The 137,843-nt window shown below is 46.5% G+C and overlaps 21 protein-coding genes across 21 annotated transcripts; 12 read left to right on the plus strand and 9 right to left on the minus strand.

The window, feature by feature from the left end:
- Positions 1–1,544: 1,544 nt before the first annotated feature.
- On the plus strand, positions 1,545–2,321 carry THITE_39363 (uncharacterized protein; the record flags this gene model as incomplete). The annotated part of the gene is made up of 1 exon (XM_003648496.1): positions 1,545–2,321. One exon carries the CDS (start codon positions 1,545–1,547, stop codon positions 2,319–2,321), a length of 777 nt encoding a protein of 258 aa, XP_003648544.1.
- A 409-nt stretch (positions 2,322–2,730) lies between these two features.
- Positions 2,731–4,308, plus strand: THITE_2041135 (uncharacterized protein; the record flags this gene model as incomplete). Its single annotated transcript, XM_003648497.1, has 1 exon — positions 2,731–4,308. The coding sequence occupies one exon, from the start codon at positions 2,731–2,733 to the stop codon at positions 4,306–4,308; it is 1,578 nt and encodes a 525-aa protein (XP_003648545.1).
- A 543-nt stretch (positions 4,309–4,851) lies between these two features.
- On the plus strand, positions 4,852–7,250 carry THITE_126432 (glycoside hydrolase family 6 protein). The gene is made up of 4 exons (XM_003648498.1): positions 4,852–5,492; positions 5,568–6,658; positions 6,726–6,767; positions 6,849–7,250. The coding sequence occupies exons 1-4, from the start codon at positions 5,401–5,403 to the stop codon at positions 7,067–7,069; spliced, it is 1,446 nt and encodes a 481-aa protein (XP_003648546.1). The 5' UTR covers positions 4,852–5,400; the 3' UTR covers positions 7,070–7,250.
- Positions 7,251–7,519: 269 nt separating this feature from the next.
- On the plus strand, positions 7,520–9,851 carry THITE_2106126 (glycoside hydrolase family 47 protein). Its single transcript, XM_003648499.1, has 2 exons — positions 7,520–9,524; positions 9,601–9,851. Exons 1-2 carry the CDS (start codon positions 7,830–7,832, stop codon positions 9,721–9,723), a joined length of 1,818 nt encoding a protein of 605 aa, XP_003648547.1. The 5' UTR covers positions 7,520–7,829; the 3' UTR covers positions 9,724–9,851.
- A 17,423-nt stretch (positions 9,852–27,274) lies between these two features.
- On the plus strand, positions 27,275–30,117 carry THITE_2106129 (uncharacterized protein). Its single transcript, XM_003648500.1, has 3 exons — positions 27,275–27,675; positions 27,758–29,537; positions 29,592–30,117. The coding sequence occupies exons 1-3, from the start codon at positions 27,527–27,529 to the stop codon at positions 30,015–30,017; spliced, it is 2,355 nt and encodes a 784-aa protein (XP_003648548.1). The 5' UTR covers positions 27,275–27,526; the 3' UTR covers positions 30,018–30,117.
- A 1,032-nt stretch (positions 30,118–31,149) lies between these two features.
- On the plus strand, positions 31,150–32,800 carry THITE_2106130 (uncharacterized protein). Its single transcript, XM_003648501.1, has 2 exons — positions 31,150–31,662; positions 31,728–32,800. The coding sequence occupies exons 1-2, from the start codon at positions 31,463–31,465 to the stop codon at positions 32,584–32,586; spliced, it is 1,059 nt and encodes a 352-aa protein (XP_003648549.1). The 5' UTR covers positions 31,150–31,462; the 3' UTR covers positions 32,587–32,800.
- A 1,825-nt stretch (positions 32,801–34,625) lies between these two features.
- On the minus strand, positions 34,626–36,745 carry THITE_2106132 (uncharacterized protein). The gene is made up of 2 exons (XM_003648502.1): positions 36,415–36,745; positions 34,626–36,190 (listed from the first exon to the last, which is right to left on the minus strand). The coding sequence occupies exons 1-2, from the start codon at positions 36,497–36,499 to the stop codon at positions 34,923–34,925; spliced, it is 1,353 nt and encodes a 450-aa protein (XP_003648550.1). The 5' UTR covers positions 36,500–36,745; the 3' UTR covers positions 34,626–34,922.
- Positions 36,746–38,125: 1,380 nt separating this feature from the next.
- Positions 38,126–39,923, plus strand: THITE_2106135 (uncharacterized protein). The gene is made up of 4 exons (XM_003648503.1): positions 38,126–38,254; positions 38,327–38,907; positions 39,056–39,164; positions 39,243–39,923. Exons 2-4 carry the CDS (start codon positions 38,637–38,639, stop codon positions 39,772–39,774), a joined length of 912 nt encoding a protein of 303 aa, XP_003648551.1. The 5' UTR covers positions 38,126–38,254; positions 38,327–38,636; the 3' UTR covers positions 39,775–39,923.
- Positions 39,924–40,345: 422 nt separating this feature from the next.
- On the minus strand, positions 40,346–41,611 carry THITE_2106137 (uncharacterized protein). The gene has a single exon (XM_003648504.1). The coding sequence runs from the start codon at positions 41,367–41,369 to the stop codon at positions 40,377–40,379; it is 993 nt and encodes a 330-aa protein (XP_003648552.1). The 5' UTR covers positions 41,370–41,611; the 3' UTR covers positions 40,346–40,376.
- A 292-nt stretch (positions 41,612–41,903) lies between these two features.
- Positions 41,904–43,451, plus strand: THITE_2106139 (uncharacterized protein). Its single transcript, XM_003648505.1, has 2 exons — positions 41,904–42,794; positions 42,890–43,451. The coding sequence occupies exons 1-2, from the start codon at positions 42,153–42,155 to the stop codon at positions 43,286–43,288; spliced, it is 1,041 nt and encodes a 346-aa protein (XP_003648553.1). The 5' UTR covers positions 41,904–42,152; the 3' UTR covers positions 43,289–43,451.
- Positions 43,452–43,493: 42 nt separating this feature from the next.
- Positions 43,494–44,216, minus strand: THITE_2169110 (uncharacterized protein). Its single transcript, XM_003648506.1, has 2 exons — positions 43,973–44,216; positions 43,494–43,915 (listed from the first exon to the last, which is right to left on the minus strand). Exons 1-2 carry the CDS (start codon positions 44,034–44,036, stop codon positions 43,614–43,616), a joined length of 366 nt encoding a protein of 121 aa, XP_003648554.1. The 5' UTR covers positions 44,037–44,216; the 3' UTR covers positions 43,494–43,613.
- Positions 44,217–47,408: 3,192 nt separating this feature from the next.
- On the minus strand, positions 47,409–51,408 carry THITE_2072080 (uncharacterized protein). The gene is made up of 4 exons (XM_003648507.1): positions 51,260–51,408; positions 50,315–51,176; positions 48,646–48,932; positions 47,409–48,534 (listed from the first exon to the last, which is right to left on the minus strand). Exons 1-4 carry the CDS (start codon positions 51,324–51,326, stop codon positions 47,639–47,641), a joined length of 2,112 nt encoding a protein of 703 aa, XP_003648555.1. The 5' UTR covers positions 51,327–51,408; the 3' UTR covers positions 47,409–47,638.
- Positions 51,409–52,136: 728 nt separating this feature from the next.
- THITE_2060441 (uncharacterized protein) lies at positions 52,137–55,088 on the minus strand. The gene is made up of 7 exons (XM_003648508.1): positions 54,691–55,088; positions 54,518–54,609; positions 54,251–54,424; positions 53,717–54,157; positions 53,225–53,646; positions 53,061–53,151; positions 52,137–52,980 (listed from the first exon to the last, which is right to left on the minus strand). Exons 1-7 carry the CDS (start codon positions 54,968–54,970, stop codon positions 52,765–52,767), a joined length of 1,716 nt encoding a protein of 571 aa, XP_003648556.1. The 5' UTR covers positions 54,971–55,088; the 3' UTR covers positions 52,137–52,764.
- A 1,579-nt stretch (positions 55,089–56,667) lies between these two features.
- Positions 56,668–58,804, plus strand: THITE_2106159 (uncharacterized protein). Its single transcript, XM_003648509.1, has 7 exons — positions 56,668–57,034; positions 57,111–57,132; positions 57,197–57,457; positions 57,617–58,060; positions 58,125–58,225; positions 58,289–58,388; positions 58,528–58,804. The coding sequence occupies exons 1-7, from the start codon at positions 56,873–56,875 to the stop codon at positions 58,761–58,763; spliced, it is 1,326 nt and encodes a 441-aa protein (XP_003648557.1). The 5' UTR covers positions 56,668–56,872; the 3' UTR covers positions 58,764–58,804.
- Positions 58,805–59,963: 1,159 nt separating this feature from the next.
- Positions 59,964–65,722, minus strand: THITE_2072089 (uncharacterized protein; the record flags this gene model as incomplete). The annotated part of the gene is made up of 5 exons (XM_003648510.1): positions 64,787–65,722; positions 63,454–64,731; positions 63,305–63,391; positions 60,586–62,301; positions 59,964–60,464 (listed from the first exon to the last, which is right to left on the minus strand). The coding sequence occupies exons 1-5, from the start codon at positions 65,567–65,569 to the stop codon at positions 59,964–59,966; spliced, it is 4,365 nt and encodes a 1,454-aa protein (XP_003648558.1). The 5' UTR covers positions 65,570–65,722.
- Positions 65,723–69,223: 3,501 nt separating this feature from the next.
- THITE_2106168 (uncharacterized protein) lies at positions 69,224–70,944 on the plus strand. Its single transcript, XM_003648511.1, has 4 exons — positions 69,224–69,964; positions 70,025–70,092; positions 70,167–70,491; positions 70,564–70,944. Exons 1-4 carry the CDS (start codon positions 69,340–69,342, stop codon positions 70,698–70,700), a joined length of 1,155 nt encoding a protein of 384 aa, XP_003648559.1. The 5' UTR covers positions 69,224–69,339; the 3' UTR covers positions 70,701–70,944.
- A 187-nt stretch (positions 70,945–71,131) lies between these two features.
- On the plus strand, positions 71,132–71,994 carry THITE_2083750 (uncharacterized protein; the record flags this gene model as incomplete). The annotated part of the gene is made up of 2 exons (XM_003648512.1): positions 71,132–71,731; positions 71,800–71,994. 2 exons carry the CDS (start codon positions 71,132–71,134, stop codon positions 71,992–71,994), a joined length of 795 nt encoding a protein of 264 aa, XP_003648560.1.
- Positions 71,995–72,436: 442 nt separating this feature from the next.
- Positions 72,437–74,146, minus strand: THITE_2106174 (uncharacterized protein). The gene is made up of 3 exons (XM_003648513.1): positions 73,733–74,146; positions 72,672–73,641; positions 72,437–72,592 (listed from the first exon to the last, which is right to left on the minus strand). Exons 1-3 carry the CDS (start codon positions 74,067–74,069, stop codon positions 72,586–72,588), a joined length of 1,314 nt encoding a protein of 437 aa, XP_003648561.1. The 5' UTR covers positions 74,070–74,146; the 3' UTR covers positions 72,437–72,585.
- A 470-nt stretch (positions 74,147–74,616) lies between these two features.
- On the minus strand, positions 74,617–76,310 carry THITE_2039728 (uncharacterized protein; the record flags this gene model as incomplete). Its single annotated transcript, XM_003648514.1, has 3 exons — positions 74,617–75,761; positions 75,842–75,989; positions 76,059–76,310. The coding sequence occupies 3 exons, from the start codon at positions 76,308–76,310 to the stop codon at positions 74,617–74,619; spliced, it is 1,545 nt and encodes a 514-aa protein (XP_003648562.1).
- Positions 76,311–79,505: 3,195 nt separating this feature from the next.
- THITE_153729 (uncharacterized protein) lies at positions 79,506–86,330 on the plus strand (the record flags this gene model as incomplete). The annotated part of the gene is made up of 3 exons (XM_003648515.1): positions 79,506–79,771; positions 79,839–80,028; positions 86,304–86,330. The coding sequence occupies 3 exons, from the start codon at positions 79,506–79,508 to the stop codon at positions 86,328–86,330; spliced, it is 483 nt and encodes a 160-aa protein (XP_003648563.1).
- A 34,289-nt stretch (positions 86,331–120,619) lies between these two features.
- Positions 120,620–125,489, minus strand: THITE_2043103 (uncharacterized protein; the record flags this gene model as incomplete). Its single annotated transcript, XM_003648516.1, has 3 exons — positions 120,620–120,721; positions 123,942–124,067; positions 125,412–125,489. Coding segments are annotated over 3 exons (306 nt in total), but the record flags the coding sequence as incomplete, so codon positions are not given.
- Between the last annotated feature and the right edge of the window lie 12,354 nt (positions 125,490–137,843).

The raw sequence follows: 137,843 nt of genomic DNA on the forward strand, positions 1-137,843 counted from the left end.
CCTATACCTACTCCTATACTTATATCTATTACTAAGGCTACTACTCCTCTAGCTCTACTATCTCTATATTCTACTATTCTCCCTCTTCCTCGACCTTCTAGAGATCGTTTAGGAGTATACGAAGTATAAGGCAAATCTTCTTTATAGCCTACTCGACTATTAAATAAAGGGTATAGAGCAGTAGATAATTAGGACTTACCTTCTAGTTAAGGTCGTTAATAGCTATAGTCAAAGCTTATACCTTTTCTATAGTAGTAGGTAGGATTAGCTTATAGCTATAGTTAAAGTGTTTATAGTGCTAGTAGTATATACTATAGCTATTATAGTTGTAGTAGGTTCTATTGTAGAAGCCTATAAAAGCGGTATATATACAACCTAGGTATAGGATCTTATACTCTATAGTCATTTATAGGGTATAACTAGGGGGTATATTAGAGCGATATAGTAGTGAGCTAGAAAGAAGAGTATATAATTTATTCGACTAGGGGACTATAGCGCTAATTAGAAGAAGGCGTAGCAGGCTCTTTAGAAGTAGTATATAAGGTAGTAGGCTCTACTACAAGCTCTTTAACGCTATTACCCTGCTCTAAAGGAGTAGACAAAGGTATAGGCGATTCGTCTAAGAAGATATTAAAGTACAAAGGTATAGTAGTCTTATACGCTCTAGGGAGCTAGGAATAGTGATAGTGGTAGTAGCTACTATATATACGAATAAGAGGATATATATAGGAAGAAGGAAGCTTAAGCTTCTATAAGCAAGAATTTATACTTCCCCTTAGATCTAAGCGCTCTAATTGGCTAGAACTACGCTTTAGAATTTCTTATAGCCTTATACAACCTACTCCTATACAACCTACTGTTTATAAGGATTTCCTATATTCTAGTTTTTCGCAATGCAGTTGTTCAACTATATACACTCAGGCGCTCTATTGAACAACTAGGGGGTGTGTTACGTCAAGGGTAAGGGGTTTAGAGCTTGGTATAGCGCATTAGCTATAATTTCCCTACTCCTAGATGTATATATACCACGCTCTGTTCAGTCCTTAGCTTTCCTTTGTACTGGAACAATGCACTCTCTTTGCATTCCGATGCTCTGCTACGATCCTACCGTTGTATCTACACATTGCAGCTCGCTGTAGCGTGTCACCATGTCCCTGGGGCCGATCCCATGGCTGTGTTGTGAGAATCGCAGCTCTGGTCCCGGCCTCCTCCCGTATCAAATATGCTATTCTAGGATGCCAGCTCGTAGCTTGTGTGTAGGCCAACCAGATCAGTTTAGGTTGTGCTCCCGCCGAACCCGCGTTGGCGGGAGTGTGGACTACGGGACTGATCTAGGAGGCTCAGAGACTAGGAGTCCACCAAAGTGGAACTGGATACTCCCGGTTGGCCTGGAATGGATGCTTGCTTACTTGCTCGACAGTGAGGCCAGGCCAGTGATAGTACCCCGCACCCCAAGAGATCGAGTCCCGAAGGTTTGCTAATATTTACTCCGCAATTTCGCGGACTAAGCGAACTGACTCTTCGAATCCCATCAAAGGTCAACAATGTCCGCTTCTACTCCCTTCAAAATACTCATCTTCAGCCGGACGACGGCGTATCGGCACGACTCGATCCCGGCCGGCATACGAGCCCTGCACCGGCTCGCCGCAGCTTCCTGCTCGGCAGCCGCTGCCGGAGCCGAGTCCTTCACTGCGGACGACAGCGAGGACCCGTCCGTCTTCACGGCGGCATCCCTGGCGGCATACCGCGTCATTGTCCTCCTGCAGTGCTCCGGGGAATTCCTGGATGGCCAGCAGCTCGACGCGCTCAAGGGCTTCGTCCGATCCGGGGGCGGCGTCGTCGCTGTCCACTGCGCCAGCTTCGCCATGCAGTCTTCCGAGTGGTATGGCCGGCTGGTGGGCGCCGTGTTCGACAACCATCCCGAGCCGCAGCTCGGCCGTCTGGAGATTACAGACCCGGGGCACCCCATCATGACCTGTCGGTGCGCAGGCTCGCAGCAGGAGGAGCGCCCCATCGGGGAACGGACGTGGCTGGATGAGTGGTACAACTTCAAGACGCACCCGCGCGCCGCCAATGACGACCTCCACGTTCTGCTTACGGTGGACGAGAAATCGTACCATGGCGGAGCGCACGGAGACGACCACCCGGTCGCTTGGTGCCACGACTTTGACGGCGGCCGGTGCTTCTACACCTCGCTGGGCCACTTCGACGAGGCGTACGAGGACGACTGGTATATGGGGCAGCTGCTGGGCGGGATCCTCTGGGCCGCCGGTCGGTTGGCCTCAGAATCAGGGGCAAGGCAGAGTCGAGTGAATGGATGAAGGGGGGAAGGGGGAGGGAGGGGGAATAGGTGTAGGAGTAAATGGAACTTGAGGCGGAGTAGTCGTGAGTCGGAGCAATGCCAGCCCTGCTGCCACTGTGCCGTGACGGAGAGGTATTTCCGGACTTGAACGCAGACTTCAAGTTTTGTCGGCCACGATGGTCGGCCTACAAGGCAAGTTCACTGCGAGAGACCCGTGATTAAACGCCGCATTGAAATTTTTACCACTGTGTATTCTGCACTCCATAATGGAACCTATTACCTTGCCAAGCTGACTGGCGCAGTCCGGATTTGGAACTTTTAATTTAAACAAGCCACACCACGTTTCTACACGGTACGTTAATTGCTTGTCCCTTTTCAAAATCATCTGCGCCCCTGTGTAATATCTGCCTATTCGTGAGCAGAGCGAAATGTCAGACGGCACGAGCTATTGGCCGCGCTTCGTCGATGACTTCCTCGGTCGGCTAGAATCCGACCCCGGCGCCCTCTCCGAGGGCTCCCGCGGCCTCCCGGCCTACCGCTTCGATGACGCGTCGGAGCGAGCGTTGCTCGCGACACGCTGTCGCCCCGTGAGCTTCCGGCTGGGCACCGGCGCTTCTCTCTTTACCGACTGCCTGATCCCCGCCATGGTCTCGGCCCGATCCGAGATCATCCTGGTCACCTGCTTCTGGGCGCCATCCGAGTCCCTGACGGCCCTCCATGACGCGCTCACAGCACTTGCCGCTCACCGGCGCTCTCTCATCCGCGGCGCGCTCTCGAGAGGCGACGCCGCCATCCGGCCCCTAACGGTCCGCATATGTCTGTCCTCCCGCTCGCTGCTCCAGAAACTGCTGCACCCCCAGTCCCGCGGCGGCTACATGTACCCTCCGTCTGCTTGGGAGAAGCAGCTTGGGCTTCCCGACCCGGCCTCGCTCGAGGCTGGCGGCATCCAGCTCCAAGTCAAGAGTCTCTTCTTCCTTCCCTTTAGCGTAATGCATCCCAAGTTCGTCATCATCGACAGGCAGCGGGCGTTCGTGCCCAGCTGCAACGTGAGCTGGGAGCCGTGGCTCGAAGCCTGCGTCGAGATCACCGGGGAGGCAGTTCGGTCCCTACTAGTCTTTTACTCACGGACTTGGGGGGATCCGCCTGGCTCGTGGCAGCAGGTCGAGCCTGCGCCCGAGGGTGCAGCTACAGCTACCGAGGGCGTGTCGCTGGACGCCCGTCACGCGGGACTCGTCGTGATTCAGAGCCCTGCTCACCACCGCACAGCTCTTCGTTGTCGCGAGCCGGTCCCGACACTTGTTCTTCCTTCCTCTCACCATGCAAACCCCCGCTTCCGCCCGTTCCCTTGGCAAAAACCTGCGGCGCCGCCCAGCACGCCCCAAAACATCGCCCTGCTTCAGCTCTTCAGCCGAGCACAGCAGTCCATCTACATTCAGACGCCCAACATGACCTGCAGGGCCGTCATTGCCGCCGTACTGGACGCCCTTGCGAGAGGCGTCCATGTCAGCATCGTCACGAACCGCAGCATGATGCTGGCCGAGCAGCTGCTCACCGCCGGCACCACCACTTCCTGGTGCATGTGGTCGCTGGTCCGCCGCTTCCGACGTCTCAGGGCGACAGCGGACGCCCGGTCCGCGGGAGATGGCGGCGGCGGCGGCGATCTGGAAGCCGGCCGTCCAAGCATTGGACGCCTGCAGATCTCATACTTCCGCGCCAAGTCTCGGGGCGGCCGTGAGCTCCGCGAGACGCCCCAGTCTCTGATTCGCACTCCGTCTCGCGGCGAAGAGCCGGTGCACTCGCACCTGAAGCTGACCCTCGTCGACGACACATACGCAGTGCTTGGTTCGGCGAACATGGACCGCGCAAGCTGGTTCACCAGCCAAGAGCTCTCTCTCCTGTTCCACGACCGCGACCTCTGCACCGAGATCAGATCCGGGATCGACAGCGTGCTGGATGGGAGAGTCGACCTCGTTTTCGACTCGGACGATGACGTGCGTGCAATGTAAGGAAGACGGCCCGCCGACCGAACCACGAACGGACCACCGGTGGACGCTGTGCGTCGGCCGTTCTTCTTTGGACCCGGGGTGCTGGCCTGGCCGCGAGTGCACATCTCTGCGCCCGGCCCTTCCAGCCAGCATCCGGTGGCGGCCACAGCGTCCACTACACTACACTACTGTGTAACTGTGTAAAGCCCTCAACGAATGCAACGACGTTCCGGAACGTCGTTCGTCTCTTCCGGCCAAGCTCGGCAGGCCCAAGCCGGGATCCCACCCCTGTCCTCGTCATCAGCCCCGCATGAAGAGCCGCGTCCTTCCGTTCAGGGACATTCAGGAACGAGGCCTCCGAGATTTGCTCAGTCCCACGCCAGTTAAGGGATGCCAACCGACACCCCGGCTCCACCGGCCTTGGCCCTTCGCGGGAACCCGGTTAGCGGAGATTGCGCCGGTTTCTCATACATAACGCCAGCATACCACATGCTCCATCGTTCCCAGTTTCCCGTTCACGGAGTGTGCACTGCAATCCTTGGCTTCCCCTCTCAACCCCCGGTGTGCTCCACTCCCAGCCCTTCAACAGCCGTTCTCCACCCCTCATGTAGTGTACTGCGGTAGTGTATCCGGCTTAGCGTCCGGATGATGCGTGCTCGCCTCTGGCCGTTCTGGGGATGCACTGGCAGCGGGGCCTATCGTCCGACGCGTCACCGGGACGTCCTCCCATCGTGGGCTGCGCACGCTAACGCTAACCGCGCTCCCTTCACGCTTTGACTCTGCCCTGGCTCCGGGGGCGAGCGACGTTATGCCAAGAATGGAAGTCTCGGGAGCTTGTCTTCGCCCAAGGGCCGATACTGTTCCGCCCAGGGTTGAATCACACGGCACCACGCTCCCGTTGATCCGACTGCTTCCTGTCCCAAGCCGGACCTGACTGTCGCTGTCGTGCAGTTAATCCCTACATGCTCCGGCGATCGCGTTGGGAGGGGAGGGGGCATATCCATGGATAAAGACGGAGCACCCTGCCCCTCGCCCTGGCTACCTCCCCTTAGGCTCTCCCCAGCGTCTTTGCCTCGAGCCGCTCAAGTCAGCTAAGCTTCCTTGCTCCGCACCATGGCTCAGAAGCTCCTTCTCGCCGCCGCCCTTGCGGCCAGCGCCCTCGCTGCTCCCGTCGTCGAGGAGCGCCAGAACTGCGGTTCCGTCTGGTAAGCGCATTGAATCCATCCGGGCTGCTTCAACAACCTCGTCTCGCGGCCGGCTCGACTCACATCATGTCCCAGGAGCCAATGCGGCGGCATTGGCTGGTCCGGCGCGACCTGCTGCGCTTCGGGCAATACCTGCGTTGAGCTGAACCCGTACTACTCGCAGTGCCTGCCCAACAGCCAGGTGACTACCTCGACCAGCAAGACCACCTCCACCACCACCAGGAGCAGCACCACCAGCCACAGCAGCGGTCCCACCAGCACGAGCACCACCACCACCAGCAGTCCCGTGGTCACTACCCCGCCGAGTACCTCCATCCCCGGCGGTGCCTCGTCAACGGCCAGCTGGTCCGGCAACCCGTTCTCGGGCGTGCAGATGTGGGCCAACGACTACTACGCCTCCGAGGTCTCGTCGCTGGCCATCCCCAGCATGACGGGCGCCATGGCCACCAAGGCGGCCGAGGTGGCCAAGGTGCCCAGCTTCCAGTGGCTTGACCGCAACGTCACCATCGACACGCTGTTCGCCCACACGCTGTCGCAGATCCGCGCGGCCAACCAGAAAGGCGCCAACCCGCCCTACGCGGGCATCTTCGTGGTCTACGACCTTCCGGACCGCGACTGCGCCGCCGCCGCGTCCAACGGCGAGTTCTCCATCGCGAACAACGGGGCGGCCAACTACAAGACGTACATCGACGCGATCCGGAGCCTCGTCATCCAGTACTCAGACATCCGCATCATCTTCGTCATCGAGCCCGACTCGCTGGCCAACATGGTGACCAACCTGAACGTGGCCAAGTGCGCCAACGCCGAGTCGACCTACAAGGAGTTGACCGTCTACGCGCTGCAGCAGCTGAACCTGCCCAACGTGGCCATGTACCTGGACGCCGGCCACGCCGGCTGGCTCGGCTGGCCCGCCAACATCCAGCCGGCCGCCAACCTCTTCGCCGAGATCTACACGAGCGCCGGCAAGCCGGCCGCCGTGCGCGGCCTCGCCACCAACGTGGCCAACTACAACGGCTGGAGCCTGGCCACGCCGCCCTCGTACACCCAGGGCGACCCCAACTACGACGAGAGCCACTACGTCCAGGCCCTCGCCCCGCTGCTCACCGCCAACGGCTTCCCCGCCCACTTCATCACCGACACCGGCCGCAACGGCAAGCAGCCGACCGGTATGTCCTCCGTCCCCTTTTCACACTCCCAAACCTCCTGAATACTTAGGTTCTAACTCCCGTGCAGGACAACGGCAATGGGGAGACTGGTGCAACGTTATCGGAACTGGTGGGTTCTTTTTTTTTTTTTTTTTGTCCCTTTTTTCTTTGGCTGAATATGTTCTTGTTGGCTAACTTTTCTCGCTGGCAGGCTTCGGCGTGCGCCCGACGACAAACACCGGCCTCGACATCGAGGACGCCTTCGTCTGGGTCAAGCCCGGCGGCGAGTGCGACGGCACGAGCAACACGACCTCTCCCCGCTACGACTACCACTGCGGCCTGTCGGACGCGCTGCAGCCTGCTCCGGAGGCCGGCACTTGGTTCCAGGCCTACTTCGAGCAGCTCCTGACCAACGCCAACCCGCCCTTCTAAGCATGAGTACCTAAGATGCACACGAGAAGCATGGCGTGGAGATCAGTTTTTTTTACTGCCAGCGTGGGCCCGGTCACTCAGTCTACTCTAGCTGGGACGACTGTTTGATTTCTGGCATGTACATAGCATCCTATTCTATTATTGCCCTTTGGAAGCAAAATAGACTTGTTCATATCTCTTGCTGGCGTCGTGTTATAATAGCTCGCCTTATGAATATCCTCGCAAGAGGACTCATTCAACGACAGTGATTGATTAAGGATTCGTCATGGGCCTCATTGTCCCTCGTGCCCTCCCAGCTTCCCTCCATATATGCGAGACGCGTAGGTTGTCTACAAGTTAATATATATTCCGTATTCCCCCAACTTATGGACTTGCTTTCCTTACGTAATCTGTGCTCCCAGAGAACTGGCGCCGATCGTGTTTCAATTTCAGCCGAGAATGTAAGCAGGGGAACGGGAGCGCCGCCGTCTTGGCACAGGCCAACATCGCTGGAGCCTGAGTTTTGTTTTTCATGACACACTCACACTGCCGATTTGAATCTCTCCTCTCTCCTCATTGACTCCCCGCGGCCTACATTCAAGCTGGGCGCGCAGAAGTTTGGACCCCACAACCAAGCCAATATATTACTCGCGAACTACTCCGTAGTCCGTTGTACAGTACCTCCAGGTTATTTTCTGTCCCTCGTCAAGGGTGTCAGCCTAATGCGCATCCCGGACTCTCCCCCCTCCCGGCCGCCCTCGCTCCCCTCTCCCGCATCCCGATGCCGCGCGTGAGTAGGCTGCGGCGCCAGCTGCGGCCCGGCGGTCGCCTCGCGGCATCCTGGGTCAAGACTGCGGTCCTGGTCACGGCCTTCTGCCTGACGGCGCTCTACCTCTTCGCCAGGCATTTTGGCGCCAGCGAGTCGGTCCGGCTCGAGCGCCACATGAATTCGGGCCCGCTGCTGCACCCGCTGAAGCCGGTCAAGAGCAGCGTCGACTGGGGTGCCGTCCAGTGCCACTATCCGCCCCGGCAGGAGCCCAAAGGAGTGCCCCGGCCGCCCAGAGGCGCCGCGCTGCCCCGGATCCAGGCCCGGTTTGGGAAGGAACCGGCCAAGGTGCGCAAGAAGCGCGAGGACCGGAGGAAGTCGGTGCTGCGGCTCGCCAGGAGGTCCTGGGACAGCTACCGCATCTACGCCTGGAAGAAGGACGCCCTGCAGCCGCTGTCCCGCGCCGGCAAGGACCAGTTCTCCGGTTGGGCCGCCACCCTGGTCGACTCGCTGGATACGCTCTGGATCATGGGTCTCCGGGACGAGTTCGACGAGGCCGTGGCCGCCGTGGCCGAGATCGACTTTGGCTCCTGTACTTCCCACCGAGTCAACATCTTCGAGACCAACATCCGCTATCTCGGCGGCCTGCTGAGCGCCTACGACCTGAGCGGGCGCAAGGTCCTGCTGCAGAAGGCCGTCGAGCTGGGCGACCTCATCTACAGTGGCTTCGACACGGCGAACCGAATGCCCGTCGACAACATCGATTTCGCTGCCGCAAAGGCCGGATCCGGCCTCGTCGTCGAGGACACGGTCGTCTCGGCGTCACCGGGGACCTTGACGCTGGAGATGACGCGCCTCTCGCAGCTGACCGGCGACCCCAAGTACTACGACGCCATCGCGCCCATCGTCGAGCTCTTCTACCGCGGCCAGAACCAGACCGCCCTTCCGGGGCTGTTTCCCATGTTCGTCTCGATGCTCCGGGAGGACGTCACAACGGGCGGCACCTTCACCCTCGGCGGCGGCGCTGATTCGCTCTACGAATACTTCCCCAAGATGCACGCTCTCCTCTCGGGGGCGGACCCCAAACTCGAAACCCTGACGCGCGGCTTCATGGACGCCGCCAAGCAACACCTCTTCTTCCGCCCCATGGTCCCCGACAACGACGACATCCTCATCAGCGGCAACGTCAACGTCGACGCGGACGGCGCCCCGCGCTTGGACCCGGAGACGGAGCACCTGACCTGCTTCATCGGCGGCACGTTCGCCCTGGCAGGCCGCCTGCTCCGGAGCGAGGAGGACGTGGAGGTCGGCGCCCGGCTCACCCGCGGCTGCGTCTACGCCTACCAGGCCTTCGCCACGGGCATCATGCCCGAGCGGCTGAACATGGTGGCCTGCGAGCGCGGTGCCGGTGCCGAGCCGTGCCGGTGGGACGAGGACAAGTGGGTGGCCGAGCGGGAGAAGCGGCCCGAGTACAAGCCGCACCTGCCCAAGGGGTTCACCACCGCCAAGGACCCCCGGTACATCCTCCGCCCCGAGGCCATCGAGAGCGTCTTCTACATGTACCGCATCACCGGCGACAGCCGGTGGCAGGACGTGGCCTGGAACATGTTCCGCGCCGTAGCCAAGGGCACCGCCACGGAGCTCGGCAGCGCCGCCCTTCTCGACGTCACCGTGTCCAAGTGGCCGCCGCCGCTGGACGATTACATGGAGGTGAGCTCAACCATCCCGTGCTCCTCTGGGAGTACAACCCTGTTCTTGACCATGCTCAACTTACCTGGTTCGTCAGAGCTTCTGGATCGCCGAGACGCTCAAGTACTTCTACCTCGTCTTCTCGCCGCCGGACTTGATCAGCCTCGACGAATATGTGCTCAACACCGAGGCCCATCCCTTCCGACGGCCGGCCGCGTAGTAGCCAGTCCGGGGGCCATGTTTCTCGGTGTGGTTGATCCCAAGTCGTCGAGCCGTGTGTAGGAGTAGATTCAAAACTGTTGCATAGCAAGGCTATAGCAGACTCGGGGGGGTTAGGTTAAGAGGGGGGGGGGGGGGGGTGCGGGCCGAGGACAGCTCGCGCCCCGGGCTCTCTGTGTTGGCCAATTTAACGACGCTACCTACTTTTGTTTCTATGTTCGGAATGCAATGAAGGACGCGAAAGTCAAGAGGAGCTTTCGTCGGCTCGCGCCCGCCGATGCGGACGATATCTGCCACGGATTTTGGACAGAGACAGGATTGACATGGATTACATTTGACCTTGTCGTGTCCCTACTTGGGAGCATTACGAATCGGGTACGTTAACCGGTGTTACTTTCTATTATGTCGGCTGCCGGTGAGCTTGGTTAGCGTCTTAGAAATTCGGAGGAGATGAGTTCCTACGAGGGCTGCGAGACATTCGAGATGTAGCGAGTTGTAGCTCACGGTCCATTCACTCCCTAGGCATGCATTTGTATCGTCTAAGCAAGCAGCTTCTCAACCGCGTGGGCTGTTGAGCCTCTTGCTCCTCCTTCTCCTCGCCGCAATCATCAACAACCGTCATCCGGTCACTCACTTTCCTTTTCGTCATCCAACTCTCCAGAGTCAACCGAAGCGCACAGGGTTGCCAGCCCGGCCAAACGGTTCCCGCTTTTCCAATATCCTGCCAACGATCTACTTCCACCTCCTCGGCGGTGTGGCCAACAGAGGTGGTTCCTACGCCTTCGGGAGCGTCAGCTCCTACCCTACCGATGACATCATCTTTTGCTTCTACTGGCCTGATAGTCCTGCATAATCGTCTGGTGGGTCGGCCGGTCAGCCACCTAACGGTCCCCGGCCGCAGTTGTAGTTTGTACGTCTGGCATCCGCCTCACCGGAGCCCTGGTGATGCGGTGGCACGCAATATTAGTATACAGGAAGATTGATAGTAAGTGTGATAATGGATTCAAAGTGGGGAGGCTCCCGCCACTGCCAAGATATCTTAGCAATGTATATAGGGCGTATAGGCTATACAGGGTAAACCCTATATAGTGCAACCCTAACTTAGAGCCTAACCTAGATAGGGTCATTATCTATTTATATATATAGTAGTATCTAGTATTAAGTGCTAGGCTATAAGAAAAAAGGCAATGCCCTTACTACGCTAATCCTCGAATTGATCCTCCTTCCTAATCTAGTAATTCATTCCTTCTGAACATCCTCCTCCTCGTAGTATCGCGCTAGTTTAACACCTTTGCTAGTGTACGTACTACGCTATATATTCGGGGCTAGGCTAGCTACTATAATAGTCGAAGCTACTAGCGAAGGCGGCTCTACAATATGCTTAACTAGTATAGATGCCTTCTTAGGCATTATAGGCTATAGCGTTGTAGACTACGATGCCGACGTATACTCTACTGGGGCCATTGGCGTAGACACCTCCTATAAGGAGTTCCTCGTCGATAGAGTAGCTAGTATAGGCGCTTTTCGTAAGGAGGTCTTTATCGATAGGTCGATCGGTATAGGCGCCTCCTATAAGGAGGTCCTCGTCGATGGACTTGCTGTAGGTGCTTCTAGCTACGGAGCTTTACCCGTAGTCGCTAGAAGCTACGGTGTAGCCAACGCTAAGTTCTAGGGGTGGTTACGTAAGCGCTTAGCGGGTGTTGTAGCGCCTATAGCCTTCTCCGTAGCCTTGCCCACGGCTTTGCCTATAGCCGTTTTTACGGCTTTGCCTACGGTCTCGATATTCTTCTAGGGCCGACTATATAGGCGCTTGACTAGGACTTTGGCTTCCTCCTTCTTCTATACTATGTCTATAGGTGGGTCGATGCCTAGGCGCTTCTAATATTCTTCTATAACCTTAGGCGTATATCGTATTTTATATAGCGATTTCCAAGCGTTGTAGTATACACTAAGGTTCTTCTACTAGATTAAATACTTGATCCGTATACTAGTTGTAGTATATTAGAGGATATGTTCCACTTCGTAGTTATTGTTAAATTTGTAATCTTCTAACTAATTGGAGGCCTAGGAATCTTCTACTAGGCTAGCCTCCAGTTCGACGTAGCTATATAGATCTTCTCCTAGCGGTATAGGCGAGAGGTGCTCTACAGAGATGACTAGGTAGATTCCTATATAGCTTAGGAGATCGAGTTTATAAGCTAGGTAGCTGATATAGCGCTTAATAGGAAATGGCCTAGCGCACTGTTATAATAACTTCCGAGGCAAGTTGCTAGGTGTCACGGCAAGGCAAAACAAGTGCTAGATGACTCGTAGCTGAATTGATCCTCGATTGACGAAGACTTCAAGTCTAAGGAGAGAGAGGAAAACTATCAATATATAGGTAGAAAACTGTGCTCAAATACCTTAGGTGGTATATATAGACAATTTGCAGTGGAGCTACAATTTGCAGTAGGGCTACAAAGTCTATATATTGTAGGGTAAGATATAGTTCGCCTTATTAGCGTGTTTTTCCTTATCGGTAAGTCAACCCCTCCTTCCTAATCTGGAAGTCGACTCGAATCCTATAAATCTATTAACTCGGGAGGTCACGTAAGTATATAGTCATGTGATAGGTCTATATATAAGTTATATGACGGTGGTTAATGTACTATACTGTTATATCACCCCCCCCTCGAAAAAGCGTCGTGCCTATACGACGAATACGTTGTAGTCCTCCGCTAGCTATTAGTAATTAGAAGAATTGGTTTATAAGCTTATTTTTTACGAAGTTTATACAATTGAGTTCTATAGGACTTAGAAATCTACCCTATAGCTTATTAGGCTATATAAGATACTATATCTAGGCTAGTAGATATATAAGGGAGCTAGGATAAAATGTCATCCTACGACCTTATAGTAGGTTTATATATATATACGACGTCTCTTAGATCGAGTTGGATCGCGTTGTCCTTTAGGTACTAGTAGGTTATTATTTAGGTATTTATTATCGAAGTAATCCTCTTTATAAGCTTTTAGCTATTATAGCAATTGCTAAGGTAGTCTAGCTATATAGAGGAATTCCTTATAGAACTCCTAAAGGCGGTGTAGTATATTCTTGAAATTAGTAGTGTTATACTATTTAAGGTCCTCGCCTTAATCGATCTATTGAACGTAATACTAGAGTTTCCCTTTAAATATCTAGGAGGCAAAAATCTTTTCGACTTGCTATTCCAATTCGCTATCTACCTCAATTAGCGGCTTAGGCTAGGGTTCCTAACCTAGTAATAGGTTATTTAATACCCTTTGGAGTCGATCTAGGGTAAATATTAGGTATATCTTCTAGGTCTTAGGTAGCTTTAGCTTATAGGAATAACCCTTTTTAGCAATAATCGGAAAAGGTCTAGCGACTAGGTAGTCGAGCTTATCGTTTAGTTGGTTTATCTACTAGTGGCCCTTTGTAATATAGACCTTCTAACTAACTTTAAATTCTTCTAGTTGCCGATACTTATCCGCTTACCGCTTTTAGGCTTCCTAGGCTTTCTATATACTTTCCTTAGCGAATTAGATAATAAAATTGATTTTAGAGAGTATCTTCTATACTTTAGTGTAATTAAGCTTGTCTTTAGTACTACTAAATTCTTAAATATACTTTTACTAATTATAGGTCATCTAGGGGAGTATACTAGTCTCGACTTTGAATAAGGCGAGGCTAGTAGATAAGTAGAGTAAAATAGTTTAAGTAAAATCTATTGTAGATAGTAATTCTAACCAATTGTCTTAGAAATAGTTAATAAAGGGGTATAGACGCTAGTCGAGGTATTGATTTATAATTTTAATCTACCTATCTGTCTAAGGGTACTCTAAAGAAGAGAGGTATAGGTTAATTCTAAGGATTTTATAGAACTCGTCTTAGAATACCGAGATAAACTAAGGGCCTTAGTCCAAAGTGATTGATTCTAGGGCTCTATAGGTACATTAAATGTATTAGTAGTAGAGTTATATTATCTCTTTAGTAGTAGTAGTCTTATAGTAGAGAAGTGAATAGCTATACTTCCCTAGGCGATCTATTATAACGAAGACTTAGTTATAGCCTAACTTGTCTTAGGGTATTATATAGAAGTCTATAGTAATATACTACTAAGGTTTTATAGGGACTTCTAAGGGCTTAAGGAGGCCTAGTAGTTTGTTATAGGGTATATAGGAACTTCGGTAGGTCTAGCAATTCCTAACAAACTTATCGATATCTCCTATTTGCCTTAGCTAGAAGTATTGTCTCTAGACCAACTCTTATATCTTATTCTTACCTAAGTAGGCTATAGAGATCTAGTTGTAGATCTTAGCTAATAAATAGGTTTATAGGTAACTATCTAATAGAATTATTAGCCTCTCTCCCTTTAATAGAAGGCTACTATCGCTTAGGGTCTAATTGATATCATTTTAGTAGACGAGCTCTTAGAAACTCTCTAGGGCTTTACTCTCTTAGTTTGCTTTGAGGATAGTATCTACTAGTTTATATCCTTCAAGTCGTTGTAGACGAGATAGCTCAAATTCGTTGGCTTCGATTTAATAGATTATATACTATAAGTCGTACTTAGTAGGCTCCTTAGATAGCAACTCTAGCTCCTTTAGGATCTATAAGTCTAGCTTGCTCTTAGGGAGGACTATCTAGGTATAGTAAGCTTCTTAGACTTCCTTCTAGGTAGTAAGCTCCTTAGCCTTATAGGATAGGGCATTAGCAACAATATTCTATTTGCTAGGTCAATAGACGATTTAAAAATCTAGGGCAAAGAGGAGCTTAGCTTATCTAGTTTATTGTATATTGAGTAGCCTCTTTTATATAAAGTATTACAACGTATAGTAGTCGAATAAGATATTGAACTACTATTAGAGGCTAAGTAGTATTGGGTATTATTCTTCAATGGTATATATAATAGCAAAGAGCTCCTTGTTATAAATAAGGTAATTGCTTTCTAGTTTAGATATCGTTCTTGAGAAGAACGCGACAAGATGCTAACTATTGTTGTATTTCTATTAGAAGACTCTAGCTATAACTCTATTGGATACGTCGACTTCGATTTAGCTCTTTCTAGTAGGATCGTAGTATTTAAGGAGTAGGATATTGGTTATTCGCCTCTTAAGTTCTTAGAAGGCTTCTTTATACTCTTTAGTCTACTTGAATAGTTTTCCTTTAACGATTAGGCGCTATAGGGGATATACAATCCTTCTATACTTATAGACAAATTGACGATAAAAGTTGTAGAATCTAAAGAAGGTTTATACTCTTTATATAGTAGTAGGTTAGTCCTAAGAAACTACTATCTCGATCTTTTTTAGGTCTACTTAGATACCTTTAGTATTGATGATGAACCTAAGGAACTTAGTTTCAATAATATAGAATTCGTATTTCTTAATATCTGCCTAGAGACCTACTTCGTATAGCTTTTAGAGGATAAGCTATATATATTTATAGTGCTCTTCCTCGTTCTAAGAGTAGATGATTAGGTTATCGATATAGGCGATTATAAATATATTGAGGTACTTAAAGAACTAGGAATTAACGAATCGCTAAAAGGTAGTAAATCTATTATATAAGCTAAACGATAGGACCTTATAGTAGAATTGACTATATTAGGTTTAGAAGGTTGTTAGGTCTTCGCTTCTAGGGGTAAGTCGGATTTAGTAGAAGGCTTGTCGAATATCGATCTTAATAAAGATTTTAGTATTTCCTAGTTATTATAAAGTTTTATTAATATAGGGTAGTAGATAGCGATCCTTGACAATAATCTTATTTAGAGCTTGGTAGTCGATATAAAATCTCTAAGTCCTATCTCCTTTAATAGCGAAGAGTATAAGGGAGCTATATAAGGTAATACTTAGCTCGATAAAACCCTTCTATAGGTTCTTAACTAAGTACTTTTTTATAGTCTCTAGCTAGTTAAGGGTATAGGAGTATAGAGGGCTTACTCGCTAAGGTGGCGGTCCAGTGAGTTTAATTTTATAGTCGTATTTACACTTTGGTAGTATCTTATTAGATTCCTTTTTTAAGAATATATTAGCAAATTCAGTAAAGTAAAGGTACTTCGTAATCACTTCCTTGACTTAGGCTTAGACCTCTTCGTCTTCGTCGTCGAGAAGTTTATTAGTCTTTTTAGCCTTAATAGCTTAGTCGATCTAGGCAATTGTAATAAACCTTAGTATAGAATTCCCTTATCGGTTTCCTTTAAGGAACATTTTGTCAAAGGCTATAGTAGAGATGACTATAGCTTTGATTAGGTCTTTTAGAATCTATAGTCGTTCACCCTCTTTTGCCTAGGAGGTGGCCTATTCCTCCTCTTCTTTAGGTGTTATAGGTCGAGTATAAGTTCTTAGAGGGATGAATTCCTTGCCCTTTAATACCTAGTCTATCTTCTAGAGGCTATCGTCCTATATACCTCTAAACAATATCTTCTAAGGGGGTTTCTTAAGGGGTTTAATAAGATTATTCCTAGTAGTATACGTTTTAGAGACTTTAAGTTATATTGATTAGTATAATCCTAGGCTTGTCTTAGGTTGTACTAATCGATATATTCTTAGATCTTTAATAGGTTATACTAATTAGTAGAATTTATTAGGTAAAGGTTTAAAGAGTGTTTCTCTACGCTTTAGTATTTATAGCTACTATTAAGCCTTTTAACATTGATTTTAATACTCTATTGCTTAGTCTCTCTATTTAGTATCCTTTTAGTATTTAGGGTTTAGTACTTTAGGAACAAAGGAGTTATAAGAAATCTTAAGGATATAATTCTATTCTAGATTATATAGTTTATTTTTAAGCTAGATCAATCGATATTAGCGAATATCTAGTAGAATATTATAGTAAACGAGCTACTATTAGCCTAGTAATAGCTAATGCTCCTTCTCTATATCGAGGGCTAAGAATAGAGTGTCCTTCTATATTCTTCTATTAATTTAGAGGTCGAGTCTTAGGATCGAGTCAATAAGGTCTATAGATCGGCCTTAAAAGTCTTTTATAGAGATCGGAGTCTTAAGTAGTGTCCCTTTAACACTGAGTTTCTTAGCGATTCGCTTTATATAGGTTCGATCAAAGAAGGTATATCCATTTGCTCTAAAGTCAATGAGTATAATAATAGTAATGCTAGTTTTATTAATAGCTAATATATAGGAGAAAGAGAGACTTTAACTACCTATAAGCTATTGAAGGTCTACCTAAATAATTACTAACTTAATATCTAGCTCTAAGCTAGAGTCTACTTTCCTTAGGGCTCTTAGTTTTCTAATTCGGTAGTCTTAGTCTTATTTTCTTTAACTAAGTTCATTATTTTCTCTAGGTCTACCTTTATCTTCTTAATTATAGCTATAATACGTTTTAGGCATTACGCCTTTATATAACTAGTCTCCTAGCAATAGAAGTATTTACTCTTCTTTTTTAAAGTATTATACTCCTTCTAAAAGAGCTTAGAAGATCCTAATTTAGCTTTACCTCTATTAGAACTATCTAGCTAAAGGGTCTTTTCTTTCTTCTTTATAGGAGCTAATCCTCTATTTAGTTGTCTAGATCTTAGTAAATTAGATTTTCTATCTTTTCGATCCTTCTTAGCTATCTCTTAGAGCAAGGAGAACTAGTGTCCAAGGCGAGTAAAGTCGTTAAAGTTGACATTTAGATCGATTAGGTCTTTTACTATCTAGAAATATAGGCTTTAAAAGAGTCGAGTATAGAATTCTTCTTTCTACTTATCTTTAGGCTTTTTAGACTTAGTAGTAAGGTAGATAAACTTAGTAAAGAACTTACAATAGAGCGTAGATCCTATCTTTAGGATTATAAAATCGTTCTTTATATAACGAAGTTCAATAGGATCAGTGTAAAATCTATCTAGGAAGTCGAATAACTTATTAAGATTAGTGATTAGCTCTACTATATCCTCCTCGAAGTAAAGTATAAAAGCTTCTATTACTTTACTATCGATAAAGGACATTATATATCTAAATTTCAAGTCCTTTATTAGAAACAATTTATAGTTCCCTTTAATCTTCTAAAGTATAGCTACCTTCTAGACTAAATATTTTAGGTCTTTGTTATTAATGAACTTCTTAGGGTTAATAATCTTCGTAGTTTTTATATAGGTTGTAGGTTTAAGAGTCTTTTCAATCGTCGAAATTAGACGATCGAGGTTATATAACTCTATATATATCTCGGTTTACGTCGGTTCGATTTAGGTCGAGGATATAGCTTAGCTTTATAGATCGACTATATTAGTAATCTTCTTAAGAAGTTCCGTCTTCTCGTCTTTTAATACTATCTTATTGTATAAGAGTACCTCGACTTAGGCGTATAAAGTAGAAAGTTCTTTAGAATTAGGGATATTGCCTTGTTTTTACTTAAACTATTAAACCTTTATAAATAGCATTGCTATCGAATTGGCTAGCGTATTATAGGTAACTTATAGGGCTATAGCCTATCCAATTACTATATTACACTATATAATAATTAATCGAATTATCTTAATAAGATTATCGCTTTATAATTGATCGACCTATTCGGTGTTTAATAGCTATATCTCCTTAGGAGCAATTGGTTTATTATCCTAAGGGAAATAGGCAATAGCAATATACTTATTCTTAAACTTTAAATAGTATTTAATTAAATTTATCTCTTATTCCTTAGCTAAATATTTAATCTAACTAATTTAGTCGAAAAACTTAGAAACAAGATTTATAAGTTTATATTCCTCAATTAAGTCGGTAGTTATTTAGGTTTAAAAGCTAAACGGAGTTAAATCGCCAATCTTTAATCGAATTTAGGTACTTCGGTTACCTTCTACATTGAACTTATAGAGATCTACCGGATTAATCTTCTAGGTGTTCTAGCCCTATTCGGTAGGCCTAGGAGTATAACCTACGTTCTCTGTCTTATAAGCTATTGTTAGTATTATACCTCTTTTAGGACTTTTTCTATCGATCGATATAGTTGAATCGCTTTAACAGAGTAATCGTACTACTTGCCGCTAGTCGATCGGAGGTTACTTCGCTATTAGCAATCTATTGTATACTTGACGGTTTGTCCTCGGTGCTAATTGGTTCCTAGCCAACTTGTTGCACTACACTGTTGGCAAGTCGAAGGTTCTATTGGAGATTCGGGTTCCCTAGCCAACTAAACTAGTCCTATCGAGAAAGACTATATTAGATATTATATCGCCTTCGTAGGCCTATAGTAGAGAGATTTAAAGTAATATTATAGCAAGGTAAAACAAATGTTGGATAACTTATAGCTAAATTGATCTTCGATTGACAAAGACTTTAAGTCTAAGGAGAGAGAGGAAAACTATTAATATATAGGTAGAAAACTATATTTAAATACCTTAGGTAATGTATATAGACAATTTGTAGTAGAGCTGTAATTTGCAGTAGAGCTACAAAGTCTATATATTGCGGGGTAAGACGCGGTTCGCCTTATTAGCGCGTTTTTCCTTATTGGTAAGTCAACCCCTCCTTCCTAATCCGGAAGTCGACTCGAATCCTATAAATCCACCAACTCGGGAGGTCACGTAAGTGTATAGTCATGTGACAGGTCCGTGCGCGAGTTATATAACGGTGGTTAGCGTGCTGTGCTGTCACACTAGGCAAGTAGTAACTATAGTAGAGCCGAAGGTAAACCTTATTGTCGACGTTGAATTCTATTTGACGGTGGTGGCTATCGTAGTAGCGTTTAGCTTATATAGTAGCGAAATCTATTGCTAGTTGTACTTCGTAGCGTAGATCCTCTTATAGAGTAGGTAGATTTACTAAAGTAGCTACGCTTAGATTAGCTACGATTATATTGAGTAGTCTTTACAGTTTGAATCTATACAACTACTTATATAGCGACGAACGGATAGGAGCCGAATAGACGTTGTTGAGGTTCTATTGTAATAGAGGGATAATATCGATCTAGTTGCTAGTTAGGAACTCAAAGGTGTAGAAACGTAGGGCGATTTCTATAGTCTGATTCTTATACTTTGCTAGACTATCTACCTATAGATAGTACGTAGTTGTTATTAGTAGCTTAGTGCCCTGATACTCCTATATACTGGTCTAGAGGTCTAACGTAAACTTATAGTTGTGATTTAAAATAATAGCTAATAGTATACCCTAGTCTAATAGAAGCAGTTAGCGTATAAGGATATAGCCCTAATCCTTTGTAGAGTACTTGCCATTGCCTAGCAATAGGAGGGTTCGTTTACTGCTCTTATAGGATATAGTTATTATTACATCGAAAGTGTTGTATTTATCTAGTTGCTAGGGTAAGCCTTTTGATAGTACATTGAAAAGGCTTACAATGAAGTCGATAGCAATAACTTGTATTAGTAGTGTATTACTTAGTTAAATTAGCTAGTATTTGCTAATTAGCTTCTATCGATCTATAGTATTGAGATAGTATAATGGGCAATGTACAATGTACTTTTTGACTTTATAGGTCTTGTTGACTATAGAAATGCTATATAAGTTATAGAGTATATGTTCTACGTTGAAGTGGTACTTAGTATTGTGTACTAGGCTAAGTATCTCCTTGATTATGTCAAATAGTATATAAAGAAGGTGTACGCTATACAGCTAGATATTGTAAATTAGGCTATCGACTATTGTAAATGGTAGCTTAGGACGCGAAAAAACTCTGGTGCCTTTACCGGTTTAGCCACCAGTGAGATCTTCTATAATAGCCTTGTACTTCGAATCCTCTTTGTATATAGCAATGAACTTCTACTAGAGCGATTCCTCTATATAGGCTTTAGCGAAAGCGAATATTACGTTGTTGAGTACAATGAGGCCCTTAGGGTATTCGATAGGGTCCTCTATCGCTTTTAGCCGGCTTAAGGTGTCTAGTACAAAATTGAGACGGCTAGGCAGATGGTATAGCCAAAGGTTGTACTCTAAGAGGTAAACCAAGGCTATAATAAGCCGTTGATTAGCCCGATTAGTCGACGAAGTATTGAGCTAGGTTTGTACTACGATGCTATAAATGGCTATATAATTCGTAAGGACGTTAACTAGTAACCTAGCTAAGTAGATTATAGTCTAGAGCTTCTTGACTACCTAGACTAGGTATACGACCTCCTGTTTAGAAGGTCTATAGCGTATCTTAGCCTTTGTAAGGCATTAGCTAAGGAACATCATTAGGAGCATTTGGTTCAAAGGAATTGGAGTGCTAGGCTCCTATACGTAGCCGTTGTATAGGTAGAATACTATTACACCGAATCTGCATTCTAGGTAGCTGTTAATCTATATAAAGAGCTGCTTATTAGGATCGAAGTAGTGTAAAATAGTTGGATTTTCCTTATATATCACTGCCTAGATCGCTTCGAATAACAGCTTCTCTATTGGCGTAGGCTTAAAGGTCGTTTTTATATAATAAGCGGTTCTCTTAGAGACGTTGCTAGTCTTAATATAGCCTTCCTTACGGCCTTTCCTTAGTAATATAGTTTTATAAGCCTATAGAGGCTCTACCAACTATATATAATATAGGATTAGGTACTATAGAAAACCTATAGCGCCAATATATTGCTTAAGAGCCTTAAGAGTATATAGAAAGGCGAGCTGCTTAAAGGCTTTAATACGTTGTATAGTCGTTGTAAGGCCTAGACTGTCGACGTAGAAGCCGAGTAACTCTACGCTCGAATATCCAATGTATAACTTGGTGGGCGATAGGGCGATGTTCTTAATAGCGAAGAGGCTAAATATTGTGTCTAGATAGCGTATATAATCCTCGGTATTGTCCAAATAGATAACAATGTTGTCAATAAAGGCTTATATATACAACGAGTATAGCCTTAGGAGCTAGTCTATAATACGTTGAACGTATATTAGCGAGTTGTAGTAGCCTATTAGGTACACTGTAGGCTGCTCAAGGCTATATAGGCTGATTAGAATAAATTAATTGCAATATAGAGGATAAATGCTAAACTAGTAGAAAAACGATATAGTATCGATCGCTATAATGAAGTGCTTACTACGCAACTTGGCGATGATTTCCAACTATAGAGGTAGAGGGTAGTTATTAGGCACCGTTATATAGTTCAAACTCTGTAGATCGATTACAACTTTGCCTTTAAGCTCTCCGTTGTAGCTAGGTCGCTATACTACGAATATAGGGTATACGAAAGAAGTAGCTTAGGTGGCCTAGGTTATATAGCCTTGCTTATATAGGTTGTCGAATATCTTGTCGAGTACTTTACAATCTTTCTTGCTTAGTAGATATAATTAGGTATTGACTTTCTAGTGCTACTAGCCCTCTACTAGAGGTATATATATCAGTTTGTTAGGGCTCTACTAGACAAGGCCTTTATCCTTCCAAAGGCTAGGGTATCGTTCAATGACTTCGATAAACCGGTTAGCGATGTCGAGATCCTTAGCGTATATATACACGCCGTCTTTAGTGATAATTTCGGATAGGCTTAGATCTATACAAAGGCCTAAGGTAGACTGCTTTTCTAGAATAAACGGCTTGCCCGCTAGCTCGTTAGGGTCGTTGACCTATACTAGTTGGAAGATATAATCGCTCATTAGCGTAGTAGAATCATTGTCGTTGAACTAGCTAACTAAAGTAGCCTTCGTAAGGTTGATGGTTGAAATAGCTAGCTTATAAACGTTGTAGCTATATTGCGCTATAGCTGTAATACGATTATTAAATATAAACTCGCTATTGACTAGTATAACCGTGGTAGACTACGTTGCTAAAGAAGGGGGCTTGATATCTATAGCTACTACTAGGGTGGCTATTATAGCTATTGCGGTACTAGCTACTAGAGTGGTCAAAGCTAAAGTCTAGGAGTATACTAGGAAACCGCTATCTTTACATTCGTAGATCTTGCTTACTAGGTATCGCTTTGGAATCTTAATAATACTATACAAAGTATTCTTAATAGTAGCTACCTTGGCGGTTTTAGCTATAACTACAGTATAGTAAATGGCTAGGTGTTCTAAGTAGAATATAAAGGACTAGCCTTTTAGAAGTAGCTTATATTCGACTAGGATTTCTACTTCTTGATTTAGTAGTAGTATAATTATACGAGTAGTCTTGACCTTATATATATAGGGAGCTAAATATACGTTTATAGCAAATAGAATAGTGAACTTAAGGGCCTAGAAGTCGACTTTCTTCGTATTATAGTTGATTAGGGTATAGTAGCTATCTAGGAAGTCATTGCCGAGTAGTAGATTAGGTCCTAGTGAATCTACAACCTAGGTAGAGTAGGTAAACTTATATAAGGTGGGCTTGCTATCCTCTATCTTGGCTAGGAAGATAGTAAAGGTGGCCTACTATAAGAGAGCGAGCTTCTTATTATCTATACCTATTACCTTACCTTTATAGCGTTCAACAGTGTAATTAAGGTGGTTTAATAAGTTTCGACCGATAATAGAACGGCTAGCTCCTAGATTAAGGTACACTTCTAGTTCCTCACTATCTTCCTTTGTATAGGTGGCAATACAAAGGTGGGTATAGTTGCCTAAAAGGCTGTCAATGCTGTTATTCGCCTTTAGGGCAAGGGCTTCCTTAACTTAATAGGCGACGTTGGCGGCCTTAGGCTCGTGGTCAGAGGCTAACTCGGCTATAGATTCTGTTGCCTTAGCAATAGACTCCTCTCTAAGGTCTTCGAGGTCTGCTAGATAGCGGAAAATACCATTCTTTACATCTTTATAAAACTTCAAATGCCGAAATAGGGCGTTATAAGAGCTTAGAGTAGTATTATAGAAGCTATAAGTATAGCGCTTAGGTATAGCTTAATTCGCCTTATAGTTCTTCTAGGTGCGTTGCAGTCCTATACCCTTGTAGGTTTTAATGTATTATCGCACTTCCTATTTAGCTTAGAAGGTCTTATAGCACTTATAGTATATAAGCTCTGAATTAATGACTATATATACGATCTCTAATTCTTAGGATAATACTATAGTAGATATATTAGAGTGTTCCGATATAGTATCTAAGGTGTTAGTATCATTCTTAGACTTGGGATTAGCTATAAAATACGTATAGTCGTAGTGCCAATTGCGTTTATAGTCGTTACAACGGTCCTTCTAGTCGTTGCACCGATTCTTCCGATTATCGTGTTGGTCGTTATAGTGGCGGTCGTCCTTTTTATAGTTATAGCGATCGTACTCTTAGGGCTAACGGTCGTCCTAATCTCGGTTATAGTTGGCTAGTCGGTAGTAGTCTCTACTACGGTAGTACCGATCCTTATAATTGCTTTAAGACTTATTAGCCTAATATTAGAGCGTCTATTTAACCTTTTCTTCCTCTTTGCTCTTGTCCTTGCTATTTAGCTTTTTCTATATATTAGGGAACTTCGTTGTAGCTATAGATTTGAGTATAGCCTACAATTGCTCCTATTTATATAAGTATTAATTGAGAGAGGTAAAAAACTAGGGGTATTAGATATATCATTGGATATTTAGATTTATATACTCCTAGATCTAATATATAGTGCCTTGCTAATTAGAGTTATTAGCATTGTCATTTATTGTATAAGCCTAGTATAACTTACGCTCTATAAATTCTATAAAGGCTTCTTCGTCGATAGCAATGTCTTTAAGATATAGGAACGTAGTATTAAATTTCTTTATAGCTACTATTGAATCTAGCTTAAAACGTTTCCTTAGGGCCTCTAGTATTGCTTTAAGGCCTTGCTCTTTAAGAAAGCGACAATGACTCTTAGAGATACCTTTAGACTACTAGGACTAAGCCTTGCCTTCGAGGAGTGTAGAAAACATTTTGACGATCTATTGTTTAACAGATCTATCGTTATTATCCTCGATAAAGGTCTTAATATAGGCTTAAAAACGATAAATATCGGTATAAGTGATCGCCTTGCCTTTATAGATTACTCCTAGGCCATTAGGGTCTAGGTAGAAAGGGTCAAATACTCTAATGTCTTTGTGTTTGACCTTAAATTTAGTTTAGCCTACTATATAGCTAGAGTCGAATATGCCGTCTTGGTATTAGCGGCTATTAGGCGTTAGGCTATTACTCTAAGGGTTTAGCCAATAACGTAGTAGCTCTATACAACGTAGGCTGTTATAAGCGAGGTTATATTATAAGCCAATAGCTATACCTTCTTTAGGGATTGGGTATATAGTCTAAATAGTAGCTAGCTATGTAGGTTGGTAAAGCTGTGCTAGCTGGTGAGGCTGGTTGACTAGATACGTAGGTGCCTATTGACGTAGGTCTAGGCCGATATACGATGCAACCGGTATAGCTATAGCTAACTGTGCTAGAGGTGTTTATGTGAGTCGGTCGACTAGCGAGGCCTAGGTCTGAGTTGGCTAGGCCTATCGATAATAGTCCTCCGTTACTATACGTTGCCTTAGTATACGCTGTAGGCTGTTCAACGTTAGATTGTCGAGGCCTAGAATGGCGGGCTGAGGTTGACTAGGTGCTATTCCGGCGTGTAGGCGATCTATAGCTTCCTAATAGGCTTGTTGAGATGCCTAGGAATTAGTCCTTATAGAGCGAGCTACGGATTATCCTTCTAGATATATAATACGAGCTTCTATCTAGCGTATATTCTAGTTTAGATCCTTTATATTCGACTAAATTACTTTAGCTACTCAAGCTATTAATATGTCCGTTAGTTAGATCTAACTATATTCTAGGCGGTTAATACATTGATCTATATATTCTATTGTCTACTTGTTTTAGCCGAGTCTTATAGGCTTCGAGGTCGATACTTCGTTATTAGGATAGCTATCTTTGTCTTTATCGAATTCCTTAGATAAATCTTGCTCGGTGACAAAGGATGCTTTAGCTTCCTATAGATCGTAGTCGAGGGTAGTAGAGTCTTAGATATCGCGAAGGCTACAATTTAAATTAGCTGGAAGGACTAGGTATTCGGTCTAGGTATATTGGGTGTTGTAGGCCTCGGCTACCCGGTATTCCTTGCTAAGATTACACTCTTTGACTTACTCTATTAGGGGTATAGTTGGGGCTATAGAGGATCGAGCTATTGTTAGCAAGGTCGGTTTAGGAAAGTCGTTTAGTATATTTAGCGTATCTTTTAGAGGATTCTATAGCCTAGAAGGCTTCTTTAGACCCTTTACTGCTTTAAGAGGTATATTTTCTACGTTAGCCAATGTAACTAATAGACCAACTAAGTATTAGTGTAGTAAGGTGGATATAGATTGGAACGAGGTAGCTACTAGCTATATAGAATACAGTGATAGCTTAGGATACTAGCTATATACTAGCTAGGGGACTCTATAGTATCAAGGGTATTGCTAGGCGCGAGTAGGATATAAGCCTTAACGAGCCTTGGATTAGGAGGGTACGAATTGCTAAGATATAGCCTTCTTAACCGTATAGAACATAGGGGCTATAGCGCTTAGCGAGAGAGGGGAGGGTATAGTAGCTGTCGAAGTCCTTGTTAGACCCAACTGCTTAGTGGAGATAGTTGCAGTTGACTTCCATGTGGTATATAGAGGCCTTTTGTAGGTGAGCCGTCGTAAGAGCTCGTGGAATGCTCGAATAGTTCGAATTGAATCGAATATATTGAACAAGATAGCGGTTAGCGCGATCGTATAGTCGTAGCTACTATTTGATACGGTGGTACGCAATATTAGTATATAGGAAGATTGATGGTAAGTGTGATGATGGATTCAAAGTGGGGAGGCTCCCGCCACTGCTAAGATATCTTGGCAATGTGTGTAGGGCGCATGGGCTATGCAGGGCAAACCCTGTATGGTGCAACCCTAACCTAGAGCCTAACCCAGATGGGGTCATCATCTATTTATATATACAGTGGCATCCGGTATCACCTGGGCTGCGCGCTTGCCATCCTGGCACTGCTCGGGTATGATCATGGGGCAATGCTGTTCCAATTTGAGGCTTGAAAGATATGCGTGTTCGACGGGATTTTCTAAAAGCGAGTGCACATCCGGATGTGTTGTGGACAACACTTCCAGCCTGAGAGGTCACTGCAGTGCGGTTCTGCCCGACTGCCCAACGGTAAGCCATGCACCATGCATTGCCCAGATGTGCATTCTCCTCCCATTGGCGGGTTGTGCAGAAGCAGACTGACGCGGTCTGGCACCAACCAGCCCAAGATACCTGACCCGAGCGGAGCAAGGTACCGAAGAAAGGTGGCCCTACGTGGTCGGCACGCCCGGCAATCAAGCAAGAAGCACGGAGAGGGCCGAAATGCTCCGCCCAGAATCGTTCGTCAGGTTTCGCTTCATGGCGGCCTTGGATTGGAAAAGAATTACGATGCCACGTGGATCCTGCGCTCCTGAAGACGAAACTGCTCGGACGCTGGTTGGGAAATGGCAGGGCGAGCCCCTGGCGGATCCGCATCCGATTGGGGGCGGCCGAGGCCACATCGTTTGTTGACTCAGAGATGGGGAGCGCCGCTGACGCTTTCCCTGGCGTCCGACTCCTGTGCTGGAGAGCTTGACAGCTCACCAGACACATGGCCCGGAGCAGCGAAAGAGCGCTCAGCGCTTGCGCATCCTGAGAGCCGGCTTTCCCAATGCTGAAACCAGGGGGGCCCGTTGAGGCCCAACTCTGACAAATGGCAAGCTTCGAGCAGTCCTGTGCGTTCGCCGCAGCAGCGACGCCAGCGCAGCGCGGTGGCGAGGTCTGTCGAGCCTGTCAAGCCTGTCGAGCAATGATTTAGAGATATAATGGCACCGGCGAATCCCTCTCCAAAAGCCCCCCAGGTCTCGTCAAGAGGTCAGGCTACAGCACCAGCGCCATGAGATACCTCTGTCTCTTGCGTGCCGTCCCTATTCCTGTTGAAGCCGCAACCGTCATCGGACTCGCTCTAGGCGCTGCCACTGCCACTTTCTATATTTTCCGCTCCGTCATGGCCAAGAAAAAGAAGAGCGGCGCCCCCAAGCCGGCGGGATCCCAGGCGCAGCCAGCAGGCGGCTCGACATCGAAGGTCGACGCCCAAGCCCCTGCCCCCGCAAAACCTGCCCCGGCCAAAGACGTCGACCATAGGCCGGAGACTTCGTGCGTGATCGTCCCCTTCTCTGCCCCCATGATGAAATCCTGAACCTGACCGAGCCGAGCTGACCGGTCCGACCAACGGTAGCCCGTACGGCAGTGCCCCCTGCACTATCCCCTTCGCCAAACCCCTCTCGGTGCCATTGGATCTCCTCAAGAAGTACCCCAAGCTCCACGCCGCCTACGAAAACCGGCTTCCGGAGCTGTCCACCATCCCCGAGGCCGTCGGCCATGTCCTCATCCATTACATCCACACCGGCAAATACGAGGCTCTCAAGCCGAAAGCGACAGACGCCATGACCAAGCAGATCTGCGAGCTCAAGACGAGCATACAGGCGTACGCCGCCGCCAGATCCTACGACATGCCGGGTCTGATGCGCCTGGCCGAGAACCAGATCAACAAGCACGGCGAAGGCCTGCCCCTGCCGGCCCTGCTCGAGGTGGCCCGGGACGCGTACCCGACCTTGACCGAGGCCGACGGCTGGTTTCTCGACTATCTCCGGTCGCGCATCCGCCCCCTCCTCCGTCCGGAATCGCTGCTCAGCTCGGAGTTGCTAGACCAAATCAGCAGCATCCTCTCGCCCCATAAACTTCTTCTCAAAACCGTCCTGGAGCTGTTCTGCGAGCGGATCGCTGCTCCGCCGGAGCCCGCCGCATCTCTGCGCACGAGCACCGTCGCGAGCCCCGTCACGAGCCCCGAGAGTGCGCAGGCCACGTCGTTTTCTCCGGCATCGCCCCTGTCGCTGCTCGAGATGAGGTCGAGGTCCATCCTTCGAGATGGGAATCATGCGCCGCGGAAGAATCTGAAGACGACCCCGTGGCCGTCGCCCGACACCATGTCGGAGGCCTCAAGGACCAGAGAGACGTCGGTCGAGCCGGTCCTCCGCGCACAGGAGCCGCCCGCTCGGGCGGCCACGCCAATGATCGAGCGCGCACCCGCCACCGCCGCCCTTCCGGAGGCAGGTACGGTCATCATCGACGTGGCGCCGCCGCCGGAACCATCGGTCGAGGCCAACGCCGACGTTAGGACTGGCAACGCTGATGCAGCGCCCGAGCCTGGTGTTGTCGCCAATGGTACCTCCGAGCGCGACGTTGACGTCAAGGCCGAGCCCGAGGTTAGCGCTCCTGTCGAGCCCGGACCTGTGGCTGACGCGGATGTCGCGCTCCAGAGTGCCGGCGAGCCTGAAACCGACCGAAAGCCCGAGCACGAAGAGCTCCCTGAACAGTCAGCTCCGGTAGCTCCGCGGGAAAGGAAGGACTCTGGCAAGGAAATCGACCTGGAGCCCGTCCAGCGGGAGCTCGGGCTGGCGCGTGGAGCTGTGCCTGAGACTGAGCTGAAGCCTGGTTCTTCGCTCCAGGTTCAGCGCGGGACGATGCGGGAGGCTGACTCGGGATTCTGGGAAGGCCCGGATGTCGAACCTGAGAAGGAATCCCCTCCTGCCCTTGTTGAGCTCGGGCCCGAGGCCGCGTCCACGCCTAAGCCCGAGACTGCGGGCGAGCCGGAATCCGTCGCCCCGTCTGACGGAATCCCTGAGGTTGCCGCGTGCGACTTTGCTGCTTCTGACGGGGCCATCCAGACCCAAACGGAGAGCAAACCCGATGCGGAGCCGGAAGCTCCGGAAGACCCGGGTTCTGTGATACTGCCGAAGGCACAAGCCCCTGCCGGTGAGACGGTCCCGGAGAATTCTACCCGTGACGAAGTCGACCATGGTTCCGATCCCAAGCCGGAACCCCTTCCCATCAGGTCAGTGGCGGACGATGGAGAGCAGCCTGCCAACTTAGCGGCAGCGATGTCCGAGTCTGTTCTTGTCCCTGGACCAGAGGATTCCCAGATTGAGGAAGTCGAGGCGAAGCCGGTGTCAGAGAAGGTAGAGCCGTTCTTTGGAGGTCCCGAACAGGAGTCATTGCTAACCACTCGGTAGGTCCAGGCGGAGAAGCCTCTCCAGGCCGAGGCGGCGACGGAGCCTCTCCAGGCCGACGCGGCGGCGAAGCCCGAGCCCGAGCCCAAGACGGACTCGACCACCGTCGTACCTGTTCCCGACAATGCTCAGCCCGCTGGGGCCTCTGAGCCCGAGGCGGCTCAGCCCGGCCGCGAGCCGGAGCCGGAGCCCGCTGGGAAAGCCGAGGAGCAACGGGTCAATACCGACTCCGCCGTCCACGCCGCTCCTGCCTCCGCCGGAGAGCGGCCGGCGGTTCTCAGTGCAAAGCCTGCGCCGGAGCAAGAGGGTGCCAAGACAGAGGCCAACGGGGCTGGCGACCAGGCTTGTAGCAGTCCGGTGAGACACCGAAGCTGGAAGAGACGGTTCCTGAGCCTCAGATACCCGACCCTCTTCGGCCGAGATATGTGACTCGCCCAGTCCAGGGCCGCGGCGTCCGGTTCTGGTCGTCTGCCGACAACAACGACGAGGACCGGCGCCGGCAGCCGCAACAGCAACGACGCCGTTTCCGGGGCGGCAACAACCACCACAACAACAACAGCGACAATACCACAAGCACACCGAACCCAAATGCAAGAACCCTGTACAGTTTCCTTTGTTGCCACGAGTCATGACGTTTCTTGTTCGCCTTTCTCTTTCTCTCACCTTCGGACTACTTTGTGTTCATCTTCGCTCGTTTCCGGCGTCTTACTGGCGATTGTCCTGGCATTCTCCATCATTTGCTATTCCTCACCGGCGTTGGACCGCAGCGGCAGCGACATCGACTGGCTACTACTGAGTTCGCTGATGTTCCAAGCCTTCTTCTTCTCCTCTGTTGTCTGGCCGGAGCTCCGCGGCTTCGCGGCCCGGAGGCTCAACGCGGCCGTCTTGGGGGACTCGGCTCGTCGGAGCCGGGCATGGGCTCGGGATTGGTTTGCGAGCTGGACTCGGGATTGGAGCTGGGATTCTGGTGCATTGTCGATCGCATGTGGGACGTGGAGGTTTCAGGGCACGGCGCCGTCGTTGCGGAGACTGCTTAAATTGTCTCGTGCTTAGATTGACATGGTAGATCGGTGAATAAGGAAAGGCGCCTGGGATGGGTGGCTTTTTGATTTTCAAACGCGGCCGTTTCCCGATGTGTGGTGTCTGAGCAGATGGAAGTATTTTATTCTACTTAATCACACGCGTCGCCAACATGTCCGCATCCTGTATAGGCCCCGACAGGCGGTGACCTTCTGCATCCCCGAGTGCCGTCACGGTCTTCATGGAAGCCCTCGAGCAACCAGGACAGGACTCCGTCAGCCACGTACGGAAGCGCCATGGGGGTGTTCCACGATGTGGCTCTGCACTGTACATACACAGTGGTGTTACGAACGTGGCTCTATGCCGTTCGTCATCGGGTTGGAAACTATGTTTCGAGTTGAAGATGGTTGGCTTCTCATTGGATGTCCCTAACGGGTCGTGTGGGCTTGCAAGCCTGGGAACTTACACCGCTGGCCAATGATGCAGCCAAGACCAAGCGCTGCGAGAATCCGATATTCCCCCGTTGGACCCTCCGCTTCCAGTGTGCTGGTTACAGCAAGCCAAAGTGATGCAAAACTAAGAATTCTCGGGCTCGAACCTCGTGGCTCTTTCAATGGTCGTCCCTGGGGTTGAACTGAGACCCGCCCCCCTTGATCAGGGGCCACCCACCTATACGGAGTACACACTCCAGGAACGAGACGAGGAAGGCCAAATGCTGCGCAGTGTCTCTTCCCTTCGCATATTTCATTCCCGAGGCGCCAACCTCCGCACCTCAACCGGACTGGAGAAATCAGTAGAAACGGGTCCGTCGATGTACTGTACCTACCACAAGGTCCAAGCCCGACGCGCAACAGATGGAGGCTGTTCGCGACTCGGCCGAACAATCCGAGGCAGCTGTATTCTCAGTCGTCCGACCCGAACATATGAAACCGACCAGCGTCCCATCCACGGCTTCTCACAGCAGGAGTGGGACTTCCTCATCACTGAAAATCCCCGCCGCGAGAAAAGCCAGCTTCCGCGTCCGCGAATGGGTCAAACGGTCCAAGTCTAGCCGGTAAGACCATGCATATCCCAGAATCCACAGTCGCGAAGCACAAAACCTGAGCTCGTTTCTTGCAGGACAATCCATGGAACAAGCCCAGCAGCGCCATCCACACTGGCGCCGCTGAATACGCAGTTGAGCGGTGCGCGTGTGGATAAGCCGGGAGTTGACAGCTCAGCTAGCAACAAGCAGTTTCTCGGGTTGCCTGCGGCGAAGCAGGGATCAGACAGGCGGACGAATTCCATGGACAGCAGGATCACCCAGTGGCCGGACTTCTACCACAGCAGCCATGAAGCCGGCAGACCCCAAACCCGGCCAACCCTGGGATCTCCCGCCGGCCGAGATAGACAGGCAAGCCGCTACCATCGGCCCGAATCCAATACAGATCTCCGGCCCGCGCCGCTCAGAGTGCCGTCCTCCGAGAGACCAGGCGGCGACAGGACACCGCCTCCAACACTAGAACGGAAGGACTCCAGATGGAAGCCGCTGCCCAATCTTCCGGCGCAGCCTGTCCCACCCAAAGCGGACAGCACAGTTATGGCGCCGCGCCTGGGGGAAGTCGTGCCTCCTCCGGCGATGGGCGTCGATACGCCCCCTCCAAGCCCAGACCGTAGCGCCAACGGGGTGGGTGCAGCGGAACCCGCACCCCCGAGCACAGACCGTGGAAAAGGGAAGGCAAGAGGCGAAGGCTCCAGCAGGGAGGGACGTTGCGATGACCAGCCAGGGGCAGGACCACACAAGGCGGTACGGCACACACGCGAGGAGCGCCTTTGGCTCCACAAACATTATCACGGGGAGGCCCCTTTTCTGAAGGCATGGGGCTTGGATATCTCGAAGCTAGCCGATCGGCTCGAAGGCTTGGATATTCTCAGGGACCTGATTCAGGCCGAGGCCGAGAAAGGCCGGGCGCAATGCCCACAGGCTGTAGTTGGGTAGGGGGGCCGTTGGGGATGAACTGTAATAAGTCTGACGGGAATGCTGGGACGACTGTCGATCCGACTACCTAATGAATTCATCTGTTCTGTTCTGGGCGACGTATAGTTAGTTCACGGTGGTGAGAAATGACGTCTTGTATCCACGCTGCCGGTACGGAAAGGGCAGAAACCCGAGAGACGTGTGATCCAGGCTTCACCCCTCCTGCTCCCGACATTCAGGGGGTCGGTCGGAGTGAGGCGAGCTCCTCGGTCTGCGTCCTGCTAGCGATCAAGTCGACCACAATGTTCAGCTGTCTAATCAACCACTATTGCAACCTTGTTCTTTCGTTTTCATTTCGGCCCTCAGATTCAATGTGGCGGCTCTGGATGACGGAAAAACTTGGCACACCCGCTTCTACCCGGTGGGCCGGCAGTGGGGTGAACCGCCGGCCCCAGGCCTAACTTTTCAAGGGGCCGAAGATAGGCGAGACCGATGCAGCGATGCCGGAAAAAACTCAAACGACATGTTCGAGGCCCTTCGATGACCACCGTCCGCAGCATTAGTTAGCTCGTAGCTTCGGTGGCGCCGGGTCCAACCATCAACTGATCTTTGTGAATAAATCAGGTAGGTACCCAAGGTTGAACAGGTTCCAATGGCATCCCAAGTCCACACACAATGCTTCTCGAGAAAGACCGATCCATCGATCGGACAGCAGCGTTTCTTAATCACGGCCGGTTGAAAATGCAGACACCGCAAACCAGGCCGGACACGGCACTGCTCGAGCGGCCGTCCAGACCACGCCATCTCCGCTCTCTCTCCGGGGGGTTCGACGGCGTCCTGAGCGATGCTGACGGCGCCAGCAATGGCCCCGGAAGACCCACGATGTGTCCTGAGGACGTCGATGGCGGCCTGCCCCGCCAACCTTCTCCTCTGCAGATCGCCAGCTATGCGTCCCACCTGCGCGCTGAGTCGCGGACTTCTTGGGACGGCACACTCCCCAACCGCGCGAGACGAAGCCCCTCTCCGTCGCCGCCCCAGTCGCCGGCCCGGCGCAGCTACCAGTCGCGGCCCGTCTCAGCGATCGGCCTGGCAGGGAACCACTCCTTCGGCAGACCAACGGTGCTGGCCGACCGGTGGAGCTACGACCGGGAGCGGATGCCGTCCTCCCCTCCTGCTGCGCGATCACGACCGGGCACGCCCGGGAGCGAACGCGCTGCGTCCGACCGTGCCTTCTCTCGACCGGCCAGCTCGCACATCGAGTCCCGGCCGGCGAGCCCCACGCCCACGCTGAGGGTCATCCCTCCCGGGAGCTCGACTGACGGTAACACTACCTGGGTGGACTCGGACCTGGAGACGCCACAACATTCGTGGCATGACCGGCGGTCCTACCACCTCCTGACCAGCGCCGAGATGGAGATGCTATCTCATCCGCCTCCTCCCGCACGCCCTTCTCCGGTGTCAGCACCCAGATCAGCATCGGCACCAGGATCGCGGTCGGCTTCACCTGCCCTATCGCCACCAGGGCCAAGCAAAGGAGAACCACAGGTTGATGGCCGCGCGAAGCAAGAGCGCCCCAGGCGTTTCCGCAGAAAACACGCCAGAGACCGCGGTGAGGAGAGTGCACCGGGGTGTCTGGGGCTGTGTGACGTTTCAACAGCCTGGCGCATAGGCGGGATGTTTGGCGCGTGGCTCGTCGGCACTGTGATACCCATCATGCTTAGGCTGGTGACTGGGTGTGTTGCCGCTATCTTTAGCTGTCATTGATGCCCATTCAGGACGGGCAAAATTGGATGCTAGATGCACGAGGTGGGGTGAGATGTCAGTTCTTGAGGTCGGGGTTTGTCTGGCAACCATGGTTGCTGCCACCCGAGTGCCTTCCAGGCCATCTTCAAGGACAAACGGGAACATGCTAGATCATCACGGGAACTAACTGTCCATGGAATGGGCGGGCATCTCTGGCTGAAAGAAATGAGGCAACATGCGAGGTCTCATGTGCGGTGGGACCAGGCGGCGGTCCCAGGCCAGGACGGTGTCCAGAACTTGAAGCATTGCAGGTGTTAGAACTCAGTAGTAGACATCAGCACATAATACAAACCAACAGGATACGCCATATACCACGCCCCGTAGTCCGACCCAACCAGGCACAGCTCAACCCACCGGTATCCCATCCATTAAGCAGCTGACGCCTCCGAATAGCCCCTCATTGGTACCCTCCTAGCCGCCCGTCACATCCAACGAAAGGAGACCAAAATGACCTCGGACAGAACGTGCTCAAAGAAAACGGCTAAGATCCGACCGAACCAAACGCCTGCTCATCCAAGACATAGCACATCATGGAACCAACCCATCAAGAAAGATCAGAACAGTGCGACAGCCATAGGCTGAGGATTCTCCTCGTCCGCCACGGGCGCTGGAGACGCTGGCACGTCGCCCTCGTCCTTGGCACTGTTGCTCTCCCATAGCTCAAAGCTCTCGGTGGCGCCTTCGATGGGAGCCAGCACCGCAGCGTCAACGGCCCGGTCGTTGCCTTCCATGAGGTCGTCAATGTCGGCAGCCTCGACATCGGCGATGCTGACGTCATGCTGTTGCTGCCGTCCGCTGCCTGGCCCGTCGGTCTCGCAAGGCATCTGCTGGTCTTGCGCGTCCGGGAGGCGAGGCAACTCGTCGGCGGAGGGTGTCTCCAAGACCCCCTCGTCGACGACGGCCTCGGGATCCTCCTCATCGCCGGGCACGATGAACACGCTGGTGCTATCGCAGCCCTCGCCGTAGAAATCGGCAGCGTTCATCTCGGCCAGCGGCCCGCGCCCCTTCAGCAAGAGGACGTCTTCGTCAATGTCGGCGGCGTCCGCAGCGGCCACGGGAGACCCGCGCGCAGACGACGTCTGGCTGACGTCCTCGGGAGGCGGGATATTCTCCTTGTCGCGGCCGTCGGCCCGATCGCGGCCGGCGCGGGTCTCCGACTCCTCGTCGCTGCTGATGTCGAGCGTGCAGGTGCCGTGCTGCAGCAGGTTGGTCATCTCCTGCTCCGGCGTGTCCTCGTGAATGTTGAAGCACCACGAGGATCTCAGGTCGGGCGTGGGGAGGGAGAAATCCAGGGCAGCGCTGCTGGTCTTGCCGCTGCTGTTGTTGCTGCTGCTTCTACGACCGCCCCGAAAGCTGCCTGAATAGCTGGGGATAGTGCCCTTTAGTGCGGTATCCAGCGAAAACGGAACGCCGGCGCCTAGGTTGAACGGCGGGGGGTCAGGGCGCTGGGTGCGGCGCCGCGAGAGGATGCCCACGCGCTTGGAAGCGCGCGTGGGTGAACGGCCAGCAGGTGCTGTCAGCGGGGACGGTGCTGCGCTCTTGACCCTCAACCGCGCTGCCGGAGACTTGGGCTGGAGGATGTTGCGCGGCCGAGCAGATGAGGGCCTGGAGGGCGGAGAGCTGAGGACATCCTTGAAGGCAGGGGACGACGCGGCCTTCGTCAGGGTGAAGGCGGCGGCGGGCTTGGCGAAGCCATCGCTCAAGTCGCTCCAGGTTTCAGCGCCCTTCGAACGCTTTGAGAAGAGCACAGGGGCGATGTTCTCCGAGTTGTCGTCGTCTGATACCTCGGACGCTTTCCGCTTAACCGGCGAGTTCGAGAGCGCTTCGCCAGGTTAGCAGCCCTCCCACAAGTCAAGACACGGCAAACGGATTGAAAACTGATGGCAAAGGAAGCAAACAGGACGATGGGGGCACGGCAAGCGCGTGTCACGCTTTTTTTTCCAAGCGCAGAACGAGTTGCGGCTTCACAGGGGCTTCACAAGACTCGAATCGCATCAAGCGCCAGCTGAGGGACGTGGAGAGCAAAAAAGGACAACAGCGACATACCATTCTGGCGATTCTTGATGCTCGCCAGGCTCTTCAGCCGCGCCCCATCAAGAGGAGCAAAGGGTTGACGGCTGAGCGTCGCCATGGTGGAGCACGGCTGAGTGAGGAAGGTCGCAAGGTCGCTGTGGAACAGAGCGGTGTCGACACAGTGCCCGGCGTTCAAGCCTTCGTGTAAGCGTCGCGCGCAGCCCACCTGCCAAGCGACCCAAAAATGCCCTCAGCTGGCCTCCGCGAGGGACAGACAACTGCGCGTAAAAGGAATGTTTTGTTGACGGCCGACTGTGCGCCCGAACAACCACCTGTGGTGCGAAAGAGAACGATAGCGGGTGACCGTCCGCAGAGGGAGCGCAGGCAGGGAAAAGGGAGAGACGGGAGAAGAGAGAGAGAGAGAGAGTGGGGTGGGGGAGGAGAGGAGAGGAGAGAGTGACAGAGAGTCAGAGAGGACGTGCGCCAGCAGCGGGGCGCTTTCAGGAAGCGAGGGAGCAGGCAATTCTTATTGCTCAGGTGGTCTGCTGGAACGGCCGGTCGGCCAAGGCGGCCTCTGTCTTTTCTGCGACTGACCTGGCGCCGGCCACGGCTATCTTGTTCTTGTATGAACGGGCGCTGCAGAGGACCGGGAAAACGCAGAGAGCGATGAGCTTGCACACAGGGCTAGGCCGAGCTTAAGCTCTGCGGTGTCTCTCGTCCCCGTAAGTCGCCTGCGGAGCCGGATTTGGCGCAGACGCGGTCCGAGAAGTTGTGTCTGATGGCAGCGAGTGACAGAGACGGACGAGGGCGGGCGAGATGGGGCCGGCCACCTTGCGAGAGGCAGAACCAGAGCGGTGAAAGGGACAGGGACCTGGCAACGAAGGGGGGAGGTGGGGGGAGGGCGCATCCGGGGTTAAGAGGGAAGGTTGAAACGAAGTCCTGCGCCGGATCGAAATGAATGGCACCGCAGTGTTCGGCTCTCAGACAGGAGTGGCCTTCGGGGTGTGCGGGTGTGCGGCGGAGGGCGGACTGGTTGGAACGTTAATGCCAACGTTAACTCGATGACGGGAGTTGCTTGGGCCTGCCTTTGCGTGGTAAAACAGTTCGGAATACGGATACACAGTACCATGAACGTTATGCGTGCGGGCGGGGTTCTGCTTGCGCTTGAGAGCTCCTGCGCAGGGCCGACTTGGCAAACCGGCAACAAGCATCACGATTGGTAGCATGCCGATGCAACCTGCCAAAAAAGCTGCCAATCAGCGTTCGAGTCCAAGTCCCACGCCAGACGCGGTGCGCCCTGGTTTGGCGGCAGGCGCGAATCACCGCGTCCATGGCCTCCAATGGCTTCCAGGGTTCTCCGCCCACGCGGCATGGGGACTGGGCATGGGACTGGGCATGGGGCCGTGTTGAGCGCCCTACACTACACTACCTCTCGGTAACTCTAGGGCTAACTGCCTTAACATATCCGCACACTACGGTAGTGTAAGGTAGTTAGCGCCCGATCAGCTGAGACAGCGCCAGATTCCGCCGTGTGTATCCGCAACCCATGAGTCCTTTGGGCAGTTTTTGGCATCCCTTGCATGGCGTCGGCTCTTAGGATTGCAATCCAGCTCTTTTTGACCTCGGCGAGAGCGTCAAGTTGTCGACAATGTGCCAGGTTGGAGTTCCCGCTTGGAACTGCCCTGCGGTGCAGATGGAAGAGCCCTCGACTGAGAAAGAGTGGGGTGGGTGCCTCATATCTGTGCGTACGGTACTAAGGTAGGTTATCACAGGGTCCCGTCCATGTAGCCCAGCATCAATGCGCCAGCACCCTACACAACCTACACTGCCAGTTACCTTTTCCAGCTCCCTCTCTCCTGCGCGCAAGCATCATGTTAGTTGCACAGAGATTTCCGCGCACTGTTTCCGTTTTCCGAACGCTGACAGGTACTTCATGCTCTTCAAGACGGAGGAACGAGCGTTCGGTTGGGTCCCTGTGGCGCTCCATCAAGCTTTCCATTCCCTTGTTGAACGAACGGTTGCTCTTCCAGAACTTCCCCACAACCGAGTGGTTGGCTGGCTGCCAAAGCCTGCCGGCGACAGCTGCCCCTCGCCAGGAGTGAATGGTGGCACTCCTCGTCACCTAACTTGCAATCAATCTAGTGCTCCCGCCAACCATCAATTGGTCCGCCCATCGCATTTCCTTGCCGTACCGTGTGTCGTCAATTCCTTGCGCCTTCTTTCCCGAGAGATCGGAACTGATTCGTCGGCGGGCCATGGCCTCAATTAATGATCTGGCGACTGCCGCCGTCTCAGCCCTCGTCACTCCCGCGCCAACAACTGCAGCAGCCCCGCCCTCGCCATTGCCATTGCCCGATTCGGCGCGGGCCGGAACCGAAGACGGCGCTCATGGTGAGCCTGCCGTGGCCCGGGGCGCCCTCGTGGTCCTCGAAGGGCTCGACCGGAGTGGCAAGACGACCCAAGTCAAGCTGCTCGAGCAGCGCTTTGTCGAGCTCGGCCGCAAGGTGAAGGTGATGCGCTTCCCGGGTATGTTAGCGACATACCTATCCTACATTGCATGACTTACCGCCCTTGCATCGTAATACCCCAGGGTTGAGGCAGCTCTCTGAAACAGGAGAGCGACACACTGGCTGACATGCATCTGGTGCTACTCCCTGCGGGCCCCAACTCGAAGACCGCACGACGCCGATTGGCCAGATGATCGATTCGTACCTCAGGAGCCAGGTCGACATGGACGATCATGTCATCCACTTGCTCTTCAGCGCGAACCGGTGGGAAGCAGCGTACGGCCTTATCCTTTTCCTTCCCCCTCGACCCTGAAGTGTTTGTTGGACGTGCTAGTTAAGAGGTGACCTCCAAAGTAAAACCATCGCGTCGCTGCTCACCGCGGGTGTCACGGTCATCTGCGACCGCTACTATCACAGCGGCATCGTCTACTCGGCCGCGAAGCAGAATCCTTCTCTTACCCTTTCATGGGCCCGCGCCCCCGAAGTTGGCCTTCCTCGGCCGGATTTAGTGCTCTTCCTGGACCTGGATGAGAACCAGGCGAGGGCACGCGGCGGCTGGGGCGGGGAGGCCTACGAGAAGGCCGAGATGCAGCGGCGCGTGCGGGAACTTTTCTGGGGGCTGAGCCTAGGCAAGATCGAGACGGCGTCTGTCGTCGCAGAGCAGGGCGCCGTCGGCCCCAAGGAGGAGGTGGCGGTCGGGCCGCCCACTGCCCAGAGATTGACGGGAACGGAGTATCGGTTCCGCCAGGAAGAGGAAGACCTTCACGTCATCGACGCAAGTCCGTCCGTCGAGGAGGTTGCTGAAGAAGTCTGGAGGGTAGTGAAATCGAGAGTCGAGGCTGTCGAAAAGGGGGAAATGGGAAGAGGGATACGAAGGGTCTCGTAGAGGCGAGGGGAGAAGAAAGATGTCCTTGGATCGGTGGGCGTACGATCAAGAGCGGGTTCAGACCTGCATGGCGAAGTTCGAAGTTGCGCGCAGATGCGAGTATGGCAAAAGAAGCATGGGAGGCATGTCTAGGCGTCGTTGTGACACCCGACTGGTCTGTGGGAGAAGAGAGAAAGCGTTCAAAACGGTTGCGGCGGTTGAACTCAACCGCAACCGATGGCTGAACCAGACATCTATATACCGCAATATACTGGGAATCTGTGTAATGAGCTCGTAGGCCCAAGCCGGAAACCAGGCTCAGAGCACGCGAGTGCCGTGTTGAATGACCAAAAAAAGCCCGCCCCCATGCAAAAATAAAAGCAGAGAGCCAGCCCGATGTTGAGATCCGCGCCAATTCATGCCGACGTGTGTATGCCCCTTTGCAGAACCCCCCTGCCCTCTCATGAGCGCCGAAACGCCAGCTTTATGCAAACCCCGAAGAAACCGAAGACGACAACGCTTGCCTGGCATCGCTGCCATATACACATATATGACGGCTCTTTGTTGAAAATAATGCCCCCCCCCCCCCCCCCCCCAGGTCCAAATCCGCCGGGTTTCATCAATCAGCGGTTTACCCCAATCAGACTCAGGAACTCGTTCCTCGTCTTCTCCTTGCGCTCGAAACAGCCCAGCACGCAGCTGGTGATGGTGGTGCTGCTCGTCTTCTGGACGCCGCGCATCACCATGCACAGGTGGCTCGACTCCATGACGACGGCAACGCCCTGCGGCTTGAGGACCTCCATGATGGCGTTGGCCACCTCCTTAGTAAGGCGCTCTTGTATCTGAAGCCTCCGCGCAAACATCTCGGCGATGCGCGGTAGCTTGGAGATGCCAATGACGGCATTGGCCGGTATGTAGCCGATGTGCATCTTGCCGTTGAACGGCACGAGGTGGTGCTCGCACATGCTGAAGACCTCGATATCCTTAACAATGACCATTTCGTTATGGCGCTCTTGGAAGATGGCGCCGTTGACAATGTCGCGCACGTTTTCTTGGTAGCCCTTGGTGAAGAAGAGCATGGCCTTGGCGTACCGCTCCGGCGTCGCCAGCAGGCCCTCGCGATCGGGGTCCTCGCCTATGCACTCGAGCAGCGTCCTGACGGCACCTTTCATCCGGGCCAGCCGGTTTTCCTTCTGCGCATCGTCCTCCTCCAATCGCTCCCGCGTCCCCACGCTGGGTCGGCTCAGACCGTCGAAATCGATGACGGGGCTCGGCGACCTGGTGGAAGAATCGCCCGCGTCGCCCGGCGTGGCTGCCTCCTCCCTCACGGCGCCGGGCGCCACCGCGGTTCTTCTCTTCTTCCTCTTGGGCTCCGGCTCCGGTTTGTCGCGGAAGTCTCGGGCCGGCTTGCTGACACTCGACCGACGCTCTCCGATTGCGCGCGTGCCATTGGGGCCGCCGGTGTTGAGATCCTTTATGTCACCGTCGCGCAGCCTCGTCCTGCCGTTGCCATTGCCGTTGCCCTTGGCCTTGGCCTTGTTTCTTTTGTTGTTCTCGTCCCCGTTGGCCAACGCGGCGGGGCTCTCGGAGCCGGAGGGGGAATCGAATTGAGCCATTGCGTCGCCGGGCTGAGCAGCTCTTGGTGAGGGCGCGAGAAAAAAAGGGGACAGCCACAGAAAATTCGGTGGAACCCGACGAGCAGATGACTACGGAGGTACAACTCCCAGGATCGAAAAAGGGAGGTAGGGGTAAAAGGACCGGGGAAGAACGGAGTCAGAGGAACCTGCGGCCCGCCTCCGAAATTTTCGGCCCCGGATTCGCAGCATCAAGCGGAGGGCTGTATTCCGTACAATACCTGTACTCCGTAATGGCCTTGCTTATCTTATCGCGCTGACGTCAGGTTACCTTGGATACCCTCCCAGCGAGCAAAATGGCATTTACAGCAGTTATGGACGTTTTGAAATAACTCGCGGCATTGTTTCACGTCCATCATGATTGGTATTTTCGCTAGCCGTTTGCTGAGATGCATCAACAATTGGTAGGGTAAGGTAGCTTCCTTTGAGATAATCTGATCGTTATCTAAAGTCCTCTAATTCAAAGTGCCAACCCCTGGCTTTGGCACACTTTCTGAGGAAAATCGGGGCAGGCCCCACTGCGCCGCTTCGAGCGTGCTGCGTGCGCAGTGGAACTCTCCAATCGCGCAGAGGGTGGGCTTGAACCTCCAAACAGCTGCAAACTCGGGGCAGACACGAGATCTGCAACAACCGGCCCCGTCTCTTGCCCATTCCGAGAAGTCCATCGCTTTTGAACGACGGTATTCTTGGACTTCCACCTCCACTCGAGGATTAGTTTCACCCACTGTCGCATCCGAACACCCGAAAACCGACGCATGAATCAACATGTCGTCTCCATCGGCGCGCTCTCCGCCGTACCCTCCTCACACACAATTACCGGGCATCAATACCGCGTCGACAAATAAAAAGCGTGCCGCGGACGGCCCGGCGCCGCCGCCGCCGCCGCTCAAACGACGAAAGGCATCTGCGATCTCGACGGCTTCGGGACCCGGATCGGCGCACCCGCTGCGGCAGACGTCATTCCCGCCAGACGATACTGCGGTCCCTCACGAGGCGCGATCTCCGTCCGCCGATGTCGACACCATGAGCCTTGTCAGCGGCAGCCAGGTGAGCGCCGCAGCGCCGCTGAAAAAAAAGCGCGGGCGCAAATCCAAGGCCGAGAAGGCACGCGAACAGACGCCATCGGCAGTCGGCGGGCGGGCAGCCACGGCCGTTAGTGGTGCTAGTGACGGCGGTGGCCGGGGCGCGGCGAAGAGCGTGGCTGGCGGGACCGCCGGCGGCGACGAGGGCGAGGCCGAGGATGACGGCCCTACCGAGGTCGCTGCGACGGCAGACATCCGGACGAAGGAGCAAAAGGAGGAGGAACACCGCATGAGGGGAATGCTCATCAGCGCGCTTTCGGAGGACCAGTTCCTCCGTTATGAGAATTGGCGCGCCGCGAATCTGAGCAAGGCCTCGGTCCGAAGGGTGAGTGAGGAACCCAATGCCTGCTTCGATGCGGAAACGCTTTCATCTCCCAGCTCGGTTCCGCTAATCTAATACCCCTTTCGCTTTTTGCCTAGCTTGTCAATGCGACCACATCGCAATCCGTCACAGAGAACGTTGTGATAGCCATGCGCGCGGTCGCGAAGGTCTTCGTTGGCGATATCATCGAGAGCGCACGCCGGGTGCAGGGCGAGTGGATCCTCAAGATGGGCGAGAAGCAGACAGATCTGCCCAGCCCCCCGCCCTCGGCCACCAAGGCAGATACAGGCGTTGAAGCGAGTCCGCCCAACAAGGAGCCAGAAGTCGAAGACCGCCGGGGACCTCTACGCCCGGACCACCTGCGCGAAGCAGTGCGCCGTTACCGGACGGGCTTCGAGGGCGGCGGCGTTGGCATGCAGTGGGTCTTTCACCAACAGCAGCAAGGAGGCGTGGAACGGTTTCCTACACGGACAGGTGGACGCATAATATTCCGTTGACCGGAAGGGTGACGAGTTGCGGTTGGCTGGCTGGGAGTCACGACGTACATGTCTTTGGGTTTGGCGCATATCCGGCAAGGGAATAGACGCGGACATACGGGGACCAGAAATTCGATACCCCATGGCATTAGGAGTACCTGCATGTGCTTGTCTTGGAATTCAATGGCGGCAGTGGGCGTCGACATCATTACAACACGATTTGGTTGGGGATTGAATCGATTACACTACGGAGCATCCCGTCGCCCTATGTCCACGCAGGGACCGAGCAAGGTGGTCGAGATGCTGAAGAGAATGAGGGTAGCGGTACGGCTGGCTCCTGGCGGCATCAAGACCATTCTTCCCCGATAGTGGTGACATGGACAACAGCACCCAAATAGAATGGGTTCACCACGGTGCAGGACACACCCTGCTTGACCTTCCACATGCCGTTCGGGCCGATGGGGAACTCGGTGTCCGGCAGACTGACGCGGATGATGCCTCGAGCGACAGAGCAGAGCCGGCTTTTGGACTCCTCAGCCGCCCACCGCACACTTGCTCCCGGCTCGATCTCCAGCACCTGGAACGTTGCGCCGTCTACAACGGGGACCGTCCGGCCCTGCGCAAGGAAGGATGAGGAGAAGGCGACATCTAGAGCGCGCTTGTCAGCCGATGGAAGAAGACGGGGCGATTCAAGAAAGCACTCACTCTCCGCGTTGGCCCCCGAGCCTACCTGTATCCTGCCAGGGGCAATCTCCCAGTCAGCCATCATCACCGACGAAGGCGCAGCTCCCGCCAAAGCCTCTGTGTCCAGGGACGTGCTGGAGGCGGCCTGGTCAGTCTTGCTGCTCGAGGGGCTGGCGCCAAGGCCTTTGGCCGCCTTTTTCCGGAGCTTGGAAGGCTTGGAAGGAGAGCTGCGAATTCCGCGCTGCTTCGAGCTCCTGATACTAGCAACCTGCTTGCTCTCTTGGCTGAGCCGTTCCTGTCGCTGCGCCAGAAGACGGCGGGACCTTCTTTCCGCGCCACCGCTGCGTTCGTTTCCTGTGCTTTGCTTCTCGGCTGCTTGGTCCTTCTCAAGCGTGCCCTCCCTCGGCTTGTACACGGCCACCTCGCGCCGCGCCGCTTTGGCCCCCAGCTTAGCGGCCAGTTGTCTGATGGAGCTCTGCCGCTTTGTTCTTGCGGCGGGTGCCGGCCTGTTGTTAGGTTTCCCGACAGTCACCATCTTCGCCCTGCCAGCGATGCGGGCCGAGAGCGCTGTCTTGTATCCGACGGGACTGTCACGGAGGGTTGCTGCTGGCGAGAAGGTAAGGCTCGCGTTGCTCTGGGTAGTGTCGCTACTGTCGCTGTCGCATCCGGAGTCGCCGTTCTCACTGGGGTCCGCTTGCCCTGTCAGGGAGGATGGCATCTCGACGGCTCCCTGTTGGTCTGAGCATGTGAGGGAACACTGAGCCCTGCCGTTTGTCCGCGCCGCGCTGTCCTCGGACTGAGAAAAACGATTGCAACAGGCCTCGGCTCCGAAATATTCCTTGAGCTCTGTGGAAACGGCTGTGGGAAGAGTGACACATCCCGGGAAGGGAAGGACAACCGCGGACGCATCTATGCTGGTTGCTTCGAGACCGCACGAAACGACGCAGACACTGCATGGCGACCGGCTCTCTCTTCCGCTCAGGTACACGAGAATTGCGCAAAACGCCTTCGCCGTCGGATGCCCACCTGCAAGCTGGAATTTCCATCGGTGCGGAAGGTCGCGGTGGCGTGGGAGAGGAAGCAGCTCGAGGACGAAAGGATCGTCGGGCAGCTGTGTGTCACGCGGCAGGTACATCGTCAGATACCGCCAGAGCGCGGTTCCGCTGGGGTCGTCATTATTGGCGGACACGCTCAGCACCTCTTCGGGATTGTCTGGCATAAGCATTTGCGAGGCTCTGCCACCGATCTGCTCGCTTTGGTTGACCGGAACCTGGGCCAGAGGCAGGCTTAAAGCGGGCGGGCGGACGGCTGAGGCGACCAAGGCATCCGCCGCCACCTGTACCGACGACCTCTTGTTGGTTCTCTTTCGCTCCGCAGTGCCGCAGCCCAACTTCTTCCTACGGCCGGGTTTCCGAGGGCTGGCCTTCGGCGGAGCTGCTGCTTCATCGATGGGGTTCCTCGACACCACGATAGGGGGCATCCGACCGGAAGCTGCATCGGCTCTCTTCCGCTTGCCAACCACCGACATGGTCCCATCCAGGTTGTCGTTGAGCAAGCACGCACGGTGGCTTGCCTGCATGGATCCGCGTTAGTTTAGAGGGATGGTTGTGAAGGGCCGCCAAAAGACCCTCCTTGGAAGAAGGAATTAACGTACGCTGAAATGCCCCCCGAGAGCCCACGCATCAGCAAACACGGTCTGGCAGTCCCGCACCGGGCATATCCACGGCTCTGGATCGCCAAGACGCGGGACATAACCCTCGGGAAACAGCGCACCGGCTCCAGGGATCTTACATGGCACACCGTCTGTAGGGGCGATGGTGAGATGCGTGCCGCGGGAGAAAGGGGCTTCGAGGATGCTCAACTTACCCCAGTGTCCTGTCCAGTCTGAATACAGTCTTTGGCCACACATGGTAATTGGTTTCTCCTCGTTTGGGGAGCTTGCGTCGCCAGTGTCGCAGTTCCGGTCCCCTTCTCCTCCTCCACCGCGGGTGCCTTCAAGCGTGAGGCGGGCCTCTGCTTGCCCTCCCCCATTTCCGTCTGAGTTTTCGGCGCTGAGAACCCCTCGTAGCTCAGTCCGAGGACTGGATTCCGTAAGAGAAGCCGGTTGAACCTCGCTCATCCGGCCTGCGCGGTCGCCGCTCTCTGGCCCCGGGAAGGGCATAATTCCCTTGGCGCGCTCCTCGTCTGAACTGGACTCTCGAGTTGCAGATCTTCCCGCAGGTAGTGATTTGAATGGCCGAAAAGAGTACCCTTTACTTTTGCGCGCCTCTTGCTGCTCCCCTGGTGCGCGTACGACGTCCAACCCTTGATGTGAATAAGCACTCGGATAGGGACAAAAGGGATCTTCTGCTCGTTCCTCGCTCTCAAATCCAAGATACAAGACAGACGAGGGTGATTCGCCGTTATTGCCAGGTTCGCCTCCCGAGAGAATGGTCTGGATAGGAGTCTCGCTTCTCCTGAGGAACCCGCCTCCTCGCCGTTCACTCCCGTCCGTAGCGAGACTAGGCTGGGCAGAGGGAGCGGAATGCCGGGACGAGGCGTCAGCTGTGTTCATTTCGGCCAGCAAGCGCCGCTTGGCCGTAGGTGAGCTTTCAAAAGGGACATCCAGCTTGTGCTTCCTGCCTGACGTGCTTGACGAGCTCAGCCATGAGGTCCCAGAGCTCTCGGACTGCAAAGACGAGCCAGAATGCGACGGCGGAATGAGACCCTGGCCCGGGCTAGCGATGTCCAAGGTCATGTGGTCAGAGACGTGTGCTGTAGAATGCTGTTAGCCCAGGTCCTCGGGGTAGCTGGCAGGACGAGGAGATGGCATGGGGTTCCCACAGGCGTGATATCTGTCTGGGCTAGGGCTGCGGCTGCAACACCATGCCTGTCGCGACTCGCATGCGGCTCTCATGCTGAGTATGGACCGAACGTTCGCATCATCCAACACTATGCCGTTTCTGCGAGGTGAGCCAAGGAGCCCTTTCTGGACCGCATGTGCCCCGGAGCCAGAAGCGGCCTTCGCGACTGATAAGGGGCTGGTAGAACTCTCACCAACCCCGTCCTTGTCAAGGAGCCTGCTCTCATGCTCGGCCCATCGAAGATAACCGGCGGGGCTCCCAGCAATATTCATCGTCTTTGCGGACGAAACCGAGGCAAACAAAAGTCGAGATCCGAGCAGCTCTAAAGGAGGCAAGTCCAAGCCCCCCTGGATATGGCAGGCGAGGCGACGTGGGTTCAACCGCACAGGAGAATAGGCACCCTGCTTGCAACATACACAGTAACCAATCCGCGGCAAACGAGGAAGAACAATGAAAAAGACGCGACACACATGGCGCTATTTGCCGCTGCCCAATGTGTTCTTTGTTTCCCAGCATCCCAAAGCGTTCTTGTCGGCCTCCACCGACGCAAGGGAGAGCAAACAAGCCGAGGAGTGGCGCACACTGAAGCCACGGCGAGACTGGCCTCAAGCAATACAATGGACTGAATACCATTGTTCGGTGCCTCCGTAACCCAGTAGGGAAGCGACTCACGATCGCCAATTCGTTGTGAAGCCGCCTGCCTGCCCCGAAATCTCGAAAACAAGGCGCGTTACAACGGGATCTATTTTTGCAACAAGTTATTGTACAAGGCCACTCTGGGCGCACTGATGCATTGCCCGAAGCAGCAGCCCACACCCCCGGACCATACCATGGTCTGAAATCACTAAGCATCCACCTTCCCATCATCTCCCTGGGCAACCTTGGCCGGACCGGCCGCAGCGGCACCAGCGGCCTTGGCAGCATCGGCGGCGGCGGCGGCGGCGGCGGCGGCGGCGGCCTGCTGCCTAGCCCGTTCCCGGTTTGCACGCACCCGTCTAGCGTGCTCCTCACGTCGGCGGGCCTTGGCCAGCCTGCGGCTCTTGAGGCCACGGTAATAGAAAACGCGTCTCCTCTTGCGCAGCCGGAACTTGGCTTTTCTTGACTCGGTCTTCTCGGTGCCAGGGATGACGCCGGCATCGCCCACGAGCCGGCCGATCTCCCAGTTGGTCTCGCGGTAGCTGTAGTCGCTCTGCAGGCGGAACACGCGTGTCGCCTTGCGCGCCTCGAGCTCCTTCTGTTGTTCGCGCATCCGCGCCTCCGCCCTGGCTTGGCCCATCTGCCTGCTCCTGAGCTTCTCCCGGACGAGACTGGCAACGACGGCGTTCCCGTCCACCAGGGGAATGGGTCGTTCTAACTTTGCGGTACTCTGCTCGGCTGCCGCTGCTGTGGAGGCGGCTGTCGTTGTTGTCTCAGCAACCGGCTCGTGCCGCGTGACCGAGAGCGGGATGCCGCTGGGTGCTGTGGTTTCCTCGACCGGCTCTTCGACCTTCCGCGGCACGGCCACCATATTAAGCTTGCGGCGGCGGGGCGCCGCCGGCGGATAGGGAAGCTTGTCCTCGCGGTTGAAGGCGACGCCAATGTACTGGCGTTTTGGATGACGCTGGGGGTCCCGGTAGTACTTGACGTAGCCGGCGACGGCAGCGTGGATCGTGTGGTCACGGCCCATGATGGTGTTCTCGCCCGGGTGCCAGATGGTGCCGCGCTGCTTGTAGATGATGTTTCCGGGGATGACATACTGGTCTATTGCGGTGAACGGGAACGCATTAGCAAGCCGGCCACTTGTCCAAGACCAGGGCCTTTCGGTCATTTGCCCAGCTTCTCACTCGCGCCGCGGCGTGGATCGAGACATACCGCCAGTCTTCTTGGCGCCCATCTTCTTGGGGATCGTCTTCTTCGATTTGAGCTTGTAGGCGCCCTGCGACTTGACTGTAGCATAGCGCCTGCCGGCCACGGCGGCGTTGGCGGCGACCGGCGAGCGAATGCGGAGGAGCGCAAACCGATCTTCAAGGCTTGTCGTCGCTGTCGTCGTCGTCGTTGTCGGCCGCAGAACCGCGGCGGCAGCAGCCCTCTGGAAGGGCCGCTGCAGCCGTACGAGATGCATTGGATTTGACGCGCAGACGTCCTCCGCGCCAATCGAGCTGGCAAACGGGCAATTGAGGGAAGAGGCGCCGCCGGAGGACGGGAGGACGGAAAGACGGCGGGCAGTCGGAGCACACAATCCACGATCCCGAAAACTGACCTGACCACAGCGCGCTCCCTTGCTGCTGGGCCCGAAGTTTTCTGCTGAGTCAGCAGCTGTTGGAGTGGGTTCAGTGGCCGATAAGATAACCTAACTGCGGAGGGACGGGTTGCACTGCAGCGGAATGGCTCCAATTCGGCCACGGTACAATACAACCTCGCCATCTGGCCAGCTAGTCAAGAACTCGGGATCTCGAACCCGTGTGTGTGTGCGGCAAAGGCCCCAAGTGAGAGACAACATCCACGCCCAAATAGTCTCCCTACCTACCCGAGCTCAATCTTCAGAACCTGTCTCCTCGCTGCACCGCGCCACAGAGACCCAAACGACGCACAATGCGCCTCTTCGCGCTGCTGCTCCTGGCGCTGACGAGTGCCGTCTCCGCGCAGTTTGGCTTCTTCGACCAGATGTTTGGCGGCGGCGGCGGCAGCCAGCAGCACCATCGTCAGCAGCCCCAGAATGTCCCCAGCGATTCGTCCGTCTACCGGGCAAACTATGCGCGCTCGCATTGCGACAAGTACCTCTGCCCGGACACTCTAGGTGCGCATCTCGGTTCTGGTCCCTGCCCTGCCCCGCCGGCCTCCAGCCCTCTCCCGCTGACACCGTTCCCGCGGCAGCATGCGTGCACTTCCCACATCACTGTCCCTGCCCCTGGCCGTCGCACGAGGATAAGTTCGAGCTCGCCGAGGGGCAGCGGATATGCGTCTCGAAGGGCGGCTTCAAGGCTGGCGAGGCCGCGAGAAAGGTCGAGCTGGCTCGGAAGGGATTGCTGTGAACTTGGCATTGGAGATCGATGTTCATGGTGTGTGTCCCTGCGAGCTCGCCTGGCGGCGACGGTTATTACTATCGAATGTTGGACGAAGAAGTTCAGCCTGGGAGAGCAATCCATGATCATCGGCTTGAACAGCGCAACGGCGAACACCAGGGAGCACTTGACTCAGTCTCACTCCGGAACCAAAGGAGTTGGTGACACGCCCGTGTTGAGACTTACAACCTCCTCCAAACAGTCAACCATCGTGCAAAGGTGCACTAGGATATCTCTGCTGTACTTCGAACCTCCGCGTCAAAACAAATCGACAGGAATGTGGAAACCAAGAACACCACGCCGCTCTCCCTCATTCTTCCCCGCCCCTTTCCTCCCGACTCCAACCCCATGCGGGCCTGGCTGGTTCGCGTGTCCACTCCCTTGATACCGAATCTTCCGTAGCGAAGTATTATCGCTTTGGCCCTCCTACCAGAAAGAGAAACAACCATCATAAAAGGCCCAGATGATATTAGTATTACGATGAACCGTTAACCCGGCCCGGCAGCGGTGGCACAGGCGGGATGCCGCGCCGCTCTCCATCGTTGTCGTCATTGTCGTTGTCGTCATCATCGTCATCATCCTCGTCTTCGAGTTGCTCCGGGTGCCCGAGCAGCGCGGCGACGTCCTTCATCTCGTAGTGCTTCTTGCGCATCTCCTCGAAACGTCGGTGCTTCTCGCGCTCCTCGGCGCTCAGTCCCACCATATACTCCTCGCCGTCCGTGTCGTGGCCGCTGCCGTTGCTGTCCACGTGGACCGCGCGGTGTCGAGACGACGACGAAGACGCCGGGAACTCGGGCTCGGGAACCTCCTCCTCTGGCTCGCCTAGCGAGAGGCGCGGAATCTCGTCGTCGGCGGCCCCCGCTCGACGCCGCTGCTGCGCTTGCCCCCGCCGGCGGGGCACACCATCGACGCGGTCCAGGTCGGCCCTGCCCGGGTCCAGCGGCTCGGCCACGCCTTCTTCTTCGTCGTCGACGTCGGACGGGTCCTCGGAAGGGTCGTAGTGCCTGGCATAGGGCGTCTTGGGCTCGTTGATCTTCATCGTGCTGGTGCGCTCCTGCTCCGTCAGGTACAGATTCGCCTCGTCCCACTTCAGGCGCTGGCCCTGCTCCTCCTCGCCATTTCCCGGCTTGTGCGGCGGCAGCGAACTCTGCCGGCGTGAGCCCCCCGGCCGCGAGCCAGCGGCAGACGACGGGCGGCGATGGCCGGCGTTGTACTGCGTGTTGGCGATTGTGAGCTCCTTGGCCGCCTTGGGCGACATGGAATGGGCCGCCGGATGCGATCCGCCATGTCCGTCGGTCGGGGAGAGTGGCGGCGAGCCGCGGTACGAATTCTTCAGAATGCCTGGCAAGGCGCAAAAAATATGATGAGCCGAAGGCGCTTCCCGACGATCAGTCAACAAAATAGCAGCTCAACCCGCCGCTCACCTTTGGGGCGCGGGGCATTTGGGCCCGGTGGGCTATGCGTTGGCGTCGGGTTTGCGCCGCTGGCCATCTCGTACTGGAGTACTTGCGCTCTCTCGTCGAAGGCGCACGATTCAATTGTGGAAATTTGGTCGCGAGCAAAGCTTTCGCTCTGCTCCTCGGTGTCCGAATCGAGCGTCGGCAAAGGTGTTCAGATGAGCAAGATGAGCACGCACCCTGGCTGGCCACAGGAGGCGGGGTCGTGATCTGCCAAGCAAGCGTGGGGCGCTGACCCGATAGTTAACCGCAGTTACCGTCCTGCACCAAAGTAAGGTGCCACGCGAAACAGGGAACCGTCTCCTATATAATCGAGTTGTGCATACCGCCGAAGCCCAGGCAGGCAAATCAGGCGATCTGAAGGTAATTCTAAGGAAAATTAGAGGTAGGTACCTTAGATAGGTAGTAGCGGCAGTCATAAAATGCGCTCTGATGACGCCACTGCGCTTCGCACCAGCGGTTATAACTCAGTTACCTGCCAGGTACAGTACAGTACCTCAGTCTCAGCGCATAAGCTTACATGATTGCACAGAAAACGGAAAGCTACCCTTGCGGTCGCGTGTCAAAGTTGATTCCCGCCCATGCAGCGAGGATTCAAAAGTTCGGAAAAGGGAGAGGGGAGAAGAAAGGAACAAGAAGAGAACTACGCCTAAAGTGCATAACTCACCTCATCACTCACCATGAGTTAGTACACTAACTACCTGGTATCGTATCTTCTTTACCCAAAAGTGCAAACATAAGTACCGTTACTGTATCTTACGCCCAGCTGAGCATGCGGGAGTCCGAGTTTCTTCACGCCGTACACAGTAACTAGCGTTTTTGGGTTTCTGAGTCTGTTTTCCTTGTCAAGGAAAACTGGGTAACATTTACTAACTAACTGGTGATCTTCGTGGCTGACCGGTCTGCCTGCAGCTGATGTGGTGGGTGGCCGAGCGAGTCCGGCCAGGTGATCCCACACGAGGTCAGGGGCTGATTCCCAGGCAGGCTCGTACCATCTTCTCGAAGTACAACACGGAGTACAGAGCGGTTTGTTTGATACCATGGTTTTGCTCCCTTCCCCCCACTTCCCACCCCGCTCGTTCCTGCGGGAACAAAAAAAAAAAGAAAAAAAAAAAAAAGAAAAAAGAAGAGGAAGAAAGAAAGAAAGAAAGAAAGAAAGAAAAAGGATCTGCACCAATCATAAATCAGCGATTTTACCCTTCTCAGTCCTCCATGTACACTGCCACGCCAGCAAACAAAACAGGGGGGGATTGTACATGTACCTCTCAATGTGAACCTGCGTCACGGAAACGTGGGTGCCTCTTTTGCGTTTCGCTTCTAATGGCTGCATACAGGTTTGTCGTTGCGGATGACTTCCGTTGAACGAGCATCCGCGGTGCCTGGTCCTGCTGGCCCCGCCTGTTGTCTACCTACCAGGTAGTCGTCGTGTACATACCGGCGCGGCGATGAAAGTGCTCCTACCTCCGCGCTGACTACGGATCCTCTACACGATGAACCTTGGTGTGCTGCTGGTAGTTGTCCAGAACGTCGGCGTCAACATCCTCCTCGAACACGTCCACCTGCGTCGTAGCGAACTTGCGTGCGCTGACCCCCTTCTGGAAAAGCATATCCATCTCGGCGAACGAGCGGCCCGACGGCTCAGGCACGCGGAAGTAGGTGTAGACGACGCAGAGGAAGCAGATGCCGCCCTGGTACATGCATCCGGGATTAGCCTTCTTCGTGAAACGCCGCAATAAAAGAAGAGAGAGAGAGAGACGGCGGTACGGACCCAGAAAAAGCCTGCATAGTTTCTCCAATTCCAGTCACCTGGGTTCAGCATGTAGGGGGTGAGAACGCCGCAAATGATGCCGACAATGATGCTGCAGGCAGTCAGCAGTTTCCGACCCGTCGCGGGGATGACAAAGATGGGGGATAGGGCTGAAGAAGACGCACTATAAGACGCGCCCGAGCGCCACCGTCTTAAGCTGAAGCCTCCGTGTTGAGATCTCGCCGACCAGCGAGTAACAGACGGTGCCCACTGTTAGCTGGTACGCCAAAGCCCAGCCGAGCATTATGCTGCCAGTCGCGATAGACGCCTCCCTCCGGTGAGCCTCGGGGACAAGGCCCAGAAAGCCGAGAACCAGAAGCATGGCACACAGCACGCACAGACCGTAGAGGTAAAGAGAGCGGCGGCCGATTCCGCGGCTCATCAGGAACCAGGCTCCAAAGACGCCGACGATGTTAATCCCGTACTGGCCCAGGGCGAAGCCGTAGGCACTCCTGGATGGGAGTCCGGCCTGCTTCAGAAAGTACGTCGAGTAGTTGGAGAAGGAGTTGCCGCTCAGGTTCTGGATGGCCCAGACCATGCAGACAATCTTCATCTTTCCAGTCAGCAAACCCCGTGCCTTAACAAGGCGTGCCTCCGGCGCGGTCGGTCGGGCTCACCTCTGTTCTCCTCAAGTCGTGACCCTTGAAGCAGTCCCAGTAGCTGGCACCGCTGGTTGTCTTCTTCTCCAGCGCCGTGGTGTGCACCATCATGTCCACCGTCTCGTCGAGGTTGAAGTCAGGATCCCGACTCAGGCTGGTCAGACGCAAGAGGGCGGCCTTGGCCTTGTCCAGCTTGCCCTTGCGAACCAGCCACCACGGAGACTCGGGAGCAAAGAAGATGCCGATGGCGAGCGGAAGGGGCCACATCCACTGCAGCGCGTAAGGGATCCGATAAGCCCACTCGTCCTGGCGATCCAGCATGGACATGATGACGCCGATTCCGATGACCTGCCCGAGACCCCAGCAAAAGTTCACATAGGTGGTCAAGTAACCGCGCATGGCCACAGGGCAGACTTCAGAGGCATACGTGATGGTGAGGGTTTGGAATACGCCCCATGGCTAAAGGGGCAAGTCGTGACCTTTTAGTTAGCCGCCCTTCGGAAAGTCTGTTTTCCTCCAGAAGACACGCGGAGGGGGGATGGGCGCACATACAATACCGCACAAAATCTCGCCTGCCAACAGTGTCTGGACGTTCTGGGCAGTGAAAAACAGGGCGGTCCAGGCGCTGATAAGCATCAAGCACACCATGACAGTCCACCGGTATCCGAAGCGCTCTGACACCCACCCGTTAATCAGGAGGCCGATGAGCTCGCCGACGTTGGCACCCTGATGTTGTCGGCCCACAGGTCAGTTCGTCTGGTTTCTCGTTGCCTGCCATCCCATCTCCAGCCCAAAATGAATGAGATGGCATGGCCTTACATTGCTGAGCCCGGCTTGCCACGGCGCCGGCACCTCCCAATCGTCACCTGAGAGTCGCTGGCCGTACTTCCTGTTGAACTGAGGAAAGGCGTCTTGAGGCCATTGAGTTAGCTCAGCTCTCGATCCCTGGCAGATGGTAAAATAAGTACGAACGGGGTGGTAGGGGGGAATACAAAAGTTGTTGATCAGGCAGACATCATATCCTTCCATCACAATGCACGTGGAGATGAGGGCGCTCCAGGCTAAGGACTTCGGATAGAGGCGTATGCCCTCGAGCAGGCTCATACTCTGTTCCTTTTCCGTGGCGGCCTTTGCACCCTGGATAACACGGTTCTTGACCTCGAGGCGCGCCGTCTGGGCCTGGTCCTTCTCCTGGGCGTGCTGCCTCTCCTTGCCGTCCACGGTTGCGTGGGCCAAGGGCGGAGCCCCGTCGGCGGACTCTTTCGAGGCCATGTTGGTGTCGATTCCCGCGCGTCGAGTCGACTCCCCTGGTGCGCAACAGAGCGAGAACGGGTTTCGGGCAGAGCAATTGGCAGAGCAATGGGCAGAGCAACCAACAGCAGCACTGTGCTACTATGCGACCAGTCACACCCCGAAAACACGGGGAAGGCGATCAAATTCGACACTTTTAAAAAAAAACGAATTCGGTCGAATGTCCATCCTGCCAAGCGCCGAAGAGAGAGCCTTCTCGAAAGGCCGAGACTCGCATTGGTCCAATGGCCGGGTGGGCAGTTCAGTGACCGGGAGAACTGCGGAGTGGTGGGGTAGCACGAGGGACAAGCATCCTGCAATCCCTGCATCGCTGGGTTGAGTTAACTAACGTTACCTCACTAAGTTCGGTGGACGCATTCTACCGAGGATGCGGAGACAACGGTGTGTGGTGTTGGTTGGATGTTTGGGTTGCCCATCCACCGTCGCACGCTCAGCGCTCAGCGAGAGATCACGACGGAAAGGGAAGGTTGCATTCGGCTTTGCACTCTGAGAAAAAAAAAAAAAAAAAAATGCGCCGCTGTGGCCACACGCTGCGGACTTGCCGTTTTCTGCTGCCTTCCCCGCACCTGCCTGTGGTGCTCCCTCTCGGCGGCTGTGGGGCCAGAAAGCGACAAGTCTCCAGTGGCATATGGCTCCGGCCAACGGCTCGTCGGATGCACAAGGCGAAAATTAGCAACTCCGCATCCCACAAACTAATCTGACATAGCCTCTGCAGTTAATTTGACATGGAAACTCGATCAAGCAGACCAAGTAGTAGTATACGGAGGTACACAGTGCACTAATCCGTACACTACCCTACCACAGTACGCAGCGGAGGGCCAGAAAAGCGGGGCCGGCTGCCGGGTTCCATTCGCTGCGCCGAAGAGAAGATCCCCACAGTCAGCCCCGGCACGGGCCTGCTGCTTGCCGCCCGTTTCCTCCCCGAGTTCGGCCTCTCTCTCGCTGGAACTGTCCCGACAACACCGGCCAGCTGCGGCTCTCACTCCTGCTCTCGACCATGCTGTGTGACAGTTTTCGGCCGTGAATGCGTGGGCGTGCCGTGAATGCGTGGGCGTCGACGTCGACACAACAACTGGAGCGGCTTGGCAATGCCGCCGTCCGGTACGTCTCCGGCCTCGTCCGCCGCGTCCGGTTCGGGGCCGCCTCCCGGGAGCCTAGCAAAGTTTGGATGGTGAGTGCGGAGATCCCCCACGCGTTCGTTGTCGGTTTGTCCGGTTTGACTGACGGCTCGCTTGGGCGGGCAGTGTCAGGTGCCGAGAGCATCATCTGAAGTGTAGGTCCCCACTTTACCGTTTGGTGCCTGGTGCCTAAACCACCGCAGCACTTGCGGGTGAAACACGCCGGTGCCTATTTTGACGTGGAACACGCTGCAGGCGATCGAGTGACACCAACGTGCGGACGATGCATGGCCTCCGGAGAGGTCTGCTCTCCGCCTGGGCTGAAAATTCGCGAGAGTCAGTGCTGAAGCGACTGGTCCCATACGATTCCACGCCGTGCACGCACCCTCGCCCCCGCGCAGCTCCCTCCCCCATTCTCTTCTCCCCCCCCTACGCTCCCCAATTTTAGCCGAACGTTCAACTGACTTGCCCTCCTTGCCGTTGCAGAGAAATACCGATTTACAAAAAATCAGAAGTGGACCAAGACGCCGAGAAGATGTTGGTGTTCCCCGTTCTCTGCGCTGGGGTTCCCCCTCTGTGCTGGGGTTCCCGCCCAAGTGTCCAAGTACATCAGGATCCTGACTGAGCCTCGCCCAAAGTGGTGTTTATCGACGAGTCCCAGACGGCCGCCCAGGATGCCTCGAGTCCAGACAGCGGGCCGGACGAGGCCGCGTCCCCCCAGCCGACCTCCCCGCCGTCCGCAAGCATGCCCCCTTTCCAACCCGCGTCCCCGCCGACTCGCTTGCGTCTGATGATGATCTCGTCTGTGCTTGACCCGCCTCCTCCGCTTGGGCCGCCGAAATGGCCCCTCGAAGACGAAGACGAGGCGTGTCTCTTCCGCCACTTCGTCCAGAAGCTGGCCGTATGGGTAAGGTCCCAAAAACTCCTGTCGAGCCGACGCCACCCTGGGGCGCAGTATATCTTGCTAACATGTCTCGCTCAAGCTTGATCTGTGCGATCCAAATCGTGCGTGTGAATCCGCAGAGCTTCGGCGGCTGGTTAGACAACGTTGGCTGACAACGGCGCACAGATACCTTTGAGACTGTCGTGCCGCAGCGGGCACGGGACAGCCCGATTCTGCTGAACGCCATGTTTGCGTTGTCAGCGCGGCATCTGAGCCAGACCTGCAACGACGACCGGAAATGGCATTACCACGAGCTCGCGGGCAGATACAATTATGCCTGCATCAAGATGATCAACAGCCTCTTGGGAGACGCCAGGTATCAGTCTAGCTGGACCGAGCACCTCTTCGCTGCTGCGATTATCCTTCAGGTTATGGAGGAAATGAACGGTAGGTCCCCCCCTCCCCTCGCCAAACGAAGAAAAAAAGAAAAGAAAAAGAAAAGAAGGAAAAAAAGAAATAAAGAAAGGAAGAAAGGAAGAAAAGAGGGCTGGGTGACAGTCCCATCTTCAAGGCCAGGCCCCGTAGGCTAACCATGGCGCACGGAAGCTGCGCTGCCTGTTGATACTGCCAACCAGGCGGCTGACCAGGGCCACCTCCCGGGTATGTACCGCTTTGTGGAGACCGAGTTTCTCGAGCCCGGGACCCTTGGGGCTGCGTCATTCTGGGTTGCCCTGCGGCAGGAGATCTACAGTGCCGTCACCAAGAGACAGCCTGTGCGCTTGAACCTCGACCACCCCGATCTGGTCGATAGGTCACTTGAGCAGACGGACGAGTACACCTGGGCGAACCGGGCGATAGTCCACTGCGCAGATGTGCTGAACTTCTGCTTCAACCCCGAACGCCGCCCCTCCCTCCGCCGGTGGGAGGAGCTATTCCGGTGGAACCAAGGTTGGTCCGAGAGGCAACCGCGGTCTTACCGCGAACCACTCTTCCGACAACACCGAGATTCAGCTGTGTTTCCGGAGATCTGGTATCATCGAAGTTGTCAAGGCAAGTCCCCCTCCTCGTCTGTCGGACGGACAAGCTGACAAGCTGAGCCCCGTGAACGAAATAGTGATCGGTGTCCAGCATCATCTCCTCGCCAAACTCTTCTTGTTGGACCATCGCATCCGGTCGGGCAGCCCTGTGACCGCCGGCGAGAGTGATGAGGTCCAGGTTTGCACGAACCCGTGCCTCGCATAGCCAGGGACCAGTCACTTACACGGCGTCGATTGTCAGGAAGTTATCCGGAAGACCGTCCGGGAGATATGCGGTATCGGCTATGGGAATCAGTGGACGCCCCCGGGGATCTTTACGGCCTGCATGGCCATATCAGCGTGTCAGTCATTCCCCCTTGTTCCCCTTTCCCCCCTCCTTCTCTTTTCCATCAACGCTGTTACCCGATCCGGTCTCCCTCCTCCTTGTTTCACTCATTCTCATTTACAGGAGATGGGATCAGGCGGTTGACACAGCCACAGTCGGCGCCTATTTTCGCAGTGTCGAGGACCAAGACGCAATGCTCGCAATCTTAGAACAAACCGAAAAGAATCACGCCCGACCAACTGAGGGCGTAATACTAGATCTGCTTCAGATCTGGGGACGCCATGACTTGTTGGTGAGGAGGACGCGAGCCGCTCACTGGACTCAGAGGTGTGCTTGTTCATTCAGACTGACTGGTGAAGACGGAGAGACAAGCCAGGAAGACAAGCGATAAACAACAAATGGGGAGCCAGGGTCCCGGGTAATGGACGACTCGCTGGTCGCCCACTGGGCAGTGTGCTTACACAAAGGCGGAATCAGAACGCCAGGCCGGCAGCCTGCAGCAGGCCGCATTCCCAGACGAGTTGACAACGTCTCCCGTTGCCCAACGTCAGAAACTGTGACGCATCGTCGCGCGAAGATGGCTGGGATCCGGCGGGACTGCTTTCGCGTGCCACAGACCGACCGTGTTTCGGGCCCAGCTTCGTAGCGTGCTGTCTCGAGGAAAGTGCCCCGGTCCGCATGGCCGGGCGCCGTCCGTCGTACCGGGGCGTTTGCCGGGGGCACCAGACAGTCCTGCCCCTTGTCCATGGAGGAGGACACAGAAGTATGCCACAGTCTGGATTACCTGCCCCTGGGTCCCGGTTCGTCTGGTCATCGTGCCCGTCGACTGGGCCGTGGTCGCAAGCCTCGTCCTCTCCTTGCTCGGCGATGCCAACACGTACATGGCTTACCGGCATGGCCTCCTCGCAGTGTCACGCGCGACATCGTCGCTGTTTTCGCCGGCGTGAGCGGTGACCTTGCTCGTGGTGGGAGCATCGCGCCTTGCCATGTCGGGGCGCCGGGGCGCTGGCACGCTAAACTAGCAGTTACGAAGTTGGAAGCAGATGGCTGATCTGGGCGAGAGGGTCACGGTCGTGGCTTTGGAGCCCGTCAGGCCAGCTGGACCCCGCTCTTGCGGTGAGAGTCTCCAGAAGCTGCAAAGGTTGTCTTACAACTGTGTTCCGTCGTGCGTCTGCAGTGCTCTGCCGAAGCATCGTCTGTGGACCAGCGAGGCCACAAAGTGGAGGATTTTGTTGTACCCCGTAGACTGAGCTAGGTAGATTGATGTGTGCAGGATGTTTACAAGCCCAAGGACATGTAACTGGGTAGGCAGTTCTATGTATGGGATTCAAGTTCATCTATACGCAACATTTGCCGTCTTCGTGCTCGTTTCACCCGTGTCAACTGTCGAAAAAAGCCACCCCCAAACTGCGAGGCGCCACATTGGACGCCCACAATGCAACCCCCACAGGCACGTGGAATGGCGGCATTTGCGCCCCAAATGGCGCCATCGACCCCCGGAGCCATTTAAACATAACGTTCATCCTCCCGTCGGAGTGGAGGCCACCAGCCCACACAGCACAAACGCACCAACATTTGCATCGCAGGGGTATCATGAGATACTGCTACTGCCTCCCATCTCGGTCATCCAGCCGTGCGAAAATGCCGACCACGACTCCATCCCAAACAGCTCAGGGCCAAAGTTGAATTCGTCAGCCACCTCCTCAAACGCGTTGCTCGCACTGGTCGTTGCGCTGGCCTGGGAAGGTGCCACTCCGGCGGTAGCGGCAGCAGTCGCAGCAGCAGCAGGCATGGCCGTCTCCGCCATGGACAAGCCTAGCCCCGCCATGGGGGAGAGCGTCGTTGCCGGCAGCGTCATCGGAACCCCTCCTCCGCTGCGCGCCGTCTGGGGCCCCGGAGACGGCGCCGGAGACGGAGCCGGAGCCATCACCCCAAGCGGCATGTTGTCCGTGCTGGCGGAGATGGGCGCATGCGGTGCCAGGTACGGCGCCTCCAATCCGCCTCCCAGACCGCGAGGGCGGCCCGGTAAACTAGGTGGAGGGATCTCGGGCAGCACCAGGCCGTTTTCAATGAGCCTTTCGATGTCTGCTTGCTGCAAGAGACAAAAAGAGCACGTAAGTTGGTTTTGCTCAATGCAAGTAAGAAAAAAAGGGTGGAGGTGGAAGGGAGAGGGGGAGAGGGGGAGAAGGAGGTTCTCAAAATGAGGAACCTACCACACTGGCAGATGCCGGGCCCCGGGTCGATTGCCGAGCAGCGCGGAGGCAGACTGCGGCAAGTTCCCGCACACTCTCCGGCGTGAGACCCGATTCAGCCGCGTCGGTTTGCAAGCCGTGGTACAACACTCTGACACACTGGAAGGCGCAGGCCGGCAGGTCCAGGTCGGCGACGGGAGTGCTGCTGCTCCCGTGGCTGAGGCTCAGCAGTTGCGAGAACATGTCGGCCATGGCCCTGGCGTGTTCGTAGCAGCTCCGGCGCTTGTGCGCGACAAAGCGGGGATCCAGCCGCCGCAGGGCATCCGGGGCGAGTGCCTCCCTCAGGCCCGGGAGAAACAGACGGTAAAGATCGAGATGGCATTGCCTCCACCAGACGTGCGTCATGATGAAGATTCCGAGCCTAGACGAGTAGCTGCGGAGGCGAAAGTTGGCCTCGGTCCCGCGGAACGACACGGGCAGCCTCGCCTCGAACACGTCCAGTTCGGCAGCGAGCTCGGCCAGCTGGCTCGGCAGCATGGCCAGCATGTCCGCCGAAGGCGAGGCGGCCGCCCTCGAGGTGCAGTGCAGGATGCGCGTGCGCATCCAGTGGAGGCGTATGTGCAGCGCCACGAGCCCAAGGACATCCGGCAACGGCGGGACGACGCCGCCCGCGTCCGGGCCCGGCGGCCGCAGCGGCTCCGTCGGCTCGGGTAGGTCAAAGTCAAAGTTGCGCTCGTTGCAGGGGAGCTGCAGGTGGATCTGGTGCTCGGCATCGGGCCAGAGGGCGAACTCGGGCTGGCCAACCGAGATGGACGCGTCGATCATGTAGATGGACCACATGACGCGGCGGCGGGCCTCCCGCGCGAGGAAGCAGAGCTCTGTGTTCTCGTGGTTCAGCCGCAGCGCGGTGGCGAAGCGGCTGGCGATGGCGTGCAGCATGAAGGCGCCCGAGAAGCGCTTCGACAGGATCCGGTGCTTGATGGCCAGAACCAGCGCCTGCAACCGAGGGACGGTGGGCTTCTCGAGCGCCGAAAGGCACAGGGACACGGCCTCGTCGATGCAGCGGTCGCCGTACTCCACCATACCGGGGCCGAGGTCGGTCAACAGCGACGTGATGCCGACCAGGGCGAGGACAAGCGCGCGGTCCAGCAACCCGGCATGGTAGCGTTCCATGAGCGAGGGGCGGTGCAGGAAGGAGAACATGGCGACGTGGTGGATGTGACGGAAGAAGCTGTCGAAGGCGCGCAGGGCAAGCGCGTCGTCGGGGTCCAGCTGTTCGGCGCCGGTCGCGACCGGGCTGGCCGTGCTGCTGGAGGTGCCGTAGCCCATGGGCACGTCATCGTGCATGGCCCCGCCGGGAGACGGAGCAGCAGCCGCGGGCGCGGGCGCAGCGATGGGATCCGCAAGCGGGGCCGCCGGGCGCGGCACCGTCAGCGGCAGCGACCGCTTCCCCGGCCGGTAGACACACTCCAGGCCCTGGGCGCGGCATCGGTCGCAAACCACGGCGCCGTTGCACCGGGCCTTCCTGGCGTGGCAGTTCTCGCAGGCCTGGCGCACACGGCGGCGCGGCACCGAGATGGCGGCCCCGCGGCTCTCGCCCGGCACGACCTCGACGCCGACATTCCCGTCGTACGAGCAGGCGAATCCGAGCCGCTGGCAGTTCGTGCAGATGCCCCGTTTCCCGTCGCAGCGGACCTTGCGCACCCGACAAGTCACGCACGTGTTTGCCGTCCGTTTCTGCGCGCGCGGTGAGGCACTCATAGGGCCGAAGGAGGCCGCCTGTGATTCGGGGTTGGGATTGGGATTGGGATTGGGATCGGGACTGGGGCTGAGGACTGAGGATTGACTCTAATTTTGGCGGAGCGTATGCTGTATGCGTGTGTCATCGGCTGCCGGCCGCCGTGACGCCGCCGTGAGGCCGCACTCGGTGTCGCCGTCTGTGACTTGCTGAATCGTGCGAAAGCGGGTCGGCGCCTTCGGTTGCTGCCCGCATTTCGTGTGTTCCCGTCTTCGGTCCAGTCGTCGCCGAGCTACGCAACCGTGACTCCGTGAGACGTCGGTCGTAACGGTAGGAGCTACCTAGGTAAGATATGTACGGAACACCTCACCGCACCGATGTTCGGTCCCCGTTCATTTTCCCGCCGGTGGGGTTGTGAAGCAGCCATTCAGATGAATCAGATCGGGGCCTCTGCGAACTTGCTTGGCAAGAAAAGTGTCGAGCCGAGAGGGCCCACATTGGCCCACATTGACTGCTCCCGTCTGGGTGGCGCGACCCGCTGAGGTGCAGGCTTGGCAAAGCCGATGGCCTCCTTCAATATCACAGTACACCCGGCTCAGGAAGGTACCGCTTCAGGCACCTTTAGCTGCCTCGCCCTGCAGGTCAGCTCACCGAGAGAGAATACTTACCGGTTTCGGGACACCAACTGTTGGGCAAGGAACGCAATCAGGAATGTGGCAGGCGCCTGCCAATATCTGGTGCAGATCCCAGCATCGCTCTGAAGTTCGTGTATACCAGCAAGATGCACGGAGAAGTCACCGAGAGCAACACAAGATCCGAAGCCCGCGAACGCCCCAAGCCCAAGCCCAAGCCGAAGCCGAAGCTACCTCGTCAACCAGCCCACGCCAGTAATCGCAAAGCGACAAACAAAAACACCATGTCTCCGTCTGAGTCCCCGACCAGACGATTCCTGCCTCGGGTCCCTCCTCACATCTTGAGCCTGAAAAGGTACCGCAGGCGGACCTGCGCAACGTCGTAGCAAATGTACTCGTTGTACCACAGCCCGGCGCCTGGGACATTGGTATCTCCGGGCGGGACGGACGTGTCGGGCTGAGAAGAGTCTCGAGTTAGCCAATCCGGATCTTCCGTCTCGCGAGGCAGAACGGGCTCACCATCTTCACGCCAGCCAAAGATGGGTGCACGCAGCTGGCATCCTTCCACTTTTTTGGGCCCATGCGGCCCTGACCCCAGGTCGCGACCATGCCCTTCTTTTTGGCATCCTCGCCAGCGTTGTACGAGGCGTCGATCAGCTCCTGCATGGGGTCGCCCAGCTCCGCCTCGCAGAGCAGGAGCAGGGCCGTGCCGCCGGACAAGTACGAGCAGCAGTAGTTGGCCGATTTGGACGACATGTCGGCGAGGTAGATGCCCTTGCCGAACATGTAGCCCGACACGGGCGCTTCGGGCGGAGCGATCTTCAAGCCGGCGCTGAGGATGCCGCCAAAGTTGGTGCAGCGCGAGCCGTGCCACAGCAGGCGGCGGTTCTGCGCCATCTTGCCGAACACGCTGTTGTCGAATCTCTCGTGCTCGCCCTGGCGCTCGATGCGGAAGATGGTCTCGATCATGTACGAATGGCCGTGCGTCGCCCCGCGGCTCTCGTGCAAGTACGCTTCTAGCTGCTTGAACTCTTCGCTTGTCGGATCCAGCGGCGTCATCTCCTGCATCTTGAGGCCCTGGTACTGCTTGTCGAGCGGGTGGATGTCGTCCTCCGCAGACTTGTCCGTCTTCATGATGAGCGCCGCATCCTTCATGTCGCTCAGGTTCTCGAGAAGTTCTATTTCCCGCTTAACCATCTGCTGGTTGTTGATGACCGGCGGCCGTCTCCGGCCGAACGCATGGGGGATGAGCGAGTAGAACGTGTTGGAGAGATGCTCGACGGCCGCCCCGTGCGCCATGCCGTAGCTCGCAGCCAGGGAAGGGTCGTCAATGAGGGCCGAGAGGTCCTTCAGCGCCTGGAAACCACGCATGATGGTCGCTTTGCTCAGCTTGCCGAGCGGCAGCTTGTTCGCGTCGTAGTTGAGGGACGACATGGTGGCATCGAAGTACTGCTGGTTGAAGATGAGCTCCATGAGCCGTTGCACGGCAGGCTCCAGCGTGCACTTGGCCGGCTCCCGGCTGGATGCCTTCTTTTCCTCCGCTTCGGCTCCGTCCGCCTCTCCTTCCTCGTCCGAATCTTCCTCGTCGTAGTTCTTCTCCACGAAGGCGTACTTGCCTGGCTTGGGGGGCTCACCGCGCTGACTCCAAAGCAGGCCGGACTTCTCCTTGAACTTCTTCTCGAACATCCGCTTGGCGTCGTCAACGCTGCTAACGCTCGCGCAGGCGACCTGCCCCCGCTCACCGACTCGACCCCAGCGCGTCCACGTCCTGTAGGTCCCGCTCGGGTCCACCAGAAGCTACCAGCACGTCAGGAGGGAGATCACAAGCCGGAGCTTTGCCGCGAAAGCTCACCTGGATGCGATAGAACTTGTTGCTGTTGTGCGACGCATTAGTCTGGTTCAGCGAAGCGTCCCAGATCACCCCCGAGTCATCAATGTAGACCTTAGATGTCACAAAGACACATCCTTCGTCAAGCGGGATCTGGAGGTCCTTGCGCTTGGCAACTTGGCCATCGCCCACCGTACGCTCGGCCTTGGGCTTGGCCTTCTTCTCGTCCTCTGGCTCGGCGTCATTGGCACTGGCTTCGTCGGCGCCGGCATCGTTGGCGCCGACAACGTCGTCCGCCTTGGCCGCGGTTGTCTTGCGCCCTCTCGTCCTCTTGGCCTTTGGCTCGGCCTCGTTGTCGGAGGCATTGTCCGCAACTTGGCGAGAGGTTCGCTTCCGCGTCCGGCTGCTCGTGGATGCCGTGTCACCATTCTGGGATGACGTCGGCTTGCCAGCATCCGTCGGGCCCGCGTCCTTCTTGGCCGACGCCCCGGGCACATGGTCTTTCTCTGGTTCTCGGGCACCGTTCTGCTCGCTACGGAGCAGCCACTCCAAGCTGACAATGTGAATACCCAGCTTCTGGGCTTGTGCAACCTTGGGTGACGGCTTCTTGTAGTCGCTTTCGGTGACGACGAGGTGGGTCGTGTCGTCGGTCACGGTGCTGCGCACGGCGGCCCCGAGCTTTTCTGCCTTGGCCTTGATCATGACATGCGATAACCCCATAAATGTTCCGCTGAGCGCCAGTTTGCAGCCATCGAGGGCTGGCGTCGCCGCAGCGGCCTTCTTACCCTTGGCCTTCTTCGGTGGCATCTTCGCCTGCCCAGTGGAGAGGCTTCACAATCGTGGGCTTCTGGGCCTTCCGCCCGCAATTGGTGCCGCACTCGGAGTGGCGGGGTTCGTGACAGCGACCGGCGACGAGACAGGCAGAGTTTGGAAGACAGGAGATGAAGTTGGGGTCGAGAGGGATGGGGAGGACAGGAAAGATTGGAGTGGTGGTTGGCGATTGTCCGAAGTAAATAAGCACTTCGGCCAGTGGTCTTAGCGCGTCCTGTCGAGCAGGCAACAGCTGCGGGTTGGCGCGAAATCACGGGGCTCCCGTCTGAGCTGAGCTCAGCCAGCCAGGCATCAAAAGCCACTACGACCAGCGAGTTCCACCCTCAGTTAGGCAGCAACCCGCCCTCACCAATTTAGGCCCAGTCTGAAGCGAGATTTGACAGCATGAACCATGGAAGTCCCATTTTCGCCATTCAACCCACCAGCTTGTCACAGTCAATCGCATCTTCCCCCCTTCCACCTTTTTTTTTTTTTTTTTTTTCCTTTTTGAGCGACCGCTTGGCGCCTTGATTGCTGGGCTTGCTCACTGTACACAAGTGACCCGGCTCATCTCACGCTAACTAAACTTGAGCCAGACTCGTCGAGAACCTTGATCCCAGACTATGGTTGAGCTGTCTTCGGACACCTAGGCTTTGATGGACACGTTAGTTAACCAAAATGTCACCTTAACCAGGAACAATGATGCGGTTTCAAGAGAGCACTCTCTATGTGCAGTATCTATGTGGTTGTTGTAAGCGGTGAACGATTTCAGTGAGTGAAGGGGGTCTAAATCAAATAGCGTCAGTGAGGTGCAGCTTTATTCTATTTTCGTTCCCCTCTCCCGTTCCTTCTTTCTCTACCTTCTCGTCCTCTGCCCCTTTCCCTTCCCCTGGGTTGGGTCCCCGAGGGGTCTAGTCGGAGCCTTTCTCGGTTCCCCTCTTTCAGGTTCTCAAAGGCACATCCATGCCATCATCGTTGAATAACTGCTGTAGGGCGCCGGGAGAGTGAGCCCCGCGAACAACAGCACCTGACAAGGACCCGGATCGGACAACCAATTCATTCGCGGTGCCAGCCTCTCCAAGCAGGCACCTTTGGCAGCCCAGTCATCTTCTTGCTTCAAAGTACATTTCATCGTATGGTCTTTGCTCTAGACCGTAAGTGGGTCTTCACCTGGGAACGGTGTTCCATTTCTTCCCTCACTCGATTAGTTCCCAGTATCAATCAGGCAAGCATTGGGCTGACCCTCTCAGCATTGGCTACTATCCCTGGGTCAACATAATTAGCGAGAGGATGAACGAAAAGGAGCCGTTGATAGGTCCTCGAGGTCAGGTCATGGCCTTCCGGCAGCATCATTTTCCTAACCCTCGGCCCGGCCCAGGCACCAGCAGCCTGAATATCCTTCATGGGTGCCAGGGAGGATCGGTCACAAACCCGGTGGCAGTTGTCCATCTTGCTCCCCGCAAGATTCACAAGACATTTGCGCCGTGCACCCAGACACTCCCAATGGGTTGCCTGGCCATATTTCATATTGTCTTATCCCTGTGCTCTTCGCTTCTTTGAGCCGTGCTCTGCAAGTTGCCTGCTCTGTGTCCTACCTGACTGGTCGTCACCCAGCCCCCTCCACCAATACTGTTGTGGTGCCAGTCATCCCCATTTACGGTAAGTTGTCCTTGTCTCGTTCCAGTCTGTGTTCACTTTGCCGGCCATTCTTGTTCTGTCCCTACGCGCCTGTTGTGCTCATTAATACAGACGGCAAGGAGAGTTCAGACACGGCCAGGACATTGGGTTACATTTTTGTGGTATGTCGCATTGGATTCCCAGCCAGCGATCTCCCCCCATCCGCCCCCCCAGACCGTCCTGATCCCCGACGGCGGGTTAGTTCTGGGCACCACGTTAGAACCTAGGACATGAGACTTGAAGCAACTCCGTGTGCAAGTGAAAGCTGCTGAGCAAGGTGAGAACGGTCACACGGAAGACAAGAAGGGAGAGCGGCACTCATTGTGTACGAGCTCCATGACTGACAATTCAGTTCACCGTCGGGACTTTTATTTTGATTTTTGTTGTCTGTTTATTGTCACGATTGCTATTGCTTCCTAGGGAAAAAGGAGACCATACACAGCTCTCGCACAGAAACGCCGCAACATCAGCCACAGGGTTATTTCCCGGTGTCGATGCCTTTGAGTAAACAGAGCTGACCTGCTATTTGCTCCACCGAGGGAGCGGGGCAACGGCGAAAAAAACATGAGAAGACTGTGGAAATCCACAGATGCCCTGCAGCGATACTGAAGACTTGAAGGAACGGGAGCCCAGACCACGAAACGTTGTGGGTCTCAATCTACGCCTAGTTCCCTTGGCTTAGTCGCACCATCCTGCTAGGTGCTGCGGGGATGGATAACATGGGATAGGTGCACCGTCTGTTTCTCACGATGATGCCAGGGGGATTGACCCTGTTCAGAAGACGGACGCAATGGGCTACGCCGGCTCAAAAAATAACCCGAAGCTCACCAGAGGACAGAATCCGCAGGACTCGCCCAGAAGGTTTCAGCTGGTGATATCGCACAAGACGCCCCAAGCTGTTTGCCTACCTGCAGGTGTAGAGCCCGATTTTGCAGGGTACGGGCAGGAAGGTAAGGACGAGACTTTGTTTCCAACAAAGCCACCACTGAGGTGATTAAGAGGTGGCAACGCCTACGGCTCGGCTCAACGAATGCGAGCTGGTGGTGAAGCACAGTATGCCATTGAAATGCGGATTGAGACAGGTATCTACCTTTGCCGTCGCTCTCACTGCTGCCGCTACCTCACCCATTGCCGCGACTGACGGTTACATAGGGGTCTGTTGAGACTGCTTCAGAAAGTCATGGAGTGGCAAAATAAATCACTTGCTTGGCTTTGACATGACAACGTTGGACCGGCAGGGCACTCAGGGGACGCCAAGGCTCACAGAAAGGACAAGGTCAAAAGAGGCTGATGCATACACACGGAGTAGTCTGCCGTTGGTTCTGGGAGGTGGCAACCAACCAACTCGTTTGAAAGGTACATTACTTACTGCACGAGAGCTCGTTAACGGAGCGCAGTCAGCCCGGCGAGCCAATCGCAACACACCTACTTCGCCTTCATCAAACCCGCTGGCCACTGGGAAGGGTGTCACGATGACTGCAGTTGGTGGGCGCAGACATGTTGGTTTGGTTGTCACCGGAGTGGTCGAGATACGTGGGTGGGCAGCCGTCCCTTGCATCACGCGGTGGGAGCCTGTCAGGGATGGGCTACCTACCTACCTAGGCAGTTTACGGAATACGGATTCGTTACAGGGACGGATTGTGCAACTGCAAGTGCGACCCCAGGCCCAAGGCCTTGAGCTTGGCGAACACCCGGTACCGGCTTGGCGCCTCAACCACTGGTCAGCGGTCCCCGGCACGCGGTGAGGCTGGAGCGCTCATGATCAGCGGCCGCCACCTAAGCTGACGGGAACCGCTGTGCCTCTCTCCAGGGACACATAAAAAGATCATTCCCGGCAAATCCTGTCGGGGAGTGTGCGTCCCTTGTCAGCTGTGGTAAACCTGCTGTGTCTAGTCTCCCAGAACGATCGCGGAGGCGCAATCGCAAGGACCCGGCAATATCTATTCGTACCTGTAGTTGTCTTCGAGGTACCTTACCTAAGGTACCTCTATCTCACCAGCTGCGCGTACTCGAGAGGATCAGCCCGACCTTACCTTCCCCGTCCCCGCTTCATCCACCTCGAGACCTCGATGCCTCGAGCCTCCGTCGCCATGTCACCCCAGCCCCGGCGCACCACGACCGACGGGCTGGAAAGCCGAACCAGAACAACTGGCCATTTCAGTGACACCGAGTCCTCTCTCGCCAGCGTTTCGACAAACCAGTCCCAAGCCGCGCGCAAAGAGCACAAGATTACGCGGCTGCTCTCGTATCTCGGCTCCAATAACCCACTCCCGGCGGAAATCGCCGCGGATGACGTGGTCTGGCTAATGGACAATACCGCATTCCGCGACGCCAAAGGGGCATGGCAGGCCGAGTTTGTCGCCGCGGCTTTTGATAAGCAGCCGTCGGCAAGAGTACTCGACATTGTGGGCGAGATCGCCCACAAAGTGGGGCTGTCGAAGGGGGCCAAGGAGGAGGAGACCATTGAGCGGCGCATTGGTCCCTTCGTCATGGAGGTCCTGCCCGGTAGGCGGATCAGAGTCAACTTTGGCAGGCGCACGCAACTGAAGCTCGGGCCCGGGGGGAGAAACGGCATAAGCAGCGACCTCGTGAAACTACCAGATCTGCGCGGGGGCTCTGTGGTGAGATCAACGGCAGACGTGCCAATCGAGGTCACGGGACTGTTGGGGATGAAGACGCTGTTTGCTGAGCCAGAGGGATGGGCGGTCATCTCAGGTAATGTCTAAGAGCCATGATTGCCTCCCGCCAGTTCGGCTAACGCCGAGCCTTTCGCAGACATTGACGACACCATAAAAGTGACTCAGACATCAGATCCGGTGGGAATCCTGCGGTCAACCTTCGTGGTGAGTTCCGTGCCTTCTTCCGAGCAGACTGAAGGAGGGGAGGGGATATTGATGGGTTGTGCCTCCGTGCGCAGTCAGAGCCGACCCCAATCGATGGCATGCCCGAGCTGTACGGCCAGATCCGGGAATTGGTGACGCCGTCGGCGCCCTTCTTCTATCTCTCGGCCTCTCCATACAACCTGTATCCCTTTCTGCGCAGCTTCAGGGACGCGTACTACCCGCATGGCCAGCTTATTCTGCGCGACGCCAGCTGGATGACAGTATCCGGACTGCTCTCGAGCCTGACACTGGGGACAGAGAAGTACAAGGTCGACAGAATCAGGAAGATTCACGGCTGGCTGCCCCGCCGCAAGCTCATATGCATTGGAGACTCCACGCAAAGTGACCCGGAGGCATATGGTTCGTTTCAGCGGGTCCTTTGCCGCCGCGCTGCTCGCCGGCTGTGTTGGTTTTGTAGCTGATGGTCAGCAGGCGACGCTTATAGGGCGTTTCCGGGGTGGATCAAGTTAATCCTCATCCGAAAGGTGACCGACATCGCTGCCATCGGAATCCGGGAGAAGAACGAGCCGGAAAGGTTTGAGAAGGCCTTCGCCGGTGTGCCTCGGTGAGAACTTCTTCCTTTCACCGGGGGTTGTCGCGAAGCTGCTTCACGGGTGACTGATTCAGGAACAGCGAGACCTGGCATGTGTTTGAGGACCCTGCGGAATGCCGGCAGCTGGTTCAGATGGCCGTGGGGAAGCACTGAACCCGTCCAATGGGTATCCAGGGCAGGAGCGTTTTGCAGGAACAGATGGCCACGGCCGTATGCGGGCCGACAGCGGAAACGTTTCCGGAACCTGTCAGGTGCGGGGTTCCCGCGCTGACGTCATCCACATCTGCTGCGTGTGCCCTTCCAGGGGGGGCGCTGCCTGTAATCGTCTTCCGCATTCTTAACTCCCCCGCTTCCGTCGCGTGTTGGTTGTTGCCCTGGAGCACGAGCACCTCCTTTTCCGTGCCCGACTCTCACGCACTCAACCTCCCATCACGCCAATTTCCAACCATGGCCTCCGAAGTCCCCCCCAAGCGGCAGAAGTCCGCCAAGGACGTGCCCTATCACCTAATCTACTGGCCTGGCATTCCCGGCCGCGGCGAGCATGTGCGCCTCGCGCTGGAGGAGGCGGGGGCCGAATACACCGACACCGCATTCACCGACGGCGGGGTAGACGAGGTGCTCGCCTACGTGCAAGGCAAGATCCCCGACGACGGCCTCAACCCTCCACCGTGTGCGCCGCCGATCCTGAAACACGGGGATCTTGTCATCAGCCAGACGCCAAACATCTTGCTTTACTTGGGGAATCGCCTCGGTCTCGTGCCGGACGCCGACCAAGATCCCGACGCCATGTACAAGATCAATGCGCTGGCGCTGACGGCGCTGGATGGGCTGAGCAACGAACCGCACGATTGCCATCACCCGATCGCCTCTGGGCTCTACTACGAGGACCAGAAGGAGGAGGCCAAGAGGAGGTCCGAGGACTACGTCAAAAACCGGTTGCCCAAATTTCTGTCGTACTTTGAGCGAGTGCTCGAGTCCAAGGCTAGCGGCGACGGCCCGTGGCTCTACGGCGGGGCGCTGACTTACGCAGACCTGGTACTCTTCCAGGTAGGTCGCACGCAATCCTCATCTCCACACACCGTCCGTCGTTTCTGACAATACGTGCTTTGTTTAAGTGTGTGGACGGCGTCAAATTCATGTTCCCAAAGGCCATGGCGAAGTTGGAGCGAGGGGGCAAGCATGCGAAAGTCTTCCAGCTCTACCAGGCCGTCGCCGAGCGTCCCAAGATCAAGGCCTACCTTCAAAGCGACCGCAGGCAGAAGTATTCCAACGGTATTTACAGGTATTATGAGGAGCTGGATTTTGCATAGGTCGTGACCGCAAGGCTGCTGCGTCACGTCTGAGTATGCAGATCAAGGCCAATGCGAATCAGCGAGAGTCGGTGCGGCGCAGCATTGGGGGCTCTTGCGTGTCGCGAAACGCTGCCATGATGCATGCATGCGTGTCTGTGTGTATGTATATCGTGAAACAGGAGCCCTCTCAATCTGGGTTGGAGCGATACATTTCGGGCAGCTGCCATGTCAGACACTCTGCACGCTTTTGTCCAACTCCAAACACATCGAGGGTCGGAGATATTCCGCCCGACCTGCAAATTGTGACGTAGACCGAAGGATCAGGCTTCAACTCGAGGCTTTCATTGAGGTCAATCAGCCCCCTCTTACCCGTCCCCCAACGTCCTGATAACTTGGCCAAACACGACGGCGGAGTGCCATAAGGATTGAAGCCAAACTATCCTACACACAGGAATTCTGGACCGTCCGCGGGCGCAGGCGCCTCAGGGAGGTGGGGTTCCCTTGTACTTCCAACAAGAGCCAAAACGCCCCAACGCCGATGCTATGCACTGCTCTAAGACGTAGGTAGATTTCCGAAAGAAAGGGGGAAAATTGCAAGGAGATCTCAGATCAGAATCTTTGGTAAACACGTTAGCGAGCCGGGTCAATGACGGAAGGACGATGGCCATGAGAGGGTGAAGATGAAAATGACGAACCTGATCTCGTAACTTCCGGCTCTAGTCATGTACCGCACCCACTTTACACTCGAGTAATTGCTCTTTTCGAACACTTTCAGGTATCTAACCAGGAGGCCGGAGCTTGTGAACATCAAGAGGCTGAAGTTCATGCTCAGCGGCGGGCGGCTCCAGGCCTTCTGGTTGGTCATGCTCGTCAACTCGGCCTCGGCAGTCAGGACGAACTCGCTCTGGCCGGTGAAGCGGCCAATCTTCCAGACGATGTTGTTCTCGGACGGCTCGTACTTGGCCTTCCCCTGGGTGCACCGCTCCGTGATCCTAGCAGTGTTGAGCGGCGTGGGGATGCGGACGACGACGTTGGTGGCGAAGAGCTTGGATCCGAAGTTCGCCCGCACGCCGATGCTGTACTCGACCTTCGTCTTGCCGACCTCGTTGACGATGGCGTGGACCTTGAAGGGCAGGTTGACGTTCTCGGTGGCGCGGTAGCGCATCAGCTCGAACTCCCCGTCCGGCGGGATGAAGCTGATGATGCGGTCGCTGTCGAACTTGCCCAGCTTCACGCACTGGTGGAACTGGCAGTCCTCGAGGGTCACGCTTCCGGCGGCGGCCTTGGTCGCCTTGCTCCCCATCCTGTTGCCGCTCGGGAGGCTCAGCAGGCCGTCGTTGTCGAGCAGCAGGCGGTCGTTCAGGCCGAACTTGCACTCGGGCGTGCCGCTGAGGTAGGCGCGCATGATGATCTGGCCCGTGACGTCGGCGCGCAGCACGGCGCCGGTCGCGCTCATGAGCAGGTTCACATCCTCGATGACGTCGACGAAGGCCTCGTTCTTGCGGTACTTGACGTCGGCCTTGCGCCAGGACAGCGCCCCCGTTGCCTGCATCGTGATCTTGGCCGAGTCCTCGACGGCACGCTCCGACTTGACGCCCTCGGTCGTGATGTACATCTTCAGCGTATCCGTCTCGGTGTTTTGGGGGTAGCCGAAATCAATGATCTCTGGGACGCGCAGGGCCGTTAGTGGCGGATGTTTCCAGAAGGAAGGGAGGGAGGGAGGGAGGGAGGAGGGGGGTGTTGCAGCCAAACGGACCGTCCAGGAGCTCATATACAAGGACGAAGTTGTTCTTAACGGCTTCCTCGTCGAACTTGCCAAAGTAGCTGCGGCCGAGCTGGATCAGTCGGTACAGAAACTCGAAGACGAGGGCGGCATTGGCGTTGCTCTTGGTGATGGCGACCAGGTAGATGTTCTCGTGCTTGACATGGCTGAAGGTGGTGCTGCCGAGGGTGAGGATGGGCGACCGGACCTGGGCGTTGCTGATGACCTGGATGCGGAAGACATCGGCGAGTCGCGGGCGGCAGTCGTTGCGGAACGCCCTGAAGATCAGGTTCTCGCCCTTCTGGTTGAAGATGAGTATGCCGGACAGCATCTTGGCGGGTCGCGCGCGTCGCGGCGGGAAAGGTCAAGGGCTGCGGCGGACAGCGGCGCCACAGGAAGGGCGCAGGCAGTCTACCGAGTTTACCGAATTGGGGAGGGTTGCGAAGTTGGGGACTGATGTGGGCTCCAGCAACCATGCCAGCTGGTCACAGCTGGTTGATCGGACAGACCCTTCCCAATAACGGAACGGTCCTGTGGCCAACTGACAACCCCTCGTCCGCTCCTGTTCCTGTGAACGACCTTTACGGTATGTATATTTTCTCATTCTCCCTTGTTCGCTACTTAGGATCTATTCCATGCATTCCCCTTCCTTGTCCTTTCCGGTAATTTTTTTCTCCCCTGACTAAGGAAACCTCTATTTTTTTTCCCCCTTTGTATGGGCGCGGACGTGGAAACCCCAGAATGGTGCTGGATGGCAACAGCACAGAAGAAGACAGGACCGCAGTCCCGATTAACAACAGCGCTCGGTGGATTTTGCCTCCTTTTTTTCTCCTCTCCTCGCTCGGCTGTAGCAGTCGAGCCCTGTAGCAGTCGAGCCCTCAAACAACACCGTCAATAGTAGCTTCCTTTAGATGCCGTCCGGCCTCGGAAACAGGCCGCCCCTCGGCGGCAGCCTCCTTTTTCTTCTGGCTCGCAAACGTTGCTTCGACCTTGTGCCTGACGGCCTCCTGGATCTTTTCTTCGGGTCGGGTCATCCACATGGGCCAGCCTGAGCTTGAAAGAGGCCACAGGACACGGTTGTCGACCGACTCTATCCAGTCGCGGCTTTGGGGCTTGGGGCGACTCGCAATGACGTCCATCTCGGCGGCAATCTGGGCGCAGTATGCCTCCAGCGGGAGGTCATTGACGTCGTTGCCAAACGGGTTCTCGATCTCGCGGCCGATGAACAGGATGCCCAGGATGATGTAGGCGGCAACCACGGTGGCGGGGATCGTCATCCAGTCCAGTTTCTGCAACATCTGGAAGGGCAGGACAAGAACATAGACCCACGTGATCTGCGCGATGGCAATCGAGTAGGCAATCGGGAGCGGCGTGTTGAGCACGCGCTCCGTGCCGGCCAGGACGTCGTTGAGCGCCGCGATGTTGTTGTATGCCAGCGTCTGCTGCATGGGGACCGGCAGCCGGCCGGAAAGAGCAAGCTCGTCGGTGTAGCTGGCCAGATACGAGAGGATCTCGAGCGGCAGGTTCCCGAGGGGCCGGCCCGCCTTTTTCACGGCCTTGCGCGGGTTGCTCTCGGCGAACGAGATGCCCAGGTACTCGGCCACGCTCTTTACTCGCCCGCTCTTTCGGAGAGTGCGCTGCGCGTTCTCTTGATCGTCCCGCGTGGCCGACTGGGCGTACGTGTCGAGGTGGCTGACAAGGCTCGAGATGTCCTCATAGCACGTGTAGGGCTCGAACCGCAGCCTGTGCTTCAGGGCGACGGCAAAGGCGACGATGAGGTTCAAGGCCGTCAGCTTCTCAAGCAGCTCTCGCTTCCTTGCCTCGGCCCTTTTCTCCTCGGGCACGTCCTTCCGCTCGCCGGCGTGCAACCAGAAGACGCGGCCCAGATTTTGGCTCGCGAGGATCAGCTGCGCCCAGTACCGGCGGCCCTCGGCGTAGCGCTCGTACGCCGTAGAGCTGCGGAAGGACAGGCCCAGACCAACAACGAAACCGAGCACGGTGAGCAGGACGCTATCAACGATGACTACGGCAGAGTCACGCGTTAGACGGGAAGCGCGGTAACCTAGGGCAGGCGAACGCGGGATGCTGCAGGGGATGACGTACGCGGCGTCACGAGCTTGCTGATACAGGTGAATAACGTGGTCCACGCGGCAACCGCAGCCAGTGGCAAGATCAGCTTGGGCAGGATGCTGCCGTGCATGCGGAGGAATATTGGCCATTTCGAGTGTTTCTGGGTATCCCGAGGGCCGGTCTGCGGTTTACAAAGCTCCGAGTCAGCAAAAGCTCGACAGTCGAGAGTGCGGAGAAGGCGGCTGCGTACAAAGTAGTCGTCGATGTCCAGGCTCGTGTTCTTGCGGCTGAAAGGGTTCGCTGCGAAGAGGCGGGGCGATGTCGGGGACGCAATCTCATCCATCACATGACTCGCGGTGACATTGTGGCCGTTGGGTTTGTTCAAGGCAACGTTAATCGGCAGCGTCTCGCGCAGGCTCTCGCGCAGGTTGTGGCCGTGGCCGCCAGCTGGGTGTACAGAGGCAGCGGGGGGTTCGGCATTGGCGTGACCGTCATCGGCCATGATTCGAGTTCAATTGATCTGGTTTGCGTCACTGACCTTCGGAAACGGTGGCGAAGGGAGCCGGGACACTGCTAAGGAGTGGTGCGGCCAGCCAAAGGTGCGCCAACGAGCCTGGAAACCTTGAGTAAGTGCGGGACCGGAAGCAGAACACACAAGCTAGCGAGCCGCATGGGAGAGCGGAGGATATCGAGGTCCAGCTTCAGCCCAACGTCGTCGGCGCTCGAGGGAAGGGAAACGAGGAAATAATTTTGGAAGTGCTCATGTCCCGGCTTTGTTTCCCTGTCTGCAAGCAGGCAGCAGGGCAGCAGGGGCCCTTTCGGCCTGTGGGATTCAACTGCAGGGGGAAGTATACTGTGTGTAAGGGGCCGCTGCGAGGTGTTCTGGGCGTTGTGTTCTGGGCCTTCTTGAAACAAACGCCGCCCAACCGGGAAATCGCATCAGACGGATCCAGGGCGTGCCACACGGATACACAAAGGTGCCACGGGGTGTCTCGCCAAATCTGGAACTCAGCCCCCACACCGCCCTGGGGGCGGCTGGGCTGAAGGAGATTGAGACAGACATGGTTGAAGTAAAGTACACAGCAAGCAGTTCACCAGCCGAGCCAGCCTGGGGTTGCAAGCGTCTGGACTCTGGACGAGGATCGCCGGAGCGAACTAACTAGTGCGTCGTTGGGCCAATGCCCTATGCGCACATGTCCACTAACGCAGTACACTAGTGTACATAAGCTGGATGGTTGGTGCCACGAGCAAGAAACGGTGGGATTTTCGGCAGCGTCGTTAGTTAATCGACAAAATCGGCAGATCACCAAATTCGAAGCGGCACCAGCCGTTGCCGAGGATGCCACGACGCTAGCGTGCCACTGAAACGTCTGGGCGCAGTGGGTTTGGTCATTGGGCCCCACCCGCCAACTCATCTCATCTCAGCTCGTTCGTGTTCCTCCTTGTCCACAGTTGAACCCTGGTGGCGCAGTGGGGCCGAGGCTCCAGGCGCGTTGGGCGTCTGGTGGAATTGTGAAAGGTTATTCTTAAAGAGGTCCCGCCAAGACTAATTTCGGAACCTGCCGCTTACAAGTATTTACAAATTGCCGCGAGGGAGCGGGGTCGCCACGACTTCGAGCAACATCAACAACGAAGAATTGCAAAGACTCGTAGCAGCAACTTCGTGAAACCTCAACCAAATTGAAAAAAAAAGAAAACGAAGTTAACCCGCACCCTAACCTTGACCCTCACCCTAACCATAACCCTCACCCTAACCAGCGGGGGGCTGGCGCCGCCCCCCGCACCCCCGGCGAACTAACCCGTGGCTAACCCGTGGCGATAGTGCAAACCCCTTGGCGGTCTTGGCGGGGTACTGACGCTGTAAAAACATTGCCGACAATTGGCCGAAATTAGTCTTGGCGGGACCTCTTTAAGATCCAGCATTGTGAAAAGGGGTGGAAATTTGGTTTCCACAAGAGTGTCCAGACTGTGGAGGAGCGGAGTGTACGGATACCTGCACAGTCTTGTCGAGGACAGGCTCGACAAGTGGTTCGTGGCAGCATGGTTAACTCTCTTTGTCTTTCCAGTCATGTGCCCACAAGATTCATTGATGGTTCAAGACATGACACCGCACGGAGTGGAGAGACAGGTCGGGCGAAGCCCAACCCGGCTCAACGGGCTGTAAACTCAACAATCACTGGCTGAACAACTCTCACGCCTTGATTCAAAACCCCCAACGAGAACCGGAGACCGCAGCCAGTCGTGTAGTTACCGCCTGCCTAGTACTGTACTCTGCCAGAGTTCCGAGAATACTCGCTGCTGCTCAGGTCTTCAGGTTGTATAATGTCACGCGGCTTGCGAGGTCACTGTCCACCCCTGTCAAGATCTTGGGGATGTGGTGCTTGCACGCGCGCAGGGCACCCGAGAACATCTGATCCGGATGATCCTCCAATATATGCAGGTCACGGCATATCGTGCTGGTTGGTGGGTGCGTGTGTTCTCCGCGGCCTAGACACAACCAACACGCTCCAGGTTCCGGTTCAGACCTTCAAGACGTCAAACAACAGTCCGTTGTTTCAAGCTGGTATCAACACCGCGGGATGTCCATGGCACTCCCAGGCTGCCAGCAGAGAGTTGGTTCGGTTCCGATACGTCAGAAACGCTAGTTGTTGTTTACTTACACGCAGCATCCTGGAAGCCGACCATGACGAGAGTGGGCAGGACCGTTTGGCATTAGGTAGACTCCGATCTGGAGACGCGGAGGGGTCAAGCTGAAGGTTCGACTAATGGGTGGGCACAACCAGACGTTAAGCCAAGAAGCTGTGCAAGGAGAAACACTTGCCCATCAACGACTTTGGGCGCAAAATTAGAGGGACAACTGCTACGCCTTAAGCAATGTGGGGGGAAAGGGTGCGCGATTGACAGAAAAAAAAAAAAAAAAAAGGAGGAAAGGAAGAAGCGTTACGCACACCACCGAGGTTGCATATTAGAGGCAGGCGAGAGGTATAGATCTATGAGCTCTCTCGACGTGATAGCCTTTTTTCCCTCCAGAGCGGCGTTCCTTTTGGATCTCGCTGTATATGAAGTTTGTGACCTAGGTGGTCTGGTGCTTGACGAAGGCATGGTCCCCCTGCAACGGGGCACGCCTCCCCAAAACCCACCCATCCAAGGGCAAGTATGACCACAATGCTACGGAGTTAGCTAGGCAGGATCATCGGCTTCCTATCTTGCTTGCGACCGCGGCGATGCCGGGCGTATCCTATAGCTATCGGAGCACTCCCCCGCCACGCACCTGGAGGTGCTGCTAGCGAGTGAGTAACAGCAACTCCGTTCCTAGGCTACCGCTGGCTAGACCACGCCGGGACAGGACTGGGTGCCGCTAAGCAGCCTTGGTATCAAACGGTGACTGACCCAGAGAGCTTACGCAACCTAGACTCTGCCAATCCGAACGCTGGGGCTGCTACAGAAGCCGTCTCAACTCGGTGCCCGGAAGGGGATACTTGCTTTCATTGTCTTCGCCCCCCAACACTACGGTCGTGGCCAATATAATTGCCAAGGTGTAGCTACCCCTTTCGCGAGGGTGCCCGTACCGTCTCCATGGTCGACGACCACAACTCGCTGAAGGGCATCCCAAGAGTTTGCCCGTGCCAAGGCCCTCCTCCTCCCCAAATTGCCCACATACTCCTCCGTCGGCAAGTGTTGAGTCGACAATGCAGGCATGGTGTCTGCTCTCTCTTCCAGTGCGGGATACATCCGCCACCTGGCACCGCGCTGCCAGGGCACGGCCAAGTCATCCGCGTCCGAATTAGAACTGTCAGGGAACTTCCACTTCGCCTACCTAGCACTGAGCAACTTCGGCAAGTGCGGCACCCGATGCCATGGACCAGGCTCGTCCACACACGCGGCTGTAACGTCCCTCCTGGCGCAGCCGCCCACGTCCCCAACTCAATACAGGACGTGTCCGTTAAGGCCCGATCTTGCCCCGTGAGCTAGTACAGCGTTTGGCTTCCAAACTGGGCCTGGGTCTCTGAACGAATCGAAGACGCACTAGAACGCCTCTGGCTGCGGCGATCCTGATTCTCGGGCGGGGACCATTGAAAGCCGCAACCATATCCATGTCACGTGTGGCAAAGCAAAGCTCCGGTACCAAGGCGTTTGAAGACGGCACCTTCAACTTCCTGTCTACTCCGGACGGGCATTTCGGCTTGAACTGGCGGACTCGAATTGAAGTGTCCATGGTCGTGAGTCGCGTGCAGCATGTGTTGGGCTGGTTACACCCCACGGCACGGTCCATTGGTCAGCAGGAATGGAGATGCGCGAGGGTCGTAGGGTACAGTTTGATTAACGTGGAGGGAAGGGCTGTCAATGAACCTGAGACTTGAGCGGTGGAATCGGCCGTAGCAGGAATATAGCTACCCGACTAGTGGGAGCACGCGCTTGGGCTGAAATCTGATCTCGCCTGCAACATGGAATGATACTCCTTTTTTTCTTAATGTCGTTATCCAGATGCTGGGTTGCCCTTCTGCTAGAACCATTGAGACTCTTGCAACCTTGCCTTGGATGGCTGCAAACTTCAGCATGCAACGCGTTTTCTTCCAGCTACCCCGTGTCACGGCGAGGCAGAACGAACACTGAAAACAAACTGCAGCAGTGTTCATCCTCGAATAATGTAGACAATAAGCATAAGGAGAGAGAGAAAACTACCAACACGTAAGTGAAAAGGTTCTATCTAGTTGAATCGAAGCTTCGATGACGAGCTTTCAAATGTATACTATATATATAGAGAAAGTGAGAAAGGAGAGCTTCGGTTCATTTAGCAGGCAAATTCTTGAGAGTTTTCTTTATAGCATCTAGATAGATGCTATAGCTGTGTGTCGCGTGCTAGAGCACACTTGACTCTATCTGCTAGGCTCCCTACACTTAGGGAGCATATACTAGCTCTGCTAATATATATATATATATAGAACTCAGTGCTTGTCCCACCCTATGTAGAAGGAGCACCTCTCTTAAGATATATATCTCTGCATCTTATATAGTCCAACTTTGCTACTCTCCTTAGTTATAAGCTCAGTTTGTATACAATACTCATAATAGCAGTAAGGCCTAATTAGGGCTATCCTTTCTCCTTTCTCTTCAACTACTTTTAGTCTTCTCGATCTTTAACAACTCTTATAAGAGGAGGAGAGGGAAGAGGCGTAGGAAGGTTAGCCTTTAGCCGCCCTAGGCATATACGTATAGAGCCTTTAGTAGTAAGGATCATCACGCTAAGGGTATACTATATAAGCAAGTAGTACGCAATAGGCTATATAGGCCGCCTATATCTCCGTTGCTACTAGGCTAGAGAGGTAAGTTCTAGCGAGTTGGATAGTTGGAACCCTAGGAAGCTCGCCCTATATAACAGGGCGTAACGCGGGCGCTATATATAAATGGTACAGAAAGAGGTAGAGGGACTGCTTGCCTTTAGTAGTAGGCCGACTAGGGCCCCTTCGGTATAAGATTAATAATAGTAATAATAATATTACCTAATATAGCATAAATATAATTGAACCTCTTAATTAGTAGACGCGCTATTTTAAATTATAATAGAGTAGGAGCTTGAACTTTATATACCTTATAAGATATCTATCTAGGTATAGTAAGATAATAAAGATAGTATAATCGACTATATCTAAGTAACGTAAGGTAGTAGTGCTTAATAGCTAAGACTACTTAACTTAATAGGCTTAGACTATATACCTTAAGTAGCTAAGGTACTACTAAAAGGAAATAATAGTAAAATAGTAGCGCTACCTAGTTATAGCTAGGCGATACTAAACTATAAAAGATATAAAGCTAAAGTATAGTTCTTTACTCTATTAAAGGAGATTAGTATAGTTAATAAACTTAAAAGTATAGTAGATACTCTAATATAAAAGCTTACTAATATTATAGATGTCGTAGCGCTATATAAAAAGCTTAATCAAGGATCCTATATACTATAGTAGAACCTTAAGATGGACGAAGCAATATAGAAGATATAGTAGGTTAAACGTACCTAAAGGGCACGCTATATAGCGAGTACCTCAGAATACTACTATAAGGCAGTTAAACGGTTTAAGCGCTATACTAGAAAGTCGTAGACATTATATTAGTATTGCTCACTCGCCTAGGCATTAAGGGAGTAGAAGCTAATATAAGATATCGAAAGATAGACAAAGCTCTATAGCTATTAACGCCCTAAGCCTCTAGTATTACTAGCGCTTAGGTTTAGGCTTAGCAAGCTCTAGAGCGCTATAATATATACTTAAAAGGCGGAGGCGCTAGTAAAGTGCTTCTTCTCTATACTATAGGTATAGGTCGGCTATATCCCTAACTAGGACTAGCTAAAAGAATCCTTCTATAATATAGCGCCTATTGGCTAAGAGGTCTACAACAATAATATTATAAAGATTATAAACTATATAAATCAAATAAAGCGTTTAGCAATAACCTCCTTATTTATAAGTTTCTTAAAGCTTATAATAAAGAGAAAAAGCTATCGGAGGTACTTATAGTAATAATAAACGTATACTTTAAGCTTAAGTATTTCCTATATAGATTCTATACTATATAGATAGTTATTCTAAGGAAGCTAGAGAAGTTTTAGAAATAGCTAATAGAGGTAGAGGTATATCGCCCTATATCGCTATTTAGTATAATAGGCAAAATTATCGAAGTAGCTATTGTAGACTAGGTAATATATATAGCTAAAGTATATAGGCTACTCCTAGAAATATAGATAGGGTTCTAAGTAATATAGATCTAAAGGTAGCGGTTAAAGTAGTAACTACTATAGTAAGGATACTATAGGGGCGTAGCGCCTATATATTACTACTATAGCTAGATCTAAAAGGCACTTTCAATTGTATCAACTAGACCTAGCTATTATATATATTTAGAGAGCTTAGGTTTAAGAGAAAGTTAATTATATTTCTTAAAAGCTACTTTAAAGATTATATAATATACCTATAGTTCAATAAGATTATAGCTAAGCCAACGACCTTATAGTAAGATATACTATAGAGCTTACTACTATCCTTAGCGCTATTTATTCTCTTTATTACCCCCTTATTCTACGTTTTTAAAGTATATATAGGGCTTCTAAATATTAGGTATATAGATGATACCAACCTACTAGCATTTAGATAGGATACCCTAATATACTATTAAGTGCTAGAGAAGGGGTTTGCTAAATATACGAAGTAGGCTATAGAACAAGGTATATAGTTTAAACTAATAAAAAGTAAACTTATCTGCTTTGTAAGGGTATAGTAGCTATATACTAAGGTCATCAATATTCTAGGTAAGAGCTAACTAGGGCTTACCCTAATAGAATTAGCGAAGTTCCTTAGTATATAGCTAGACTATAAACTCTCCTTTAAAGCGTATAGGAAGATAGTCGAAGTAAAGATAGCGATATAAAAGTTCGCTTTAACGAGGCTTATAGTAAAAATATATAGAGTATATATTGCTAGAGCTTAGAAGATCTATATAAGGATTATTAGAAGTGTCCCCTTATATAGAGCTATAGCATAGTACACCTCAACGCTAGTAAAGAGAACCTTATATAGGATCGTATATAGCTTAGGAGCTATATAATTGAGCTCTCTAAGTAGTAGCTAGTATATATAAGGCTATATTAGTATATAGCCTTAAGAGCAAGATCTAGGTACCCTTTATCGACCTCTACCTTAACCGCTAGGCGGTATATACTAAGTAAACGCTCTAGAAGACTAGGCTTATATAACTCCTATATAATATATATATGATAGTAGCATTAACGCTAAAGAGGAGGCGCTATATACGCTACTACCTAGGGTTAAGACTAGCTATAGAGGAATTGTCTATAGACTAGAAGTAGATATAGGCTAAGGAGTAGCTCCTTTTATACTGCTCTACTATAGTAGAGGGGATATAGAGCGAGAGCGACGAGGATAATAAATAAAGGCCCTAAAACCCTTAGCTCTAGGCCAATATAGATATAGTCACTATAAAGGAGTAGAAAGTATATAGAGGGCAATATATTATATAAATATAAAGAAGCTAGAGAGAATATACTATAAAGAAGTAGCTAATCTATATAGCCTAGAGCTCTTAGCTAAGATCCTATAGGTATATAAGGACCTTAGTAAAGTATCGAGCTCCTTATTTATAAAGGTATATATAAGAGCTATTAGCTTACAATAGTTCTTATTCTAGAAGAATATTCTAGATATGTCTATACTACTATACTACTATAGTAAAGTATTAAAGACTATTATTTATCTAACAATATACTACAAAGACCTAGTAATTACTATAAGGAGGCTTAGAGTCTAGGACTAATATATATTATTTATACTACTTAGAAGTAAAAGAAGTATATAAGATCTTATAAGGTAGCTAATATATATATATCACCTTTATAAATATCAGCTTACCTTTAAATTAAACGTCGAGAGCGAGGCTAGATTCGATAGAGCTATAGAGGTTAGGGTAGATAAGTAGGCGATATACAATAGCTAAGACTATATAACGTCGCCTACACCTATGTCGGTTGCCTACGGATCTTAGCTACTAAACTGTTCCTAATCTAGTAAGCTAATTTCTATACAAAATTTAAAGGCAAGCTACAACACTAGAATAAGCATTATATACAAAGACGGCCTAAAACAGCTCAAAATTGAAGCTATTTATAAGCTAATAATTATAGGCTAACTACTAGAAGATAGTGGTTTCGAAGCCTAGTGCTAGAAGCTCCTTATTGACCTTCCTTGCAAAGCCTACAATGCCCTAGATAGCTGCCTAGAATGCTTTCGCCTTCGCTACCTTATCCTTAATGTCCTGCCTCTGACGTAGTTGCTCTCGAATAGCTACAATTGTTAGTATATAGGCCTTACCGAAGTGCTTCTTTATAGCCTTTTTCCTTCCTTCTAGCCTCTTCTTAACTAGGGCTTAGTTTAGCCTATTGAGGGTATTGTAGTTAGCTTATAGAGTTAGATATTCCTCCTTTAACTAGACTATCTTCTATTTAATTGGTATAGTATAAACCTTAAGGACCTCCTTTATAAGACTATCAATCTTCAAAGCTATAGCTCTAGTAGCTTTGATGCCTATAGACCGTCTAGAACTATCGGTAAAGCTTATAAATAGGGGGGTCTTCGAGCGATAATGTGCTAGGATCTTATTAGAGTTGAACAATATTAATCTAGCCCCCTTCTATCGCTAGCAATATTCTTATAGATCGTTTTATATACCTATAGATAGATAGTTAAGAACTGGAAGTTGTTGATCTAAGAGGCACTAAACAGAGCGTTTTATATAACTAATTGGCGATATCTCTATACTAGAGAACTAAAGACACTTATATCAAGGGGCTATAGTTCATAGGTCGAATATAGTAGTAGGTAAAACAGTATAATCTTATTAGCTTTATAATACTCGACGAACTATAGCGAAATATATAATATATAGCTATCGAGGATCAATAGCCAATATATACCTATAGTTCGAGAGTAGATATACTTGTCGAAGTGCTAGATCTATTTGAAGGTAATATTATAGTTTGTCTAGCTATTAGGAGAGACCTAGATAACTACGTTGTTGTTAAAGCTAAGAAGAATCTAGGCCTATTGAATATAAGTGCCTTCGAAGATAACGAAGGGTAGTAAGACGAAGCCGTTAGCTAAGATATATTTGATAATCGATACCTAGTTATAGTTACCTAGCTAAATTGAATATAGTGCTTCCTTATAGCGTAGAACAATCACTATAGCGTTGTCTCTAATCTCTTTTATATAGCCTTTTTTATCTATATTATAGATATCGTCGTTAGCAATACTATATAATAGGCGAATAGTCTAGAAGAGGTTGAACTACTAGGTAGCTGTCTAATAGTCTAGAGCATCCTTCCTCGACTAATCTAATACATAGGAGCAGCGTATTCAAAGATCTAGATACTAGGAAAGGAAGTTGTAATACTAGTTCTTGCCTAGAGGTTTGTCATCGCCCTTAGTATACAACAGTTGTATACCTAGATGTTCAATAGCTGAGATAGACATTGGCTAGCTCTATATATCCAACTAGTATATTGCCTTGACGATCGAGTCCTCCTCTATAGGCGTAAGGCATTGCAAGTGCTTAGCAGCAGCCTAGTAGTTCGAAGTACAGCTACTGAAGCGGTCTATAAGTGTGGAATATAGGATATTGAAGAGCTAGGCAGCTTGTCGAAGGCTATAGACTTTCTTAGCTTAGAACGCTTCAATTGTAAGGCGAATTCAATCTTCTTTGTCAGGTTGGTTAGCTATCTTCCTAACGTATCTAGAAAATAATAAACTGTCAAGATTAATCAAAGTTTAGTGGAAAAATAGGCTAGTGATATTGTTGTTATAGTGTTCTAAACCATAGGAAATTGGTGGCTTATATAGCTGACCAGTATCTATAGGCAACCAACATAGGTGTAGGCGACGTTAGCGGGAGAGCCGCCTATAGGAGGCTCTAGGGGCGATAATGTAAGTAGGAAGAAGAGGAGGAGGAAGAGGCGTAGGAATGTTGGCCTCTAGCCGCCCTAGGAGTATATATAGCGCCCTAGGCGGTAAAGATCTTTACACTAAGGGCGTACTATATAAGTAAGTAGTATATTAGTAGGCTATATAGGCCGCCTATATCTCTGTCGCTACTAAGTTAGGAAGGTGAGTTCTAGCGAGTTAGATAGTAGGAACCTTAGAAAGCCTGCCCTACGTAGTAGGGCGTAGCGTAGGCGCTATATATAAGTGTGTTGCGTGCTAGTGCATACGTAACTCTATCTACTAGGCTCCCTATACTCAGGGGGTATATGCCAGCTCTGCCTATATATATATAGACCTTAGCGCTCCTCCTACCTTATATATATAAGAGGAGCACGTCTCTTAATATATATGTCTTTATATCTTATATAGCCCTACTTCACTACTCTTCTCAGTTATAAGCCCGGTTTATATACAACTCTTATTATAGTAGTATAGCCTAGTTGGAGCTATCTTTCTTCTTTTTTTGAATAACTACTTTTAAGTCTTTTTAATTCTCAATAGCTCCTATAAGTTTATATCGCCCCTATCGTTTAAGCTAAGTAACGCTATACGCTTTAGTTCACTTTAAGATACTACTTAAAACTAAGAAAACTATTACTATCGCTATTCAATATATAGATCTATAGTATACTTATATTTTGAATAGAAGATAGGAATAGAATATATAGCGTAATTGGGAAATGTATATAATACGATCAATAGCGCTTACAACAATGTTAACAATAGCACCCCTAAATATCAACAATAGCGCCCTTAAATCTAACTTATACAATACAATATACAATTCAACTACGTAGGTTGTAACGCGATGCTCTACAATATATAACAATGCTTATACAATGGTGTAGGAACTCTTATACAATAGCTACAATTGCATACAATGGCAAGATCAATATCAGAGGTTACAGATCAATACGCTTAACGATATAAGCTCCTAGGTCAATGCCTTGTATATATGTTCTATAGACAGCCTTCTAAGAGTCTATCTAAGGGGTATATCGCGTACTAGTATATACGTAACTCTTTCTGCTAGGCTCCCTACACTTAGGGGGCATATGCTAGCTCTGCCTATATATGTATATAGACCTTGGCGCTCCTCCCACTCTGTATAAGAGGAGCACCTCTCTCAATACACATGTCTCTGCATCCTATATAGCCCCACTTCGCTGCTCTTCTCAAAGTGGTATAGATAGAGGTGGAGGGACCGCTTGCCCTAAGTAGTAGAGCGTTTAACATCCCTATAGTATAAGATTAATAATAATAATAATAATATTTACTTTACAATATACCTAAGACGATCGTTTCTAACTATAGTACCTAGTTTATTTCAATGTTTTAGTATATACTACCGATATACTTAGGTATTATATTGAAGTGGTATAGAACCTCTATACCAACCTACCCTACTACACCTAGGACTAGGCGCGTAAGATAGCTCCTAGAGGAATGCAGTGTCCCTTTAGACAGATGAAGATAGTGTATATCGAGTGGTAAGAAGGATGTCCCCTCAATAGGTAGACATATAGCTCAAGTACATCTAGTGGGAATATAGTAAAAAGGACGAAAGACAACAAGAACGTAGATAAAGCTCAATAGCTTAAATACCTATTATCTAGACAAAGGTAGAATAATGAGAGGAGAGGCTCAATAGCCCTCTAAGAAGAAGGAAGACTACTAATATAGTGTTAATAAGTATATTAACAACTACTTAATAACTTCTTTAATAATGGAGAAGATAGGTTTAGCCTACTTAAATATATATAATTAGAGGGCTAGACCCCTTTACAACGAATATAATGAACTAAAATGAACGAAAAATTAGATAGGCCCTATATCTAAGAGGTCTATTACCCTAATTTACACTTCTTTTTCGAGCTTGCTATATACTCCTATAGGCAAGCTTATACCTTAAAAGCTTCTTAGTATACGTTCTTAGCGTCGGCTCTCCTTAAGCTACTCTTTATATATAGCCCTTTTAGCTTATAAAGGTCTAGTTAGCTATAGCAACTAGTCTTACTATCTTTTATACTCCTCTAGTTCCTTAATATATATATTTTATCTTAAGAAGGCAGTAGAGGCGAAGATGGCTATATAGAAGTTCGCCCTCACAAGGCTTATAGCGAAGATATATAGGGTATATATTATATAAGCTTGGGAAATCTATATAAAGGTCATTAGGAGCATCCTCTTATATAGAGCAGCGGCCTAGTACACTCCAACACCAGTTGGAGAGGCTCTACGTAGGATTATATATCGCTTTAGCGTAATATAGTTGAGCTACCTCTAGGTAGTTGCTAGTATATACAAGGCTATACCGGTCTATAACCTCGAGAGCAAGACCTAGGTACCCCCTATCGACTTATACCTCAACCGCTAGGCGGTATATACCGAACAAAGGCTCTAGAAGACAGGGCTTATATAGCTCCTATACAATATATATATAAAGGTAGCGTCGAGACTAAAAAGGAGGCACTATACACATTGTACCCTAGGGCTAGGGCTAGCTATAGAGGAGTCTCCTATAGATCGGAGGCAAGTATAGGCTAAGGAGTAGCTCCTCTTATACTACCTTACAATAGTAGAAAAGGTATAGAGCAAGAGTAGCGACGACGACGAGTAGAGGCCTTAGGAGCCCTAGCTCTATACCGACGTAGACGTAGTTATAGTAGAGGAGTAGAAGGTATATAGAGAGCAATAGATATGTTATATAGACGCTAGGAAACTAGAGAGAGTACACTATAAGGAAGTAGCCGACCTATATAGCTTAGAGCCTTTTACCTAGGTATTATAAATATATAAGGACTTTAGCAAGATATAGAGCTCCCTCCTTATATAAATATATATAGGAGCTATTAGCTTAAGGCAATTCCTATTTTAGAAAAGGGTACTAGATATACCTATACTACTATACTATTATAGCAAAGCGTCTAAGATAGTTGCCTACTTTACAATATATTATAGAGATCTAGCGGTCGTTACTAGAAAGCCTAGAGTCTAGGACTAATATACACTACTTATACTACTTAAAAGTAAGAAGAGTATATAGACATTTATAGGATAGCTAATATATATAGGGCATTTATAAAAAACTAGCTTACACTTAAGTTAAACGTCGAAGGCGAAGTAGAATATAAAGGCGCTATAGAGGGCTCTATAAATATATAGCTAGTATATAATAGCTAGGACAGTGCAATAGGGGAGCCTCCTACAAATAGCCCTAGGAGCAGCGATATAGGCAAGAGGCGTAAAGGGAGGAAGAGGCGTAGGAAGGTCAGTCTCTAGCCGCCCTCCTAGTATATATAGTGCCCCTAGCGACTAAGGCGCTTACGCCAAGAGCATATCGTATAAGTAAATGGCGCGCAAAGGGCTATATAGGCCGCTATATCTCCGACGCTACTAGGCTAAAAAGGTGAGTTCTAGCGAGTTGGAGAGGGGGAATCGAGGAGGCCCGCCCTACGTAGCAAGAATATAGTATAAACACTATATATAAGTGGTATAGATAGGGGTAGAGGGACCGCTTGCCCTTAGTGACAAGGCGCCTAGAGCTCCTTCGGTATAAGATTAATAATAATAATAATAATATATTTTATCTTTGCTACTAAGCTAGGTACTTATACTTACATATAAAGGTATAGTTATATAGGTTGTATAGTAGTAGATAGAAACGTTGTTTAAGGTTCTTAGGTACTATATGAGAGCGTTTACTATAGTACTATATCGAAAGTAGTATTTAGTTAAAGTAGATAAGCTATAGGCTTCTAGATACTTCTTTACTAATAAATATAGCGCCTTTAGAAATTTTAGCTCCTTTATTAGTATATAAAGCAGTGTTTCCTCTTTATATAGGTAGAGGTTAAGAGCTATTATCTTTAGCGCTATTTATATATAGGGCTAGAGGCTTATAACTTACTTACTATTAAAGAATTGTATCTATTTTAACTTGTCTAAAAAGCTGTCGATAAGCCTTTATATAGCTATTGTCTATATTATAGTAATCTATATAATCTTACTATTGACGTTTAGCTAGGTTACTATATTATTAAGATCTTCTATAGGTGTAGGCGGTAGGCCTAGAGCAGTCTTCTAGCTCTTTTGACAAAGTAGTGGGGATAGAAGGTGAAAGCTAGGTACTAAAAGCGTAGTTTAGAACCGCTATCCTAGCTTAGCTATAGGGTTTTACATTAGTAGTTCGCTTAGGTACCTTTACTTAAAGCTTTGCTACCTAGTTGTCTATCTAGCGAGAGCCTAGTGATCTTATAGTAGTAGGCTTAGAACACCTCCTTTTAAGGCAACTAAAGTATAAGGATTTACTATACTATAGCAATTAGGCCTTTATTATTATAGTTAGGGATCTAGGCCTATTTAAATGCTACTAAATATAGGGCTAAGATCCTAAGCTCTATATAGCTAAACTTTGTATAGATATATTCTAATAGATCCTTAAGGCTAGGAATATATAGTTCGTTAAGAGGTAAAGACGTTGTTATCGTCCAAGATTTAAGCTATATTATCTTCGTTGTATTCTAAGAGTATAGGCTATATTAACTCTTATATAAAAGACAATAAGTCTAGGGGCAACTTATATATGTTTACTTTGCTCTACTATATCGAGGGGATCTCTTTAGTATAAAGTAGAGAGCTTTTAAATGTACTAAGAGCTATTCTATAAGCTCCTAACTATAGGTATAATATATATATCTAAGCATTTTATTTAGTATCCTCGTAGTATAGCTAGAGCTAAGATATTTTGAACTATATTAGTCTATCTAGAAGATAGGGCTAAAGCTCTTAAAAGAAAGCCTATATAAACTCTAAGGTAAACTATCTATACTTCTATCTAGAGGCTTGTTCGAAGTAGCTAACGATTATCTTCTTATATAGCTACAACTAAAGAAATATATAGATAAACTAAAAAGCGATCTAGACCTCTAATAGAATTTTCATATATATAGACTTTTATAGGATCCTCCTCCTTTAGCTAGGTATAGATAGAGTCCTAGATAAGAATTTGCTATATTAGAATATTAAACTTAACTAGGCTAATAGGCTTATAATTATAGATAAGAAAGAAGAGAGATATTCTATAGGAGCCTCTAATAGTTGTATAGTCTATATATAGAATATGTAGGAAGAGCTCTCTCTACCTCTTTCCTATACTATTAGTTATCTTTATAAATGATATAGTAATCGAGATATAGCTAGCCTTATTCACTTTGTTTATATAAAAACTGTATAGAGAGATAACGACTCTCTTAATATCTAGTTTATAGAAGATCTTCTTCACTTTGCCTTTGAACTTAGAGCCTTTATCGACAACTATAACAATAAGGTAACTCTAGCAATAAAGGATATAGCGCTAAATAAAGGATTTAATAGCCTTAGAAAACTTGCTTAGTAGAACCTTAGCTTCGATATATCTTATAAAATCATTATAAGCCTCAAGATAATACTTCTTTTCCCTATAGCTAGATAGTATATATTAGATATTAAGGTACTATTTAGCGAAAGGAAAGGGCGAAGGCGCTATCTAACCTACTACTTCCTTAAACCTCTAGGTATTATAAACTGAATATAGTGGACAAGCCTAAATCTAATTTGCTATATCTTTATATATACTATACTAATAGCAATAGTTTATTACTTATCGATATATTGGCTCTCTCCTATAATAGCCAACTTTATTGTAGTACTAATTGAAGATTAAACGTCTCTCCTTAGAAGTATTAACAATATACCTATAACACTACAACTAATTTATACTATAGAGAAATAGATAATAATCTTCGACAAAGTACTTCAACGCTTCCCTTTTAAACTAATATCGCTTCTAGTATAGGCTATAACCTAGTAGAGCCTTTATTGTCGATAGGAAATAAATAATATCCTATAAATGTTAAAAGTAACTATCTTAAAGACGAATAGAAGTTGGCTAAATAATATCCTATAAATGTTAAAAGTAACTATCTTAAAGACGAATAGAAGTTGGCTTCCCATTAAGATCAAAAGTCTTTTGACTTATATAATTAACAAAGATCTAAGTATTAACCTAGTTGTTGATATCCTCCTTCGACTCTTTCTCAATATAGTTAGAGGGCCTAGATAGCTTATAGGACAACGTATTAGTTACAACGTTCTTAGAACCTAGGATATACTTAACTTCGAAGTCGAATAAGCGAATCTAGGCAATTTAGTATATTATTAAAGTACCTAAGATATTGTTTATAGTACTATTAAGCTAATAGACTAGAACTAGAGTATTAATCTCTATAATAAAATATATACTAAAGAGGTAGTAGCGAAAACGCTTTAGGAGATAGAGCAACCCTCTTAGCTTCCTCTTTATAGTATTATATTACTTCTCTACCTTTGACTAAATACTGCTCTTGAACCTATATAGGTATCTTCTACTGTTAGAGCCAACCTACTTAAGTACCCCTCTTTATCTAAGGATACTAGCGTTATAGACTAAAAAAGATTCTATCGAACTAAAGGTTATTATAGACAAGTATTGCTAAAACTAGAGTAGTAATAATCTTTTCTTTTAGCTTATCTATCGTTTTCTATTTAGAAGGCCCCTAAGTCTATTTAATATCCTTCTTTATTAAAATATTATTATTAATCTTACACTGAAAGGGCTCTAGGCGACCTACTACTAAAGGCAAGCGGTCCCTCCACCTCTATCTATACCACTTACGTATAGCGTCTATACTACGTTCCTACTATATAGGGCGGGCCTCCTTAATTTCTTCCCAACTCGCTGAAACTCACCTTTCTAGCTTAGTAGTATCGGAGATATAGCGGCCTATATAGCCCTTTATACGCTACTTACTTATATAATACGCCCTTGGCGCAAATGCCTTAGTCGCCAAAGGTATTATATACGTTAGGAGAGTAGCTAGAGGCTAACCTTCCTATATCTTTTCCTCTTCCTACACCTTCTACCTACGCTATTGCTCTTAGGGCTACCTATAGGAAGCTCCTCCGTTGTATAGCCCTAGATACTATACGCCGATTATATACTTATAAAGCTCTCTATAGCGCCTTTATATCCTACTTTGCCCTCTCGGTTTAGCTCGAGTTTAAACTAGTATTCTTATAGGTGCCTAATATATATCAACTACCCTATAAGTGCTTATATACCTCTTCTACTCCTAAATAATGCAAATAGTATATACTAGTCTTAGACTCTAGACCTTCCTATAGCGACCACTGGATCTTTATAGTATATTATAAGGTAGACAATAGTCTTAGGCGCCTTGCTATAGCAGTATAACGGTATAGATATATTTGGAACTCCCTTCTAGAATAGGAATTGCCTTAGGCTAATAGCATCTATATACGTCTATATAAGGAGAGAGCTCTATACTTTACTAAGGTTTTTATATACCTATAATAAGCGTAAAAGAGCTTCTTTGTACTCAAACGCCGATTACGAAGGAACTATTAAGCTAAAATCGAATCTGACAACGCAAACGTTCTCAGTATACCTAGTTACCCCTATCTACAATGTCGTAGAGGGGGCGTAGTAGCTACGTAGGCTATAGTAGCGACTATAGCAGCCTAGTAGAGGGCTTCGCGAGTCGTGATACTGTGGCTAACGTATATAAACACCCCGACCAACGTGACCGAAGACTTGGGCTCCCTCCTATAGGAGCTATGAACGATCGGAATATATATACCAAGGGCGCTAGCGACAAGAGATCAAGGCTTTTATAAGAGTTCTACGCTTTAGTGCTACTAGAGATATAGCTATATATATAGGCTATAGTATATATATACTACTATAAGGTATTTCGAGAGGAGCTAAACTGCCTCTACGATATATATAAGCTATATAAGAGTATTGACTATATAAAAGAGAAGGTTATATAGGTAAAGAATAAGGTTAGGCTATAGCTAGGCGTTAGGAGTATGTAGCTAAAGACCTAGGCCTAGGTAGCTAGGCAAGGCGTAGCTATAGCGATAGTACCTTAGCTACTTAAGGGCTATATATAGTATATACTAAAGAAGCTATTCTAAGAGCTAGTGATCGATCTTAGGTAAACGCCTATAGATATAGCTAATAGGAGTATAAATAATATAGTCTAGGTAGTTAACGTAGCTATAGCTACTATAGAAGCAATAATAGAAGGTAGCAGAAGTAGTATAATCGTTATATAAAAGCTACTAAAGAGTAGAAATATAGTAGTTATATTTAAAGAGGATCGCTAGGTATAGTTCGCTAACGAGGATAATAAAGTGTAGGTCATTGCTATATTTAAGGCGACTATAATATTTAAATGCTATACCTTCGCTATACTAGCGAAGGGCGTTAGGCTAGTAGCCTTAACAAGGTATAGAGAGGGCTTCGACCACTTAGCAGTAGACCTAGCAAAGGAGAATAAAGTCTAAATTATATATATAAGGCTATATATACTATAAGATAGTACTAGGGATAGATAGGGGCTATATACAATATATATATTAATTAAGCTCTATATAGTAGAGGAAGTTATAAGGCTTATTAACTAAGGCGTCCTATTCGACTATATAGTCTACCTTTATAAACACTTTAAAGGTATAATATAAATGATCCTATACTTTAAGTATAGGAAGTAGGGATATAAGGCGATATTCTATAAAGAGGAGGAGGTGTATTACCTAATCTATACCTATATAGCGTATAGCAATAGTAGTACTATAAAGGAGTAGGAGGCGAGATACCCTATAAGGACTAACTTAGCTAGGTACTAACCGAAGTATATTAACTATAGAGGCGCTTATATAGCCTTTAATATAAGTTATAAAATTATAAAGGAGCAACGCTAATATATAAGGGAGCAGTTCTTTAACTATCTACTTATATTCTATATACTCTAACCCTAGGTAGCGACAATAGCGATAACAAGTATATAATATAGAAGCTAAGAGGATAAGCTAGTAGAGTAGTATTTAAAGAAGCGCTTTACTAAGGTAGGTTGGCCTACCGATATTTATAGGGCTAGGTACTCTAATAGCGTAGACCTATTCTAGTTTAAGGTACTCTTATAGACGTTCTAGGGAGCTAAGGTATAGGAAAGGAGTGCTACCTATATAACGCCCCTATAGAGTATAAGTATAGAGCTAGCTTTATAGCCTAATATAGTTATAACTAAGGGCCTCTATTTAATACCGAATATATAGCTATAACGCTAAGGGTACTTTACTAGAATACCAATAATAGTAGGTACTACCTTAACTAAGCGCTAGAGAGGAAAGAGAAGTTTAACTTAGTAGCAATATAGGAGCTACTAATCCAACTAAATACAACCTCGCTAGCCCTACCCTATAGGCGAGGTAGGAGGTATAAAATAATATATAGTATAGGAAAGGTAGTACTATATATAAGTAAGTGCCTTAACTATATAATATAGTCTATAGAAGCTAAGGAAGACTAGGTAGTAATAACGTTTAAGAGGGAGGGATTAGATCCCTTTATAGTATAGTCTATCTACTTGCCTAACTAGGAACTAAGGTAGAGGTCGCTACTCTATACTCTAATAGAGCGAGAGCTAAAAGGGTATAATATACTTGTAGACGACTTTAATATATATTACCTAATATTATTATTAATCTTATACTAAAGGGGCTCTAGGCGCCCCGCCACTAAGGGCAAGCGGTCCCTCTACCTCTAACTACACCACTTACACGTAGTGCCTACGCTATATTCCCACTATATAGGGCGAGCCTCCTTGATTCCCTCCTTCCAATTCGCTAGAACTCACCTTTCTAGCTTAGTAACAACGGAGATATAGCAGCCTATATAGCCCATTGCGCACTACTTACTTACGCGATACGCCTTTAGTGTAAGTGCCTTAGTCGCCAAGGGCGCTATATACGCTAGGGGGGTAGCTAAAGGCCGACCTTCCTATACCTCCTCTTCTTTCTACGCCTCTAGCTTACGCTATCGCCCTCGGGGCTATTTGTAGGAGGCTCCTTCATTATACTACCCTAGCTACTATATACTAACTATACGTTTATAAAGCCTTCTACTACTCTCTCATATCTTACTTTACCTTTGACATTTAGCTTAAATATAAACTAGTACTTTTATAAACGCCTAGTATATATTAGCTAACCTATAAACGTTTAAACGCCTCTCTTATTCCTAAGTAGTATAAGCAACGTATACTAGTCTTAAACTCTAGGCCTTCCTATAGCAACCGCTAAGTCCCTATAGTATATTGTAAAATAGGTGATAGTCTTAAGCGCCTCGCTATAGCGGTATAATAGTATAGGCGTATCTAGTACCCCTTTCTAAAATAGGAACTACCTTAGGCTAATAGCTCCTATATACACCTATATAAGAAGGGAGCTCTACGCCTTACTAAGGTCCTTATACACCTATAATATCTAGGTAGGGAGCTCTAGGCTATATAGATCAGCTACTTCCCTATAGTACGTTCTCTCTAGCCTTCTAACGTCTATATAGTATATCTATTACTCCCTATATACCTTCTACTCCTTTATTGTAATTATATCTATATTAATACAGAGCTAGGGCTCCTAGAGCCTCTATTCGTTGTTGTTGCTACTTTCGCTCTATACCTCTTCTACTATCGTAAAGTAGTGTAAAAGGAGCTACTCCTTAGCCTATACTTGCCTCCAATCTATAAGAGACTCCCCTATAGCTGTCACAGCAAGGCAAAACAAGTACTGGATGACTCGCAGCTAAATTGATCCTTGATTGACGAAGACTTCAAGTCTGAGGAGAGAGAGGAAAACTATCAATATATAGGTGGAAAACTATGCTCAAATACCTTAGGTAGTACGTACAGACAATTTGCAGTAGGGCTACAATTTATAGTAGGGCTACAAAGTCTATATATTGCGGGGTAAGACGCAGTTCGCCTTATTAGCGCGTTTTTCCTTATCGGTAAGTCAACCCCTCCTTCCTAATCTGGAAGTCGACTCGAATCCTATAAATCCACTAACTCAGGAGGTCACGTAAGTATATAGTTATATAACAGGTCTATATACGAGTTATATAACAGTGGTTAGCGTACTATACTATTATATTACCCCCCCCTCGAAAAAGCGTTGTACCTATACGACGGATACGTTATAGTCCTCTACTAGCTATTGGTAATTAGAAGAACTGGCTTACAAGCCTATTTTTTACAAAGTTTATATAATTGAGTTCTATAGGACTTAGAAATCTACTTTATAGCCCACTAGGCTATATAAGATGCTATATCTAGGCTAGTAGATATACAAGGGAGCTAAGATGAAATATTATCCTACGACCTTATAGTAGGTTTATATATATATACGACGTCTCCTAGATCGAGTTGGATCGCGTTGTCCTTTAGGTACTAGTAGGTTATTATCTAGATGTTTATTATCGAAGTAATCCTCCTTATAAGCTTTTAGCCATTATAGCAATCGCTAAGGTGGTCCAGCTATATAAGCGAATTCCTTATAGAACTCCTAGAGATAGTGTAGTATATTCTTAAAATTAGCGACATTATACTATTTAGAGTCCTCGCCCTAACCGATCTATTGAGTATAATACTAAAGTTTCCCTTTGAATATCTAGGAGGTAAGAATCTTTTCGACTTACTATTCCAATTCGCTATCTACTTTAATCAATAGCTTAGGCTAGGGTTCCTAACCTAGTAATAGGTTATTTAGTGCCCTCTAGAGTCGATCTAGGGTAAATACTAAGTATATCTTCTAAGTCTTAGGTAGCTTTAGCTTATAAGAATAACCCTTCTTAGCAATAATTGGAAAAGGCTTAGCGACTAGGTAGTTGAGCTTATTGCTTAGTCAGTTTGTCTATTAGTGGCCCTTTGTAATATAGACCTCCTAACTAACTTCAAATTCTTCTAGCCGCTAATGTTTATCTACTTATCGTTTTTAGGCTTTCTAGGCTTTCTATATACTTTCTTTAGCAAATTAGATAGTAGAATTAATTTTAGAGAGTATCTTTTATACTTTAGTACGATTAAGCTTGTCTTTAGTACTACTAAATTCTTAAATATACTTCTACTAATTGTAGATTATCTAGAGGAGTATACTAGTTTCAACTTTAAATAAGGTAAAGCTAATAGATAAGTAGGGTAAAATAGCTTAAGTAAAATCTATTATAGGCAGTAATTCTAACCAATTGTCTTAGAAATAGTTAACGAAGGGGTATAGACGTTAGTTAAGGTATTGATTTATAATTTCGGTCTACCTATCTATTTAAAGGTACTCTAAAGAAAAGAGGTATAGGTTAATTCCAAAGATCTTATAGAACTCGTTCTAAAATACTAAGATAAACTAAGGGCCTTAGTCCAAAGTGATTAATTCTAAAGTTCTATAGGTATACCAAATATACTAATAGTAGAGTTACACTATCTCTTTAATAATAGTAGTCTTATAGTAAGGGAGTAAGTAGCTACACTTCCCTAGGCGATCTACTATAACGAAGACTTAGTTATAGCCTAACTTGTCTTAGAGTATTATATAGAAGTCTATAGTAATATACTACTAAGGTCTTATAGGGACTTCTAAGGGCTTAAGGAGGCCTAGTAGCTTGTCGTAGAGTATATAGGAATATCGGCAAGTCTAGCAATTTTTAATGAACCTATCGATATCTCCTATTTACCCTAGCTAGAAGTATTATCTCTAGACCAACTCTCGTATCTTATTCTTATCTAGGTAGGCTATAGAGATCTAGTTATAGATCTTAGCTAATAGGTAGATTTATAGATAACTATCTAGTAGAACTGTTAGCCTCCTTCCCTTTAGTAAAAGGCTACTATCGCTTAGGGTCTAGTCGATATTATTCTAGTAGACAAGCTCTTAGAAACTCTCTAGAGCTTCGCTCTTCTAATTCGCTTTAAGGATAGTATCTACTAATTCGTATCCTTCGAATTGTTGTAGGCGAAATAGCTTAGATTCGTTGGCTTCGATTTAACAGATTATATACTATAAGTTGCACTTAGCGAGCTCCTTAGGCGACAACTCTAGCTTCTCTAAAATCTATAGGTCTAGCTTGCTTTTAAAAAGGACTGTCTAGGTATAATAAGCTTCTTAGACTTCCTTCTAGGTAGCGAGCTCCTTGGCCTTATAGGATAGGGCATTAGTAATAGCGTTCTACTTACTAGGTCAATAGACGATTTAAAAATCTAGGGCGGAGAGGAGCTTGGCCTATCTAGCTTGTCGTATATTGAGTAGCCTCTTCTATATAAAGTATTACAACGTATAGTAGTCGAATAAGATATTGAACTACTACTAGAGGCTAAGTAGCATTAGATACTATTCTTCAACGATATATATAATAGTAAGGAGCTCCTTATTATAAATAGGGTAATTGCTTTCTAGTTTAGACATCGTTTTTAAGAAGAATACGATAGTATACTAACTATCGTTGTATTTCTATTAGAAGACTCTAGCTACGACTCTACTAGATATATCGACTTCGATTTAGCTCTCTCTAGTAGGATCGTAGTATTTAAGGAGTAGGGTATTAGTTATTCGCCTTTTAAGTTCTTAGAAGGCTTCTTTACACTCTTTAGTCTATTTAAATGGTTTTCCTTTAATAATTAGACGCTATAGAAGATATATAATCCTTCTATATTTATAGATAAATTAGCGGTAAAAGTTATAGAATCTAAAGAAGGCTTATACTCCCTATATAGTAGTAGGTTAGTCCTAAGAAACTACCGTCTTAATCTTCTTTAGGTCTACTTAGATGCCTTTAGTACTAACGATAAACCTAAGGAACTTAGTTTCAATAGTATAGAATTTATATTTCTTAATATCCACCTAGAGACCTACTTTATATAGCTTTTAGAAGATAAGCTATATATATTTATAGTGCTTTTCCTTATTTTAAAAGTAGATAATTAGGTTATCGATATAGACAATTATAAATATATCAAGGTACTTAAAGAACTAGGAATTGATAAATCGCTAGAAGGTAATAGGTCTATTATATAGGCTAAATAGCAGGACCTTATAGCGGAATTAACTATATTAGGTTTAGAAGGTTGTTAAGTCTTCGTTTCTAGGGGTAAATCGGATTTGGTAGAAGGCTTATTAGATATCGATCTTAGTAAAGATTTTAGCGTTTCCTAGTTATTATAAAGTTTCGTCAATATAGGGTAGTAGATAGTAGTCCTTGACGATAACCTTATTCAAAGCTTAGTAATCGACGTAAAATCTCTAGGTCCTATCTCCTTTAATAGCGAAGAGTATAAAGGAGCTATATAAAACGGTACTTAGCTCGATAAAACCCTTCTATAGGTTCTCAACTAGGTACTTTTTTATAGTCTCTAGCTAGTCGAGGGTATAGGAGTATAAAGGGCTTACTCGCTAGGGTAGTGGTCTAGTAAATTTAATCTTATAATTATATTTATGCTTTAGTAGTATCTTGTCGAATTCCTTTTTTAAAAATATATCGACAAATTCGACAAAGTAAAAGTACTTTATAATCGTTTCTTCGACTTAGGCTTAGACCTCTTTATCTTCGTCGTCGAGGAGTTTACTAGTCTTCTTAGCCTTAATAGCTCGGTCGATCTAAACGATTGTAATGAACTTTAGTATAGAATTCCTTTATTAGTTTCCTTTAAAGAACATTTTATTAAAGGCTATAGTAGAGATGACTATAGCTTTAATTAGGTCTTTTAGAATCTATAGTCGTTTACCCTCTTCTACCTAGGAGGTAGCCTATTCCTCCTTTTCCTCGAGTATTATAGGTCGAATATAGGTTCTTAAAGGGATAAATTCCTCTCCCTTTAGTGCCTAGTCCATCTTCTAAAGACTATCGTCCTATATACCTCTAAACAATACTTTCTAAGGAGGTTTCTTAAGGGGTTCAATGAGATTGCTCCTAGTAGTATACGTTTTAGAGACTTTAAGTTATACCAATTAGTATAATCCTAGGCTTGTCTTAGATTATATTGATCGATATATTCTTAGATCTTTAGTAGGTTACATTAATTAATAAGATTTGTCAAGTAAAGGTTTAGAGAATATTTCTCTATACTTTAGTATTTATAGCTATTATTAAGCCTTTTAACGTTAATCTTAACGCTCTATCGCTTAGTCTCTCTATTTAATATCCTTTTAGTGTTTAGGGTTTAGTGCTTTAGGAATAAGGGAGTTATAAAGAATCTTAAGGATATAATTCTATTCTAGATTATATAGTTTATCTTTAGGCTAAATTAGTCGATATTAGCGAATATCTAGTAGAATATTATAGTAAATAAACTATTGTTAGCCTAGTAATAGCTAATACTCCTTCGCTATATCGAGGGCTAAAAATAGAGTGTCCTTCTATATTCTCCTATCAATTCGGAGGTCGAGTTTTAGGATCAAGTCGATAGGGTCTATAGATCGGCCTTAGAAGTCTTTTATAAAGATTAGAGTCTTGAGTAGTATCTCCTTAACACTAAGTTTCTTAGCGATTCGCTTTATATAAGTTTAATTAAGGAAGGTATATCCGTTTACTCTAGAGTCAACGAATATAATAATAGTAATATCGGTTCTATTAATAGCTAATATATAGGAGAAAAAGAAATTTCGACTACTTATAAGCTACTAAAGGTCTACCTAGGTAACTACTAACCTAATATCTAGCTCTAAGCTAGAGTCTACTTTCCTTAGGGCTTTTAGTTTTCTAATTCGATAGTCTTAGTCTTATTTTCTTTAACTAAGTTCGTTATTTTCTCTAGGTCTACTTCTATCTTTTTAATTATAGCTATAATACGTTTTAGGCATTATACCTTTATATAATTAGTCTCCTAGCAATAGAAGTACTTGCCTTTCTCTTTCAAAGTATTATACTTCTTCTAAGAGAGTCTAAGAGATCCTGATTTAGCCTTGCCTCTACTAGAACTATTTAGCTAAAGGGTCTTTTCTTTCTTCTTTATAGGAACTAATCCTTTATTTAGTTGTCTAGATCCTAGTAAATTAGATTTTCCATCCTTCTAATCCTTCTTAGCTATCTCCTAGAGTAAAGAGAACTAGTATCTAAGGCAAATAAAGTCGTTAAAGCTAATATTCAGATCGACTAGGTCTCTTACTATCTAGAAACGTAGGCTCTAAGAGAGTCGAGTATAAAATTCTTCTTTCTACTTGTCCTTAGGTTTCTTAGACTTAGTAGTAAAGTAGACAAACTTAGTAAAGAACTTATAGTAGGGTATAGATCCTATCTTTAAGACTATAAAATCGTTCTTTATATAATATAGTTTAGTAGGATTAGTATAAAATCTATCTAGGAAGTTAAATAACTTATTAAGATTAGTGATTAGCTCTATTATATCCTCTTCGAAATAAGGTATAAAAGCTTTTATTACTTTACTACTAATAAAGGACACTATATATCTAAATTTCAAATCCTCTATTAGAAACAATTTGTAGTTCCCTTTAATCTTCCAAAGTATAGCTATCTTCTAGACTAAATACTTTAGGTCTTTACTATCGGTAAACTTCTTAAGGTCGGCAATCTTCGTAGTTTTCGTATAGGTCGTAGGTTTAAAAGTCTTTTTAGTCGTTGAGATTAGACGATTAAGGTTATATAACTCTATATATATCTCGGTTTATATCGGTTGAGTTTAGGTCAAAGGTATAGCTTAGCCCTATAGATCGACTATATTAGTAATCTTCTTAAGGAGTTCCATCTTCTTGTCTTCTAATATTATCTTATTATATAAGAGTACTTCGACTTAGGTGTATAAAGTAGAAAGTTCTTTAAGGTTAGAGATATTACCTTGTTTTTATTTAAACTACTAAACCCTTATAAATAGTACTACTATCGAATTAGCTAGTATATTATAGGTAACTCGTAGAGCTATAGTCTATCCAATTATTATATTATATTATACAATAATCGATTGAATTATCTTAATAAGATTGTTACTTTGCAACTAATCGATCTATTTAATACTCAATAGCTAGATCTCCTTAGAAGCAATTAGTTCGTTATCTTAAAAGAAATGGACAATAGCAATATACTTATTCTTAAGCCTTAGATAACATTCAATTAAATTTATCTCTTATTCTTTAGTCAAATGCTCGATCTAGCTAATTTAGTTAAAAAACTTAGGAATAGGATTTATAAATTTATATTTCTTAATTAAGTCGATAGTCATTTAGGTTCGAGAGTTAAACAGAGTTAAATCGCTAATCTTCGATTGAATTTAAGTACCTTAGTTACCTTCTACATTGAACTTATAGAGATCTATTAGATTAATCTTCTAGGTATTCTAGCCCTATTTAGTAGGCCTAGGAGTATAACCTACGTTCTCTATCTCGTAAGCCATTGTCGGTATTATACCTCTTTCAAGACTTCTTTTGTCGATCGATATAGTTGAATCGCCTTAATAGGGTAATTATACTATTTACCACTAGTCGATCGGAAGTTACTTCGCTATCGGTAACCTATTGTACATTTGACGATTTATCCTTGGTACTAATTGGTTCCTAGCCAACCTATTGCACTATACTATCGATAAGTCGAAGGTTCTATTGGAGATTCGGGTTCTCTAGCCAACTAAACTAGTCCTATTGGGAAAGACTATATTGGATATTATATCGCCTTCGTAGACCTATAGTAGAGAGACTTAAAGTAATATTATAGCAAGGTAAAACAAGTGCTAGATGACTTATAGCTAAATTGATCCTCGATTGACGAAGACTTTAAATCTAAGGAGAGAGAGGAAAACTATCAATATATAGGTAGAAAACTATATTCAAATACCTTAGGTAGTGCGTATAGACAATTTGTAGTAGGGCTACAATTTGCAATAGGGCTATAAAGTCTATATATTATAGGGTAAGACGCGGTTCGCCTTATTAGCGCGTTTTTCCTTATCGGTAAGTCAACCCCTCCTTCCCAATCTGGAAGTCGACTCGAATCCTATAAATCCACCAACTTAGGAGGTTACGTAAGTGTATAGTCATGTAACAGGTCTATATACGAGTCATATGACGGTGGTCAGCGTGCTATGCCGTCACAATAGCTAGCCCTAGCCTTAGGGCACAATATATATAGCGCCTCCTTTTTAGCTTTAACATTATCTTCGTATATATATTATATAGGAGCTATATAAGCCTTGTCTTTTAAAGCCTTTGTTCAATATATATTACCTAGCAGTTGAAGTATAAGTCGATAGGGGTTACCTAGGTCTTACTCTCAAGGTTATAGACTAGTATAGTCTTATATATATTAGCAATTACCTAGAGATAGCCCCACTATATTATACTAAAGCTATATATAATCCTATATAGAGTCCCTCTAATTGACGTTAAAGTATACTAGGCTACTACTTTATATAAGAGGACACTCCTAATGACCTTTATATAGATTTCCTAAGTTTATATAATATATATTTTATATATCTTTACTATAAGCCTTATAAAGGCAAACTTCTATATAGCTATCTTCGCCTCTACTACCTTCTTATATACTTTGAAGGAGAGCTTATAATCTAGCTAAACGCCTAGGAACCTTGTTAACTCTACTAGAGTAAGCCCTAGCTAGCCTTTACCTAGGATATTAACGACTTCTATATATAGCTACTATACCCTTATAAAGTAGATAAGCTTGCTCTTTACTAGTTTAAACTATATACTTCGCTCTATAGCCTACTTCTTATACTTAGTAAACCCCCTCTCTAACGTATAGTAGTACGCTAGTATATCCTACCTAAATATAAGGAGGTTAGTATGATCTATATACCTAATTGTCAAAAGCCTAATATATACCTCGAAGGTATAGAATAGAGGGGTAATAAAGAGGATAAATAGCACTAGCAATAATAGTAAACCTTGCAATATATCCTATTATAGAGTTATAGGTTTGGCTATAACCCTATCGAACTATAAATGTACTATACAATCCTCGAAATAGCTCTTTAGGAATATAACTAGCTTCCTCTTAAAACCTAGCTCTTAGAACATATATAGTAGCTAGATCTAATTGATATAGTCGAAGGTGCCCTTTAGGTCTAGCTACAACAGTAATATATAGGCGCTATACACCTATATTGTCCTTATTATATCGATTACTACCTAGATTATAATCTCTATTAACCTATATTACTAGAAGCCTATTTATATCTCTAGAAGCAGCTTATACACCTTGGCTATATATATTACTTAGTCTATAATAGCTATCTCGATAACCTTGCCTACTATACTAAACAACGATATTAGGTAATACGCTCCTACCTCCTTTAGTTACTTCTAAGACCTCCCTAGTCTCCTAAGAACGACTACCTATATAATATAAAATCTATATAGAGAGTGCTCTAGCTTAAAGTAGGTATATATAATTACTATAAGTACCTCCGATAGTTTATCCTCCTTATAATAGGCTTTAAAGAACTTGTTAGCAAAGAGGTCCTTGCTAAACGCTTTATTCGATCTTATATAGCTTATAATCTCTATAATCTTACTACTATAGACCTCCTAGTCGATAGGTATAGTGTTATAGAACAACCTTTTAGGCTAGTCCTAGTTAGAGATACTATTGTATTATATCTATAGTATAGGAAAGAAGCGCCCCGCTAACGCCTTTACCTTCTATATATACGTTATAACGCTCTAGGGCTCGCTAGGCCCTAGCTAAAGCGTTAGCAACGCTAGTGGCTTAGGGCGTTAATAGCTTTAGAGCTATACCTACCTCTTAATATCCTATATTAGCTTCTACTTCTTTAATACTCTAGTAAATAAGTAGCGCTAGTATAGTATCTATAACTAGCTAATATAATGCTTAAACTACTTTATTGCCTTATAGTAATACTCTTAGACGTTTATAGTATAGCTTGACTACTAAGTATACTTAGCCCTCCTCGCTTCTTATATCGCCTTATTGACTATAAAGTTCTACTATAGTATATAGAACCTCCAATTAAGCTTCTAATATAATGCTACTATATCTATAATACTAGTTAGCTTATATATTAGGGTGCCTATTATATCTTTAAGTTTCTCTACTATATTAATCTCCTTTAGTATAGTAAAGAACTATACTTTAGCCTTATACCTTTTATAGTCTAGTAGCACCTAGCTATAGCCTAGTAGTATAGTAGCTTCATCGCTACTCCCCCTTAGTAGTACTTTGGCTATCTAGAGTATATAGTCTAAGCCTACTAGGTCGAGTAGTCCTAGCCACTAGACGCTACTGCCCTACATTGCCTAAATATAGTCTATTATACTATTTCTATTACCTTAATAAACCTAGGTAGATATACTATAAGGTATATAAAACTTAAGCTCCTATTCTATTATAATCTAGAGTAGTATACTTGCTAATCGAGAAGTCCTATTATACCTATCCTATATTAGGTAGTATATATTGAAATCGCCTATAAATATATTATACCCTTTTAGCTCCTACTCTACTAGGGGGTAGAGTAGCGACCTCTATCCTAGCTCCTAGTTAGGCAAGTAGATAAACTATACTATAAGGGGGTCCAACCCCTCCTTTTTAAACGTTATTGCTACCTAGTCTTCCCTAGCTTCTATAGACTATATTATATAATCAAGGCGTTTACTTATATATAATACTACCCTTCCTATACTATATATTATCTTATATCTCCTATCTCGCCTATAAGGTAGAGCTAGTAGAGTTATATTTAGCTAAATTAGTAGCTTTTAAATCGCTATTAAGTCGAACTCCTCTCTCTTCTTTAGCACTTAGTTAAAGCGATATCTACTACTATCAGTGTTCTAATAGAGTACTCTTCGTATTATAGCTATATACTTAGTATTGAATAGGGGCCCTCGGTTATAACTATATTAGGCTATAAAGCTAGCTCTATACTTATACTGTATAAGGGCGCTATATAAACAACGCTCTCTTCCTATACCCTAGCCCTCTAGAACGTCTATAAGTACTCTAAACTAGAATAGGTCTACTCTATTAGAGCACCTAGCCCTCTAGATATTAGTAGGCCTATCTACTTTAGTAAAGCACTTCCTTAGGCGCTACTCTATAGGCTTATCCTCCTAGCTCCTATATTATATATTCGCTACCCCTACTACCTTCGCCTAGGACTAGGGTATATAGAATATAAGTAGGCAGTTAAGGAACTATTCCCTTATATACTAGCGCTACTTCTATATAACCTTATAGCTTATATTAAAAGCTATATAGACGCCCCTATAGTTAATGTACTTTAGCTAGTACCTAGTTGGGTTAGTCTTTATAAAGCACCTTGCCTCCTACTCCCTCGTAGTACTATTATCGCTATACGCTATATAGATATAGATTAGGTAGTGTACCTCCTCCTCTTTATAGAACACTGCCTTATACCCCTACATTCTACATTTAAAGTATAGAATCGTTTATACTATACCTTTAAAGCACTTATAAAGGTAGACTATATAGTTAAGTAGGATGCCCTAGTCGATAAGCTTTGTAGCTTCCTCTACTATATATAGCTCAACCAATATATATATTGTATAAGAGCTTCTTTGCGCTTAAACGCCGATTGCGAAGGAACTGTTGAACTAAAATCGAATCCGACAACGCAAGTGTATTTAGCGTACCCGATTGCTCCTATCTACGATGTCGTAGAGGGGGTGTAGCGGCTACGTAGGTCGTAGTAGCAATGGCGGTGGTCCAACAGTGGGCGCTATAAGTCGCAACACTGTAGTTGACGTATATAAACACCTTGACCAACGCGACTAAAGACTTAGGCTCCCTCCTACGGGAGCTATAAACGATTAGAATATATATACTAAAGGCGTTAGCGACAAAAGATCGAGGCTTTTATAAGAGTTCTACGCCTTAGTGTCGTCGGAGATATAGCTATATATATAGGCTACTATATATATATACTATCGCGAGGTATTCTAAGACGAGCTAAACTGCCTCTACGATATATATAAGCTATATAAAAGCGTTGATTATATAAAAGAGGAGGTTATATAGATTAAGAATAAGGTTGGGCTATAGGTAGGCGTTAGGGATATATAGATGAGGACCTAGGCCTAGGTAGTAGGATAGGGCGTAACTACGATATTAGTATCCTAGCTATTTAAGAGCTATATATAGTATATACTAAAGAAGCTATTTTATAAGCTTATAATCGACTTTAGGCAAGTATCTATAGATATTGTCAATAGAAGTGTAGGGGATATAGTCTAGGCGGTAAATACGGCTATAGCTACGATAGGAGCGACTACAGGGGGCAGTAGAAGTGGTGCTATCGTAGTATAGAAGCTACCGAAGAGTAGGAATATAATAATTATATTCGAGGAGGATCGCTAGACGTAGTTCGTTAATAAGGATAATAAGGTATAGGTTATTGCTATATTTAGGGCGACTATAGTACTTAAGCGTTATATCTTCATAGTATTGGCGAAGGGTGTATAGCTACCTGCCCTAGCGAGGTATAGGGATGACCTTAGCCACCTAGTAGCGGACCTAGTAAAAGAGAATAAAGTCTAGATCGTATATATAAGGCTATATACATTGTAGAGTAGTACCAAGGGCAATTAGAGGCTATATACAATATATATATTGGTCGAGCTTTATATAGTTAAAGAAGCTATAAGGCTTATTAATTAGGGTATTCTGCTCAACTATATAGTCTACCTTTATAAACGTTTTAAGGGCGCTATATATATGATCCTATACTTTAAATATAGGAAATAGGGGTATAAGGTAGTATTCTATAAAGAGGAGAAGGTACATTGTCTAGTTTATATCTATATAGTATATAGCGATAGTAGTATTATAAGGGAGCAAGAGGCGTAGTGCCTAGTAAAGACTAACCTAGCTAGGTACTAGCCGAAGTATATTAATTATAGGGGTGTCTATATAGCCTTTAATATAAGTTGTAAAGTCGTATAAGAGTAGTATAGATATATAAGGGAGCGGTTCTTTGACTATCTATTTATATTCTATATATCTTAACTTTAAGCAACGATAGTAATAGGGGCGAATACGTAGTATAGAAGCTAGGAAGACGAGTTAGGAGAGTAGCGCCTAAGGAAGCGCTTTACTAAGGTAGGCTAGTCTACTAATATCTAGAGGGTAGGACGCTCCAATGGTATAGACCTATTCTAGTTTAGGGTACTTTTATAAACGTTCTAAGGAGCTAGGGTATAGAGTAGGAGCGCTATTTATATAGCGCCTCTATACAATATAAGAACTAAGCTAGCTTTATAGCCTAATACAATTATAACTAAGGGCCTCTACTCTATACTAAGTATATAGCTATAATGCTAAAGGTACTCTATTAGAATATCGATAATAGTAGATACCGCTTTAATTAAGCGCTAGAAAGGAGAGAGAAGTTCGACCTAATAGCGATTTAAGAGCTACTAATCTATCTAACTACAACCTCGCCTACCTTGTCTTATAGACGAGGTAGGCGATATAAGATAATATATAGCATTGGTAGGGCAGCGCTATATATAAGTAAGCGCCTCGACTATATAATATAGTCTACTGAGGCTAGGGAAGACTAAGCGGTAGTAACGTTTAAGAAGGAGGGGTTGGACCCCCTTATAGTATAGTCTATCTACTCGCCTAATTAGGAGCTAGGGTAGCGTTCACCGCTTTACGCCCTAGTAGAGTAGAAGCTAAGAGGGTATAATATATTTATAGGCGACTTTAATGCTTACTATCTAATATAGGATAGGTATAATAGAACCTTTTAATTAGCAAGGGCGCTACTCTAGATTATAGTAGAATAGGAGCTCGAGCTCTATACGCCTTATAGTATATCTACCTAGGTTTGATAGGGTAATAGAGATAGTACGATCGACTATATCTAGGTAATATAGGGTAGTAGTACCTAGTAGCTAGGGCTATTCGATATAGTAGGCTTAGACTATATATCCTAGATAGCTAAAGTGCTACTAAGGGGGAATAGTGGTAGGGCTACTACGCTATTAGGCTATAGCTAGGTACTATTAGACTATAAGAGGTATAAAGCTAAAGCGTAGTTCTTTACCTTATTTAGAGAAGTCGATATAGTAAAGTAGCTTAAAGATATAGTAGATACTCTAATATATAAGCTAACTAGTATTATAGATGTAGTAGCGCTATGCTAGAAGCTTAATTAGAGATCCTATATACTATAGTAGAACCTTAAAGTTGACAAGGCGATATAGGAAGTAAGAAGGGCTAAGTGTACTTAGCGATTAAGCTATATAACGAGCTTCTAAACGTACTATTGCAAGGTAGTATAGTGGTTTAAACGTTATACTAGGTAGTTGTAGACGCTATATTAACGCTACTCTTTTACTAGAGCATCGAAAGAGTAGAAGCTAATATAGGATATTAAGAGGTAGGTACGACTTTGAAGCTACTAACACCTTAAACCTTCTGCGTTGCTAGCGCTTTAGCTAGGGCTTAGCAAGCCTTAAAGTATAGTGATATACACTTAGAAGGCTAAGGCGCTAATAGAGCACTTCTTTCCTATACTATAGGCGTAGTACAATAATATCCTTGACTAAGATTAGCCTAAAGAGTCTTTTTACAATATTACGCCTATTAACTAAGAGGTCTATAGTATTGAAATTATAGAGATTATAAGCTATATAAGATTAAATAAAGCGTTTAGCGAGGACCTCTTTACTAACAAGTTCCTTAAGGCCTATAATAAAGAGGGTAAGCTATTAGAGGTACTTATAGCGATTATATACATCTATTTTAAGTTAGAGCACTTCTTATATAGATTTTATACTATATAGGTAGTCGTCTTTAAGAAGCTAGGGAAGTCTCTAGAACAGCTAACAGAGGTAGGGGTGTACTACCTAATATCGCTATTTAGCGTAATAGGCAAAATTATTAAAGCGGCTATTATAGACTAAGTAATATATATGGCTAAGGTGTATAAGCTGCTCCTAGAGATATAGATAGGCTTTTAGTAGTATAGGTCTATAGAGGTGGCAATCTAGGTAGTGACTAATATAGTGAAGATAGTATAGGCGTATAACGTTTATACTTTGCTATTGCAACTAGATTTAAAAGGCGCCTTCGACTAAGTCGACTAGATCTAGCTACTATATATACTCTAGGAACTGGGCTTTAAAAGGAAGCTGATTATACTTCTAAAGAGCTACTTCGAGGATCGTATAGTACGCCTATAGTTCGATAAGATTATAGCTAAGCCTACAACTCTATAGTAAGGTATATTATAGGGCTTGCCACTATTGCTAACGCTATTTATTCTCTTTATTATCCCTCTATTTTATATCTTTAAGATATATACTAGGCTTCTAATAGTTAGGTATATAGATAATACTAACCTTCTTATATTTAGATAGGATATACTAGTATACTATTGTATATTAGAGAGAGGGTTTACTAAGTATAAGAAGTAAACTATAGAATAGAGGATATAGTTTGAACTAGCGAAGAGCGAGCTTATCTATTTTACAAGGGTATAGTAGCTATATATAGAGGTCGTTAATATCTTTAGCGAAGATTAGCTAGGACTTATATCTATAGAGTTAACGAGGTTCCTAGGTATATAGCTAGATTATAAGCTCTTATTTTAGATATATAAGAAGGCGGTTAAAGCTAAGATAGCTATATAGAAGTTTACCTTTATAAGGCTTATAGCAAAGACGTATAGGGTATATATTATATAAGCTTAGGAGATCTATATAAAGGTTATTAAGAGCGTCCTTTTATATAGAGTAGTAGTATAGTATACTTCAACGCTAATTGGAAGGACTTCCTATAGGATTATATATAGCTTTAGTATAATATAGTTAGGCTACCTCTAGATAGTTACTAGTATATATAAGGCTATACTAGTCTATAACTTAGAAAGTAAGACCTAGGTACCCCCTATCGATCTATACTTTAACCGCTAGGCGGTATATACTAAGTAGAGGCTCTAGAAAACTAGGTTTATATAGCTTTTATACGATATTTATACGAAGGTAGCGTTAAGGTTGAAGAAGTGGCGCTATATACGCTATACCTTAGCGGTAGGACTAGCTAGGGGGGAGTCTCCTATAGAGTAGAGGCAACTATAGGCTAAGGACTAGCTCCTTATATATTGCCTAGCGATAGTGGTAGAGACGTAGGACGAGAGCGACGAGGACGACAATTAGAGGCCCTAGGAGCTATAGCTATATACTAATGTAGATATAGCTATAGTAGAGGAGTAGAAGGTATATAGAGAGATATAGGTATACTATATAGACGTTAAAAGGCTAGAGAAGGTATACTATAGGGAAGTAGTAGACTTATATAATTTAGAGCCTTCTACCTAGGTACTATAGGTATATAAAGATCTTAGTAAAGTGTAGAGCTCCCTCTTTATATAGGTATATACTAGGGCTATTGGCCTTAGGCAGTTCCTATTCTAGAAGGGAGTACTAGATATATTTATACTACTTTACCACTATAGCGAGGTACCTAAGACTATCGCTTACTTTACAATATACTATAGGGACCTTACGATTACTATAGGGAGGCCCTATATCCAAGACCAATATACACTATTCGTACTATTTAGGAATAGAGGAGGCGCCTAGAGGATTATTAGATAGCTAATACGCATTAAGCGTCTATAGGAGTACCGGCTAGCGCTTAAACTAAATATCGAGGGCAAGGGGGGATATAAGGGAGTAGTAGAGAGCGTTGTAGGTATATAGTAGGAGCATAGTAGCTAGGACGGCGTAGTAGAGGAGCCTTTAGCGGCTAGCTACGAGGATTTGAGCGTAGGCGAGAGGCGTAAGAGGAGGAGGAAGAGGTGTAGGAAGGTCGGCCTTTAGCTGCCCTTCGCGAGTATACGGTGTGCCTAGCGGCTATAGTATCTACGCTAGGAGCGTATTATATACGTAAGTGGCGTGCAATAGGCTATATAGGCCGCTATACTATGTCTCCGTCGCCACTAGGCTAGAAAGGTGAGTTCCGGCGAGTTGGAGAGAAGGAATTAGGGAGGCCCGCCCTATATAGCGAAAACGCAGTATAGGCGTTGTATATAAGTAGTATATATAGAGGTGGAGGGACCGCTTGCCCTTAGTGGCGAGGCATTAAGTGCCTCTTCGGTGTAAGATTAATAATAATAATAATAATAATATATATTGTATATAGCCCTTAACCGTCCTTAGCACTGCCCTTTAGCGTATATAGTCTTATATATATAATTTGGACAAAGAGGCTTCTTTGTACTTAAACGCCGATTATAAAGGAACCGTTGAACTAAAATCGAATCCGACAACGTAAGCATTCTTAGCATAGCCGATTACCCCTATCTACGATATTATAGAGAAGGCGCAACGGCTATATAGGTCGTAGTGGCGATAGCGGTAGTCTAGTAGTGGGCGCTATGAGTTACGACACTATGGCTAACGTACGTAAGTACCCCAACCGATACGACCGAAGACTTAGGCTCCCTTCTATAGGAGCTACAAACGATCGGAATATATATACTAAAGGCGCTAGCGACAAACAATCGAGGCTTTTATAAGAGTTTTACACCCTAGTGCCACTAGAAATATAGCTATATATATAAGCTACTATATATATATACTACTATAAGGTATTTTAGGATAAGCTAAACTACCTTTATAATATATATAAGCTATATAAAAGTATCGACTATATAAAAGAGGAGGTTATATAGATAAAGAATAAAGTTAGGTAGTAGATAGATATTGAAAGTGCCTAAGCGAGGACCTAGGCCTAGGTAGTAGGGTAAGGCATAGCTACGACGATAGCGCCCTAACAACTTAAAAGCTATATATAGTATATATCGAAGAAGCTATTTTGTAAGCTTGTAATTGACCCTAGGTAGACGCCTATAGATATCGTTAATAGGAGCGTAGGGGATATAGTCTAAGCGGTCAATATAGCTATAGCTATGATAGGAACGACTATAGGAGGTGGCGAAGGCGGTACTATTGTAGTATAGAAGCTACTAAAGAGCGGGAATATAGTGGTTATATTCAAGGAGGATCACTAGGCATAGTTCGTCGATAAGGACAATAAGGTGTAGATTACTATTGTATTTAAGGCAACTATAGTATTTAAACGCTATACCTTTATAGTATTAGCGAAGAGCGTTTAGCTAATCGCTTTAGTAAAATATAGAGATAGCCTTAACCACTTAGCGATAGACCTAATAAAGGAAAATAAGATCTAGGTTATATATATAAGGCTATATATACTATAGGGTAGTACTAAGGATGGTCAAAGACTATAGACAATATATATATTAGTCGAGCTCTATATAGTTGAGGAAGCTATAAAGCTTATTAATTAGGGTCTTCTACTCGACTATACTGTCTACCTTTATAAACGCTTTAAGGGCGTAGCGTATATAGTCCTATACTTTAAATATAGGAAGTAGAGATATAAGGCGATATTCTATAAAGAGGAGGAGGTATACTATTTAGTTTATACCTATATAGTGTATAGCGATAGTAGTATTATAAGAGAGTAGAAGATATAGTACTTTATAAAGACTAACCTAGCTAGGCACTAGCTGAAGTATATCAATTATAGGGGTACCTATATAGCCTTCGATATAAGCTACAAAGTGATATAGAAGTAGTATAAATATATAAGGCAATAGTTCCTTAACTACCTATTTATATTCTATATACCTTAACCTTGGGTAACGACAGTAGTAGAGGTAAGTATATAGTATAGATATTAGGAAGATGAGTTAAGGGAGTAGCGTTTAAGGAAGCGCCTTACTAAAGTAGGCTAGTCTATTAATATTTAGAAGATAGGGCGCTTTAACAGTATAGACCTATTCTAGTTTAGAATACTCTTATAAACGTTCTAAGGAGCTAGGATATAGAATAGGAGTACTATTTATATAGCACCTCTATATAATATAAACGTAGAGCTAGCTTTATAGCTTAATATAGTTATAACTAAGGGCCCTAGTTCTACGCTAAGTATATAGCTATAATATTGAAAGTACTTTACTAGAATACTAATAGTAGTAGGTACTACTTTAACTAGGCGTTAGAGAGGAGAGAGGAGTTTAACCTAATAGCAATTTAAGAGCCGCTAGTCTACTTAAATACAACTCTACTAGCCCTACCCTATAAGTAAGGTAGATAATATAAAATAATATATAGCGTTAGTAGAGTAGTACTATATATAAGTAAACGCTTTAACTATATAACTTAGTCTACTAAGGCTAGAGAAAACTAGGTAGCGATAATGTTTAAGAAGGGGGGGTCGGACCCTCTTATAGTATAGTCTATCTACTTACCTAACTAGGAGCTAAGATAATAGTTGCTACTCTACGCCCTAGTAGAGTAGGAGCTAAAGGGGTATAATATACTTATAGGCGACTTCAACGTCTACTACCTAATATAGGACAAGTATAATAGGACCTCCTAGTTAGCAAATATACTACTTTAGATTATAGTAGAATAGGAGCTTAAGCTTTATATACTTTATAATATATCTACCTAAGTTCAATAAGGTAATAAAGATAATATAATCGACTATATCTAGGTAATATAGGGTAGTAGTACCTAGTAGCCAGGGCTACTCGACTTAGTAGGCTTAGACTATATACCTTAGGTAGCTAAAGTACTATTGAAAGGGAATAGTAGTAGAGCCTTTATACTACTAGGCTATAGCTAAGTGCTACTAGACTATAAAACGTATAAAGCTAAGGCGTAGTTCCTTACTCTACTAAGGGAGATCAATATAGTAGAGGAACTTAAAGGTATAGTTAATACTCTAATATATAAGCTAGCTAGTATTATAGACGTAGTAACACTATATTAGAAGCTTAATTAAGGATCCTATATACTATAGTAGAACCTCAAAGTTAATAAAGTAATATAAGAAGTAAGGAGGGCTAAATATACTTAGCGATTAAGCTATATAGCGAGCTCCTAAATATACTACTATAAGGTAGTATAGTAGTTTAAGCGCTATACTAGCTAGTTATAGACGCTATATTAGTACTACTCTTTTGCTAAAGCGTCGAAAGAGTAGAAGCTAATATAAGATATTAAGAGGTAGGTACAACTTTAAAGCTATTAATGCCCTAAGCCTTTAGTATTGCTAGCACTCTAGCTAGGGCCTAGCGAGCCCTAGAGCGTAGTAATATATATATAGAAGGCTAAAGCGTTAGTAAGGCGCTTCTTCCCTATACTATAAGCGTAGTACAATAGTATCCTCGACTAAGACTAGCTAGAAAGGTCTTTTTATAATACTATACCTATCGACTAGAAGGTCTATAGCAATAAGATTATAGAGATTATAAGCTATATAGGATTAAATAAAGCGTTTAGTAAAGACCTCTTTACTAATAAGTTCTTTAAAGCTTATAATAAAGAAAGGAAGCTTTTAAAGATACTTTTAGAGATTATATATATCTACTTTAAGCTAGAGCACTTTCTATATAGATTCTACGTTATATAGATAGTTGTACTTAGGAAGCTAGGGAAGTCTTAGGAGCAGCTAAAAGAGGTAGGGGTATATTGCCTAATATCGCTATTTAGTATAGTAAATAAAATTATTAAAATAGCTATTATAAACTAGGTAATATATATAGCTAAGGTGTATAAGCTACTTCTAGAGATGTAAATAGGCTTCTAGCAATATAGGTTAATAAAGGTTATAATCTAGGTAGTAACTAATATAGTAAAGACAGTATAGGCGTATAGCGCTTATACTTCGCTACTACAACTAGACCTAAAAGGCGCTTTCGACTAGGTTGACTAGATTTAGCTACTATATACACTTTAGGAGCTAAGCTTCGAAAGGAAGCTGATTATACTTCTAAAGAGCTACTTCGAGGATTATATAATACGCTTATAGTTCAATAGAGTTATAACAGAGCCTACAACCCTATAATAGGGTATACTATAAAGTTTGCTATTGTTATTAGCGCTATTTATCCTCTTTATTACCCCTTTGTTCTATACCCTTAAGGTATATACTAGGCTCCTAACAGTCAGGTATATAGATAATACTAACCTCGTTATATTTGGATAGGATACTTTAGTATACTACTATATATTGGAAAGGGGGTTTACTAAGTATAAGAAATAGATAGTAGAGTAAAATATATAGTTCAAACTAGCGAAGAGCGAGCTTATCTACTTTATAAAGGCGTAGTAGCTATATATAGAGGTCGTCAATATCTTAGGCAAAGGCCAACCTAGGCTTATACTAGTGGAATTAGCAAGGTTTCTAGGTATATAGCTAGATTATAAGCTCTCTTTCAAAGTATATAAAAAGGTAGTAGGGGCGAAGATAGCTATATAAAAGTTTACTTTTATAAGGCTTATAGCGAAGATATATAGGATATATATTATATAAGCTTAGGAGATCTATATAAAGGTCATTAAGAGTATTCTCTTATATAGGGCTATAGCATAGTATACTCCAACGTTGGTTAAAGGGACCCCTTATAGGATTATATATAGCTTTAGTATAATATAGTTGGGCTACCTCTAGGTAGTTGCTGTTATAGCAAGGCAAAACAAGTGCTAGATGACTTGTAGCTGAATTGATCCTCGATTGACGAAGACTTTAAGTCTAAGGAGAGAGAGGAAAACTATTAATATATAGGTGGAAAACTGTGCTAAAATACCTTAGGTAGTACGTATAGACAATTTATAGCGGGGCTGCAATTTGTAGTAGGGCTATAAAGTCTATACACTATAGGGTAAGACACAGTTCGCTTTATTAGTGTATTTTTCCTTATTGGCAAGTCAACCCCTTCCTTTCTAATCTAGAAGTCGACTTAAATCCTATAAATCTACTAACTTAGGAAGTTATATAGGTGTATAGTATAGGTGTATAGTTATATAATAGGTCTATATACAAGTTATATAACAGTAGTTAGTGTACTATACTGTTATATTACCCCCCCTTCGAAAAAACGTTGTACCTATATAATAAATATATTACAGTCCTCCACTAGCTATTGATAATTAGAAGAATTGGCTTATAAGCCTATTTTTTATAAAGCTTATACAATTAAGTTTTATAGGACTTAGAAATCTGCCTTATAGCCTACTAGGCTATATAAGTCGTTATATCTAGGCTAGTAGGTATATAAGGGAGCTAGGATAAAATGTTATTCTACGACCTTATAGTAGGTTTATATATATATACAATGTCTCTTAGATTAAGTTAGATCATATTGTCCTTTAGGTACTAGTAGGTTATTATTTAGATATTCGTTATTAAAGTAATCCTCTTTATAAGCCTTTAGCTATTATAGTAACTGTTATAATAATCTAGCTATATAGGGGAATGCTTTATAGAATTCCTAGAGGTGGTATAGTATATTCTTAAAATTGGTAATATTATACTATTTAGGGTCCTTGCTTTAACTAATCTATTTAATATAGTACTAGAGTTTCCCTTTAAATATCTAGGAAATAAGAATCTTTTCAACTTACTATTCCAACTTACTATCTACCTTAATTAGCAGCTTAGGCTAGGGTTCCTAGCCTAGTAATAGGTTATTTAGTATCCTCTAAAGTCGATCTAGAGTAAACATTAGGTATATCTTCTAGATCTTAGATAGCTTTAGCTTATAAGAATAACCCTTCTTAGCAATAATTGAAAAAAGCTTAGCAATAAGGTAATTAAACTTGTTGCTTAGTTGGTTTATCTACTAGTGGCCCTTTATAATATAGACCTTCTAGCCAACTTTAAACTCTTCTAGTCGCTAATATTTATCTACTTACTACTTTTAGGCTTCCTAGGCTTTCTATATATTTTCTTTAACAAATTAGATAGTAGAATTGATTTTAAAGAGTATCTCCTAGGCTTTAATATAATTAAGCTTATCTTTAACGCTATTAAATTTTTAGATATATTTCTACTAATTATAAATTATCTAGGGGAGTATACTAGTCTTGACCTTAAATAAAGCAAAGCTAGTAGATAAATAGAGTAAAATAGCTTAAATAAAATCTATTATAGATAATAATTTTAATTAATTGTTTTAGAAATAGTTAATAAATAGGTATAGGCGTTAGTCAAGGTATTAATTTATAATTTTAGTCTACCTATTTATCTAGGGGTACTTTAAAGAAGAGAGATATAGATTAATTCTAAAGATCTTATAGAACTTGTCCTAGAATACTAAGATAAATTAAAGGCCTTAGTCTAAAGTAATTGATTCTAAAGCTTTATAAGTATATTAAATATATTAATAGTAGAGTTATACTATCTCTTTAATATTAATAGTCTTATAATAGAGGAGTAAATAACTATACTTCTTTAAATAGTCTACTATAATAAAGACTTAGTTATAGCTCAACTTATCCTAGGGTATTATATAGAAGTCTATAGTAATGTACTACTAAAGTTTTATAGGGACTTCTAGAGGCTTAAGGAGGCCTAGTAGCTTATTATAGGATATATAAGAACGTTGGTAGGTCTAGTAATTCTAGATAAACCTGTCGATATCTCCTATTTACCTTAGCTAAAAGTATTATCTCTAGACTAACTCTTATATCTTATTCCTACCTAGGTAGGCTATAGAGATCTAGTTATAGATTTTAACTAATAGGTAGGTTTATAGATAACTGTTATAGACTGGGCTATACCCAGGCTAGGTATATAGGGCTACGCCCAAGATTCGCAGTGGCCCCGGGACAGACCTGTAGCGGGCCCGCCTCGCGCCTAGAATAATGTCGGTCCGAACCCACTTTGCGAGCCCTTGAAAAACTCTGCGCGCAGGGACCGCAGCCTGTACTTCTCCTTTTTCCTTCCTTAAGGTAGTTGAATAGAACATTGTGCGCTTATCTGTAGACGCTATAAGGCTAGCACGTTACAATAACTATCTAATAGAACTATTAGCCTCCCTTCCTTTAGTAGAAGGCTACTATTGCTTAGGGTCTAGTCAATATTATTCTAGTAGACAAGCTCCCTAAAGCTCTTTAGGGCCTTACTTTCCTAGTTTATTTTAAGGATAATATCTACTAGTTTATATCCTTTAAGTCGTTGTAGACGAGATAGCTTAGATTCGTTAGCTTCGATTTAATAGATTATATACTGTAAGTTGTACTTAGTAAGCTCCTTAGGCGACAACTCTAGTTCCTCTAGGATCTATAGGTCTAGCTTGCTCTTAGGGAGGACCATCTAAGTACGATAGGCTTCTTGGACTTCCTTCTAGATAGTAAGTTCTTTGGCCTTATAGGACAAGGCGTTAGCAACGACGTTCTATTTACTAGGTCAATAGACAATTTAAAAATCTAGGGCAAAGAGGAGCTTAGCCTATCCTACTTGTTGTATATTAAGTAGCCTCTTCTATATAAAGTACTACAACGTATAGTAGTTGGATAAGATATTAAACCGCTATTAGAGGCTAAGTTGTATTAGGTACTATTCTTCAATAGTATATATAATAGTAAGGAGTTCCTTATTATAGATAGGGTAATTGCTTTCTAGTTTAGATATCGTTTTTAAGAAGAATATAATAGGGTACTAACTATCGTTGTATTTCTACTAGAAGACTTTAGCTATAACTCTACTAGATATATCGACTTTGATTTAGCTTTTTCTAGTAGGGTCGTAGTACTTAAAGAGTAGGATATTAGTTATTTGCTTTTTAAGTTCTTAGAAGGCTTCCTTATACTCTTTAGTCTATTTAAATAGTTTTCCTTTAATAGTTAGGCGCTATAAAGGCTATATAATCCTTCTATATTTATAGACAAATTAATAGTAAAAGTTGTAGAATCTAAAGAAGGCTTATACTCCTTATATAGTAGTAGATCAGTCCTAAGAAACTATTGTCTTAATTTTCTTTAAGTCTATTTAGACGCCTTTAGTATTAACGATAAACCTAAGGAACTTAGTCTTAGTAGTATAGAATTTATATTTCTTAATATCTATCTAGAGACCTACTTTATATAGCTTCTAAAGGATAAGTTATATATATTTATAGTATTCTTCTTTATTCTAAGAGTAGATAATTAGGTTATTAATATAGACGGTTATAAATATATTAAGGTACTTAAAGAACTAAGAATTGACAAATCGTTAGAAGGTAGTAGGTCTATTATATAGGCTAAATAGTAGAACCTTATAGTGGAATTGGCTATAGTAGGTTTAGAAAGTTGTTAGGTCTTTGCTTCTAGGGGTAAGTCGGATCTAGTAGAAGGGTTATTCTTAAAGAGGTCCCGCCAAGACTAATTTCGGGACCTACCGCTTACAAGTATTTACAAATTGCCGCAAGGGAGCGGGGTCGCCACGACTTCGAGCAACATCAACAACGAAGAATTGCAAAGACTTATAGCAAAAACTTCGCGAAACCTCAACCAAATTGAAAAAAAAGAAAACGAAGTTAACCTATACCCTAACCTTGACCCTCACCCTAACTATAACCCTCACCCTAACCAGCGGGGGGCTGGCGCCGCCCCCCGCACCCCCGGCGAACTAACCGCTTGAACGCCTTGGCGATAGTGTAAACGCCTTGGCGATCGGGGTTGTGTAAAAACGTTGTAAAAACATTGCCGACAATTAGCCGAAATTAGTCTTGGCGGGACCTCTTTAAGATCTAGCAGTAGAAGGCTTGTCGAATATTAATCTTAGTAAAGATTTTAATGTTTCCTAGTTATTATAAGGTTTTATTAATATAGGGTAGTAGATAGTAGTCTTTAATAATAACTTTATTTAAAGCTTAGTAATCGATATAGAACCTCTAGGTCTTATCTCCTTTAATAGTGAAAAGTATAGAAGAGTAATATAAAGTGGCACTTAGCTTAATAAAACCCTTCTATAGGTTCTTAACTAGGTACTTCTTTATAGTTTCTAGCTAGTTGAGGGTATAGGAGTATAAGGGGCTTACTCACTAGGGTAATAGTCTAGTAAATTCGATCTTATAGTTGTATTTATACTTTAGAGGCATCTCGTTAAATTCTTTCTTTAAAAATATATCGATAAATTTAATAAAGTAAAAGTACTTTACAATTACTTCTTTAACTTATAAGGGCTTAGACCTCTTTATCCTCGTTATTAAGAAGTTTATTAATCTTTTTAACCTTAATAGCTTAGTCGATCTAGACGATTATAATGAATCTTAGTATAGAATTTCCTTATTAGTTTCCTTTAAAGAACATTTTATTAAAGGCTATAGTAGAGATAACTATAGCTTTAATTAAGTTTTTAAAAATCTATAGTCGTTTACCCTCTTTTACCTAGGAGATAGCCTATTCCTCCTCTTCTTTAGGTATTATAGGTCGAGTATAGGTTCTTAAAGGAATAAATTCTTCGCCTTTTAATGCTTAGTCTATCTTCTAGAGGCTATTGTCCTATATACCTTTAAACGATACTTTTTAAAGGGGTTTCTTAGTAAGTTCAATAAGATTATACCTATTGGTATATATTTTAAAGACTTTAAGTTATATCAATTAGTATAATCTTAGGCTTACCTTAGGTTATATTAATCGATATATTTCTAAATCCTTAGTAGGCTATACTAATTAGTAGAATTTATTAGATATAGGTTTAGAAAATAACTCTCTATACTTTAGTATTTATAGTTGCTACTAAGCCTTCTAATATTAGTTTTAACGCTTTATTACTTAGTCTCTTCGCTTAGTATCCTTCTAGTATTTAGGGTTTAATACCTTAGGAATAAAGGAGTTATAAAGAATCTTAAAGATATAATTCTATTCTAGGTTATATAGTTTATCTTTAGACTAGATTAATCAATATTAGTAAATATCTAGTAGAATATTATAGTAAACGAGCTACTATTAGCCTAGTAATAGCTAATGTTCCTTTTCTATATTAAGAACTAGGAATAGGATATCTTTTTATATTCTTCTATCGATTTAGAGGTCGAATCTTAGAATTAAGTCGATAAAGTCTATAGATCTACCTTAGAAGTCCTTTATAGAGATCGGAGTCTCGAGTAGTATCCCTCTAATACTAAGTTTCTTAGTAATTCGCTTTATATAGATTTAATTAAAGAAGATATAACCGTTTATTCTAAAGTCAATAAATATAGTAATAGTAATATTATTTCTATTAATAGCTAATATATAGAAGAAAAAGAAGCTTCGACTACCTATAAACTACTAAAGGTCTACCTAGGTAACTATTAATCTAATATCTAGCTTTAAGCTAAAGTCTACTTTCTTTAAAGCTTTTAGTTTTCTAATTCAATAGTCTTAGTCTTATTTTCTTTAATTAAATTTATTATCTTCTTTAGGTCTACCTCTATCTTCTTAATTATAACTATAATACGTTTTAAATACTATACCTTTATATAATTAGTCTTTTAGTAATAGAAGTATTTACCCTTCTTCTTTAGGGTATTTTACTCTTTCTAAAAGAGCTTAGGAGATCCTAATTTAGCTTTACCTCCTTTAGAACTATCTAACTAAAGGGTCTTTTCTTTCTTCTTTATAGAAGCTAATCCTCTATTCGATTATCTAGATCCTAGTAAATTAGATTTTCTATCTTTCTAATCCTTCTTTATTATCTTCTAGAGTAAAGAGAACTAGTAACTAAGGCGAGTAAAGTCGTTAAAGCTAATATTTAGATCGACTAGATCTTTTACTATCTAGAAATATAAGCTCTAAGAGAGTTAAATATAGAATTCCTCTTTCTATTTGTCTTTAGGTTTCTTAGATTTAATAGTAAGGTAGATAAACTTAGTAAAGAACTTACAATAGGGTATAGATCCTATCTTTAGGACTATAAAATCGTTCTTTATATAACAAAGTTTAGTAAAGTTGATATAAAATCTGTCTAGAAAGTTAAACAACTTATTAAGATGAATAATTAGCTTTACTATATCTTCTTTAAAGTAGGGTATAAAAGCCTCTATCGCTTTATTACTAATAAAGGATACTATATATCCGAATTTTAAATCTTTAATTAAGAACAATTTATAGTTCCCTTTAATCTTTTAAAGTATAGCTACCTTCTAGACTAAATACTTTAGGTCTTTACTATTAATAAACTTCTTAAGGTTAATAATCTTTATAATTTTTATATAAATTGTAGGTTTAAAAGTCTTTTTAGTCGTTGAGATTAGACAATTAGAATTATATAACTTTAAATGTAATTTAGTTTATATTGGTTGAATTTAGATCGAAAGTATAGCTTAGCCCTATAGATCAACTATATTAGCAATCTTCTTAAAGAGTTCTATCCTCTTATCTTCTAATACTATCTTATTATATAAAAGTACCTTGATTTAGGTATATAAAGTAGAAAGTTCTTTAGGGTCGAGGGTATTACCTTGTTCTTACTTAAATTACTAAACTTTTATAAGTAGTATTGTTATTAAATTGGCTAATACATTGTAGGTGACTTATAGAGCTATAGCTTATCTAATTGCTATATTATACTATATAATAATTGATTAGATCATTTTAATAAGATCATTACTTTGTAATTAATCGACCTATTTAGTACTTAGTAGCTAGACCTCCTTAAGAGCAATTAGTTTATTATTCTAAAGAAAGTAAGTAATAGCGATATACTTGTTTTTAAGTCTTATATAACGCTTAATCAAATCTACCTCCTATTCTTTAGCTAAATACTTAATTTAGCTAATTTAATTAAAAGACTTAGGAATAGGGTTTATAAGCTTATATTCTTCGATTAAGTTGGTAGTCATTTAGGTTTAAGAGCTAAATAGGGTTAAATCACTGATCTTCAATCGGATTCGAGTACCTTGATTACCTTTTACATTGAATTTATAGAGGTCCATTAGATTAATTTTCTAGGTGTTCTAGCCTTGTTTAGTAGGCCTAGGAGTATAACCTATATTTTCTATTTTATAAACTATTATTAGAATCGTACTTCTTTTAGGACTTCTTTTGTCGATTAATATAGTTGAATCGCCTCGATAAGGTGATTGCACTACTTACCACTAGTCGATCGGAGGTTGCTTCACTATCGGCAACCTATTGTACATTTAATAGTTTGTCCTTAGTGCCAATTAGTTCCTAGCTAACCTATTGTATTATACTGTTAGTAAATCAAAGGTTCTATTAGAGATTTAGGTTCTCTAGCTAACTAAACTAGTCCTATTAGAAAAGACTATATTAGATATTATATTGCCTTTGTAGGCCTATAGTAGTAAGACTTAAAGTAATGTTATAGCAAGGTAAAATAAATACTAGATGACTTATAGCTAAATTGATCCTCGATTAACAAAGACTTTAAGTCTAAGGAGAAAGAGGAAAACTATTAATATATAGATGGAAAACTGTACTAAAATACCTTGGGTAGTATATATAGACAATTTGTAGTGGAGCTGCAATTTGTAGTAGGGCTATAAAGTCTATACGCTATAGGGTAAGACGTAGTTCGCCTTATTAGCACGTTTTTCCTTATCGGTAAGTCAACCCCTTCCTTCCTAATCTAGAAGTCGACTTAAATCCTATAAATCTACTAACTTAGGAAGTCACATAGGTATATAGTCACGTGACATGTCTGTATACAAGTTATATAACGGTGGTTAGCGTGCTATGCCGTTACAGTTGCTAGTATATATAAGGCTATACTAGTCTATAACCTCGAGAGCAAGACCTAGGTACCCCCTATAGACCTATACCTTAACCGCTAGGCGGTATATACTAAGTAAAGGCTCTAGAGAATAAGGCTTATATAGCTCCTATATAATATATATATAAAGGTAGTATTAAGGCTAAAAAGGAGACGTTATATATACTATACCCTAGGGATAAGGCTAGCTATGGGAGATGCCCTTATAGAACGAAGATAGGCGTAGGCTAAGGAATAGCTCCTTTGATACCGCCCTACAATAGTAGTAAAGGTATAGAGTAAGAGTAGCAAAGACGACGAATAGAGACCCTAGGAGCTTTAACTTTATATCGATATAAATATAGTTATAATAGAGGAGTAGAAGGTATATAGAGAGTTGTAGATACACTTATATAGATGCTAAGAGGCTAGAGAGAGTATATTATAAAGAAGTAGTTGACCTATATAGCCTAAAGCCCTCTACCTAGATACTATAAATATATAAAGACCTTAGTAAAGTATAGAGCTCTCTCTTTATATAGGTATATATAGGAGCTATTAGCCTAAGGCAGTTCCTATTCTAAAAAGGTATACTAGATACGTCTATACCGCTTTACTACTATAGCGAGGCGCTTAAGACTATTGTCTATCTTACAATATACTATAAAGACCTAGTAGTCACTATAGAAAGACCTAGCGTCTAGGACCAATATACGCTATTTACGCTACTTAGAAGTAGGAGAGGCGCTTAGGCGCTTATAGGATAGCTAATATATACTAGGCGCCTATAGAAGTACTAGCTAGCGCTTAAACTAAATATCGAGGGCGAAGTAGGATATAAAGAAGTAGTAGAAGGCTCTATAAATATATAGCTAATATATAGTAGCTAGGGCGATATAGTAGAAGAGCCTCTAGCGAATAGCTATAAGGACAGTAGTATAAATAGGGGGTATAAAAGGAAGAAGAGGCGTAGGAAGGTTGGCCTCTAGCTACTCTCCTCGTATATACTACGCGCCTAGCGACTTAGGCGCTTACGCTAGGGGCGTATTATATAAGCAAGTGGTATATAGCAGGCTATAGAGGCTGCTATATCTCCGTCGCTACTAGGCTAGAAAGGTAAGTTCTAGCAAGTTGGAAAGAAGAAGTCTAGAAGGCCCGCCCTATATAGTAGGAACGTAGTATAGGCACTATATATAAGTGGTATATATAGAGGTGGAGGGACTGCTTGCCTTTAGTAGCAAGGCACTAAGTGCCTCTTCGGTGTAAGATTAATAATAATATAATTTAGACCTTATTCTCCTTTGCTAGATCTACTACTAAGTAGTCGAAGATATCTTTATATCTCGTTAAAGCAACTAGCTAAACGCCCTTCGCTAGTATAGCAAAGGTATAGCGCTTAAATACTATAGTCGCCCTAAATATAGTAGTAACCTATACTTTATTATCTTTATTGATAAACTATATCTAATAGTCCTCTTCGAATATAACCCCTATATTCCTACTCCTTAGTAACTTCTATATAGCGATTACGCCACTTCTACCACCTCCTATTGTCGTCCCTATAGTAGCTATAGCTACGTTAACCGCCTAGACTATATTATCTACGCTCCTATTGACGATATCTATAGACGCTTGCCTAAGATCGACCACTAATTTATAGAATAGCTTCTTTAGTATATACTATATATAGCCCTCAAGTATCTAAGGCGTCGCTATCGCGGCTATACCCTACCTAGCCACCTAGGCCTAGGTCCTCGCCTATACGCCTTTAGCATCTAGCTATATCCCAACCTTGTTTCTTATCTATATAACCTCCTCTTTTATATAGTCAATGCTTTTATATAGCTTATATATATCGTAGAGGCAGTTTAGCTCGTCCTAAAACACCTTACGGTAGTATATATATACAGTAGCCTATATATATAGCTATATCTCCAGCGACACTAAGGTATAGAATTCCTATAAAAGCCTCGATTTCTTATTGCTAACAGCTTCGGTATATATATTCTAATTATTTGTAGCTCCTATAGGAGGGAGCCCAAGTCTTCGGTCGTATTGGTCGGGGTACTTATATACGTTAGCCGCAATATCGCGACTCGCAGAGCCCTCTACCGGGCTACTACGATCGCTACTACGACCTACACAGCCGCTACGCCCCCTCTACGACATCGCAGATAGGGGTAACTGGGTGCGCTAAGAACGCTCGTGTTGTCGGATTCGATTTTAGCTCAACGGTTCCTATATACATTATTACCTAATATAGAACAAGCATAATAAGACCTTTTAATTAGGAAATATACTACTTTAGATTGTAGTAGAATAGGAGCTTGAGCTTTATATATCTCGTAGTATATCTACTTAGGTTCGCTAAAGCAATAGAAATAGTACGATCGACTATATCTAGACAATATAGGGCAATAGCGCTTATTGGCTAGGGCTACTCGACTTAGTAGGCTTAGACTATATACCTTAGATAGCTGAAGTGCCACTAAGGGGGAGTAGTAGCAAAGCCACTATACTACTAGGCTATAGCTAGGCGCTATTAGACTATAAGAGGTATAAGGCTAAAGCGTAGTTCCTTATTCTACTAAAAGAGATTAATATAGTAGAGGAGCTTAAAGATATAGTAGGTACTCTAATATATAAGCTAACTAATATTATAGATATAGCGGTATTATACTAGAAGCTTAACTAAGGATCCTATACACTATAATATAACCTCAAAGTTAATAAGGTAATATAGGAAGCGAGGAGGGCTAAATGTACCTAGAGGTCGAGCTATATTATAAGCTTCTAAAAATACTACTATAAGGTAGTAAAGTAATTTAAACGTTGTACTAATCGATTATAGATGTTATACTAACGCTACTCGCTTATTAAAGTATTAAAGGAGTAGAAGCCAATGTAGGATATCAAGAGGTAGATATAGCTCTATAGCTATCAACGCCCTAAGCCCTTAACGATACTAGCGCTCTAGCTAGGGCCTAGCGAGCCTTAGAACGCTATAATATATACTTAGAAGGCAGAGGCGCTAGTAGAGCACTTCTTCTCTATACTATAGGCGTAATACAATAGTATCTCTAACTAGAACTAGCTTAAAAGGTCCTTCTATAATACTATACTAATCGACTAAGAGGTCTATAGTAGTAATATTATAAAGATTATAAGTTGTATAGGATTGAACAAAGTGTTTAGTAAAGACCTCTTTACTAATAAGTTCTTTAAGGCCTATAATAAGGAAAAGAAGCTATTAAAGGTGCTTATAGCGATTATATACGTCTACTTCAAGCTGGAGCACTTCTTATATAGATTCTATACTATATAGGTAGTCGTTCTAAGGAAGCTAGGGAAGTCTCTAGAGTAGCTAAAGGAGGTAAAGGCGTACTACCTAATATCGCTATTCAATATAGTAGATAAGATTATTAAAGTGACTATTATAGACTAGGTAATATATATAGCTAAGGCGTATAAGCTACTCCTAGAGATATAGATAGGTTTTTAGCAATATAGGTTAATAGAGGTAGCGATCTAGGTAGTAACCAATATAGTATAGACGGTATAGGTATAGAGCGTCTATATATCGCTACTATAGCTAGACCTAAAGGGCATCTTCGACTAGGTCGATTAGGTCTAGCTACTATATATACTCTAGGAGCTAGGATTCGAAAGGAAGCTAGTTATACTTCTAAAGAGCTATTTCAAAGATCGTATAGTACGTTTATAGTTCAATAGGATTATAGCCGAACCTATAACCCTATAATAGGGTATACTATAGGGTTCGCTACTGTCGTTAGCGCTATTTATCCTCTTTATTACCCCTTTGTTCTATACCCTCGAGGTATATACTAGGCTTCTAATAGTCGGATATATAGATAATATAAACCTCTTTATATTTAGATAGGATATACTAGCGTATTACTATATACTAGAGAGGGGGTTTACTAAATATAAGAGATAGGCTTTGGAGTAGAGTATATAGTTCGAACTAGTAAAGAGTGAACTTATCTACTTTATAAAGGTGTAGCGACTATATATAAAGGTTGTCAATATCCTAGGCAAAGGCTAGCTAGGGCTTGCCCTAGTAGAGTTAGTAAGGTTCCTAGGTATATAGTTAGATTATAAGCTCTCCTTCAAAGCGTATAAGAAGGCAATAGAGGCGAAAATAGCTATATAGAAGTTCGTCCTTATAAGGCTTATAGCGAAAACGTATAGGGTATATATCGCTAAAGCTTAGGAAATCTATATAAAGGTTATAAAGAGTATCCTCTTATATAGAGTAGTAGCTTAGTATACTTTAACGCCAATTGAAGGAACCCTATATAGGTTTATAGCTTAATATAGATATAACTAAAGGCCCTAGATCAGTGCTAGCTATATAGCTATAACGCTATAAATGCTCTACTAGAATACTAATAGTAGCTAATAGTACTTTAATTAGACGTTGGAAAAGAAGGAGGAGTTTAACCTAATAGCGATATAGGAGCTACTAGTTAAGTAGAATATAACCTTACTAGCCCTACTCTATAAGTGGGGTAGAAGGTATAAGATAATATATAGCTCTAGGAGAATAGCGCTATATATAAGTAAGTATAGTGACTATGCTATATAGTTTATAGAAGCTAGAGAAGACTAGGTAGTAGTAACATTTAAGAAAGAGGGGGCTAAGCCCTTTACTATCTAGTCGATCTACTTGTTTAACTAGGAGCTAAGATAGAGATTACTACTCTATATCCTTATAGAATAGAAGCTAAAGAGATATAATATACTACTAGAAGACTTTAATAGATATTACCTAATATAGGATAAGTATAATAGGACCTTTCAATTAGCAAGTATACTACTCTAGATTATAGTAGAATAGGAGCTTAAGCTTTATATGCTTTATAATACGTCTACCTAGATATAGTAAGGCAATAGAGATAATAGAATTAACTATATCTAAGCAATGTAAGGTAGTAGTACTTAGTAGCTAGGACTATATAACTTAGTAGGCTTAGACTATATATTCTAGGTAGCTAAAGTACTATTAAGAGGAAGTAGTAGTATAATAGTAGCATCGTTTAGCTATAGCTAGGCGTTACTAAATTATTATTATTATTATTATTAATCTTATACTAAAGGGGCTCTTAGCGCCCTGCTACTAAGGGCAAGCGGTCCCTCCACCTCTATATATACCACTTATACGTAGCGTCTACACTACGCTCTACTACGTAAAGCGGGCTTCCTAAGGTTCTATCGATCTAACTCGCTAGAACTCACCTTTCTAGCCCGGTGGCAACAGAGATATAGGCAGCTTATATAGCCTATTGCGTGCCACTTGCTTATACAATGCGCCCTTGGTATAAGGATCCTTGCTACCGAAGGCGCTATACACGCCTAAGGCGGCTAGAGGCCGACCTTCCTACGCCTCTTCTTCCTCTTCTTCTTCCTACCTACGCTATCGCCCTTGGAGCCTCCTATAGGAGGCTCCCCTACTACGTAGTCCTAGCTACTACGCGCCGCCTACTCACCTACCTCGCCCTCTATAGCTCCCTTATACCTAGCCTCGCCTTTAACGTTTAATTTAAAGGTAAGCTAGTACTTATATAGGCGCCCTATATATATTAGCTACCCTATAAGAGCTTATATACCCCTCTTGCTCCTAAGTAGTATAAATAGTATATACTAGTCTTAAACTATAGGCCTTTCTATAGCGACCTCTAGGTCTTTATAGTATATCGCTAGATAGGCGATAGCCTCTAGTATCTTACTATAGTAGTATAGTAGTATAAGCGTATCTAAGACTCCTTTCTAGAATAGGAACTACTATAGGCTAATAGCTCCTATATATGTCTATATAAATAGGGAGCTCTATGCTTTACTAAGGTCCTTATATATCTATAGGACCTTGGCTAGGGGCTATAAGTTATATAGATTAGCTACTTCTCTATAGTATATTCTCTCTAGCCTTTTTACATTTATATAATATATTTGCTACTCCTCATATACTTTCTACTCCTCTATAGTAACTATATCTATATTAGCTCGAAGCTAAGGCTCCTAAGGCCTCTATTTATTGTCTTTACTACTTTCACTTTATACCCTCTCTACTTTAATAAAGTAGTATAAAAGGAGCTATTCCTTAGCCTATATCTACTTTCGATCTATAGGCGACTCTCCTATAGCTAGCCTTGACTTTAGGCTATAGCGTATACAACGCCTTCTCTTTATCTTTAATACTACCTTTGTATATATACTATGTAGGAGCTGTATAAGCCTAGTCTTCTAAAGCCTCTATTTTGTATATACTACCTAGCAGTTGAGGTAGAGGTTGATAGAGGGTACCTAAGCTTTACTCTTAAAGCTATATACTAGTATAGCCTTATATACACTAGCAAATACCTAAAGGCAACCCAACTATATAGCTTCTAAGCTACATATAATATTATATAGAGTTCCCTCTACTAGCGTTAAGGTATACTATACTATAGCTCTATATAAGAGAACGCTCCTAATGACCTTTATATAGATCTCCTATACTTTAGCGATATATACCCTATACGTCTTTGTTATAAGCTTCGTTAAAGCGAACTTCTATATAGCTATTTTTACCTCTACTACCTTCCTATATACTTTATAAGAAAAGCTTATAGTCTAGCTATATACTAAAGAACCTCGCCAACTCTACTAAGGTAAGCCCTAGTTGGCCCTCGTCTAATATATTAATGACCTTAGTATATAGCTACTACTTATAAAGTAGATAAACTTACTCTTTATTAGTTTAAACTATATACTTTACTCTATAGCCTACTTCTTATACTTAACGAACCCCCTCTCTAGCGCCTTATAGTAGGCTAGGGTATTCTACTTAAACGCTAGTAGATTAATATTATTTATATACCTAATAGTTAAAAGCCCTATATATTATTATTATTATTATTAATCTTATACTAAAGAGGCACTTAGTGCCTCGACACTAAGGGCAAGCGGTCCCTCTACCTCTATATATACCACTTACATATAGTGTCTGTACTACGTTCCTACTACGTAGGGCGGGCTTCCCTAATTTCCTTTCAACTTGCTAGAACTTACCTTTTCTAGCCTAGTAGCAACGGAGATATAGCGGCGGCCTATATAGCCTATTGCGTATCACTTGCTTACGCGATATGCCCTTAGTGCGAGCGCCATAGTCGCTAAGCGCGCTATATACGCGAGGGGGGTAGCTAGAGGCCGACCTTCCTACGCCTCTTCTTCCTCCTATACCCCCTGCTTATACTACTGTCTATATAGCTATTCACTAGAGGCTCCTTTACTACGTTGCCCTAGCTGCTACGCGCTAGCTGTACGTTTATAGAGCCTTGCGCTACTCCTTTATATCCTATCTCGCCTTTGACGTTTAGCTTAAGCGTTAGCTAGTACTTTTATAAACGCCTAGTATATATTAGCTATCCTATAAGCGCCTAGGCATCTCTTCTACTCCTAAGTAGTATAAATAGCGTATACTAGTTTTAGATACTAGGCTTTCCTACGATAACCACTAGGTCTTTATAGTAGATCGCTAAGTAGACAATAGTCTTAAGCGCCTCGCTATAGTAGTATACTGATATAGGTGTATCTAGTATACCCCTTTAGAATAGGAATTGCCTTAGGCTAATAGCTTCTATATATACTTATATAAAGAGAGAGCTCTACGCTTTACTAAGGTCCTTACATACCTATAATATTTAGGTAGGGAGCTTTAGGTTATATAAGTTAGCTATTTCTCTATAGTATACCCTTTCTAGCCTCCTAGCATCTATATAGTATATCTATAGCTCTCTATATACTTTCTATTCCTCTACTATAACTATATCTACGTCTATATAGAGCTAAGGCTTTTAGAGCCTCTATTTATTGTCTTTGCTACTTTCGCTCTACGCCTTTTCCGTTATTGTAGGGCGGTATAAGAGGAGCTATTCCTTAGTCTATACCTACCTCCGTTCTATAGGGGACTCCCTTATAGCTAGCTTTATTTTTAGGGCGTAGTGTATATAGCGCCTTCTTTTTAGCTTCGACGCTACCTTTATATATATATTATATAGGACTATCGCGGACCGAGTAATATACATAGCCAAGGCGCACAAGCTGCTCCTAGAGATATAGATAAGCTTCTAGCAGCACAGGTCTACAAAGGTAGCGATCTAGGTAGTGACTAATACAGTGAAGATAGTGTAGACGTACAACGCCTACACCTTGCTATTGCAACTAGATTTAAAAGGCGCCTTCGACCAGGTCGACTAGGTCTGGCTACTATATACGCTCTAGGAGCTAGGCTTTGAAAGGAAGTTGATTATACTCCTAAAGAGCTACTTCGAGGATTATATAGTACACCTATAGTTTGATGGGATTACGGCTAAGCCTATAACTCTATAGCAAGGTACACTATAAGGTTCATTGCTATCGCTAGTACTATTTATCCTCTTTATTACCCCCCTATTTTACACCTTTAAGGCGTATACTAGGCTCCTAATAGTTAGGTATATAGATGACATTAACCTCCTTACATTTAGATAGGATATACCAACGTACTGCTATATACTAGAGAGGGGGTTTATCAAGTATAAGAAATAGGCGATAGAACATAGTATATAGTTCGAACCAACGAAGAGCGAGCTTATCTACTTTATAAGGGTAAGGTAGCTATATATAGAGGTCGTTAATATCTTAGGTAAAGGCTAACCAAGGCTTATACTAATAGAGTCGACAAGGTTCCTAGGTATATAACTAGATTATAAACTCTCCTTTAAAGTATATAAGAAGGTGGTAGAAGCGAAGATAGCTATATAGAAGTTTACTATTATAAGGCTTATAGCAAAGATATATAGAGTATATATCGTATAAGCTTAGGAGATCCATATAAAGGTTATTAAAAGTATCCTCTTATATTATTATTATTATTATTATTAATCTTATATCGAAGAGGCACTTAGCGCCTCGCCACTGAGGGCAAGTAGTCCCTCTACCTCTATATATACCACTTATATATAGCGCCTACGCTACGTTCCCACTATATAGGGCGGGCCTCCCTAGTTCCTTCTCTCCAACTCGCTAGAACTTACCTTTCTAGCCTAATAGCGACGGAGATATAGCGGCCTATACGGCTTATTGTACGCTATTTATATATATAATACGCTCCTAACGCGAGTACTATAGCCGCTAGGTATACTATGTACTCGAGGGGAGCGGCTAGAGGCCAATCTTCCTACACCTCCTTCTCTTCCTATTACGCCTCTTGTCTATACTCTAGTCCTTGTAGCTAGCCGCTAGAGGCTCCCCTACTACGTTGTCCTAGCTACTACGCTCCTACTATATACTTATAGAGCTTTCTACCGATCCTCTATATCTTACTTCGCCCTCGACGTTTAGCTTAAGCGTTAGCTAGTACTCCTATAGACGTCTAATACGTATTAGCTATCCTATAAGCCTCTAGGCGCCTCTTCTACTCCTAAGTAGTATAAGTAGTATATATCGATCTTAGACGTAAGGCCTTTCTATAATAACTATAGGGTCCCTATAGTATATTATAAAGTAGACAATGGTCTTAGGTACCTTACTATAGCGACAAAGTAGTATAGACGTATCTAGTACCCTTTTCTAAAATAGGAACTACCTAAGGCTAATAGCTCTAGTTCGTACCTATATAAAGAGGAAGCTTTATACTTTACTAAGATCCTTATATATCTATAGCACTTAGGCAAGGGGTTCTAAAGTATATAGGTCTACCGCTTCTCTATAGTATATCCTCTCTAGCCTCCTAACGTCTATATAGTATATCTATAGCTCTCTATATACCTTCTACTCCTCTACTATAGCTACGTCTATATTAGTATATAGCTATAGCTCCTAAGGTCTTTAATCGTTGTCTTTATCGCTTTTGCTTTACGCCTCTACTACTACCGCTAGACGATATATAAGGAGCTAGTCCTTAGCCTATAGTTGCCTCTACTCTATAGGAGACTCCTTTATAGCTAGCCCTACTACTAAAGTATAGTATATATAGCGCTACTTCTTTAACCTTAATGCTACCTTTATATAGATATTATATAGGAGCTATATAAGCCTAGTTTTCTAGAGCCTCTACTTAGTATATACTGCTTAGCGGTTAAGGTATAGATCGATAGGGGGTACCTAGGTCTTACTTTCTAGGTTATAGATTAGTATAGCCTTATATATACTAGCAACTACCTAGAGGTAGCTTAACTATATTATACTAAAGCTATATATAATCCTATAGGGAGTCCCTCTAATTAGCGTTAAAGTATACTACGCTACTACCCTATATAAAAGGACGTTTCTAATGACCTTCGTATAGATCTTCTAAACTTATATAATATATACCTTATACGTCTTTGCTATAAGTCTTATAAAAGTAAACTTCTATATAGCTATCTTAGCCTTAACCGCCTTTTTATATATCTAAATAAAATAAGAGCTTATAGTCTAGCTATATACTTAGGAACCTTACTAACTCTATAGATATAAGTCCTAGCTAACCTTTACTAAAGATATTAACGACCTTTATATATAGCTGCTATACTCTTATAAAGTAGATAAGCTTGCTCTTCGTTAGTTCGAACTATATCCTCTATTCTATAGCCTATTTCTTATATTTAGTAAACCCCCTCTCTAGTATATAATAATACATTAGTATATCCTATCTAAATATAAAAAGGTTAGTATTATCTATATACCTAACCGTTAGAAGCCTAATATACACCTCGAGGATATAGAATAGGGGGGTAATAAAGAGGATAAATAGCGCTAGCAATAGTAGCAAGCCCTATAGTATACCTTACTATAGAGTTATAGGCTCGACTATAACTCTATTAAACTATAAACGCACTATACAATCTTCAAAGTAGCTCTTTAGAAGTATAATCAACTTTTTCTTAAAGCCTAGTTCCTAGAGTATATATAATAGCTAGATCTAGTCGACTTAGTCGAAGGCGCCTTTTAAATCTAATTGCAATAGCGAAGTATAGACGTTGTACGCCTATACTATCTTCACTATATTAGTTACTACCTAAATTACTACCTTTATAGACCTATATTGCTAGAAGCCTATCTATATCTCTAGGAGTAGCTTATATACCTTAGCTATATATATTACTTAGTTTACGATAGCTACCTTAATAATCTTGCCTACTGTACTAAATAGCGATATTAGGTAGTACGCCCCTACCTCTATTAGCTGTTCTAAAGACTTCCCTAGCTTCCTAAGGACGACCACCTATATAGCGTAGAATCTACGTAGGAAGTGCTCTAGTTTAAAACAAATATATATAATCGCTATAAGCATCTTCGACAGCTTATCCTCTTTATTATAAGCTTTAAGGAACTTGTTAATAAGGAGGTCCTCGCTAGGCGCTTTGTTTAATCCTATATAGCTTATAATCTCTATAATCTTAGCTCTATAGACCTCCTAGTCAATAGGCGTAGTATTATAAAAAGACTCTTTAGGCTAGTTTTAGTTAAGGATACTGTTGTACTACGCCTATAGTATAGGAAAAAAGCGCTCTACTAGCGCCTTAGCCTTCTAAGCGTACGTTATAGCGCTCTAGGGCTCGCTAGATCCTAGCTAGAGCGCTAGTAGCGCTAAAGGCTTAGGGCGTTAATAGCTTCGAAGCTATATCTATCTTTCGATATCCTATATTAGCTTCTACTCCTTCAATACTTTAATAAGCGAATAACGCTAGTATAGTGTCTACAACTAACGGATATAGTGCTTAAAACGCTATACTACCTTATAGTAATATACTTAGGAGCTTACTATATAGCTTGACTACTAGGCGCGTTTAGCCCTCTTTGTTTTTTACATTGCCTTGTCGACTTCGAGGTTCTACTATAGTATATAGGACCCCTAGTTAAGCTTATAGTATAGGGCTACTATATCTACAATATTAGTTAGTTTATATATAAAGGTATCTACTATATCTTTAAGTTCCTTTATTATATTAATCTCCTTTAGTAGAGTTAGGAACTAGGCCTTAGCTTTATACCTTTTATAGTCTAGTAGTACTTAGCTATAGCCCTATAGTACAACGGCTCTACTATTACTCTCCCTTAGTAGTACTTTAGCTAC

The sequence above is a fragment of the Thermothielavioides terrestris genome, chromosome 1 (assembly GCF_000226115.1).
Source record: "Thermothielavioides terrestris NRRL 8126 chromosome 1, complete sequence".
In the NCBI taxonomy this organism is placed as follows: Eukaryota; Fungi; Ascomycota; class Sordariomycetes; order Sordariales; family Chaetomiaceae; genus Thermothielavioides; species Thermothielavioides terrestris.

Coding starts and splice junctions, on each gene's coding strand:
- THITE_2106132 (XM_003648502.1), bottom strand. CDS start 36,499: ATGGCGACGCTCAGCCGTCAACCCTTTGCTCCTCTTGATGGGGCGCGG. Junction 36,191..36,414: donor CATCAAGAATCGCCAGAATG/GTATGTCGCTGT, acceptor AACCTGGCGAAG/CGCTCTCGAACTCGCCGGTT.
- THITE_2072080 (XM_003648507.1), bottom strand. CDS start 51,326: ATGGCCAGCGGCGCAAACCCGACGCCAACGCATAGCCCACCGGGCCCA. Junction 48,933..50,314: donor GGCCGGGTTAACGGTTCATC/GTAATACTAATA, acceptor CCCGTTTGCCAG/CTCGATTGGCGCGGAGGACG. Junction 48,535..48,645: donor GGGCGCCAAGAAGACTGGCG/GTATGTCTCGAT, acceptor TCACCGCAATAG/ACCAGTATGTCATCCCCGGA.
- THITE_2106129 (XM_003648500.1), top strand. CDS start 27,527: ATGGCCAAGAAAAAGAAGAGCGGCGCCCCCAAGCCGGCGGGATCCCAG. Junction 27,676..27,757: donor GACCATAGGCCGGAGACTTC/GTGCGTGATCGT, acceptor GACCAACGGTAG/CCCGTACGGCAGTGCCCCCT. Junction 29,538..29,591: donor CGAAGCCGGTGTCAGAGAAG/GTAGAGCCGTTC, acceptor ACCACTCGGTAG/GTCCAGGCGGAGAAGCCTCT.
- THITE_2106135 (XM_003648503.1), top strand. CDS start 38,637: ATGGCCTCAATTAATGATCTGGCGACTGCCGCCGTCTCAGCCCTCGTC. Junction 38,908..39,055: donor GAAGGTGATGCGCTTCCCGG/GTATGTTAGCGA, acceptor CCCAACTCGAAG/ACCGCACGACGCCGATTGGC. Junction 39,165..39,242: donor GCGAACCGGTGGGAAGCAGC/GTACGGCCTTAT, acceptor TGACCTCCAAAG/TAAAACCATCGCGTCGCTGC.
- THITE_2106126 (XM_003648499.1), top strand. CDS start 7,830: ATGCCGCGCGTGAGTAGGCTGCGGCGCCAGCTGCGGCCCGGCGGTCGC. Junction 9,525..9,600: donor CGCTGGACGATTACATGGAG/GTGAGCTCAACC, acceptor CTGGTTCGTCAG/AGCTTCTGGATCGCCGAGAC.
- THITE_2106137 (XM_003648504.1), bottom strand. CDS start 41,369: ATGGCTCAATTCGATTCCCCCTCCGGCTCCGAGAGCCCCGCCGCGTTG.
- THITE_126432 (XM_003648498.1), top strand. CDS start 5,401: ATGGCTCAGAAGCTCCTTCTCGCCGCCGCCCTTGCGGCCAGCGCCCTC. Junction 5,493..5,567: donor CAGAACTGCGGTTCCGTCTG/GTAAGCGCATTG, acceptor ATCATGTCCCAG/GAGCCAATGCGGCGGCATTG. Junction 6,659..6,725: donor CAACGGCAAGCAGCCGACCG/GTATGTCCTCCG, acceptor ACTCCCGTGCAG/GACAACGGCAATGGGGAGAC.
- THITE_2106159 (XM_003648509.1), top strand. CDS start 56,873: ATGCCCCCTTTCCAACCCGCGTCCCCGCCGACTCGCTTGCGTCTGATG. Junction 57,458..57,616: donor GGTTATGGAGGAAATGAACG/GTAGGTCCCCCC, acceptor GGCGCACGGAAG/CTGCGCTGCCTGTTGATACT. Junction 58,226..58,288: donor GCGAGAGTGATGAGGTCCAG/GTTTGCACGAAC, acceptor GTCGATTGTCAG/GAAGTTATCCGGAAGACCGT.
- THITE_2106174 (XM_003648513.1), bottom strand. CDS start 74,069: ATGCTGTCCGGCATACTCATCTTCAACCAGAAGGGCGAGAACCTGATC. Junction 73,642..73,732: donor TGTATATGAGCTCCTGGACG/GTCCGTTTGGCT, acceptor TGCGCGTCCCAG/AGATCATTGATTTCGGCTAC.
- THITE_2106139 (XM_003648505.1), top strand. CDS start 42,153: ATGTCGTCTCCATCGGCGCGCTCTCCGCCGTACCCTCCTCACACACAA. Junction 42,795..42,889: donor GCAAGGCCTCGGTCCGAAGG/GTGAGTGAGGAA, acceptor CTTTTTGCCTAG/CTTGTCAATGCGACCACATC.
- THITE_2106168 (XM_003648511.1), top strand. CDS start 69,340: ATGTCACCCCAGCCCCGGCGCACCACGACCGACGGGCTGGAAAGCCGA. Junction 69,965..70,024: donor GGGATGGGCGGTCATCTCAG/GTAATGTCTAAG, acceptor AGCCTTTCGCAG/ACATTGACGACACCATAAAA. Junction 70,093..70,166: donor TCCTGCGGTCAACCTTCGTG/GTGAGTTCCGTG, acceptor CTCCGTGCGCAG/TCAGAGCCGACCCCAATCGA.
- THITE_2060441 (XM_003648508.1), bottom strand. CDS start 54,970: ATGGCCTCGAAAGAGTCCGCCGACGGGGCTCCGCCCTTGGCCCACGCA. Junction 53,647..53,716: donor ACGACTTGAGGAGAACAGAG/GTGAGCCCGACC, acceptor GGAAAGATGAAG/ATTGTCTGCATGGTCTGGGC. Junction 52,981..53,060: donor ACTATGCAGGCTTTTTCTGG/GTCCGTACCGCC, acceptor TGCATGTACCAG/GGCGGCATCTGCTTCCTCTG.
- THITE_2169110 (XM_003648506.1), bottom strand. CDS start 44,036: ATGATGGCTGACTGGGAGATTGCCCCTGGCAGGATACAGGTAGGCTCG. Junction 43,916..43,972: donor CTCGGGGGCCAACGCGGAGA/GTGAGTGCTTTC, acceptor AGCGCGCTCTAG/ATGTCGCCTTCTCCTCATCC.
- THITE_2106130 (XM_003648501.1), top strand. CDS start 31,463: ATGGAGGCTGTTCGCGACTCGGCCGAACAATCCGAGGCAGCTGTATTC. Junction 31,663..31,727: donor AAACGGTCCAAGTCTAGCCG/GTAAGACCATGC, acceptor CGTTTCTTGCAG/GACAATCCATGGAACAAGCC.